Source organism: Rhodamnia argentea, chromosome 2 (assembly GCF_020921035.1).
Source record: "Rhodamnia argentea isolate NSW1041297 chromosome 2, ASM2092103v1, whole genome shotgun sequence".
NCBI lineage: Eukaryota > Viridiplantae > Streptophyta > Magnoliopsida > Myrtales > Myrtaceae > Rhodamnia > Rhodamnia argentea.
Window position 1 is genome coordinate 1,779,095 of NC_063151.1, and position 139,244 is coordinate 1,918,338.

Genomic DNA, 139,244 nt, shown 5'->3' on the forward strand with positions numbered 1-139,244 from the left:
GATTCCTTGTATTTACGATGAGTTGATCATTTAGTACTTTCTTATTTCATCGTTTAAGAAGTACCTCCAACAGTTTTTAACAAAATATCATGATAATTAGGATTAATATGACGAAAATTTTCAAACCGATACACATATAATAAATTTATCTCAAATTAATTTTTTAATCTCAAAAAATTTTAAACTTGTACATTTATGACAAATTCACCCTTCGTTAATTTTTGTTAACTTTTACCGTCAAATTGTTGATTTAATGACACGTGGCGGTTGGCGTATATACCCCGATTATAGTTTTTACCAGCCATTTGTCGCATATGTTTTGTTTGGAGCTTTTCATCGTATTAATCAAATTTAAGAAAATTAATGGAGGGTAAAATTTGTCATAAGTGTACTAGTTTTGAGTTTTTTATAGTCAAAAATTTAGTTTTGGATAAATTTGTAATATATGTACCAATTTTGAGTTTTGAGTGGTATTAACCCCGATAATTATGTACAATAAGAGAAAAGATAGTGCATTGAAAATCCTAACTTTTCTTTGTTTGATTGGTTGATAAGGGCCCGAATGATAATCATTCTGTTCACAGGAGCTATTTCTGGCTAGAAATAGATTTTTCTATTTCTATTCCTATACAAGTATATGAGCAGAGAAATGCATTTGATAACGAGACAAAATTTCTATTCGTCTAACAAAAGTCCATTTCATAACAGCATAAAATCACTACTATTATCGGCGAATGGAAAACCGAATATCACAAGACCATCGGACGGCAACCGACAATTGAAGGACGATGGCGGGGACGCGAGAGAGGGACATTGCAAGCGGGAGAGAGGGAGCGAGTGATGAGAAAAATTCATATTTCTGTTTTTGTTATAGAAATAGAAAATTAGAAAATTTATATTTCTGATTTATGTTCCAAATCTATTTATCGGCTTAAAGTTTGTCCCGAAAATGGAAAAATGAAGTACTTTTACATACCGCGATGAGAAAAACTAACTTGAAGTGCTTTGGTGGATACTATTGTTTTGGTATGATTTATGCATTCAATATTTTAATTCATGATCCCGACCTCGAGGGTTCTTAGCACTAAATGCAAAGGCATTCTAATCATGAAGCTCAATATCAAGGATAATATGGCTTGGAGTTGGCAAATTCTTCTTAAGTTGAGACGTGCTCTAATTTCGATCATCTGTAATCAAGGTATTATTTCAAAGAGATATGTGAGGAACTTAGATAGCCAACTACGGAATTGTATGACCAAATATCGACCAATGATATTAGTAAGCACAACTTTATTGGCTGGCTTATCTGCAGAGATAAACTACCAACAACGGAGACCACATCACAATGGATGCCTTCAGTTGATGTTCACTATAATTTCTAAGTAACTGATATAGAAGACAAAACTCATTTGTTCTACAAGTGTAATTGGGCTTGGAGTATCTAACATAGTATCTTGGCACATCATAGCGACTATATTTTGCACTTGCATGGAACACAACCGCAGACTTTTCAAAATAAGTAAACTAAGATTCCCATTCTTTTGGCTAATTGCAAAATTGTAAGAGGCGGAGCCTCACTCGACCAAAATTTTAGACCTTCCCAAGCAAATGTTTTGTTGGCTATTATGTGGAGACTTCTTATCTTCATCTTCTCGCATGATTAGTTCTATATGTAATGCCGGGAATGCCTTTAAACTTAGTTATTGTTGGGGAAATGTAATTGCTGATGAAGATATAGCAGTAGTTATAGATCTTTGATGCTTTGATGCCCCATATTATTGTTGCTACCGAGTTTAGAACAAATATACTTCGAGGATATACACCAAAGCCATAGAAAAAACGAGTTCAACAATTACTTAATTTCTCTCTTGGAATTTCACATTAAATGTGTTGTCAAAGTTGTGTGTGACAAGAAAAAACAATAATAGCGAGTATTGTGAAGAAAAGAAGGTTGTCATTCTTGAACGGGTGTGTTGAACAATGTATGATGTATATGTATTTATAGACAACCAATCAATAAATCTATTGAGAATAGGTACCTTATTTCCCCCATTAGCACTTTTAATGTCCAATCATAACTTCTTTTCATGCTAACAATCACTTTTTTTTTATATCCAACAATCACCTCTTTACATGTCTAACAAAAACCTCTTTTCGTGATAGCAAACTATTTCAACATGTACTCCATTTGATTAATACTACTTATATCATTATACCAAAAATCTATGCTTACCTAGTTCCTAGGTAAGAGTTGAAATGGTAACCAAAGAACTAGGAGCCTTTCTATGTTATGTGTTTTGAACATTTTATGTTTATTTTATTTAATGTGTTCATCTTTTTTGGATTACTGCTATTGACAAATGGGGATTCTTGTTATTGTGCACGCTTTCATTTTGTTTAACTAAATAAGATACAAAAAAGGAAGAAAAAAATGAAACAAAAAAAGGAAATTAGCCTGTTCCTAGATGGAAACAATTGATAGGGCGGGTTCTAGGGTATTTAGGATAAGTTATAGATTCCAAAAACTGGGAAACTAGTGCCGACACCCCTAATGGATTGGAGAACTATAAAGAGCTTCTATTAATCCTAAGCATTTACACCAATCTATTGAAACAATAATTACTTTCACAAGTCTATCGATGTTGTATATTAATATAAAACTTACAGTTACTTTCTAAACACTCAACGACTCAAAAGATACAACTTAATGAGCAAAAATAAGATCAAGATAAAGAAAGTAGAACTTTGCTGAAATTTATCCTCAAACAGGACCAGTCGAAATTTGAAGCTTGAGGTGTCAAAAAAGTTACCACAAAGATAACTAGCTTGTGGCAGCCAAGCGTTCATAGCGACGTTGCTTTTTTATCCTTCAATGTCAGCTCGTCATATCATTGTAAAACAAAATTCACAAAGTGTTGGATTCTTCACCCATCAATTAGAAACACGAGCTTGGTTTAGACTATCGTGAGATGGGTTAATTTTTCATTACTTTACACCATGGCCACACACCAAGCCATCAATGTTCAGAACAATCCGTTCCATTAGCTGTGGCTCATGTAAGTTCGGTGATCATGTTTCAGTAGTCCAAAATCCGATTCTTTCAAATTACAGTAATAATCCCTAACACAACAAGAACACATGACACAAACATGATACAGATTGATTTTTTTATAATTATGTTTGAGTCATTGTCCTATCAATATGTCGACAACCTTCGATAAACAAGTTTATCGACCATAACTTGAAGTTAATCTGCACGACCTGTTTTATTATATGGGCAGTTTTGACCTTATTAATGACTTAATTTATATGGACCCTATTTAAGAAAGGTAGATTTTGTTGTCCTTTACTGCTATTCATTCTCGTACAAGTAAATATTATTACGAATAACAGTATTGCATGGGCAGTTCAATGAAATGATTCATCAACTTCGTTTGATGCCTGTGGCTGTCACAACTACCGATAATACAAGGTGTGAAGGAACCAGCTGTTTTTTCCTTAGAGAGATTAGACCAAATTATTTCTCTTTGATTTAACCTAACTCTGGTTTGTGGGGTTTGCACGTCAGAATATAGTTATTTGGCAATTGTCTTTTGCCGATCACATCATCATTCTATGAATGAGCTGTTCCTGTCACGTCACCAACAAGTAGAGGGAGAAAAGAAAGCTCGTGATTTCAAGTCATATGAAACGTCCTCTACGAATGTAACGGTCCGCCAACTGTAACATATGTTTTTGTGTTTTTCTTCTATTCTTTCCAAAGCGTATGTTTTTGCTTGTGTTTATCGAGGTGGATATGGTAATCATCCTATTTTTCTATTCCTCTTAGAAGTAGAAATTCTTTTAGTAACATAATTTTATTTTTCTATTTTTGAAATAAATTTTTAATTTCGAAATATGTTTGGAACATAAATGAGAAGTATAAATTTTCTAATTTAATATTTCTGGAATAGAAACAAAAATAAGAGTTCTTGTCATGGTTCACTCCCTTTTTCTCGCATGTGATTTCCCTCTCTCTCGCGTCTCTATCGTTGGCTGCCTTCAGCCGTCCGATCACCCTCTAAAACCTGGTGGCCGGCAATGTAGAAATTTTCTATTGTTGTTAAACAAAATTTTGATTTGAGAACATGAATTTTGTGTCGTTATCAAACGTTTTTATTTGCTCAAAAACTCGATCAGAAATAGAAATCGAAATAGAAAAAAAAATTATCTAGAAATTGTTACGAACATAATGATAATCGTTCGCGCCCTTAGCGTCTCTAGTCATCCAGGTTGCATCTTAGATTTATGAAAAAGTTCACACGAGTGTCACTTGATTCATTCGAGTAAATTCTTATTTACTGCAATGTGCTTTTATGTCCTTTTAGCTAGTTAAGTTTCGGGTGTAATTCGATTGGTTTGTTTTATTTTGGCCGAGAGAATAGTTGATATAAGTAAAGAAAAACAATTTAGTTTGTTTGCAATATGTCTATATTTACGAAAGTTCCCATGTGATATTAACTGCAACCTTCATTTGTATTGGAGAATATTTCAAACATGATTATCTCCGCGGTTTGATCTTATGCTCGCACTTGTTAATGCTTATAAATGTGTGCATCTTGTCTGTGCCATACACGGTTAACTACAATGCATTAAACTAGGAGATTTGAAATGGTCGTAAATTCTTGATTGAACAAGCACCTGTGCGTTTAGTCAAAAAGGATTATATCCTTTTCATAAATAGCTTATTAATACTTTTCACTATGGTCACATATTGTTGATATCCTCTTGTGTTGCCTAAGAAAAATTCATACAATAGTACTACATACGAAAACATTATTAGTTGACAAAGTTGATTAAGAAATGAAATGCATCAGCAGACTATCAATGGGTATTTAAATAAGTGGGTTATCATTAGATACCAACGCACATCAAGCTTTATGTTTCTAATTATGTAATAACGTAGAATTAGAGTATTAACTAGTCATCGCTTTCTGCAATTGTTAGGGGGGCCTCACAAGTACTATAATATAAGGAACTTAAAGAGTGCAACTTTAGCCTGACCCAAAAAAAAAAAAAAGCAGTGCAACGTTGGCTCCAGGCAAATGGCCAAAAGAGGAGGTATCAAAGATATTATCTTTAATTCTCGCTTAAGCAACGCATTCAAAAGTTAATTACGGGAATCCTAGGAGATAATGCTTGGTGCAAGAATTGCAACATCACCAACATTTTGGAGCTACGTGGGGTGATGTACTCCACAAAAGGGTTGGTTCCAAGACCAACAAGATCATTAGCTTAATCCTCCCTCCAGCTGCTTAGCATTTTAAGAAAGAGGTAACGCAAAGTGTCCAAATGCTTTATTAGGTAAGGTAAAGATATATTCCTCGTTTGTGTCTGCTTGTGGGGGGCATTGGGAAGAAACGGGAAGGGTTTTGATGAGGGAGAGAGAGAGTAATGAGGCTAGTTATCGAGTCAACAAAGGATTCCATTAAGAAAGGGAAATTTGTGGATAATTTAAGCCTCCTAAACAGTGTTAAGCACTAAGTATTGACCGAAGATTAGGGGCCTATGGTGTAGCTTTGATTCAAATGGGGGCTCCTCCAAGAGATGATTTGACAGAGGAGCCTCACTCGGGAAGATGAACGTATAAACATTAAACCCTAGCGAGAAAGCTTGAAGTTCGACACTATAAAGTTGCACGTCACCTCATTGGCTACTGTGTAATCGTTCCCACAAGGCTGCTTCGAATATTTTCGTCACCCAAGCGACTTCCGACACGTCGGTCGAAACTGTGTCCCGTTTATCTTCATTTTAAAAAGGTAAGACGACTCTAGATTACCGTCCAATCATGTTGGCTAAGAACAATTATTATCTAAAATATCCTGCGCATTTTCATTATGAGCCGTGGTTGGCGGTCTTCAAATGACGTGCTTACTTCAAATCCGCAATTATTGTGAAAACTGCAATCCTGTCGTGATCAAAATATTGCCTACAAAAGAAAACTTCTCACGTAGCTCGACTTTTGGTTCTCTCTCTGCAGCACACCTAATTCGTGATAGCTTTGCAAGATTCACTGCGCGGATAAATTTTTTCTTTGAATTCGATGGCTTATGAAAACGACGTCGATATCAATTTCCGCATAGGTCATCTTGAATTTTCTATTGATCATGTTATCAAACATGAGACTTAGACCAAATATTCCATTCTTCGATTTTTATCTAAACGACCCTTTCATTGGACTTTTTATGATTATACTCTTGAAGTGTATAGATTGATAGGATTAATATTCATCATCAACTTTATTAGGTGATTATTTTTTTTCTTATGTTGATCGTTTCTCAGCACATAATTCATGTACATGATATTTAAAAAAATCACTTAATTTATTGCTTTCACAGACTTGCTCAACTGTATCACCATAAAAGCCTTCAATAAAGTAGTGTACCCTTTCAATTTTATATCTGCATGGCAAATCCTAAAGTCTTTGCAGGATTGGACATGCAAAAAAAAATATTACGATCTCTTTGAAAGGAAAGCTAAAAAGCTAATGCACGTAAAAAAACACAAAAATGATAACAAAAAAGATTAAAAGAGATGGAATCTTTTTGTTTCTTCCAAGAGCTCTATGACGTCCATCAGCAATTATAGCGATGTCCACGACCACGACCAAGAGAATCTTGATCAAAGCTCTCCTTTCTGAAATGATAATTGGGGTTCAGGCCCTGATATTTACTAGTTAATTCATTCGGCTGTTCAATTTAATTTGACCGACTTAAGCATGTTCTCATGCATGTTTGACACGAGTCCTAGTTGCTCACTTTGTTGACAAGTGGATCTTGATAAGTGAACAGCAACCCTTGGGGAAAAGCAGTGAAGACAATATTTAGTGACATAGCAAAATTTGTGCCACAATACATTTCTCTAACGTGGATCGTGCTCTACTGACATTAGTGTTTGTACGAAAGACAAGGTTGAGGACTTACCTGTCCTAAAGGAATGACGACTAGATACATATTCGCTATTTCATAAGTATTTTTAGTATGGCTAACTAAGAAGCCTACAAAATCTGGCTAAGATAGGATAGATTCTAAAGTGGTTATTAAAGACACGATGTCCACTTCATGTTCTGAAAAATTTGAACTCAATGAATACAAGTGGGCTTAAGAGAATGAATCATATTCACCGTATACTCACGCTGTAATGTATTGTTTTTGTATGTTAATTATCGCGGTGATAATACACTACGTATTACTTCCTATAAAATCTGGTTATTACATGCATCGAAGATAGGAAGACGAAATTCGAACCAAAAAAAAAAAAAGATAGGAAGACGAAATAACTAATGGAAAATAACATTATGGAATCTCATGAGTAGCAATTATTGGGACAACCATCCATGTCCACGTTGCAAATACTCTTATGTATTTGGCACATTTTAAAACAATAAAATGTAAGAAATCAACCATGATTCATGCAATGAAAATCAGCGAAAAATTAAAAAAAAAAAAGTGTTGAGAAAGTGGGGTTGATGAAACAAAAGCTCACATGCACTATTTTACTACGGACTCTAGAATAGAGGGAGGGTGGGGGGAGGCCCCACGAGTAGTCAAACAAATTACATGGCCAGAGAGAAAGAGAGGAGAGGCAGCGGGTGAAAGACAGCTTGACGTACTAAGTAACAGTAGAAGTGATATACAGAGAGAGACCGAGAGAGAGAGAGAGAGAGAGAGAGAGAGAGAGAGAGAGAGGTACTGCGAGGCAACTGCGACTGGGACTGAACCTGAAGTAACAAGTCATCTGATAACAAGACTGGCGTGAGATGGTGCTCGTGCACAGAGTCAGTCAGACGAAACCCTGATCACAACTCGTGTAGTGTGTCCTGAACCCCCCCATTATCTTTTATTTGTTCATAATTCATCTGGCAGACACACCAGCACAAGCAGGAGAGAGAGAGAGAGAGAGAGAGAGAGAGAGAGAGAGCCTCTGTGGGTCTGTGGGCAGAGAAAGAGGATGGGCCATCTCAGGATGTGGTTTTCGGACGAGAGACTCGCGAAAACAGCGCGCGAGCTGTTTCCCAACGCACCACCAGAGCGACACATTCACTCTCTCTCTCTGCTCTATCTTTGCTTTTTGATACGCTCAGAAGGGGGGTCCCCATCACCGTCAACTCCCCCAACCCTCCATCTTGTCAAACATGTTCACTCCAATTTGATTGAACCCCATTCCCTCGACACCCACCACATACCCTCTCTCTCTCTCTCTCTCCAACGCAATTTCTGGGTTCTTTGTTCATTCTCCTTCTGGGTGCATCGAGAGAGATCATTGTAGCAGAAACGCGCGGTGGGGCGAGCTCGTAGTAATCCACGAGAAAATGAAGAAAGTTTTGTTAAGTAAGTTCACCAAAGATCAGATGGCGAATATGGCTTAGTCGCAAGAAATGAGATGATTACATGTGCTACAGTCCCTCTCTTTCGTCTGCTCTTTTGCGGGTGTTCTTTACTTCTGTTTTAGGTCAAACTTTTCGCACCTAAAACCCTAGCCATCGTGTCATACAAGCGACATGAATGTCTCACACACTAATCAGCAGATTAGACTTGGATTAGCATAAAGGAGAAACAGGATCCATCACAACCCATATCCTCCTACGTTGCACAGATGACCTACTTCTTTTTGCTTTCATTTTGTTCTTTTCCCAGAGTTGGGGCAGGCAGGCAGGCAGGCAGGCAAGAAGGGTTTAATGGCAATTTCACTGCCCTAGCTATTCCCTTTCCTTGTACGCGTTACCCAACTTTTCATGCCGATCAAGGAAATTACTAGGTAAGTAAAGAAAAGGGGACACCTCTCTAATCAGCCAAAGAGTAGATTTAGCTTTAGCGAGCTGGCTGACCTAGGGGAACTCGACGAAATTTCCAAAGAAAGGGAAGGACATCATTCTAGGCCAAATGAATTCGAAGCCTTGTGTGATATAGGCGTTGGGATTACTTAATCAATTAATCAGATGATTATGACCGCAAACAACCAACACCGCCCCCCTTCTCAAGGAAAAAAAAAATGCCTTGACCAAACGATCTCCTAATTAATGAGTATTTTATATTAAATATACGGTGATGATATGTAGGTCTACGATTAAAATTATACTATTCTTGACCATGGCCAGATAAGAATTTTTTTTTAAAAAAAATGATAATAATATGATGGAAAGCTGCTAGTCCGACAAGATTATCGATTATTTCTGACCATATGATATTTCAATCAATAAGTGTTTTATGTAAAATATAATATGATAATATATAGATTTACAATTGAATTTGTATTATTCTTGATAATACTGTCAGAGAAGTATTTGGCTGGTATGATACGGCACATGAAATTCAACGAGTAGAATAGGAGGGTTTTGCATTTTGCAATTGCATGTTGTGTGTCCGGCAATTGTCACTATGCAACCATGTGGGAGGTGGGGCCCAGGGAGCCGTGTAAAAATGAGACAAGGATGGGACTGTTTTTTGATGGATTCGGGTCTACAAGAGGTCTCATCGTCATTGTAATAGCCGCTCAGATGGTGGTGGGAGTCTATCAATGATGTGATGGTGTGGGGCCCATACTTTGGTTAAGGGATTGGAGGGGTGTTGTGTCTTTTTCCTTTTTTTTTTTTTTTTTGGCCTTTTCTCATTTCATTAAAAACTTTATTCTATTTTATAATTATTTTTTTTGCCTTTTCTCATTTCATTAAAAACTTTATTCTATTTTATAATTTTTTTTTGCCTTTTCTCATTTCATTAAAAACTTATTTCTATTTTATATTTTTTTTGCCTTTTCTCATTTCATTAAATTTTATTTTATTTTATAACTTTTTTTTTTTTGCCCTTTTCCTTTGGAAGTCATTAATGATTGCACCTCCTCAAATATGCTCCGTGTGGGGAACTAATTTGTTTATATTTATACAAACAGTAACGTTTAACGAGAATATTAATCTCACCATCAAGTGGGGCCTGCCCCTCTCTTGTTTTGCCCAATGTGCATCATCTCCAGCATTGAGATTTTTTTTCTGCGTTGCATTATTGTTCTCCCCCTCGCTTAGAAAGGTTGGATTAAGGATGCAACAGTAGCAAGAGAGAGAGAGGAGCCAATCCCCATTGGTTATTTGAAAGAATTGCCATCTTTAGTTGGGTGTCAGGAGTCAATGCTTAAGTTGATTGGGATATTGATATTTGATCTGATGGTGGTATGTGGATGTCTTTGTGTTCCTATTATTTTACCATATCCGTGCGATTACAATGGGTCAAACGTCCTTTTCTAATAATCGATGCCAAAGTTATTGTCTGATCTAATTGTAGGATCTTAAACAAATCCGTCGAGGGCCCGCCAGTTCCTGAACTTAGCTGTTAATTCGGACTTAGTCTCGCGCCCGGATAAAGCGGGTCATCGTGCACCTGAAACTAATTGTATTTTCGTCGTTAACCTTCAAATCATTCCCCCGAAATGAAGGGGGAAAAGGGTAATCTAAATTTGACATTTGTTATTGTTGCGCGTCGAAATCCTTCAACTGGACTTTTTTGGTTATGGGTTCTGGGCCCAAAATGACTATAGCCCAAAGGAGATTGCTAGCGCTAGAATCTTTTATCGAACTTAATCCGTTTGTTTTCCGAAAAGGGGTTACTGGGTCGTTTTGGACAGAGTGTCAAATACGGTAGATGTCTTTATTAACACAAAAGGCGTGTTACGGACTTTCAACAACTTCGACAACCCAATACGTGCAATAGTAGAAGTATGTAGCAAACTTCGACACGATTTTGGAATTAAATCGACAGGATCGGGTAATAATGTAGGACACAATGCTGGAATTTAATCAACAAGACTGGACGGGGATTTATAGGACACAATACCGGAATTGAATCGACGTATTGGACGGGGTGAATGAAGGGTACAACACCGGAATTGAATCGACGGCATCGAACCTAGTGAGTAGACGTCGGAATTTAATCGACGACACCCGACTCTTGATATGAAACTCGCCGGAATTGAATCGACGACGGGAATACGGAAAGCTATGGCTAGGCTAGACTAGACTAAAGGCTAAGAGCTAGTTGAAAAGATAAGTGTTTTTGTGTGTGTATGTGTGTGTTGTGCTGCTACTGGGTATTTATAGGCAGACTCTTTGATAATTGTTGAGCGGTTTCTTCCTTTGGCCCCACGCTTTACCATTCTCCATAAGCCACGTGGCCGACGGTTTCCTAGTCTTCGCGCCCTTTTCTTTTTACCTCGTGGGGATTACCGCCAATCTTTTGATAACCGCTCCGATCGTGGCTCTTCTCCGCGCGCTTTTCTTATTCTGGAAGGAAATGGCGCCAGAATTTACTCCGACACGTGGCACCCTTTTTGATCGGCACGTACCTTGCTTCGGTGTTCTTTCCCGTAGCCAATTGTCGCCCCCCTCACGTGCTTGTCACGAGCCTTCTTGGATTGTTTTAGGTGCTAACAGTTATGTTATCGTCTTCGCTGTAGAAATGAGTCATCTCGGATTCGCTGTCATTTCCTAATCCAAGGCAAATGAAGCCTAAGAAAAGTAATTTGATTAAGTGGAATGCGTAACCAAATCCAATTCACCATGGATCGGATCTATCTCATCCTCGACTCTGTGTTCAGCGTGGATCCCACGTGATCTAATGGCTATGACTGCGTGATTCGGCTCCATGTAAGAGTTTCTCGTATGACTAGTGAGGTAATCTCTATTTGGAAATCCCCCTCCTACTTGGCCCAACAAGTGTGGAGTGGGCTCTACACAAAGATGACAAACAAGAGGAACTCACATGGTTTTGTTTGGTACTAATGGCCCATGTCAAGCTTGGGTGTTTCTCACGACTTCTTAGGAAATCCAAACCTGCTTTACTGGGCCGAGCCCTTTACCCATCAAGAGTGCTATTTTAGGTCGTTATTGTTTTAGATGGAGAACATTTCGAAAAGAGATGAAACAAAGTGTTTTCTCTTGACTACAACAACAGAAAGGATGGTCGCAGGAAACAGATCCAAGTCCACAACGTCTTTAAGTCCACTAGAAACAGCCCAAGCGTCGCCGCGACAAAATTAAATTTATCTATATAACGCTCGTATTAGCGAAAATGTTATTTCCGCATTATTGTTTTCTTCAAGATTTTTGTTGAAATTTTATATGATGATGCGCATATTTTCTCATATCATGCAGTTTTGGTAGATTGAATGCGACAATACCTCGCGCGGGACTTTAATTTTATCTCTCAGGGGGTTATATTTTAACCTTTTTAAACCACTTAATGACAGCATCAAAGTACATCTACATAAATGAATATGTATCTTCCATACTATATTAGACGCAATAACGAAAGAACAATAATTTATCTATAGTTTGATTAAACTAGAGTAACACATTTACTAGCAAAATTTAGTTAAAAAGATATGTTTGCATGGAAAGGCATTTTTATGAATTGATAAGGAAAAGAATAAAATGAACTGATTTGGTTAAGGGGCTAATTCTTTCATATGAATTATTCTCACTTGAATTTGATAAAATGAACTGATTTGGTATTAAAAACCCGATATAAACTAATGTCCGCAAATATGAGCCTTTTCTTTGTTATTAGATGAAATAACGAGAACATAGATGCATACAACTTTCTGCTAGTGGTGCTTGGATAAAAAAATAAAATACGACACGTGTCACAACAAGTGATGGCCCATTTTAGATACTCATTTTAACGAAATAAATGTTAAACAGGATGAAGTTTATTGATAGCAGTTATATCATTTGACAAGGGGAAAGTGCCAGAAAAGCACTAGACCTATTGCATTGGTTCCTAAACATTTTAATGATGTCAATTTAGTTTTTAAATCTTTTGACCTAGAGCAAATTCATTCCTTCCGGCTAATTTTGGTTGGATATTGCTAACGTGAGAGACAGACGATCTACATGACATTGACGTGGGCATTTTTAATAGTATTTTAATAATGTTAACTTATTTTATTATTTTATTTCTTTTTTCTAGTCCTTTTTTCTAGGTTTCCTCCGGAGGCTGGCGAGGGTTGGCCAATTGAAGCTTACAAATGACAAGTATGATTGAAGCTCTCTTTGAACTTTGGAATTTTGATACTTGATTGCCCTCCTCTCTTGTCCTCCACTTTTAAACTAATAGTTGGACATCTTTAGAGGATCATTTTCTAATCAACCCCTTGGATAAAATTGCTAAAACAAGATTTGAGTAGCTGTTTGAGAAAAGAGATAAGAATCTTCGCTGAATTGATCGCCCATACATGCAAATCTTGATTTTTAGAAGTAGTGTTATTCGTATAATGAAAATAGATTGCCTTGATGATGATTACCCATCAAATATAGATGTTTTGCGATTATCATTTCCTTGCAAAACAATCTATGAGAATGATGATCAATCAAAACTTTCTATATAGAAATTGCAAGCCATAAAAATAAAAAAAAAAAAAAAAAAAAAAAAAAAGAAATTTGAATGGGTTAAGCTTAGGGCTACGTTGCGAGATTTTCACTATATTTGAATTAGGGGAGTATGACATATAATGGGTTGAATAAAGGCATTCCTAAATCTAAAGGAGTTTAGCAATTGCATAAAGTCTAAAGATATCAACTTCTTCAAAGATAAATACTTCAGATTCAAGACAAAATAAGTATAGCTTTGTCATCTATACAATATATATTGGGAGGTATTCTCAACAATCTCACATCAGTTTTTGAGGAAGCTTTGGGTCTAAGACAATCAATGATGATCTTGTGAATGACAATATGCTCCAGAGTAAGGATGTTACGTGAAAAATGAGCTTTTGAAGCACGAGAGAAGTTATTAGTTTCAATTACTTATGTATAATTGAATCTCTTTAGAAAGAAAATATTTTGTCGTGCCAAAATGAGTAATATAGTAATAAAGGGGTGTCGTATGATCATGTTCTTAAAGAATAGGTGAGAACTCAAAGTTCTTCACCTCCAGAATTTCAGCAAGAGTTTTGACATCCAAAGTGACATTAGTTGTTTTGTTTAATTTTTTCTTATTTATGTCGATAATCTTGTGATGCAGTTTAATCGCATTAAATTATTGGCTAGATAATGCGATTGCGAAAATTACATAAAAAGGTCTCAATCAATTAGCTGTGGACGAGGGCTTGCAGGCCCTCACCAGCGGAGGCGAGCGGTGGTGCTGCCCTTGCCAAAACCCGCTCGGCCGTTTTTTCAGCATCATCTTTGTTTGGAAATTTTAGCTTTTTCACGTTTATTTTTGGCGCCACATGAATGCCCCTAAAAAGTAAAAAAGGCCATACGGCTTTATTGTACATTTTGGCCAAACAGGAAGAACTTTGGTGTAATATTCCCAAAGCGATTTTTAAGTTTCCTGAGACTTATATGTATTTAGTTTGACTTGAAAATGCTTGCACATTGGTCCAAGTTCATGGATAGTCACTTTTAGAGTCTAAAGCTCCATTTTTTTTTTTTTTAAAAAAAAAAAAAAAATAAAAAAAAAAAAAAAAAAAAAAAAAAAAAAAAAAAAAAAAAAAAAAAAAAAAAAAAAAAGAAATTATAAAAAAAAAAAAAAATAAAAAAAAAAAAAAAAAAAAAAAAAAAAAAAAAAAAAAAAAAAAAAAAAAAAAAAAAAAAAAAAAAAAAAAAAAAAAAAAAAAAAAAAAAAAAAAAAAAAAAAAAAAAAAAAAAAAAAAAAAAAAAATAAAAAAAAAGTGCTCATAGCAGGTTATTTTGCTTTTAGGCTTAGTGTTATTTACCTTCAATATCTTATTGGTAATAGTTGTTAACATTTCCTCAATGATGTGCATTGGCTATTAATTATTTTGATGGTCCATCTTTTAGCACGTTTGTTTCACAAAAAATAAATAATTTGAAAAAGATTTTTCTAAAAACGATCCATTGTATTGATAGAAATAATTAGTCAATTGACAATGTTTTTAATATCGATAACAATTTATGGGCCATCCATGGTGTCCACAATAATGCGACTAGGGAGGCAAACATCAGAACCGTGGCATTCCGAGGGATGCCCGCGGTAATGTCGATGTTAGACTTTGTTAAACTTTTTCAGTGATTTGGATGAAGAAGTGAATAATCATTTCGATTTATTGGCTCTTTTGCGACATCAGCCCAAGAGTCTAAAGCCTTTTTTAAAATAATAATTTAAAAAAATTAAAAAAATTATTGAAATATTAATAAAATATTTTCAATATTGAAAATAATTTATGTTAAACTTTTTATGAAGAAAATTTTTTTTTTTTTGGCTTTTGTAAGTTGAATTTTTTTTTTTTTTTTATAGTTGATTTTTTCGTGGAAAATATTTTCCTAAATCATTCATTCTTCTCCAAATAAATGGAGCCTAAAATATACGAAATATTCAACTTTTCATCCCTATAATTTCACGCTTTTCTAATCATATTGTTTTATTATCTATTCAAGTCTTTCTACTTTCGCAAATTACTAATCAAGTCTCTCCGACACCAAATCCAACCTTATTTGGCCGACATGACTATCGGACAATATCCTAATGTGACTTGGATAAAAAAAATTTCTACGTGAACGTCCACACAGTCGTCCACATTGACTAAAATTTTGTTAAGTCATACTTGAAGGTTGTCAGCATTTGTAAATTTGATCCACCCCACATCCATGCGGGCATCCATGCACGTACTAATTTGGCTGTCTTTGAATACCAAGCCAGTTAGATTTGGCCAGATTTGTTGTCGGAGAGACTTGATTAGAAAATTCTGTAAAAATAGTAGGACTTGATTAGGCAATTAAAAGTATATAGACTCGATTAAAAAAAGCATGAAGAGGGACAAAAATAACATAATATATTCACGGTAAAATCATAGATGTCATTAAGCTCTGGAGTGGTGGATGGATAATGACGATGATCATGAAGGGCGGAAGACTATAGGACTGGGGCCAAATGGGGGAGAAGTTTTGGGGGAGAAGGCTTCCGAGCGTAAGCCCATCTGCTGGGCTTCGTCCACGTTATTCTCGTGGCACCAAACATACCAAACTTTATCGTTTGGCATGTTGAAGATTATCACATCCCACCTGGAAAGATAATGTCGATTGTAATTTATAATATAGATTATCTCTGTACGCCTCATGCATATCTATCTTCATCTATCTGTAGCAAGTGCTCGTGCTAAATGCGAAGCACAAGCTTTCTAAGTTGTAAAAAAATGCACCCACTAGAGAATGGTAATCCCATTTAAATTAAAGTACTCATAGGCCACGAGGTGACCCCTAATTTTGTTTGTCTGCACTCACCAATCTACTACAAAGTGGTCAAATTTTGTCTAAAGTTAGGTTACCTCCAGAGGGGTAAAAAAAAACATGATCAAATTCAAGTACACAAGCTATGTTATTGTGTTCTACACAGCCCACGTCCACAATTGTCGATTTGGATAATCGGTCACATTTTCAAATTATTATAAGCACTTAATACGCTGACCGATTTAATGAAGTCCAGTGATAAGGGTGGATAGAGGAGGGGATGGATGAATTCAAGCGTGTGAATCCACTGATGGGATTATGCCAACAGAAGCTAAGGCTCCGTTTGTTTTGCGAAAAATGAGTGATTTTAATAATATTTTCAAAAAATAATCGCTTATATCGCTTAAAAAAATGAATGAACGAAAAATATTTTTATCATCTACTCAAATATTTAGACACAAATTGTTGTCGGTGGAAAAAATATTTCTCATTGACTAATTATGTTAAACAATACATGTGATTATTTTTAAAAAAATATTTTTCAAAACACTTATTTTGATGAAACAAATGGAGCCTAAGAGTTTTAAGGTGCGTTTGTTTTGCAGAAAATAAATAAATTGATTTTTTTAAATGATCATTTGTATTGCTTGATGAGCGAAAAACATTATGTGTTTGCTATTATGATATGACGTCCACGTGGTGGAATTCTTTCAATAAGGAACAACATGTTAATATCAAATTACTACATTTGTGATATGATAACAACAAAGCGTCTTCACATGAAAAACTACTTTTACGATTCTTTTGCACGCAACGATGACTCCACGTTCGAAAGTTATACCGGTGCATCGTGTGTACATGGCACCATCATGACATTATTTTATGATTTTGACATCATGAATTTTTGAAAAATTAATTATTTGTTTTTTCTTTTAATTTCCCTTTCACAAGGTATTTTACAATTTTTTTTTTGTAACTAATCACTAAGAATAAGCTAATGCTATAGCGGCGCCATGTGAGCACCGTATCATTGAGGTGACAACCCTTTGGATATAATGTAAACGGTGACACACACATACATTTGAAACAAATTAAAAAAGTGAGTGTATCTTAACCTTTATTTGTTTCTCGAAAAACGAATGAGTTAAGAAAACATTTTTCTAAGAATGATTGCTTGAAACAATTAGTCAATGATTACCGATAACAATTTAGGTTTAATATTTTTGTATAGATAATGAAAATATTTTTCGTTTATTCCATTTTACAAGTGATGCATGCAATTATTTGTAGGAAAATATTTTTTAAATTATCCATTCTTCTTAAAATAAACGGAGCATTAATGATAATCTGAAAAGATTAAGATGGATTTGATAACCGAGCTTAGTAATTTGGCCAATCGACCAAAGAATCTTTTCGAGTGCCGTAGATTGGCTAAAGTTGGGGTCACGTTGCTCCGTGTGGGAAAAGGACGAGAAGAGGAAGATGGTGGAAATTAGGGCTAAAAAATGAAGAGAATTTGATGATTTCACCAGATACAAGAATATGCTTTTTATCCCCCGGACAATGCGACCACGTTGGACAACTTGGTATTGGCCTTTCGGGATATGAACATTGCGCTACAAAACGTTTGGATCGAATTTTGATCTCGTTCTTGCAGCGGGACCCATGACCATCGTTTCTCAAAGAAAAATCGATAAATACCTCGTTAATAAGATAATTTCTTACTAATTCAAATTATGGAGGTATATGCGCAAGGGATTAGCCTGATTCAAACCGTCTCTTTGTCATTTTCATCACGCGATCGACGAACAGATGTTGCAGAAGTCAAGACACCTGACGGGTAGGGGTGCTGGCTCATTGCCTGCATCGGCAATGCGGCATCCCCAATTTACAAACACCAAAATGGTCATAAATCTCTCCTCCTAAAAGGAAAGCTGCCCTCTATTAAGAGAGAAACGATGTGATTTTCGGGCTCTGCCCTCTTTTCTTACCCAGAAAAGAAAAGCTGGCTTTGGTCCGGTGAATACAAGAGAAGGTGAGGATTGTTCGGAGTCATCACCCGTCGACAAAATGGCCAGCGAAAGCATCGTCACCATCCGTAGAGTTCGTGACGGGCGCATTCATTCCATAGTCCAAGCATCCAGCCATATATAGCGCACCACAATCGAATGGCCATGTAAATTTGGCTTTGGTACTTTTGGAGAAACGATGTGTTACGATGTGAGGTGCTCAAGCTGCGGGAAGACCACCTGGGGTGGCTGCGGGAGGCACGTGGAGTGGCCCGGAGTCATCAGTCCTCCTCGGCAGCCGGCGGCGACGGTGGAGGGAGCTCAACTTGCGTTATACTCTGATGATTTCTTTGAACATAAGCGATGTCATGTTTAGTAGTAAGGAATAGGCTTCTCTTGTATCAGATCTGGCGAGAACTTCTAGAACGAAATGAGGATTGATTTGCTAGTAAAATGCTCTCTCTCTCTCTCTCTCTCTCTCTCTCTCTCTCTCTCTCTAAGTCTCCATATAGAAGTGTTTGTACAATTTTTCTGTCTTGGGAAAAATGGGTGAGCCGGCACATCATAACCAACAATGGATATTAAATCTACCTATGGTTGGAGATCAATTATTGTCTCCACCGTCCGCATCAAGTCTATCCTGAGGCGTGGCAAGAATAAGAGAAAAATGTAAAAATAAGTGTGTAAAAGAGCCAAGCTCATAGTTCCCAGGATGTGAGTGAACTTTTGGGAATGGATTCCTTTATCTCCTATTCTACCATCTGACAAAGTACCCGCATACAGCGACTAACATAAGTTAGATCCAATCCTAGAAAGTATTTGGTGAATATAGGTTAATGTTGAACACACGATATAAAAAAATGAAATAAACTATTTAAACCTACAACTAGAGTTTATTATAAGTGTGCTGGCACTCAATTAGTAGCGTTGGCACGTCACTCGGCTCCTCGGCTCACTGCGATTGCAAAGACTTTCTCCTTAGGTGCATGTCTCAGCAAACACAAAACGGACCACCGGGTAGATTTCAGCGACCGGCGGTTGCCTCTATAGAGAGAGAGAGAGATTTGGTGTCGGAGAGACTTGATTAGACATATTAAAAGTATATAGACTCGATTAGAAAAAAAGCATGAATTGGGACAATAATAAAATAAAGTCTTCACCGTAAAAACATAGATGTCAATGGCGATGATCATGAAGGGCGGAAGGCTAGACTACGGGGACTCGGGTCTCCTGAAGACGGTGACCCCAGTCGTGAGAGAAGCGTTACCCAAGGAATACTTCCACTGTGTTGTGGTCTCTTGAAGGCGGTGACCACCACGGCAGAGAGAGAGAGAGAGAGAGAGAGAGAGAGAGAGAGTCCGAGGTGACCACCAGCAACGTTGATGGTTGTATCATTCAAATTGAGAAAAAATTGTCAAAAAAGCCTTAAAATCTATTATATGGATTCAAACTCAATTATAAACTTTTCAATATGATCGATATAGTCCTAAATTTTTGGATGATTGTCTAATGTAGTCCATGTCATCAAATTAGACCGGAAATTGCCGACATAGAAGTCCAATCGGCGTCGGTCATCCTACGTGACACGACCGATTGTCTAACGTGTACGAATACTCAAAACGAAGTCATTTTGCAATATGTTAAATTTTTTTATTTTTTTCTTTCTTTTTTAATGTTCATGGTCTCCTTCTTCATTCTTATTTAAACTTCTGACTGTTCTGATTTTTTTAACCTTTTTCCTCACTGTTCTTCCTCTTTTTATGCCGTCCCATTGTCATCGAGGCTTCGGCGATGACTGGCGACCCTTGCTAGCCGTACGTAGGTGAGGGCCTACAGGTCCTTGTTTGCCAGATCTAGGACAGGCGAGGGCCGTGGCCCTCGTCCAAATCTGAGCAAGTGTCAGTCGCCATATTGAGGCCCCGCAACCCCTGCCAACCCATTCTAGCAATGGTGGGGCAACATAAAAGGAAGGTGAACAATGATGTCTTCCTCACGAGGAAGTAGAAGGAGATGAACGGTGATGTGAAAGTAAAAGAAAAGGAGAGGAAAAGCTCAGAAAATTAAATTACAAAGGATGCTATTTCTATTCCCTTACTTCACGTTAGTTATCATTCGTACCACGTAGAATAGTCAACGCTGATTAGATTGTTATATCACCGATTTTTGGCCTAAATTAATTATATGGACTATATTGAAAAATCATCAAAAAATTTAAGACTACATTTGCTAAATTAAAAAGTTTATGATTAAATTAAAATCCGTATAATATGTTTAAGATTTTTTGGATAATTATTCCTTCAAATAAAAGAGGAAGTGTTCATTCCTTGTTTATTATGATTTTTTTTTTCGTTTCTCATCAATAGTCCAAAGACGCACTTCCAACCAACTTATCCAAAATCTCGGTATATGCCACCTCAGGTCCGAATAAGTTATCAAGTATTTTATCCAAACTTATTCAAGTTTTTCACATCTGAAGTCCAAAATTAAGTGCTGATAGGAAAGTATTATCCCATTCAGAGTATAGAACACAACCTTAGGAGATGTTTTATGACAAGTTACGGGTGAATAACCTCTCATCATATAGCAACAGGTACTTTGGGCATATTAGTGGACCTATTTCATCTTAGTGTTTGCCCGTCCATCCCAATGTCCATGTTGATATGCCGGTTTTGGCTCATGTTTGACTCATCTCGGAAAATTGTTGTGATGTGAAATAGTTAATATATCCTACTTGATTCATAACTCATTGTTTTAATCTTTTGAGTGAAGATAAATCCAACCGGATATATTAACAACTTCGGACTTGTGCTTTCTCTTAGCCATCTTTCCAAGTTAAGGTATTGGTCTTTTCCCACGCAACCCAACAAGTAGTATCATAGGTGGTGGTTGATTGGTGGCCTACTTCCATTGTGTATTAGTGTTTAGTGAATATCCCAAGGAAAGAATGTTGTGACCAATGTAGTTTCTAGGCAATCGTCATGGTTCGGTTTGGCGGAAGAGACCTGGAGTGAAAGTAGGTGTTGTAGTGTAGCAAGACAGCCTCATAGTTTGGTCCAAATAAAAAGACCATGATGAATGGTAGGCGTTGGAGATTCAAGTTGAGACATGTTGGTATAGAAGTAAATCAAATTAAGATGGAGCATACCTTAGCAGAAGTCACATATGAGGGGAAGATTATTGATATGCACACGTGATTGTGTTAGAATAGTCTCATATTAGAGTATTGATGTGATGTGCAAAGTGGTTAATTAACTCATTGATTTAAGCTTTTGAATGAAGGTAAGTCTAACTGGATATGTTAAAGGGCTTAGACTTATGTTCGTTTTTGGTTATCTCCTTAGGTGAAGATATCGGATTTCTATTGCGCAACCTAACCGTTATACGAATGAGTAATTTCCTAGACCATGTTACAAAATTGCACCTTGACTCAAGATGAAGATAGCGAATGCGAATCTGAATTATATTATAATCATTGTATTTGGATGAATATAGCTCATTCGATATAATTCATAAACGGTACCAAGTACAACATAAATAACGCTTTCATTTAATAACTTAAACTTTTAAAAATCTCATAGTGGCTCTATAATACTTAATAGGAAAAAGCTGGCATGATCGTCCCACTAATTCTGACGATGGGACGGTCAAATTTTACCCACAAAACTATTTTGGTGTTTCACCCTTATGATTGCCAACTTTCTTTTTTAAAAAAAATTGTAAGCTAAAATTAAAAAAAATATATGAGGAAAATATCCAATTGATAATATTCAAATAAGAAGTTGCAACTTTTAAAATAGTGGATATTAGTCTCTAGCCAAATTAAAAGATTACATGGATATTATTCTCAAAGTACAAAAGTATCCGCGTGATATGTTTGTTAGCCAAAAGTCGACTTCCGACATGTACGCACCAAATATCCTCATGATATGTAGTTCACATATAACATGTACTCATCACATATCCGCGTGATATGCATGTCATCCAAAAGTTTACGTTTGATATGTACGTACCATATATCCACGTAATATACTTGTTAGTCAAAAATTCACGTTTAATATGTACGCATTACATATCTGCATGATATGCTTGCCAACCAAAAATTCATGTCTTTTAATTTTATCTTATAATTTTAGCTTATAATTAAAAAAAAATTGGGCAATCAAAATGATAAAATCGGATCGACAAATGATTCAATTTCAAAAAAAAAAAAAAAAATTGGGGTTAGGATTTGACCGTCCCACCGTCAGTATTGGTGGGATGGTGGTGCTAGCTTTGAGTAGGGAGTTTTTAGGATAAGGACGCCTAGTTTTTAAAAGGAAACATCTTTCTATTTCCATAAAATGAAACAAATGAATTGTACTTTTTCTTTTTCAAGTCATTTTTGCTGATTAGGGAACGCAATTGATTTCAGCTAGCGTTATCCACGCGTTTTTGAGACCTAAATTTCCCAAGTCAAAGACGCTACCAATCTTTCAAACCACTCGCATATGTTAGGATGTGTACGCAAGAGGATCGACTACCGACGTTCAGATGATTCTTAACGTGCAATTTGTGCGTCTACCTTATAATCTCTAGGTCATTGTATATAGGACCCAAAAATAGATTAAGCGGAATTGAACAGACAAATCCATTAGATCAAGCGAAAACTTAATCGAAAAGATTCACCACCTTATGCTATTTCGATAACATAACTTGAGTAGGAGGAACCTGTCTCGATGGATAAGTTTAATATTTCAAGTGGAACCTATATGGATCTTGGAAGCGCTCATACGGAACCCGAAACCGTTCACCCCTAAACAATACTTTCATTTAACAATTTAAACTTTTAGAAAGCTCACAGTGGCTCTACAATATTTTATATGGTATTTGAGAGGGATGTTTTGAGTTCAAATCTTTTAAACCTCTATTTGGGCTCTTCTTCTTAGCATATACTCCCACGCTTTAATCTTGGATCAAAGTCTCCGAACTGTAAGTACTTGAAGAAATTAGGTACATCACTCGATGAGTATGTTAGGACAAGGACGCCGGGTTTTTAAAAGGAAACATTTTTCTATTTCCATTGAATGAAACAAATGAATCACATGTTAGATAGAAACTCCATTATATGTCCTCCTCCTGCAGCACTGCTTGTCAGAAACAGGGAACCTGACGGAGGAGTCCACGACGTTATGGGGCAACCTAATAAAATGCTCTTTGGATGCCTCCTCAGCCGACGTGGAAACTTGAGCAACATCCATCCAACCCCAACCTGGATATGCACTGCCCTCTCCTCCTCCTTTCCAAAACTCGAGGGATAAGCATGGAAATTAATATCATCTCAATCATTAATTATACGCGGAATTCATCCTATGATTCATATTATTTACGGCCGTGACGATGAGGTCGATTTCGTCTGCTCTCTCTCCTCCTCCTTCCAGAACTTATACCAGTAACCATGTAAATTAATATCATCAACTGTCATGTAAATCCCATCGTATAATCCGCATCATCTATGGTTGCGCCGAGGAATTTGGTCAACGTTAGTCTATGGACTTGCTGATTTTTTTCTTCCAGAACCCGATATTAAGTTAACAAACTCAAATGGGCTTTTCATTTATCCACCCTCGATTAAAAAATGTGATTTTTTTTTAAATCTCTATTAAATTTATAGGCAGGTATGGTTTTTGAATCGATGAATTTTTATTAGCGACCCATCCTAACATCGTCTATGGATTTCGTAATTTCGTCCTGCCATGAGCAACATGATAAAAATTGAGTCTTTTCATCGACGGACGTTGAAGGCTCCGTGCTCAACTGCCTCTTATTATATAATCCAGGCGCTTTCTTCCTTCTCCTTGGTACACACTCGTTTTTCTTTCTCAGTCCAGTTAACATCCGTCAAGTCTCAAGCATTGTTCACTTCCCCTTCAGGCGCTTCAGGTTGGACGGAGAGACCTCCTCTCTTCTTTTCCACAACTTGTCTCCATCACTTCCCGTCTTTCACTCGCTTTTTCAACATGTCACCCCTTCTTGTCTGGCCATGAAAATTATTGCTGATCAGGCTTGTTCTGTTTCTGGGTGGTGATTCTCTTGACCAGTACCGCTTGGAAACTCTGAGAAGGTGAGGCGAAGTCTCTGAAACCGTTCGTAGCGAGAGCAATTGCCGGCGAAGCCATGATTTCAAGAAGCCTCGCCTGTCGCAGAATCGTGGCGCCGTCTTTGAGAAACAGCTCCCGCTCTTCCCTATCACAGGCTGGTGACTTAACCCGTATCTCTCTCTCTCTCTCTCTCTCTCGTTTGTCGTTTTTATAGCTTTGGACCAGCACGATGCTCATATTCTTGCTTTCTGTTCACGGGGTTGAGGACCCTTTTGATCCATTAGAAGCTTAGTCATATCTGTTACTGCAAATTTATTTATTTTTTTCAACGGAGAGAAAAGCCCAGTAGGGAAAAAAACAAATCTTTAGAAAGGAAAGGCATTCTCGTGGAGGTGTCTCAAAAAGGAACGGGGCACGATGCTTTCATAACTCAGAGCAAAAACAGTGACTCGTGTTGAACCTTATTGGCTTCGTCGAGTAAGTGAAAGGAACTGTCAGTCTGTAACAGAGTTTTCTTGGTGCTGAAGATCCCAGGAATGGATTCTCTTTTTCCTTTTTTGGCGTGCGAAAGTTAACAATCGCTTCAATTTGGTCAATCTAACGCAACTATTTTCAGTTCGGAGGATGCTGGGGTTACACATCTCAGGCAGCGTCGTCTCTGCTGCAGGCGTTCGAGCCATCTGTTCACAGGTAACAGGGCATGATTCAGTTTTGTCATGACGGCTTCAGAACGTGTCTTAAACCGAAAGATTTTGATTACACGCACTGGGTGTGGGAGGGAAACACAATACTCAACGACTAAAGTTAAGTTAGCTGAGGGCCCGTTGATTAGTTTGTTTAATTGGCACTTGGTCTTCCATTTTGGAGTTAAAAAAGACCCACGTTCAACTAGGAAGGTTCATGCGCAATTGGGGCTCTCGTGGCTTGTGTTCTGAGGGAAATATTCTCAAATCTCAGCATGTGCATCAGAGTCCTGGCCGGTTGCGCATTGCCTTTTCATGCTAGATTCTCGAAAGAAGACGAGGGGAATTTGACATGTTTAGTTGGTGATTGAACCTTTTTTAAGTAAGTTGCTAATGGTTGATTGGGAACTTGCATCATCAGCTGTATTTCCACATTATGTCATCAACATCTGCACCAACTTTTGCATTCCCAGAGAAACCGTGTGAATATATAAATAATTTTGAGCAGACCAAGCGTGTGAACTCGTGGACTGTAGAGATGAAACTGACAAAGAGGCGATGGTTAGAGCAATTTTCTCATCTCGATTTTTTTATGACTCGCTCTGGCTCTGGCTATGGCTCTGGACATGCAGGGTGGAGGATGAGTATGCGGACGTGGACTGGGACAACCTCGGGTTTGGTCTGATGCCAACGGACTATATGTACCAAATGAAGTGCACGGAAAATGGGACATTCGAACGAGGACAAGTTAGGCCTTATGGGAACGTTGAGCTTAGCCCTTCTGCAGGAGTCTTAAACTATGGGCAGGTCAGTTTTTGATCTGATCTCTGCTTCTGAGCTCTGATAGGTAGCCAAGCACACAACAGTTGTAATGTAAACCGCATTATTTCAAAAGGAAGAACAGAGAATAATGTCCCAAGCTTGAAATCGTCCTAACAAGACCGTGCTTGGAATGACGTTTCTGAGGATGAAGTGGCAGCATAAATTGCACGGACAGAAGAAGCTTGACTAAATGACACCATGCATATGAAGCTTGACTAAAGAACAATGCGACTGAAACTTGACTAAATGACACCATGCATATGAAGCTTATCTCTAAATCTAACAGTCTGCAAAACAAATCCAGGGGCTCTTTGAAGGATTGAAAGCACATAGGAAAGAAAACGGTAGCCTTCTGCTCTTCCGTCCAGATCAGAACGCGATCCGCATGAAGGTTGGCGCTGACAGGATGTGTATGCCTGCGCCTTCTGTTGAACAGTTTGTGGACGCTGTAAGAGAGACCGCTCTAGCTAACAAGCGATGGGTAAAAGTTTTTGTTTCTCTCTTGCTGCTCGATTAACCAATTGGTTAAAGAAAAATGTGGTAATTCGAAATTGACTTGGACTCCCGGTTATTGACGATGCTGTGGTCATTCAGGTTCCTCCTCCTGGAAAAGGGTCTCTTTACATGAGACCTTTGCTCATGGGAAGTGGTCCGGTATTAGGTTTGGCACCAGCCCCCGAATTCACATTTCTGATATACGCGTCGCCTGTCCGTAATTACTTCAAAGTGAGTCTCTTTTTTCAAAGAAGCTATTTTGGATCAAAATTTGGACTTGAGGGATTAAATGCTTGTGTTTTGGGTACAGGAGGGCACGGCTCCCTTGAATTTGTACATTGAGGACGAGTTTGATCGTGCCTCTCGAGGTGGCACTGGAGGCGTCAAGAGTATAACCAATTATGCACCGGTGAGCATAGGATTGTTGAGGCAGATTTGAAGTTCTTTTACAACTGCTTCACGTTTACTAATGGGGATCATTCCTCCACCGAATTTGCAGGTTCTGAAAGCATTAGCCAGAGCAAAAAGCAGAGGGTTTTCTGATGTCTTATACCTCGACTCAGTTGTCAAGAATAATTTGGAGGAGGTGTCTTCTTGCAATATTTTCGTCCTGAAGGTATCATAGTAAAACAGCGTTTAAATTCAACTGTTCGATGTGATGTTTGCCAAGTTCCCGGACAAGTCATGACTCATGGCCTGAACAAATTTGAGGACACGTCAAGTGAAAATTTCTGTGGGATATGAATCGAATATGAATCTGAAACTTGAATCTCTTGTTGCTCCTTTTGTATCTATGAAGTAAATCTTAGCAATCATCTCATGCATTTAATTGTTTTTCTTTTTCTACCAGGGAAATGTCCTCTCAACTCCTGCTACAAACGGAACTATTCTCTCTGGAATCACCAGAAAAAGCATTATAGAAATCTCTCGTGATCTAGGATACCAGGTATATGTCTTTCAACTCCGAAACAGAGAGAACCGGCAACATTTTACCTGAAAACTGTAGAAACAAAATGCTTAGTTTCACAGATCATTATGGGCTTTCTGTGTGGTTAGAATAGTTATTGAATTATGAGAATACATAGGAGTTATTCCCACTAAACATCAGCCTTAGAGACCTGATCTGCAACGCTCTGCAACGTTACATCCTGTTGCATAACCTCTGCATCACACGCCATCTTAAGTAACATAGTTTAAAATGCCTGTGAATTGTATCAGGTCGAGGAGCGTGCTGTTCCAGTGGAAGAACTAATGGAGGCCGAGGAAGTTTTCTGCACCGGAACTGCTGTTGTAGTTGCACCCGTGGGCAGTGTTACTTCTAAAGACAAAAGGTTCACCTTTTTCTCGCCGTCTTTATCAACTATAATAATTGAACTAGTATACCAAAGACCAGTCAGAACGGGGAATCAATCCATCGTGGTCTCTCATGTCAATGTTACGTGCAATTCTGACACATCTCGTTCATGGAAATTTGCAGGATCGAGTTTAAGACTGGTGCTCAAACTGCTTGCGGGAGACTATACGATATCCTTGTCGGTATCCAGACGGGTCATATCAAGGACAAGTATGGCTGGGTTGTGGAAATCAATTGAGCCCTGTGACCCACCTTGCAAGAGATCAGTCATGGACGACAATAGACAGAGCATTGCTGTCTTCACCATGTCATCAAGAGATCGTACTTGTAAATATTTAGTTGTTTCAAATAATGTGGTCGTTCTGATCGGTTTATTCCACCGTGCTGGTCGAGCTTCACTGCTCGAGTTAAAATTTGTTCATCTGAACTTCAATGGGAGTTCCGTCTCTGCATCATCTTCTTTGCAGTGAGGCAGCTGCTCAAATTATGGAGTGCTTCCTTGTGCCTCTTTCCTAACTTTTTTCAGATCTCTCAAGTCAAGACCATGGATAAATTGACAATGCATAGTCCGGACTATAGGACTATTCATAGTCACGAGTGGCATATGTACTATCTCGTGTAAAATCCAAGGAACAGAATCATCATTTAGTGTCTCTAAATACTGATTAGCAACCCACCTTTTAAGGTTGTCGCATATTCTTACGATAATTTTTCCCCGTATATCCACAAAAACACATCATACTCGTAAGTTATTGAAGACATATTCCCACAGAGAAGGGTTCTGTTTTTCCAAATGTGAAGAGGAAATCATCAAACAAAGCGTGGACCCGGGAACGATGGAGACATTCTTTTTACTCTCCTCTCTGCCTTCGGGGCGGATACCCAACCTCCTCCCTGTTCTCACTTCTCACCCCGAGAATCGATCCACCGCCATAAGCAAAACCTCATTCACGACGAGCCGGCGTTTCGATACTCTTTCTCCTCCTTTAACTAAGTGGGTGCAGGGATTGAGAGGCGTAATTCACAGAAAAGGGTCCCCAAAAACATGGGTTTATCTGCCAACAACGACATTCAAAAATGACTTCTTTCAGTCGATTGAATCAAAATGACAGCGGGGGGTGATGGCAATCCGAGCAAGGACGAACAATGGCCGTCGTCGACAAAGAGCCGTCTTCGGGAGAAGCAGGAAAGCTTGAAGCTTTACGGCATCTTCGTTTTCGGTTTGATTGGCTCCCTCGTCACCACTTTCGCGGTAAATCTCGTAATCCCATACACGCGTTTGACGAATTGCCTTTGGTAGGAAGCTACTGGACATGGTGGGCGGGTTATATCGCGAGGTGATGCTGAAGTTTGTCATTAATTGTGGCTGATGTGTGTTTCTGCAATTCTTTGTCATTTTAAAAGCGCTTTCCCATTGTTATTCTAGTTGCTCTGCGGTGATAATTTTCTCCTTGTTTGTTGTAGGTTTTGCAGTTGCGGAGAAATGTTGATTGGTTCTATTCTCAGGTAGAAAAAGTTTGGATTGAAAAAATCAACTTGACATATGTCGTTTCCATTAACCCCGCAATTGGTATAGTCAAAATTCGACTTACAACAGACCGGCTGAATCAGTTGAAAGCTCTGTGTAGTTTCTTTAGATATGCTTCATGATGTCAAAAGCTCTTAAAAGATTGATACAAAGTCCTTAGTGTTCTTGGCAATGTTTCTGTTGGAACTGAATATGATCTTGCAATTTGCAATGCGAGAGATACCCAAGTCACAAGCATCAGGAAAAACATTCCGTTCAGCATTTCAGGAGGAAGCATGGAGGAGGTATAATCAGCGACTTGAGGAGGCGTATGAAGAGGAAATGGAAAGAGTGGTAAGTTTTCAATAGGAAGAAATTTATTGTAGCCACTAAAGATAGATTTGTGAAGTTAGTGCCACTTCAGGGAGAAATTCAGTAGTAAAATGCCTTTACCCTTGTAAATATCAGCTGGACAGTGGTAGTTTTATCACATTAATAATAGTGTACTTATAGTGCTATTGTAGACTGGCAAAGGAATGTAGCTTTTCTATCTTTTTCTTTGATCTTGCGATAGCATCAGATTTTGGGACGGTAGTGACACAGGTCAATAGTAGATGTCTATGCACAGTTTCTATTGCTTATTATGGACTTGTGGACTTGTGGCTGAAAGTGAAATATGAATGATTTTGTTAACGAATACCTTGGGAGCACTCGTTTAACATCCAAATAAACAAACTTTATCATTTTCAAAACACTGTTTTCCTTGCGCTATGCACTATTAGTGATTGAAAATGAAGATCTCTCTGTAGTATGTATGATTAATGAGCGCCCAAAGAAGACCCAACTAGGAAACTCTTAACCTGTTCAGATATTGGAGACTAAATTTGATCTTTGAATCTCACCATCCAAAGAGGAGATGTAAATTTTACCCCTGCTATATAGCTTCGTCCTTTTAGGTGGATTAATATTTAAATAAGCTAGCTTCTGCTAGCTCTTTTGATTGCTGCACCGCCTATAGTCTTCCAAGGAACTAATTAGTGAGAGCAATATTCAGAATTTCAGATTCTGTTTGCTGAATGGGTAGGTATTAGAGATTATTCTATGCCTAAGATCATATATATCTTTATCCAAGCTTCAAGGTGATACTTTATTCTGGTCTAGTGGCTTCATATATGGGGGACTTGGCTGCGTTCCTTGTTTTCTTTATCACGCCAGTGTCAATCGATGACCTTGCCAGTCGTCCTTCTGTAGGAGCGTATAAGGCGTATGCAAAGAATCTTTAACAGAGAGAGGACCAAATATAAAAGGAGTTATGACAGATGGAGTCAAAACGATACCGGTGCATACAATTACCATTTCCAGGAGGATGATTGGTATTGGAAGGCTCACACATCTTATGGAGCTCATTGGACCAATTACAAGGAAATGTCAAGGGATAGATCAACTTACCCGTTATCACACCATTATTCAGTTTTAGGTCTTGACAGGTAATGATAGTATGAGGAACCTGCTGTGGCTATCATCTTGAAATTGGGGAACAAAGGTTTTCAAACAGGTGCCTAACACGTAACTTGAATGATAAAGTGTGTTCATTTTTCATGTGATACTCCTTATTCTTTACTTTTTCATTTTTATTCAGGAGAAAAGTATGATCAAAGTTTAGACAATAGTGTTGCCATGTTATATATTATGAAATTTGGATCAAATGTCCATCAATGTCATATGCAAAGTGCATAGCAGAATGAGTAAGCTACTTCAAGGATCATCGCCTTTTCAGAAATGCTTATAGGACTCTGTTATGTTGGGCATCGATCCATTGTCTAATGCATGAGGATAAGCTATTCTTCTACTTTGAATGGGTTTTTGGACCTTGCAGCTGTCACTTGACATATATTGTCAGCTTGTTTCTGGAAGCAGCACAGACTCTTGTCAATTCATGCTTGTCCACACGATGTCGACTGTCATATCTTCTGTATGATGATGTGATAACAGGAGTTCTATAACTATGCTCAAATTATTCTCCTTTACAGGAGTAATGGAGACTCATTATGTGGAGTTCCAAATATTGCATCTCCATTGACTTGATTTTCACTGGAGTCAGTAACTAATAAAATGTTTGAGCTTGTCTCTAGCATTGACATTTATGTTTCCTGACTGGTCTTTTGTGCAATAGGTCCCGAAGGACACCATACACGGAAGCAGAGATCAAGGTATGAAGCAGGATGTGTTTAAAGATGGCTTTGCCAGACTGTTTACTGATTGTCAGATATGTGCATCCTCCAATACCACCCCCAGAAAAAATACTTCACTAACACATTAACTGGAAACATGTCACATGATTTTAGTTCTGGGGCAGGCACGTTTGTTTAGCATTTGCTTGAGTTCACTAATTTGAGCATGCATACGCCTATGAGACTGCTGTTGTCTCTTCTACTGTGCTATCCGCATGGCTCAGATACTGTACGTAGTATCCGAGTTTGATCATGCTGCATAGTGTATGTTTCCTCTCTGTGACTTCCATCTTCTATTGCTTTATATAGTGAACAACATTTGCATCTTTCAATTGTTGCAGACAGCATTTAGGGCCAAGGCAAAGGAGTTCCACCCGGATCAGCACCAGGTTAATAAAGGTGGGCTGTGTTTGTTTGTTGCATAAAGACAGGAAATTGTTCAGCTTGTGCAGGTTCCACGGATTATATTCCTCTTTTTCTGAAGTCTTTCATTTTACGGACAGAAGCTGCAGAGGCAAAGTTCAAAGAAGTCATGATATCCTATGAAGCTATAAAACAAGAACGAAGGAACAAAATGTACTGAACAGATCAAAAGTTCACACAGCTTACACATTGGTGGATTCCCAAGGGTTTTTCGGTTCAGTGGTGTGCACTCTTGTAAAGAATAGCATGAAAATGGTTGAAACAGTTAGGCCTGAAGATTGCTGTTTCTTGAAAATCTTTCATCATACATTGTATTGACAGCATAGATGTCAACCAAATGAGCTGTATCGTCATCGAGAAATGCATTGAGCATGGTTGAGTTCAGTCTTCAAAACATTGATGATCCGCCTCATGAAACTTCATAAATAATTAAGTTTTTGGAGTGAATAATTACGCAATCAGTTCTAAGTGATATCGTAGTTGAAAAGTTTTGAATTTGATTCCCACACTGTGTTTGCACCTGCTCATTGCCCCCGTCCTTCTTTATATGCCTTAGTTTTTAACAATCCTTGCCCACGGGCCTCGCACATTGGGACTACGCTAAAATGGAGGATCCATCAAATGGACCTTCATGTCAGGAGTATTACGATCTACATATATTCTGTGTCATACTCTGGCACTCATTTCTATAAATTAATCACGTTGGGCTGGGTGGAGATCACCCTTTCTCAAAAACTACCCAAAGGGAAACTGACAACAACAAAATTCATCTGATAAGATATCTCTGGTTCGAAGTCACAAAGCCACATATTTGAGAAAATTCCACATGCTAGTTTCTACACCGAGTTATGGACAAGATTTGAATTCCCAAAACTTTTGGACACTCTTGAAACATTACCCTCCCAACGACCTTGGAACAGGGGAAAGCAGATGCCACTACAAACTGTCCTTGTGTTCATTGAAGCTTATGGCCACTACTTGAGCTTCGCTTACGGATCTCACTTCGCTGGTGGACCTCTGTAGTACGCAGGAACTGTCGCGGGGAAGAACATTTGCCTTACCCCTTCGGCCTTAATGATGGGGAATATGATTCCCGATGCAGCCTGCACAAAACTCAAATGTTGTGATCATCCATGATATACGTGTTTCATAGATGATAGGACTTTAGAGGACACTCCCGACCAAACTACGCTCATAGGTAAGTAGATAACGCACCGATATCAATGTAGCTCCAGTCCACATGCGCTTAATCGAAGGAAAAGGCAACATTAATCGACCAACGCCATAGATCGCAACTGCAAAGAAGTGGAGAACCAGACTCAATGGCCGAGGGTTCAAGCCTGAAAGCAAAGAAACCGGTCCATTTGAGAATACGCCTCCGAGGCTTAAGTAATCAAAGCAGGCTTGTCGCATCTCTTTCCTTGCTGGATCAGGTGAAGCACAGAAGACTTTGTATAAGGCTCCTGCCAGTGTATTTATTGTGGATGCCACTGGCTGCATACACCAGAAAAAGAGAAAACATGCAAGTGAAAACTTGGAATTATTTAACAAGTGGAACAAAGAAACATAAGAAAATGCACTTTTCAATGTTTGCAATGTTATTGAGAAGGGACAAGACTTGCCTTGCGCAAGGTATAGAAGGACTCTAGATACTTGCACAGCGTGGGTGCGTCGTTTAAGTCACGCAGAGGCTTGAGGAGATCACGGAGCACAACTATATCTGAGAGTGCCACAGTCATGCCTCCTCCAGTTAACGGATGGCGCATGTTGAATGCATCCCCCATTAGCAGAGCTCCAGGAGTGGGTTGGGGATCAGCGGGCATGCTTCTATTAGGCATTGTCCTTATGTTTCCTTTATCAATGGCGGCAACAAAGGCTTCTTGAATTTCATGAGGAACCTGAATAGAAAAACCCATATACTCAGATAAATAGAATAAACACTGTTCAACAGATACCGGATTGAATTTGTGGCATGATTGTATCTTACAAAAATGACTTACAACAATAATGCATGGTTACATACCTGAGGAGCTACAACTGTCCTCAAGTAGTTAGCCATTTCACCGCTCGCGATATTTGGCACTTTTTGCCCAGGTACATCAACGAGACAACGGACCTCTGTGCTGCTGATTGGATAAAACAAGATAGGAGAGGGATCTGCCAGAATAACATGCCCGTGGTTTGCATAAGGAAGTTGACATTTCTCCAAAACCAGGCCAACAAAACATGACGGCACATCAACCTGCGGGGACGATAAATTAGGAATTGGGAGAGTTTTCTACATCTCAAGAAGAAACATGCGCACAGATCGGAAATCATGCAGTTTAATTTCAACTCAAGAAACAGAAAAGCATGAGAAACGAGTGAATTCTCTCTACCTTGGGTTTGCAAAGGGAGCGACGCAGGTTTGAGAAACATCCATCACAGACAATAGTCAGAGGTGCATAAGCTGCCCACTCTTTTCCATCCTTTGTCTTGTATTGCACACCTTTGATGGTACCATTTTCTTCTATCAAAGAGGTAACCGTCCCTTGCTCCAGTTTTACACTGACAATAAATGGAAAAAAAAAAAAAAAAAAGAGTTTTATCAACAAAAGAAAAAGTAGCAAAAAGCTTACATAAGGAAGTCCCCAGCATATAATTGGCACAGAAGGTTACAATTTTCACAAAAGAGCTAAACAAATGAAAAACCAATGACAAAGGAAGATGGGTGTACGATATGCTTAATATATGTACATGGTAAGCACAGTCCGTAAGAACAAAGCTAAGAACTTCTGTCCATGAACATCGCCATAGAAATTTGCATGAGTTTACAAGCTTAAGTTAAATTTGGACAAACATTAACTCAGGTTCCAAGTTCACACAGCTTATGCATTTCAGAAAGTGTATTTTCCAATGGAGAATACAATACTACGCTTGGACAATTCTCAAGCAGGCTACGCGACAGAAACAGTGAGATATATCCATATTGATCAAAAAATTTACTTGGGAAGAGTCGAAGCTTTTTCCCGCATTCTCTGTATAAAACGTCCATTGTGAAAGCTCCTCCCAGACACATCTGAGTGAAAATTCTCCAACGGATAGGATAGTCGAGTATTTTGTCCATCCTTGAAAAGAGCATAACCAAACACCCGCTGAGCATCAATTTCCTCCACGCAATCTGAAGGATACAAACATCAGTTAACGTCTATCTTTGGCTATAACTTAGACAAGGAGATTAAGAGAGAGGCCAACAACCATCAAAACAAAAATCCCAAATTTTGAATAAAGATCTATCAGAAAATTCCCCAAATGTGTGATATCTCCATACCTTCGAGTCCCAACTCAATTAGCTTAAGATAGCCGCCAGGTTGCAGCAATTCCCCAACTATTCGATCAGGCTCTGTCAGGTCTCTTTCAATGACGTGCACTCGGCGTCCATCCTGCAAGTCAATTAAGAGATTAAATTCGTGTTTCAAAATTTAATCTTCCAGAAAACAAGAAAACTGATTCCAAAAATTTAATTTAAAAAAAAAAGCAGAAAAAAATGGGTCAATCTTAATTACATCAGCCAACAGTTATGAAACTTGAGAACTTTCTACAGGAAAGAAGATATTGAAGGACCTCTCCAATGCTGCTCACTTGGTTGATGGATAATTAAGTTTTCTCAAATCATCTTAAATTGTTAATTGACGCACATATAACTTATGTTCAGTGGATGCCGCCATGTGCTTCATCCACGATTATTCTTCAATGTACCATGTAGCGGGAGGGCCCTACTGGTGGTACCAATTTCTTTATAGGTTAGAAGAATGAATATTAAGTGCAAAAGACCAAATGGATACAATTAACTCCAGCAACTAGCAGCCAAATCTACAGGCCCCGCTGGTCAGGTAAGCATGTGATCGGTTGTAACGCCTATGTCACATACAACAATACAAGAGACAGAGGCCCAAAGTTGGCTATTGGACTCCAGTCAGTATCTAAAGATCAGAAAAACAGAGTTCCAATCAAATCCATCGAGGATTGCTCGAACCAATAGGTGATTGTTTCGTATGGCCCTTCAAATTATGTCCTCACATGATGGGAAGTGCCTAATTTTGTCTGAAACTCATTTGGGATATTCAAATAAGACAAGTTAAGGTTTCCAGAGACAACAAGTAAGAACCAAAAAGTCTGCATGACATTTACATATTCCCTCAAGCAAAACTAAAATCCATCCAATCCTTATGAATACTGCAGTAATGAGCTTTGTTTGATTGGACTACTGAAGACAAGGAGGATGCTATAAAATTATTACAGCCCATTGCATGGACAGGAGGCGCTGGTAAAATGCTTACAGAGTACCGTCCACTAAAATTCGGGATACAAAGTCACTTATGAACTATAGGAACAAGAACCAGCATTTTGGATACCGAACTTATAATTCGCGATACAACGTCACTTATGAACTATGGGAACAAGAACCAGTATTTTGGATACCAAACTTATGAAACCACTCAAATCCCAATATCTTTATCAAATCTACAAAACGAGAAAGAAGAGCGAAACCACGCGCAATCAAATCATTCGCGAAAAAAAAATCTTTATCGTTTTCCATCTAGATTATGAGATTGCTAATTCCTTCAAAAGCTCTGTTGGATTAGAAAATTTCCAGAAAATGGGATTTTGCAGGATGTAGTTGCGTCCAAATAAGTCGATTCCTGGCCAGAAACTCCTACCTCCAGAAGTCAAATTGTTTTCTAAGCAGTACATATGTTTGCGTATAACAATCGGAATTAAAAACGAAAAACGCAAAGAAAAACAGGAGTCCTAAGAGCACTAAAAAAAGGAAGATGCTCCACTTGGTTGTTGCCCCGAGAAAAAAAAAGAATACAGGAAAAATCACAGAAGCGTAATGAAAAAGACAACGAGGTCTCCGAATGTGAAAGAGCAAACAAAGGGAAAAACGAATGGAATCACCTTGCCAAGTGTATGAGCGAGAGCCGCACCGGCGACACCAGCCCCGACGATGACGACATCGACCTCACCACCGTCACCGTTCACGGATTCGGATCCACATTGCTTGCCCGTCGTCACAATGCTGTCGGTCTCGACAACACATTCTCTCCTCTCTCCACGTCTCCTTCCTCTTTTCGCCACCAGATGGTACAAGGCAGAGAGACCCAGGAGAGACGCCAAGATCCAACCCACCACGGACTGATCCACCATCTTCTCCGACCAGCCAATGGACGCAGACGACGGCGGGGGCAAGCAACGAGAGAGAGAGAGAGAGAGAGAGAGGAAAGAAGCAGCAACCGCCACCCAACTCGGGAGAATCTCTCGCTCTCTCTCTCTCTGACGAAGCGCTCCTGGTTTTCTGTTTCCCCTTTTGTCCGATAATGCTCGCGCTTCGCTGGCCCTTGGTTACGCTTTTTCTCGATCGACGTGCGTTGTGTCGTGTTGTGTTGTCGTTGTTTTCTTCCGGAGTTTCCGTTTCGCCCCCGAGAGGTCCATATATATAGTGAGAGAGGTCTGACACGTCAGACGACACGGAATACCTCAAACGTGCGCCGCCTGTTTGCTATCTCGCGCCGCTCGCTCCTCGTCCGTTAAGCTGCGCCATCGTCACGGTCCGTCCCCCGAAATGGCAAGTGCGCCAGAATTAGGAAGGATTGTGGATTATTTGCGAAAATTTCACCATTGTCGGTCAGTGTTTTTTTTTTTTTTTGGTTATTAAAAAGAGTGGAAATGTAGTACGTTGCGAATTAGTCGTATGATTTCGTCCGACGATTTTCCTCATCATAAGTATGTATTATATCGTAATTGTGTCGTCTCATTTTGGTTTGTTTTAATGATTAAATAAAAAAAAGATGCGACGCAATCCCAATCTTCTTTGCATTCCATAAATTGTAAATCATAACATGTTTGGAGGCATTCACTCATATTTTAACTCGTAATTTATCCTACAATGTTTAGTTGCTGTCCAAACAACATCCGTTAGTTGTGACGTAAACGTCTTAACAGCCGAATGCACGAGATATATTACGTGCCATATGATGCAAATTATATTCGCTCTCTGCTGCAGCACTTCTAAGGTACAATGGCGGACCATTGAGTCGCATTTTTCTGTACACCGTAATATAGACAAAACTTTACGGTTGTTCATACAATTGTCGATGCTCGTGCTCCTTTCCCTTTTCCGCCAGTGATTTTCTTGTTTTTCTCTTTGTCGCTTTCTCCGCCGCACATCCCTGATCGTCCGCAACTCCAAAAGGCTAGCGAAGGCCCGATGGCGGCGGCAATGAACTCCGGCCAAGATTCATCTGACGGCCTCATGTTGGACGAGGGAGGAGGATTTTCGCGGTGCAGTCGTAGACCTTACGATGGTCAATGGTCAATGGTCAATGGTCAATCCTTGGGAACGGCTTCTGCCTCCGATTTTTTTATACGGCGAGAAAAGGATAAAGCAAAGACCTTTGTTTTCGTCTTTTATTCTTTTAACCTTGTTTTGTTTCTGTGGTTGATTCCATGTATGTTTGCCACCCGAACTCATGATTCCCCCACAAGGTGACATTTCTTTTCTATCATGACCAGAAAACCACACTGTATATCGGGAAGAACAAGCTTTCAAAGTGATAATTGCAGAGGGATGAAGTAGGTGAATAATTTAGTTAGTTATTTCTCGATGGGTTAGAGCGACACCGTCGGGTATATGACTAGTTAATGCCGGTTTTGTTGTAGCCGAAACTTCTTCACTTCCGATCTCAAGCCCCGTTAAAATGGCCCGGCGGGCGGCTCAAGAGAGATCGCGCTCCCTAAAGGCTCGGCTCACAAGACCCCGGCATGGGTCTAGACAAGCATGTACCCCGACCGCAAGTGATCACCAGCTCTCACTCAGATTCGGACCGAGAGGAAGTGGATTTAGCTTTATTCTTCATGTTTTGGCCATGTCAATGTCCCAGTAGAAGAGGAAAAACAATAATAATAATAATAAATGCCTTATTATTTTTCGTTAGCCAAGTTGGACGGAGTTGATGAAAAGATTTAATTGCACTAATTTGACAAATTTTAGAATTTGATTACACCTTCATGATAAGTCTTAGGACCAGCCTACCAGGTTACGAAATCTTGCGCCTTCAATCATGTGTCCCCACCCTCACTTCCGAGAAGGTGGAGAATTGAACTCCCTACCTCCTTCTTCTTAAATGGGAAGTTGGCCACTGGAGCAACTCTCGGTGGTTGATAGATATGGAGTTAGAAGGTCTTAACTGAAAAGGAAAGAAAGTGATAAGTACATTATCGGTGTTATAACTTTTGTATGATGTTCATTTAAGTGTCATAACTTTCAAAACATTTACTTAAGTGCCATAACTTTCAAAAATCGTTCACTTGAGTGCCATGGCTAACGTGGACGCCAAAAAGCTGACGTGGCACATCGGAAAGCCGACGTGGCATGCCAAAAAAGCCGACGTGAACGTTGGAAAAGTTGATGTAGCACTCAAGTGAACGTCGTACACAAGTTATGACATTCACGGTGTACTTATCCCCGAAAGAAAAGATGCACCGATAAGCTAGAGTTGCTGCACTTATATCTTCATCTTTTTTCTTTAATGAGCCAGGGAACCAGATACGTAGCTTATTCATTAATTTCCATTAAAAGAATTATGAAGAGCTGGTAGAAGCTTTAACCATGACAATTGGTGCAGAGTATACTCCATGGACAGACCATAATTGTCATTGGTTAAAGTGTTAAACGTGGAAAATTTATGGGACAAAGTACAAAATTTATAGCGTAGCTGCCTACTCCATTCTAAAGTTTAACTTTTTGATAATTTATCAATATAGCTCTTTCGGCCAATTTAACCAAAAATCGATGATGTAAATGTCGATCATTCCGCAAGGCACGGCTAGCACTAAAGTGGATAATTTTTTGATATTTTAAAAAAAAGTTACGAAAATTTTCTTTATCAGCGCTGGTTGTGATCGTGCTACGTAGGACGATCAACGTTTATTTCGACGATTTTCGGCTAAAATTGATCGGAAGTACTAGATTGATTGTTGGGAGCACGCAAGAGAAGTCCAATACCTTCGTCCAAGGAAATCGTCAAGAGAGAGCCCAAATCCGAACCCCGTTAACATATCCAGTTGGACCCACATTTACTCAAAAGCTTAAGTCAATGAGTTATGGGCTAACTTAGATATATTAACTGCTCCACATCACATTAATTATCCAATGTGAGACTTCTCTAACACAATTCACACGTGCATTCTAACAATCTTCCCCTCATGTGTGAGCTCCAGTATTAGGTTTGCTCCCCCTTAATCCAAGTATCCTTATGCACTAAGATATCTCAACTTGAGCCCGCATTGTTACACCACAACGCCACACCGACTCGGAAACCACGTTGGTTACCAGATTCCTTCATTAAGATATTCATCAAACACCGAAACAGATTGAAGGTCCACCAATCAACCATCGGCTCTGATACCATTTGTTGGGAGTGCACAGCAAAAGTCCGATACCTTCGTCCAAGGAGATCATCAAGAGAGAGCCCAAGTCCGAATCCCGTTAACATATCCAATTGGACTCACCTTTAGTCAAAAGCTTAAGCTAATGAGTTATGGGCCAACTTGAATATATTAATTGCTTCACACCACTTTAATTATCCAATGTGGGATTTCTCTAACACAAGTTACACATGTATTCTAACATTGACGAATCTCTAAAAGTTAAGATTGAATTAACTAAATTGAATAATTCAGGACTGGATTGGCATCCGTATAATAAATTTAGGATTCTTTTTATAATAATCCTATGCTAACGAAGGATGAATTACTTAGTCTGTACTCATTGGCTCTTGAAATCGGTATCCTCTTTCATGTTCATTATTTTGCCACGCACGTTGTTAACGAAGGATGAATTGCTTTTTGCATCAACTCTATTTCTGTCTCTTCCACATCATTCTTAAATTGGCATAAGAGCCTCCTTTTCTGATGAAATTCTAATGCACCAGGTGCACTTCGCACCTCGGTGTACCTCATGCGCCTATGCACCTCGTAGAAAAATAAATCCATCCCGCCGCTAGACAATGCTTACATGTGTGCCTAGACATGGCCATAGGCCAATTTGGGCCCGAAACCCGCCCGTGGGATAATCGGAATTGACCCATTGATCGGAACCGTCGGTTCCAAACCGGAACCGGCCCGACCCCTCGCGGGCCGGTTACGGTTTAAAAAATTCGGAACCAGCGGCTTCGAACAGGTTTCAAACACCCAAAAAAAAAAAAAAGGGAAAGAGCCAACGGTTCTTTCCCTCCCCCCCCTCCAACAGGCCAAATTTGGACCGAATCGAAAGCGGCCCTTAAATTGGCCCGAAATGGGCGGTTTTGAACCGGCACTGGGATCGCCCCTTCAAGGGCCGGTTCCTATTCAAGCATGGCCATGAACTGGAACCGCCGGTTCATGAACCAAAATCGGCGGTTCATAGCCCATGGCCATGTTTATGTGTGCCTCATTCTCGTCTAAGTAAGCATCATGATGGTCGTGACAGCGGTAAAGCCTCACCAAATCGAGCCCTTTTTCACAAAGGTGTTTTCTTTCAATATCATTTGTATCACTTAGTCACCATTTTTCCAAGCCAACCGTATAAGTCGCTTGATGCTATGATGTTAGCCATATAAACCGCGTCGCTTAATTCTTGTTTGGCAAGCCGCCCGCATCGGGCACTTGTTGTTTCCCCTTTGATTCTCAACTTTTCGCATGTCGTTTCAAGAAGCTAATATCATTGTTAGATTTGCCGCCCTCGGACCAGCTAGACCTAATGTTTCATCATGAACAGCCGTCGAATGCCATCTTGCGCACAACTATGCGTCGTCTCACTACAGATCCACCGAGCTCGCCATTGAGTGCTAATTTCGTGTTCGGCTATAGCGGTAACCCATGAATCTAGAATCGCTAGGCGTTCCAACCTAATACCAACAATGCATTTCTCGGACCGAGAAAGCGGAAATGTTTGGCGTTGTATATTCAAAATCATTAAAGATCGGTTGGCATCATTATGCTCGATAAAAGGAATGAGACAAGCTCCAATAGAAAAATATTGGAAAGGAAAAATACTTCGAAGATCAACCTTTTTAACAATGTTTTATTTTATTGTTACGAATTTGAAATTATTCAAATCATTAATTACCGACATTGGTAAACGACCCAAGGTGATTTGATTATAAGTCAATTCGTGACGGTCATAAGTAGAAAGTTTATATTTTTCAGTCATTGATAAATAATTTGTTGGATAATATTCAACACAGTTACCACAAAAAAACACAACTTTCGAAATCAATACCGTAATTAAGCAAGCGCTATTTCAAACTTAAGCCGACTAAGTGAGCTTGACTTTGAGGATTATCTAGGATAATTTCCTAAGTTAGAGATATTATTCTGTTGATTTTATATATCTCTCAAGATTGCGCATATATCTCCCTTTAATTTTGCGTATCTTGATCGATATATATTTCATTCTCTAGTGAGCTCATAAAGCCTATAAATAGGCTGATACAATCTTATTATAGTGTATCGAATTATACAAAAAATCTTTAAAAAAAAAACATGATATTGGAGCGGGAGGTTATGAGTTTAAATCTTTTCGGGCTCTTATTTGCCTTCCCAATGAAACTTTTCACGCTTAATACGTAGGCAAAAAGACCAAATGTGAGAGGTAGTATTAGAATAATTAAATATTAAACTACACATTCATTTAACAACTTAAACTTTTAGAACAGTTGGCAATAATTCCACAAAATCTCTCTCTCTCTCACACACACACATGCACACACGCACACACGCATGCACGCATGCTCTTTATCCTTGACTAAGAAATTTCAATCCCAAAAGCTTATACTATGGTATAGTGGAATGAACCATAAGTATATAAGGCCCCCCACAACACTTTATCAAAGCAACATGCCTACTTTCATGATCACCATGGGGAGCATTTTTGCTATCTCTTTTGGGACATCTGTACCTAATATTTGCCAAAATGGTCAGATAATTGCTCTAGGAAGTTCTAAACGTAAGCAGACAATCACGTCAAGAACAAATACACACCCCTGCTCTCGAGCACGAACATGTTAATTCCTTCATTTTTACTGTCGATGTCTGTTTGTGCTCTTGCAAGGAGGGGCGGATGGCAGGGTGGCCATGGCCAATCAAGACCCCCGGCTGTCGTACAGTGGAATGACCCCATGAACTTCATTTCTTGCCCCTTTTTGCTTCCTATCTTTTTCCACGTGGAGCCTACCAAGCCGCCAGAAATTAGACTTTATGATTCGGTTTATTTCGCAAAAATTAAGTAATTTAAAACTAAATTTTAAAAAATGACCGTTCATGTCTCTTATAAAAATAAATAAATAAATAAATACTTTCACTGTCTACATAAATATTGAGACACAAATTATTATTGATAATGAAAATATTTTTTATTGACTAATCATTTCAATCGATGCCTGCGATCATCTTCGGGAAAATGTTTTCAAAAGCACTCATTTTCTGCAAGATGAATAGAACCTAAGAGCCTGTACACTCCATAATCCATACTCGAATTAATGTGTTCACCATAGTCAAAGCATAACCCCATTGACCGAATTCATCATCGAGCCAAAGTTAGTTTCTCAAGTCGGCATTAGTTTCTAATTTATCTAACAAAATCCATCTATGCGTCATATTCAACTCTCTTTTCATACAGAATGGGTATTCGAACTTTTGTTTCTACTATTCTCCACATATGAATCTAAATCACCCAACCACGTGGATCGGATAGAGCTCCACCAATACAGTGGCGGGCAGGAATCCCGAGACTGCTTTTAAAACGACAGACTTTGTGATTGAAAAATGGAATCTGATGCTTTACCTAAAATAGGTTGTGTTTGGCACAGATTTGTAAGGACTTTAGACCTCTAAAGTCCTTACAAATCTAAAGCAGGTCCTCTCTTGCTTAAATGAGAGCTAACATAGGCAAAGCCCAAAGGGTTAAAGCAGGTCCTCTCTTGCTTTGGCTTTTAGTATTTCGGCAAGCTCTCTCCAAGGATTAACGAACTTTTTCGGTTGCCTTTTTTTAACCTTCGAAAACTTACTAAAATTTCGCTTTTACCATCAAATGGCCACTCTAGTGCTTCGTCTTCTTCCTCGTTGAACCCAGATCTAAACTGCAGATGCAAATCTGGTCGTCGATCTGATGCCCCTCCGATGGTTTGCACGTCTAGATCGACGATTGCAGGTCTGGTCATCGAAGTCACAAGCCCCTCGACGTCACCTCGGCTAGGTCACTCGACCCCGATGTTTATGCCATGGCAATTGCATCGGCAGATGTGATCATCCCCTCGAGCATCCTTTTCTTCATCTCCAGCCTCGTCATCAATCTCGTTTAGGTAATTGCACTCCGCACCTCCAATGATCTCCCCGAACTCAAGTTGCAGCTGCTTGACCGCCTAGCCACTCAAAGCTCATTAAATTTCGAGAGGAGAATTATCAAAAATGGATCTAAACTTATTGTAATTAGGCCATTTTAATCATTGACCTTTTATTCTTTGTCAATTAATTGATAAAATTTTTGTATTTATACCAATTCAGTCATTCTAACAATTTGGGCCTAAAATCGTTGACATGGTGCAATCGGCATTAACGTGGACAATTTTTTTTTTTTGTTTTCTTTCTTTTCTTTTTTCTTGTAGCTAATCGATGGACCTCAACTACCGGATAGAGATGAGGGCCAGCAAAGTCAACCTCGTCGGCCTTTGGCAAAGCTTCGCTCCCGACAGCCATTGGCGAGGGCAAGCCTCACCTAGAGACTGCTAGACTGGACCTTACTATTGTTGGGCGAGGTCAAGAGCCCTCACTAGGGGTAGGCAAGGCTCACCCTCTTCTCTAGCCGGTTGTTGGATCTTGATGACAGGTTGGAGGAAGAACGAAGGGAGAAAAAAAAGAGAAAGAAAAGAACAAATAAATAAAAAAAAACTAACAAATTATATTATTTAAAATTGTTCACGTCAACGCCGACCACGTCATATCCGCATTGGTCGTGTCATATTAACCATTTTAAGCTAAAATTGGCCAGATAGACTGAATTGACACAAATACAAAAGGTTTAGGAATCAACCGACAAAAAAAATTAGAACTGAATTGACACAATCGCAATAGATTTAAGACTTATTTGATAATTTCCGGGCTTTGGAGTTTGTTCAAATCTGAGGGCGGTTTGTCCAAGGCTTCCTCTTGCTCATTCGGACTGCGATTGAGCAGTGTGAAGGGGTTCGTCCGAACGCGTTGAAGGAGATCAAGTGTAGACGAGCTACTCGTTTTGCCTTCTCTTGACGCAAGTGTCCTCACGACCTCTTTTGCTTTGCTATTTCGTCCACCGCGCTTGCTGTGCTTGTAATGTTTTGGTATTGCCGCTTCCTTCATTTCATCACACGAATGTTAGGTTGCTTCGCCGGCAATGGAGAATGTCTCCAGTTTTGCTTCCATAACAGGGTATTCCCCTAATTTCGCTCTCTCTTTCTTACTTCAAAGCTACTTTGCCAAAATTAACCAAACGATATTTGCTTTGAGCGAACGAATCTTGAGTCAAAGATGTTTGAATAAATGACTTTGCATTCCCTCAAAACTTTCTCAAACGCACCCCAATGGAACAAATTCTGGAGCAGGAAGTTTTGTCGTGGAGTTTTTTGTGTTTAACCCAAGTCAAAAAACCCAAGTCAAAGCAAGAAATTTGAGATGTCAGTTGAGTGCTGCCAAGTAAAAAGTTTGGCTGATGAGCAAGTCGTACATCCCGTGTGGTCTTGCACACTGAAGCCAATCTTGGATGAATTCGTAAGACTTAACTAGTAGGATAATAAATAACACGGAAGAAGGGGACTATAACTACCATAATGTCCTCTTGATCTGTTTTTAATTAATGATGTGGGACTTGTACTTAGGACATGCTCGAAAGTTTCTTTTAAATCACTAAAGACCCGACCTGTATAAAACCATAATTTATTCTTTTTGGACTTACAAACCAAGAGAGCATCGTTACAAAGGAAAATCGAATTATTACGTTTAATCACCGGCCCTTTTCAGACGTTAAACATATCAATGATTAGATCTCTGACCACTTCTAAATCAATTCTTAACAAATCTACCGTCTTTCAATTTGAAACCTCATCCGCTCTCTCTTAAAAAAGGAGTTAGGGAGAAAGAAATTGATGAACAATTTTTTCATTGCAAGTGGCATATTTTGCGAGCAGTAACCTAGTGATAGCAAGATCACTCTCTCTTTCATGAAATCAAAAGTTCGAATTATATTGTGAGCAATCTTTAAACATTTGTGCCTTAGGTATTTGTTACCTCATGCGGAGAGAATTCCCGACTTCCAACACGCTAATGAGACTATGTTGACAAGCTCGAATACTTACATTCGGATTGAGTAGCCGTGGATCGAACTGGACATTCTGTAACGGATATGGGACCCTTATAATAACGCCTATAGAAGTACTTATATTGGTTACCTATCCTCCCTTTTTACTAATAAAAACAAAAACAAAAGAAAAAGGCGGCACATTCCGTGTGTTCTCCTAGGGGTTAGATCATGTCTTCCATGCTTCTTTGCAACATCCCTACAAACACCATTATCTTTATAAGTTCACCACGCCCTTATCGCCTAAGATTACCAAAAACTCATGTTTTCCCCACGGTGAATCCACGGGATGTAAATTCAAAGTTCTTTTATCTTTCTCTTATTGTCGCATAAGATTGAAGACGAGAGTTACTAAACCTTGACCGAAGGAAATTAAAGGAGACAAGAAAAAAAAAAAAAAGACAGTGCAAGAGATGGCAATCACTAGACTTGATCATGGCAAAATGATGCTACTAATGGGACGTTTTTGAGTCCTAATGCCGCTTTGCTTTTAAGGGCTCGTTCTGTCAAAACGGTAATGGGCTTTTCGTCGTTCCGAAACGACTTGACGTTTTTACTCCAATTCGAAAAAACACCTTTTTTAAAATTTCAGCGTCCGGAAATTCGGACAATAGCCGTTGGGCGTCGCGTAGATGCTCCTTCTTCTTCTTCTTTTTTGTCTTTTTGCACTTTGCAGCGACAGCACTAGCGCGTAGCCCCACGCGCTGCTTGGACCGTTTCGTGGCGGCCGACCCGACGGATCCTCCCAGGAGCCTTCATCGTATCGTTCTTACGTGTCGCCCTCTGATTAGCTGCTATCTCTGAAAAATCGTTGTCCACGTCGACAACGCCCTCTTCTTCTCTATCTATCAATTTAAGAAACCCCCCTCTCAACTTAACCGTTCTGTCTCTCCGCCCCACACCTCTCGCTTTCTCTCGTCCCACATCTCGGAGTAGAGGCCAAGATGACGTTCCTTCCCTCCTCCGACCGGAAGCACCGGCGGAGCCCGAGGGTCCCCCTCCTCCCGCAGAAGCACGCCGCCACCGAGGAGCCGATGGAGGCGGGCTTCGACGGCGCTTCGTTCTCGGGCGCCGTGTTCAACCTCTCCACCACCATCGTCGGCGCCGGGATCATGGCCCTGCCGGCCACGCTGAAGCAGCTGGGGCTGATCCCGGGGCTGGCGATGATAGCGCTCGGGGCCGTGCTGACGAACACCTCGATCGACATGATGCTGAAGTTCAGCCGGGCCTCCAAGTCCTCCACCTACTCCGCCGCAGCCGCCGACGCGTACGGCGGGGGCGGGAGGGCTCTGCTGCAGTCCTGCATCGTCGTCAACAACCTCGGGATGCTCGTCGTATACATGATCATCATAGGTATGGACATCAACCTTGTGCTATTTTTAGTTTTCTTGAAAGACTGGATTTGATTAGGCTCAATCCCGGGATTAACTTAGTCGAATGACAAATCTTGATTTTTGTTAGCCAATAACGTGACTTTGAATGGTCCAAATTGAAGTATTAAGCAAAGAGAAATTTTTTTTTTTTTTTGGTGCTTTATTCTTGTGCTAATTTTGGAACCGGAGAATGAGGAAGTTGAAAGTTTGAGGATTAGGAATACTTGGCAATGGCAGGAGACGTGTTATCGGGGACGTGGTCAAACTGGGCCCACCACACAGGGGTAATGGAGGAATGGCTTGGTCAACACTGGTGGACCTCACGCGCTTTCTTGCTGCTGTCCACCACGCTCCTCGTCTTCGCTCCTCTCATCTCTTTCAAACGAGTTGGTAAGTGACGTCCTATGATCCTGTCTTTCTCATTCTGATTGTAGCTCAAGCCTAAAGCGAAATGGTTCATCTTCTTTGCTCCGAACTCAAAAAGCCTGTGCCTCCATTTAAGTTCAGAACATTGAAAAATGTTGAATGTGGCACCGGTTTAACAAGTCGTAAATAATTTTGCTAATATGACAACATTGCAAAGCTGAAATGGACATTCACAAGCTTGGCAAATTGCCACTGTGGTATCGCTTTTGATTTCAATACTTGCTAGTGACCTACATTATACAAAGCTTGTGATCGTAACCTCGTGGCTCTTTTGTAAATAGATTCATTGAGATACACGTCGGCCTTGTCGGTCGGTCTGGCTGTGGTATTTGTTGCAATCACTGCCGGAGTAGCTATGGTTAAGCTGGCAAATGGAAGCATAACAAGGCCACGTTTGATGCCCGAGCTTGTCGATCAGACATCGTTTTGGAAGCTGTTCACGACTTTTCCTGTTCTGGTCACTGCTTATATTTGTCACCATAATGGTAAGCAATCGAACTCTGTCTCTTGTAATCAGCACTCGTGCTTAATGGATAAGTGAACATTATGTGGCATTAAGCTTTATGGAATTAAATGTTGATTCAGAAAGAGCTGACATAATCAACATGGATGCAGAGTGTGTGCATTGTTAAAATAGATGGATACAACTGCATAGGAGAAGATTTTGTCACACCATAGTGGCACATCTCCGACTCTCATACATATGCAGATTGTGCTTGCTAGAATAAGGAGGAAACTGACGATACTGATTCAATCTAGCAAAGTTAATTCTGAGGCTTGATTGTTATTGGAGTCATTCAAAGGTGAAAAGTTTGTCCATGAAGAGAAGATTCATATAAATTGGATAGTCATGATGCGCAATTGCCTTGCAGTTTTTGTGAATGCTTAGATAGATGCAGCATGCTGGAATTCTTTTGAGATCTTTTATTCTAACATTGCGAGTCAGCTAAATTAAGGCAATCGTTATCCTGTTGATGTCTGATATTATTACCACCGTAGAATTCTCTCAGATACCCTGCATGCATGAGAGCAAACGATGCAGTTGATAGACAAACTTACTCAAGCCATGCTGCATCTAGTCCAGCTCACGAGTCCTTTTCTTTTTCCCATTGGCTTACAACAATTTGTTTGCACAATTGACATGTGCTGCAGTACACCCAATAGAGAATGAACTGAAAGACCCAATGCAGATGAAGTCAATAGTACGTTCATCACTGATACTATGCTCATCTGTCTACGTCGCAACCAGCTTCTTCGGGTTTCTTCTCTTTGGGGATCAGACTCTGGATGATGTACTAGCAAATTTTGATGGGGATCTAGGAATTCCTTACAGCATGATGCTCAACGATATAGTGAGAATGAGTTACGGAATCCACCTCATGCTTGTTTTCCCAATTGTGTTTTTCTCACTTCGGCTCAATCTGGATGGCCTTCTTTTTCCCTGTGCAAAAATTCCCATCAACTTCGACAACAGGAGATTTTATTCAGTGACAGCAGCACTAATGGGTATTATATTTCTGGGAGCAAACTTTGTGCCCAGCATCTGGGATGCATTTCAAGTTACAGGCGCCACCGCAGCAACCTCTGTTGGGTTCATATTTCCATCTGCAATCGCTCTTAGGTATGTGCTATTACTAATGATGAATGCTAAGAGCCCTTCCTTCAAGAAGCCGTGTTATCAGGATATGTCATTGATGAAGTGTATAATCAGAGATTCATCGGAGGCTTGCAGGATGCTATAGCACGAATTTCATTTCGGTGGATCGTTGTCCTTGATGGCCTTATCACCTTCGTCCTCTGACTCTGACTCGACTCTGACTTGTCTCTTTTTGAACATGATATTCTTCCTCTTGAGTTAAACGTCCTGCACCTGTTTTGCAGGGATACTCATGGGATTGCAACAAAGAAAGACAAAGTGCTGTCATGGATCATGATCTTGCTGGCTGTATCATCGAGCACAGTGGCACTCTCGAGCGACGTCTATAGCTTTTTTAACAGTGACGAAGGAGTTGGAAGCTGACAAGAAATGAGGGGATCGGTTTGCCTTTTCTCAAGTGACATGGAACTTCGCTCTCAGACATCGAAATCAACTGATTGACACAGGGACAGGAGGAGGAAGAGGATGCATCCAATAGCTTGATTCAGCTGCCCAAAGGCGAAGAGCTAATTCGCACGTCCATACTACTTTCACATTCCCTTGCCGTTTTGTGCATATGAAACAGTGACCTCTCTTACCATTCTTAAAATTGAAGAGTGAGGATATACGACACAACGCACGTCAAGAGTTCAGACGTTAAAAGATGTAATTTTTGCAGGTCTTGCTACAAGTTCGAGTCTTGTCTTAGTGGGAGAGTGTGAATTCAAAGAGACTGGGTAGTGGCAACCATGAACTGGGGCAGAGATGAAACTTGGGCTTGGATTGTGGTCCGAGAAAAATTACTTGTTGGCCCATACACTTTGGCAATTGGATCAAATTTCAATCAACTTCTTATATACAATTTTGTTCCTCTCTCTCGCACTTCATCACAAAATTTTTATTCTGATGTCTACCAAACTTGATCTAATTGCAGACCAGGACAAAACCATGAACCTAACTCCTCATGATTCACTATCTAAATACCATTTTCGTGCTTAAACTAAAGCAAGAAGAAATCCCTTGTGAACGAGATTCTATAATCACGTTCTTAGAACCATCTGGGGCGTTTCTTAAAGGCACTGACCATGGAAATGAGATTGAGTTGACCACGAGAGGAAAGGGTTATGCACGCGAGACATCACCGACGTCCATCAAGGTTAATGTAATCATTCGCGGACCAGAGGGACGCCCGAGTGTCTCTGCTCTGATGTTTGGTGGCATCGAATCATGGAACTTTCATGGGGATGTGATCCGGCGAATTAGACAAAACGAAACGTGGCGGATTAAACGATTGCCGAACCTGGACAACAACCAAAAAGTCGCATGAAAGAGCGTCGTCTTCCAGTTCTACGACCTAAAAAAGGCCCAGCACAAGAGCTACCGACACGGGAGAGAACAGAGATGATGGCCGGCATAGCATCAAACCTCTTCTTGATACGTGCACGTTCACCATCGTATCTTGCTTCCTCTGGCTCTCACCAACCGAGAAAATAAACTCTGGATGAATTTGGACACCGTCTAGATTATCTTAATGCATCGTTTGGTTTTTTTCCCTTGATCCTAGAGGGACTTTCCGCAATGCCCATTTCTCTCTCTCTCTCTCTCTCTCTCTCTCTCTCTCTCTCTCTCTCAAAGTTGCCCATATTCAAAGAAAACCCAAAATAGATAGACTAGTTTCATAGTTGGCCTACTATCCCAAAAAAAAATCATAATTTTATGTTCGATCTCAATTTTACCCTAAATTTTATTTTTTCTTATAAAAAATTTCCACTGAAAATTTAGGTCATATCCAAATTCTACCGTCTAGTCACCATTTTGCCCCCCTTTTTTTTAATCTCATAAAAAGTCACCAACTTTTACTTGAGTTACAAACTTGCCTCCATTAACCCTCTGTCGAAAAAATTATGTTGACAACCAAGCGATGGAAAAATCCTAATCACGAAAGATTGATATGCTTTTTTTTTTTGGGTAAAGTAAGAGAAAGTAGAGCAAGAGATTGATATGCTACTTTCAAATTCACCAACTACGATATTTTTGAATTTACCAACCGACAGATGGAAACCTCTTGATATGAAGCACTCGGACTGCGAGATGGAATACTCCCGAGCACGAGAGATTGAAGATTGAGCATATAATTGAAATTTATCGAGTGAGACAGAAGGAAGACTCTCGTAAGGGTAAAATGAGTTTAGACATAACGGAATACTTTAATTACTACGCATGTGAACACTTTCAGAAATCAAAAACCCGGTTCACATATGTTCACCTCTGCGTACATTTCCACTCATGCTAAAGAGCATTCTCCCCATGTTCTTATTCCCAGTCAAAAGGCACCCAAGAGAAAATACCAACTTCGACATTTTTACATCCTTTCAATTGTCGGTAATATACACTTGATTAATGATGACTAATTGCGGTTAGGTGGTGGTCAATGGGACCCTTGTCTTTTAAAATTGACCTAAACGATCTTTTTTAAAGCAAACAACCTCATTTTTTTTGTCTTAATTAATCATACGATCGATGTTGTAAGTGGACACGAAACACGGACAGATGGTTTTCTAAGGTGCAATCGAAACACGAGAAGCAAAATGATCATGGCGGAGCTGTCATCCGTGGATCTTCCTTCGTTCATCCGAATGTTCTGTCCAGTGACGCCTTCTCTGAACTTTCTTCAATATCGACTCTATTGACCGGCAAAGAAGATTTAACTAATCACCGGCAGAGAAGATTTTTAGTATAAATTCAACGGTGTCGTTGGAAAACAAGAAAAGTCCCAAGTCATTTTTCCATGGTGAGGCGCTATTTCTGCCATTGATTTTGTCATTTTTCAAACGATGTAGACCCCGACGGTAACCGTACTTTTTCCGATTCAGTTCATGGTGAGGCGCCATTCCAAATCTACGTTAGTGATTATCCGCCATCATATTCCAACAATCGAATATGTAGTGCCGACGAATCTCAATAATGACTATCATATGTTAACTCACGTGCTTGTCGAGTAAGCCAATACATGTATATCGAAATTCACGTAATGCACTTGATTGCCTATACTCACGTGTCATTTACGTCACGTGTTCACCTTTGCTCATGTGCCAATCATGCGCTTGCTGACTATCAGGTTATTTTTTGTGACATGAAAATGTTCGATTTTGCCACTACGATTCACCAAATAGTGGGTATGATACTACTAAATTTTTGAATTCCACATACTATCCTATTTAATCATATCATGATTAGAAATTCAGACGAAATGTAGCTTGTGCAAATTTAGACGGATGATGTCCGCACAGCAAAATTTCGCTTTGTTTTGAATTTGGTCGAGCTAAGGAAGAAAGAAAGATGAGAGACTGATTCATCCACAAAAAGAGACGAGAGAACGGGGGCGATGGGGTTGGTGAGGCATGAGCGGCGGCGGAGATTGCGCGCATACGTTCGTAGCCCACGGCACATGCGCGGCCGGCTGCGGTGGCCAGCCTATCTTGACCTTGTCCTTCTTCTGACCACGTCTCCCTCTCCTCCACGTGTCGTCTTCGCACTGCTTTCATATTATTTAGTTGCAATCTACTTCGTCTTGATTTCGAAACCTTAACATCATAGTCCGATGATCCGATCCGCCAAATCAATCAACGCAGTCTACGCCTCCCCTAGTCTCTCTTCTTCTTCTTTTTTGTCCATTGTTACTCAAAACTCGATATGATCGCAACCCATTAATCGTTTTCTAAGCAACGGGTAGAGATCTGTTGTAATATACCTGAGTTTTTCTGTTGATTTTTTTTCACTTCTTTCTGTTTGGTGTTTCGGTAGAACATGATGGAGATTAGAGTTCATAGCTTTCTAGACATACAGTCAAATCAAGCACAAAAGGTGTTTGTTAAAATGTCGAAACTAGCTATTGTTAGCTTGAAAAATTTTACGGTCCACATTTTTGATTGTCAAGAAAAATATATAGGGGCTTTTGTGTCTTTTCATTTTTTTCAGTTGCTCTGTCATTTCGATGAAGAAATTGAAAACTCATATGTCAATTGTTCCTCATCAATCATTTGATATAATATATGGGGAAAGCTACCTCCATAAATGAGGTTCAAATACTAGAAAATCATTTACAAATTAGTAGCCAAATAAGAGAGAACTAATCATTTTACTTGAAAACGATTTCAATGCAAAACGTTGTCTTGAGACATGAAATTTTTAGCAAAAAAAAAATGCACTCATAATTGTATGGTTGGTGCAATTGACATCCTTCGAGTCAATCGAATTTACCATTCAAACTTAACTTGTAAATTGAAGACATTGTTTTTGTTGGAAAAAATCATGCGACAGAATTTTGTCGGATGATAAATATATTAAAATAGTACAAGTTTGGAACTTTTGACGTCACAAAAAAATTTGGAGTAAGTGTGTCACAATGGACATAATCTAGGATTTTTTATATCATAAATAAAAGTTCGGGTAACTATGTCCAGTGAACATAGTTTGGGCTTTTTAGTAACTTTTTTCCTTAATTATTTGCTAACTTAAGAAATACTAAGGCACTATGAACTTTTTATTGTAAATATGGTACTCGTTGGATCCACGTTATGATAAGTCTTAGAATGGTTGAGTTCATTTCCATTGTGCGAGGATCCAATGTAGTCTTTCGCTCCATGGAGAACGTTGAAATGCACATGTAAGTTATATTAGAGAAATCTTACAACAACAATATGATATTTTATAGAGTAATCAATACATCTTGATTGGTCATTGACTTATTTGCTTGAGTTTTTTAGTGAAGATATGTTAGTTATTTATGTCGATGGACTCATACTAGAGCTTCTATTAGTGGTCTCCCTAAACGAATATATCGATCTTTTACTATGCATCACAACATATAATATCCGAATTGATGGTTGATTATCAGACGCAACCTGTTTTGGTATGTGCGAAATATCTTAACAAGAAGATCTCATTATCAATGCATATTTCTTTGGGAAATTGCCTTCAAGGTTGGTTTGGCGAAAACATACCTTGGATAATTGTTGTGCATATTTTGTCAGGTTCATTGCAAGGACGTGGGGATTCAAGTTGATATATGTCAATATAGAAGGACATCAACATTAAGGGCGACATGCGCAGCATTGAAGTTAAGAAGTGATAGGAAGATTATTGAGATGCACATGCGAATTGTATTAAAGAAGTCACCAATTGGATATTTGGCATTGCGTAGAGCAACTAATACATTCTAATTAGTCAATAACCCACTTATTTAGGATTTTGAGCAAAACAAGTCCAATGGGATATATTAACGGGTTTGGAATAAATAGAAGGGAAAACAACACAAATGATCTCTAAATTTTGACTCAATATGCAATGTCGTTCCTGAAACTTTAATTCGCTCAACACGGTTTTTAAACTTCAGCCTAATATATGTAATATTATTCCCAAAATTTTAACTTGTTTAATGTCATATTTAAATTTTTGGCGCATATTCAATCTAATCCATGAGTTATATGAAAATATTCAATATTATCTTTGAACTTAAATAAATAAAATGATAACATTGCATATTTTTATATAATATATAGACTAGATTAAACACTTACAAAAAGTTTAGGAACTATATTGAACAATTTAAAATTTTAAGGACGACATTACATATTAAGTTAAAAATTTGGGGACCGCATTGAACAAATTAAAGATTAATGAAGTGGCAATAACCATTTGTGTCGTTAGCCCTAGACAGAATACATGTATGGTCTGGCTATCGGAATCGGATTCCATAAATTATTCAGCAATTCTACATCATTATGTCCCTTTCTAATTTGTAACGTATAGAACCAACGGACGAAAGCATGGAAAATCCAAGTGAAAAAAGGAAGCGCGCTCTAGTTCCCTCGTGGAAGTGGAATCAACGACTGGTTCGATTTCACGCGTCAATTAAAGACAAAGCGCCTTCGTCAACAACAGTGAACTGACCCTTCCAGTTTTACGCTTCCTGGTCAATTCATTCAGTCTTTCCGCGCGTAAAACGCTTCTTTTAGCTGTCAGGCATGCGAACGAGATCTGGCAAATTATGTTAAGTCTTTTTATCGAGTTGGAGAAAGTTTAACGACCATGCGAGGAAGATTCAAGAGATTTCCTTTTCGACATTGGCTGTGAAAACTACGGATTTTGCGAAAGGCGGGGATCGTTTGTAAGAGTAAGAGACATTGACATCGGCAGACAACGTGCGTGCTTTCCTTCCTGGTTGGAGGATTCCATTTCTTTAATAATTTAAACTTCGGAATCGAATTCAAAGACGTGTTGAGCTGTTTCCACTCGCTCTCTCTCTCTTTCTCTCTCTCTCTTCCTTATTACGTTCCTCCAGTTCTCACTTCCTCAGAGCTGTAATTGAGTGACGAGTCCTCTGGCGCTCCGTTGCCTCCTCGTTCACGACTCGTGGATTCCCTCTGTGCACGCAGACACACCCACAAGCACTCCATCATTTTCTTCCCGCAATCCTCGTGGTCATTAGCATTGATTCGATCAAACCGATTGGTTTCGACACATACGGTTGTTTGGCTCACCTTCCCTGAAGTAATCTTCTACAAGCTCGAAGATTGGACCATTACTGCGTAGTGGGTGTGCTTCAAACATCAAGATTCAAGAAAATCGAGACCGACAATGGCACCTTCGCTCGATTCGTGGGCAAAACAGAGCATTCACAAGGGCACGCCCGTCGTCGTCAAGATGGAGAACCTGAACTGGTCCATGGTCGAGCTCGAGAGCACGTCGGACGATGACATCTTTGCCGCAGCCGGCGATGGGGCGGCGCCGAACCGGATGCGCAACAAGAACGCGAAGCAGCTCACGTGGGTCCTCCTCCTCAGGGCTCACAGGGCCGCCGGCTGCCTGGCCTCCATGGCCGCCGCCGCCCTCGGCCTCGCCTCCGCCGTCAGGCGCCGCGTCGCCTCTGGCAGGACCGACAATGACGTCAGCGAGGCTTCTCGTGGTGGTGGCGGAGTGAGAGAGAGCCCCAATCTCAAGGCCAGGTTCTATACTTGCATAAAAGTGTTCCTTTGGCTGTCCATTGTCCTTTTAGGGTTTGAAGTGGCCGCTTACTTCAAGGGTTGGCACTATGGTTCACACAATATCGAGTTGCAACACTTGTTGGCTACTTCTTTCTCGGTTAAGGGTGTTTTCGATCGGTTGTATTCAAAGTGGGTTTGGATCCGGGTGGAATATCTTGCTCCTCCTTTGCAGTTCTTGGCCAATGCTTGCATAGTTCTCTTCCTTATCCAGAGCTTGGATCGGCTTATCCTGTGCTTGGGTTGTTTCTGGATCAGATTCAGAAACATCAGGCCGGTCCTGAAGGAGGACGCCTCTGTTGATGTTGAATCCGGCGAGAAGGGGTACTTCCCCATGGTCCTAGTGCAACTCCCCATGTGCAATGAAAAGGAGGTATAAATCGAAACCACCCCATTTCATGTCATTTGTGTGTTTGAGTACATTGACGTCCAAATGAATTGTTGTGGCATTAACCAAGAATAGTGAGCTTGATCTGACATGGCAATTTTTTTGAACTATCCGCCAGGTATACCAGCAGTCAATTGCTGCTGTCTGCAACTTGGAATGGCCGAAATCGAAGTTGCTGATTCAGGTCCTCGATGATTCTGATGATCCTACGGCACAGTCGCTGATTAAAGAGGAAGTGAACAAGTGGCAGCAAGAAGGGGCTCGCATCTTGTATCGGCATAGAGTGATTAGGGAAGGATACAAGGCTGGTAATCTCAAGTCAGCTATGAATTGCAGCTACGTCAAAGAATACGAGTTTGTCACCATCTTCGATGCCGATTTTCAGCCTGCCCCCGACTTTCTAAAGAGAACGGTTCCTCATTTTAAGGTACTTGATTGTAATTTCGTGTGGCAGATTGTCTTATGTGCGAGATGAGAATGTTGCTGCTTACACATACTAAAGGAAATGAATTTTCGTTTTTCATTTGCAATTTTGCATACTGATGATGTTAAATTGCAATTTGGTGTTAATGCAGGATAATGAGGAGCTAGGCTTGGTTCAAGCGAGGTGGTCATTTGTGAACAAGGATGAGAATCTCCTAACTAGGCTCCAGAACATTAACCTGGCTTTCCACTTTGAGGTGGAGCAGCAAGTGAATGGCGTCTTCTTAAACTTCTTCGGTTTCAATGGGACTGCTGGCGTATGGAGGATTAAGGCTTTGGAGGATTCTGGGGGGTGGTTGGAGAGGACGACTGTCGAGGACATGGACATTGCAGTCCGGGCTCATCTTCATGGGTGGAAATTTATTTTTCTCAATGATGTTGAGGTACTTATCTGATTAATAGGCAGAAATTGGGAACATTCTTAAAATTATAGCTTTTATGAGATCAAAATGTGTTTGTTCCCTCGACAAGCTGAGCCAGTATTTGTCGTGTTCATGGGAATTTCATGTTGTCTTGACCAGGCCCAATGCGAATTACCGGAGTCTTATGAAGCATACCGGAAGCAGCAACATAGATGGCATTCCGGGCCCATGCAGTTGTTTCGCCTCTGCTTGCCTGCCATAATCAAATCCAAGGTGCTTACTTTCTTCAGCACAACAATTGCAAAATGCAAAACCCCACTTAGAAAGTTGCTGAGGACTAACTTGGAGTTGTTCTTACGTGTTTTCTGGTAATTGCAGATCAGCATTTGGAAGAAATTCAATTTGATCTTCCTCTTTTTCCTTCTGAGGAAGCTGATATTGCCATTTTATTCCTTCACCCTTTTCTGTATAATCCTTCCCATGACAATGTTCGTTCCCGAGGCCGAGCTCCCAGCATGGGTCGTCTGCTACATTCCAGCGACCATGTCTTTTCTCAACATACTACCAGCACCCAAATCCTTCCCCTTTATAGTCCCATACCTTCTCTTCGAGAACACCATGTCTGTGACCAAGTTCCATGCAATGATCTCGGGGCTGTTCCAGCTTGGTAGCGCATATGAGTGGGTTGTTACCAAGAAATCCGGCCGGTCCTCGGAGGGCGATCTCTTGTCTTTGGTCGAGAAAGAGACGAAGCACAAAAGGGGCAATTCTGCTCCTGATCTCGAGGCCCTGAAGGAGGAAATCAGCAAGCAAGAGCAGAAGGCGTCTCGGAAGAAGAAGCACAACCGAATATATACCAAAGAGCTCGCATTGGCATTCCTCCTCCTCACGGCTTCAGCCAGAAGCCTCCTATCCGCTCAGGGAATCCATTTTTACTTCCTGCTGTTCCAAGGGATATCATTCTTGCTGGTCGGTCTGGATTTAATTGGCGAGCAGGTGGAGTGAAGTGAAGAGGGAATGTTATTTAGGGTGTATAGCTAGTATATAAGGCATGGCAAATCTAGCCCAGAGAGAGCGGCCGCAAGTGGCAAACAAGGAGAGTTCTATTTGCTCTCAAGCCTCAAAGTTGCTGCTTGCTGCATTTGTTGCTTCTGGAGCACTCTCCCAGTCCAGCCGGAACTCGATGAGTGACCTTGATACAAGAACAAAATCACCATAAAAGGAAGTGAGGAGGCACAGAAGAAAACTGGCGATGCTCCTCTATATAAGTATGATGTTCATACCACCTGTTCTTTTCTCTCTGTTCTTATGTTTCTTTCGAAAATTCTTTTGTCTAGATGTAATTTTTTCTTTGGTTGGAAGAAATGTAGATCCAAATGTCATTTTTTTCTTTAACAGGAAAGAGCATTCAACATGAGATTCAAGGTTCCTCCATTCATAGTACCGCTTTGTTCTTTTCCTCTTTATTTCACCAGTTTGAGATGCGCAGCTAATGAGTTTAAGAGTTTCGAGAGTTTCGAAGTTTGAAAGTTCAAAGAGAGAGCCAATTGCTTTCCCACTAGTCCTTTTTGTCTTTGTTGGATTCAGCGAGAGAGACATAAGAACAGAACTTTCAAGATCAGTGGCAACATTTTATGGAAAAGGGTCCTAAGTGTCCTCATTTTCTCAAATAAGGGTTGGAAGTGAACTTTATTTCAAATAAGGACTTAAAGTTCTCTCACTATTTCAAATAGGGGCAAGAATTTGACATTGTTTCAAATAAGTGGCTATATCGGTTTCAAAAATGGATATGACTGACCGGTTCGTTAGGGTTATTTTTGTCATTTTTTAATTTTTAAAATAAAAAAAATAAAATAAAAAAAGAAAAAGAAACACAAGCGGGATACGGCCCATTGCCCATGGGGCGATAGCCACAAGCAGGAGGGCTCCTTCTCGCCTGTATTTTCTTTTCTTTTTTTTAACTTTTTTTTTACTCCAATTTTAGTAAAAATTAGGTTAAAATTGTATTTTGACGAAAATGCTTTTGATCGGCCAAAATATTTAACTGGCCGGTGAGGTCACGCCTCTATCTGAGATAGTCATGGCCACTTCATATCCTTATTTGAAATTGTCACGCCACTTTAGGTCCTTATTTGATAAAATGATGACACATAAGGCTCTTATTTAGAATTTTGCCGACAACTAGAGACATCATGGAGTGAGAAAGGGAAAGGGCAGAACATGGAAAAGATAATGCGAATGGTTCAAATGAAACGAAATAGAGGAATTTTCCTTTTTTTTATTTGGCTCGCGCTATATCCAATCCTCAAATAACTCAAAACACATTCCGTTAAAGATCGATGAAAGAGGAAAATATATCCTTAACGTAAATCAATTGATCTTGTAATTTTTATTAATCACACTTAAATTGTTGTTTCCTTCTTTTCTTGTGTTCAAATCGGAGAAGTTTACATATTCGTTGCTTGTTTACGTCCATCGTCTAAGATTTGAGTACTTTGATAAATTTAATGATCGGATTCTAATTTAAAAGAAAATTTATAAAGGACATTCATTGACACTTTGACAGTTGTCTCTCTAAGGTTCAATCCCTAATTACTCCTTGTTATATTCAGTTCTATAGTTCAAGCTTTTAAGGGGATTCTTTGATTAGGTTTGTAAAATCCTTATGATTATAATTTAAATTTAAGATGTGGTAATTAACAAAGATTACAGAAAATCCTTCATAGAAATCGGCATGGGAACATTAGTCGGTAGAAGGGGATGGTGGAACACATCATTGTTTTGATTAAAACGGGCATTCTGATATTTCGTGACGATGTGAGGTTTCTGCATCTTCAACAAATATCAACTCTCACCGAATAAGTTCTCTCGAGGTTATTTTCGTCAACTCAGAAAGGAATGGAATGTTATAGCCACGTGCAGAATGGAACTGGCAAGATGATGCAAGTACTTGTCAATCAGATTTCAGATATCACAAGTCGAAGTGCCTTCTGGATAAAGACAAGGCAAGTCAAGGAAACAGAGGTAACTGTTCATTGTGTCCACTGTCCACCATGGGAGGCCAGCAACATGGGACTGCCTCAGTTCTGTTATATGCAACCCCACCACAGGTCTGGGCTCACAGAAGATTGTGGTTTCAAGGTATCTGTATGGCTTCTCCAATGTCCCTGTCTTCCTCATTGAGCACCAAGTTTAGCTGGCATCTTGCCTTTCAAAACCTATTATATTCAGATAGCTGATTTAATCCTGTATAATTCATTACCGAAACAAAGACCGACCCTTTCAAATTTGCTGGCGAACTGTCTTCCTTCCTTGCGATGTTTCATTGAGACATTGTCACATTGATACTGTTGCTGTGATTGTTTCCTCTCTCAAAGTGATTTGTGATTGTTTTTGGGTGTCTCAGTCATTGGAGTGTCCAACATAATAAAGATTGGTAGATCCCTTCGAGCATGGATATGAAAGCAGGGCAGATGAAGATTATAGCAATCCAAAATAATAGCTTTTATCGTCAACAGAATGTTAGATGTGATAGTAAGAACATAACTGCAGATTTTCGCAGTTTCTACATGTGCAATAAACTTTGTCATCTGCGATACACATCGTTAATTATCGTGAGCAATCTTTAATAGGAGCCTGCCTGCTTTTCTCCTCTCTCTGCATCTTAGTTACCGCCAATCCTTATTTCAAAATTTAACAACAGTTTTATAATTCATGTGCCGATAGAAGAGAAGGGCCATTAAAAGTTCAGATGCATAGCTGATCAATTTACAACAGTCAAGATTGTGATCAGAAATATCAGAACATATCCCTTTACTTGATCAACTCAATAACAAAACCTTGCCTGGCTTCACAATGCCCTTTAGGAGTCCAGAACACCACCGAAATAAGTATATTGCGGATAGAGAATTCGTCAGTGCTATCTAAATTTACAAAATCTGTCGGCACTTCAGAGCATCCTCTTCGATTAAAAGCCCGAAGAGTAAACCAGCTTGTTTCACCATCTATACAACTCTTACATTTCTCTCTACTTAGGAAAAACCAACTCTACTTTCTCCTCCAAATCAGTCAGATACAGTTAGCCTAATTCACCAAGTTCCCAGTTTGAGTCGACTGAACAAAGACCCTCCTCTGAAAAATTCATCTCGCTGACTTTCAGCGCCCTGCCAAAGTCCCAAACAGGATAATGTTATCAATTGTAAAGCAAAACTAGTGGAGTTTGTGGTAACATCATATGACCTTCTTCCAGTTACCATTTAGACCCAAACTGTCGACTCTTGAACTGGAATGGAAGTGCAATTGACAATGTGTTTGCAGCTCACTCTCACAAGAAGCCTGATGTAAAGAATGTGTCAATCATTAGCAGTCCTAGAGTAATTGAAAAGCATGGGATAGAGTTGGCCTAGATACATGATCGATCTTTTTAGAGACCTGTGTTAAGGGAGGATAATGATGATTCGAGCTCGGGATGCTTGGAAAAGCTTCTGGGAAAAATCCTTGTGTATAAGGAGAAGATGAGGCCATTCCACGCTCAGTGTCCACAATAGTCGCAGATCTACCCTGTGAGCAGAATATCTTTGCGAGACGAAAAAGTAAAAACTTAGATTACCAACTATATATGCTGAAGATCCTTAAGGCCCGAAATCAGTCTTTCAGCATCATGTGAACTTACATCTTTGGACAGTATCCTGTCCAAGTTAATGCTGAGTTCTGGACTGACAGCAGCAAGTTTCATGGACAAGAACTGCGAAAGAAACTAACATTATCGCCGGACATTAAGTCAATTTGGTCTGCTCGATAGTCAGATATTACTTAGCATTAATGGGAGATTGAGACTGCATAGTCAAATAGGAAAAAATATAGCCCCGATAAAAACTCCAAGGATACAACCCACATGGCCTCGTATGACCGGCATTTTTTGTTTAGAAAAAATTGACTCGATGTCAAGATCACACAAAATATATTACTGCACAGGAAAACTTACCTTCTATTCAGATCTTTTTTACGTTCAATTCAAAGGATAATATCATCAAATGGAACATTACGCCATTCAAAGGTTTTGTTTTAAAAGGTGGACTTAAGACACAATGCATATACCAGAGTCAGAAAACAGTTGGCGTACCTCAACCTGCTGTTGCAGCGACTGCACATAGTTAATAATCTCATCAAGCATTACCGCTTTTCCTGTGATCTGTGGCAAGTGAAACCCCACCGAATCACAAACCATCTCAAGTAAGCAAAATAAGTACCTCAGAAACTAGAGCGACTTGATTACCTTGTTGCATCCAGGGACGAGTTCTTGAAGCATTCTCATCCGCTCACTAATTTTCTCTCTTCTCACCTGAAAGCAGAACGACCCTAATAGGTTCAAGGCATACAAAAACCTAGCATTTGAGACATTGGGGCAACGAAAGGTTTACCCTCTCCGCAAGGCTGTGACTGTTTGTAGCTTGGCCTCTGCGTGCTCGCACATGAATATAGTTCTCTTTCGGATCTTCAACATTGTCTTTCACTTGTTTACCATGTTGTTTACCCTGAGAATTAGCATGCAAAATCTGCTCATTCTTCTGTTTCTGCTCGTCCTGTTCCTTCGGGACATCTGAGTTCATCCTGGAAGAATCCTTTTTTACCTCCTATCCCAGATTAACAGACAAAGAGCAACTTGTTTGACCGAGTCATTTGCACATAAAAGGACAGCAACAAAAAAAAAAATCATAGGTTCATACTTTCACATTAACAACAGATGACTGACCTTCCTATCGTTAATGGTATCATGATCAGGAGCATTTTTTCTTCTCTTAACACTCGGTGATGATCCCTCCGCATCCTCTTCGATCCGGCATCCCTGAGACAGTTTATTGTTAGCTGAGGCCCCTTCACTACCATCATGATCATCCTCCCTATGAAAGCCATAGTTAGGAGGACGCCCAGAATTAGCAATGTCAGGCAGCCCAAAGTAGCCGACCGCATCCAGGTAACTCCGGTTCTGTGAGCAGGGAAGCCGTGAAAATGCGACCTGCTCGGTCAATGCCGATAGGTTGTGATCGAGCCGTGGAGGAAAGTCACCACCAGTTCCTTGACTCTCCATGATGCTGGGGTGTGAAGAAAAGGGGAATCCAGAGGCCAATGAAGGATTTGCAAAGTTGTAGCTCTGAGTTAGGGACATAAGTGGATCCCAACCGGAGCTAACAAATGGGTTGATTGCCATTCCTGATACTTCTTCTGGGGCTGAACTGGGAGTCATCCCTGAGTGTGGAAAATTCAAGAAATTGTCACCCCCATGTCTGAACCCGATATCACCACCGTCACAGCCTTCCATCTTCAGAATTGAGACCCAATGACCCAGGAACTAAAACAAGTCTTTTCAACCAATTTCAATAAACCAGCAAAGGTCACCATAAACTGGGAGTTGAGGATATATGAGACACAGAGAAGCTGAAGAACAGTGAAAAGGTTTAAAGTGGGCTTTGACCAAAAACCAGCTGGTGATATCTTGCAGGACTCAACAAGGAACACAATGGACTTTGTCAGGTTTTATAGTACTGGAGTTTTGTAAAGCAAAAGAAGTCTCTTATTTGCAGCATCCCACGAAGCCCATACTGAAAAAAAGAAAAAGGACAAATCCTATCTATCAGGCATAGAATCTACAGAGTACCAGCTATTCTTCCCTCTTTTTCAAAACCTTCTCATTGAGCCTACTCTTATGCGAAAGAAGCAATGACAGAGAAAATGCTCTTGCCTTAATAATTATAGACAAGAAAGTGAACCCGTAAAAGCAGAAAGTAAAATTTGGAGGAGCAAGCAACCCCAGTCCCAGAGACAGCTCCAGACCAACCAAAAAAGAAAGCAGATTCCCTTTCCTCTCGATTGAAAAACAATTAGTACATCCAACACTTCATAGGCCAGAGTGATTGAAGTAACTGGTATGGTATGAAATGTTTTTGAACACACCGCACCCAAACTGGGACAGAATCGCTTCAACCACTGAAGGGTGAACATTGGTGCTCAGGACTCGGGAGGAAAAGGCTCATCGGAGGCAGTGACAAGTTGAAGTCTCGAAGCAATACCAAAAAGCACACCAACAGTGTCAAAAAAGGGCAAGCTTTGCAGATACCCTTTTGAGATATCCCCAGATGGGTACCTAAAAAGGCCAAAAAAGCATCCAATACTGCGTGGATTGTATCATGGAATGGCTGAAATAATTATTCGGTCTTGCAGCTCACAGTCCTCCTAATAAGGAAGCGCATCTAGTGCCTTGATCTAAATCTCCAAGAAAAGACCCGCATCACTAGAAACAACGCAGCAAGAATCAAGTTCCAAACTTCTGTTGATCACTACCAGTGTTATAGCACCAGAAAAGGTAAAGAGTGAGAAGACACTAATAAAAGAAAGAAAAGGTGCTTGTAGGAGTCGGGACGATCTCTTACCTGCCCAAGCACAGAGGTGACATGGTGTGAAATTTAAAAGACAGACTTTAACTACTGCTAAGTGCTAACTGCTCCTGCAGGGTAAATTATTATTACCAGATCCTAATCACTAGTTGCTCAAGCTTTTCTTTTGCTTTATCTCTGACAGAACTAGAAGATAGCTGGATAGGTGCTTCTCTTCAAGGCCAAGCCAAGCTAGCTTTGCTTGCTTGCTTGCTTGACATGCTTTTTCTTTCTTTCTTTCTTTCTTTTATTTTACTGACATAATCTGCCAGCTATTCCGACACATCTATCTTTGCTGTTACACACTTAGTTTTTTTTTTTTTTCTTTTGTTGCTGAAGTGCCAACTAACCCTCTTCATTTTTCTGGTTTGGAACACTCATTATGCACCCAAGCTCCATGATTCCCCATGTGCCCTATTTTTACGTCTGTGGTACGAGGGTTTATGATGGCCCCCACCATATCCTTCCTTCCATACCGATCAAGTTGTGGTTTTATGCATGTCCTGATGATTTTAGAATTAGGACAAGCATGAACGAATTTGTTCGGAGAGAGAACAAAATCTCATGTCCAGGACAGTATGATAAGAGACTTCTCCGAGTCACGATTTACGACAGGTGATGATGATATTTGAAACTTTGATTTTGTGAAGACGTGTAATAAGAAGATCCTCTCAAAGAATAGAACATTTGGGAGTGCGCAAAATGTGGCAATGCCTTGTAGGTCACATAATCAAGAAGTACATAATATCCTGTTGAGATAATAATATGAAAACGGTAACAGATATTACAAATAAGTCAATACGAAATCATCAGAGAAATTATTATGAACGATGAAGGACACGAGAGATTACGTGATTCGGTCCGAATGTCGATACTTACGTCCATGAGAAGAAGTAGCAATATAATCCACCATAACCGAATAATTAGAATTATAATTGCTCATATACTTGAATGTTTCCCTCACCTTCTTTTTCGTAGGTGGCTTTTTTTTTTGTGCAGCTCAAGTCTTCTCTACGGCTTCTTCAAGAAACGTCCCTATGCGTTTCTTTTAGTTTTTGCTCGAGGAACCAGAAGACCCCGCACCTCATAAAACCCACGAGTGCACGTTCTTTTATTCCGTGCGGTTTTTAACCCACAAAAAACTTCCCTGCAAGATTTAGTGTAGAAACCCATATCTCGGTCAACCGATCAACTCTGCATATTCCTCTTTCCTTTTTCTTTTTTTTTTCGAACGGAAACATATCTTCACTATATATATATATATATGCAATCCTAGTCCAAATAGAATTCTTTGGATATATTTCCTATCGGTTAACAAAACCGATTTATATTCTTCAAACGCGTTGGATTCCGTAAACGGTTCAAACTCGAAACATTAATTTAACAATCTCCATCTCAACTTGACATTTGAAGCCAAGTCATAGTGCTCATCATCCATGCTACTCTTCCAACGCCCTTTGAGCACTCACTCTCCACAAATGTCTATCAAGCTCAAGCAGAACTTGAACTTATTTAGAGGAATAAAGTCGGTCCACATGCCCACAGGATTCTCCATCACAAGAAACTTGTTCTCAATCACATCTCCTCTTGACATGCTATATCTGATGCAAAAATTTTGATCACTAATGAACTTGATTATCTAGTAATATCTCTCACTTTTGTCGAGCATTACATCAATTGAATGTCCTTCGTCAACATCACTAACCAAGTCGTTAGACCACACCGCCTCTTCAACTTTTTATGTTGTTACTATGTTTCTAGTCTCGGTCATCAACGAGACCATAGTGTCTCCCAACAACATTTTTCAACTTATAGCACAACTAACAAAAGTAAAGGTACTTACCAAAAAAAAAAAAAAAAAAAAACAAAAGTAAAGGCATAATCGCTTCGTTATTAAACCATCTTTCGAGGTTTCTTGCATGACCCAGGTTCACAAACTTAGTTACTACCACACTACTTGAACTACATTCTCCAAAACATACCCCAACATCTATCGTCCCTAACAAAACCAGGAGGATCCACATCACAGCATTATAATGTATACTTGGATTAATCAAATACATTTTTCCAAATGCATGTAATAGATAAAGCTTAGTACTATCCATGACATAACCCGGACAACTAACAATACTAGCATGTGAAGCATGGGACAATTGCTCCACCTCCATCCAAGTACACTGTGATAGACTAGATAATTCATAATATGTAGCAAGCGAAGTACTTACAGCATTTCTTCCAATAGTCTCTTTATGCATCTCCATACCCGAAGCTATCTCTACTGCACCCAAATTATCTATTTTAATATCTGCATACAACTATCGCTTTATCTCATCCACCTCAGGTAACCACCTCGAAGCTTCATCAACTGTCGGCTACTATGGAAACTAGCAACTCTCTGTAGACACTTTCACATCTACCGCACTCTGAATATCTCTAGTCTCTACCTAAAGCTCCACCTATTTCTGAACACCATCCACATATTTCTCTCCAATTGATTCTCTACTCCTCTTTTGAAAAAAAGCAGATTTGTCAAAAGTAACATCACTGCTAAACATAATACCGGGTGAATCCTCCTCGGTGCACCACCACTGTATTCCTTTATCCCATGTGCATAGCCTAGGAATATGCACTTCTTTGCCCTTAACTCCACCAAACCATTGCTCACACGAGCATAAGTGGGGCAACCAAACACTCTTAATTCGGTGTAATTAGTAGGCTTACCTGACCACGTTTCCTCGGGAGTTATCCAATCAATTTCTAGTGATGGTGATCTGTTCACTAACCAACAAGTGGTATTAACTCTTTCAGCCCGTAAATATTCATCTAATCCAACATTAGAGAGTAAAGAGTGAGCTCTTTCCAATATAATTCTATTCATCAATTCTGCAACTCTGTTCAACCGTGGTGTACCAACAATAGTACGGTGTTTCACCATGTCTTTCTCTACACAAAACCGACCAAGCTCATTAGAATAAAATTATAAGCCTTTATCAATTCTCGGGCACATGATCTTTCTTCGTATCTTCTTTTTCAATCATTGCCCTCCATGACTTGAACCGACCAAGCATCTCATTCTTGTGCTTAAGAAGACAAATCCAAACTTTTCTTGAAACGTCATCAACAAAGGACAATACATATTTGGCACCTCCCTTAGACGGAATTGGAGAGGCTCCCCATAAGTCCGAGTATACGCAACCTACAATCTCGAAGTTCCAATAAAATGCCGTACTAAACTTCACTCTCCGTTAACTATCCATGTCATAGTGATCACAAAAGTGCAGCTTTTCAATTCGATGACCTCCCAATAAACCCCTCTAACTCAAAACAATCATCTCCCTCTCATTCATGTGTCCAAGCCTCATATGCCATAATTGTGTTGTATCCTCACCCGAAGTATCTGAGAATCTAGCAGATGAGCCAATCACTGTCTTTCCCTAGGAGGAGATAAAATCCACAGTCTATCTTCCCTCGCATCACAGTAAGCACACTTTGAGAGACCTTTATAACTCCACCTTCAAGGGAAATTTGGTATCCGAACTTGTCAAGAGCACTCAACGAGATAAGATTCTTTCTCGGTTTCGGTACATGCCTCACATCTGTCAACGTTCGCACCACTCCATTGTGCATCTTAATTTGAACTGTTTCGATTCCCACTACTTCACAAGCAGCATCGTTTCTCATAAGCACCTTACCACCCTCCATGTACTCGTACCACCCTCCGTGTACCGATAGGTAGTAAACCAGTATCTATGAAAAGTAACATGATAAGAACATCCAGAATCAAGCACCCATTCATTAGCCGATGAACTCGTGGCAACGATTAACACAACATGGGCATCACTAGAACTATTATCTATTGTGGTAACAATATTATTATCACCCGCATACTCCACCTTAACTCCTTTACCCTTATGCTTTGGACAATCTTTCCTATAATGCCCTACCTTATTACGGTGATAACATCAACGGTTCTTAACATTGGACCTCGATTTAAAATGGCTCTTCCATTTGTTACCTTCAAACTCTCTATGTTCATCTCTACCATGGATGAACAAATGTTGCACACTACTTTGCACCAAGTTATCTTTTCTTAACTTCTTTTGCCACTCTTTAGATTATAAAGCGGATTTTACCTCTTTCAAGATAATTGTAGTGCGCCCATGCAGTAATAAATCCATAAAATGCTCAAAAAAATCTAGTAGAGATGTCACAACATCATACCTTATTTCTCATCGGGTAAGGCCTCGTTGATATTCTTCAAGTCCATCATGAGTTTGTTAAACTCATCTAAGTGAGCCCCGATAGATGTGCCTTCAGCCATCCGAAATCGAAACATCTTTTTCAACACATACAAGTGATTGTTCAAACCCTTTTTAACATAAAGTGCCCGAAGTTTAGTCCACAATGCTACGATATCCTTCTCCTCGGCTATCTCTATCAACACCTTATCCGATAGGTACGACGTAATTATACTTCTCGCCTTCCTCATTAACACGTCATTTTTGGCATCTTTCATTGTTTTTGGCAACTTATCTTTGCCTTCCAATGCTTTGGCCAAACCTTGAGTGGTTAATAATGCCTTCATCTTGAGGCTCCATAATCCAAAGTTATATCTCCCATTAAACTTTTAATCTCAATTTCGCTCTAGATATAATTGCAATAACATAATTTCCAAAACAATGATTAGATAAGCAAAAGCCCTAAATCAACTGCGTAAACTCTAACCGTAGCTCTGATACCAATTGTTGAGATAATAACGCGGAAACGCTAACGGATCTTACAAATAAGTCAATACAAAATCACCGGAGAAATTACGAGAAACGATAAAGGACACCGGAAATTACGTAATTCAATCCGAATGTCGATACCTACGTCCACGGGGAGAGCCCGCAATATAATCCACTATAATCGGAAAACTAAAATTACAATCACTCATGCACTCGAGTATTTCCCGCACCTTCTTTTTCATTGGGCGGCTTTTTTTTCTTGTGCGGTTCAAGTCTTCTCTACAGCTTCGTCAAGAAACGTCCCTATACGTTTCTTTTAGATTTTGCTCAAGAAACATATCTCCACCATATTTTATATATATATATATATATATATATATATGCAATCCTAATCCAAATAGAATTCTTTGGATATCTTTCTTATCGGTTAACAAAATCAATTTATATTCTTCAATCGCGTTGGATTCCATAAACAGTTCAAATTCGAGATATTAATTTAACAGATCCATTGACACTCTAACAACATCGATCTTGATCTTATAAGTTTATTCAAGATGCGCAAATTAATCTAGTTCACCCTCATCGTGATTTCGACAAATCCTTCGCAGCCACGCTCGATCAATTCTCAAAACAAGGTGTCGTGATTTCACGAGCTAGCTGTAAAAGAACTTACATGCAGCTATCTAACCCTCTATGTAACATTAGAATGCATTCAGATACCTGCACTACACATATAATTCCGATGTGACGGGCGTGCCGGACAACAAGGACAATCACCTAATCTTGTGCAGAATGCCGAGTATGATGACTCCTTGTTTTTATTTTAAATAATCCTAGCACAGTTGTTTAATAAATTAATGACGGTTAACAGCTGCAATGGCTTTTCTTTTCTTTCCCACAAAGAAACTGGCGGCTTTTGTCCGGGAGGAACGGATGGAATAATGGAATCCACCATTTGAATGACCCCCCTCCCTCCCTCTTGTCCCCCCGTACGATCTCATCTCCACCAGCTGTAGCACGTTCAAAATCCAACCCCCAGACCAACTAACATGGTCAAAGCCGAAGCGTCCTCAGTCGGCACGAAGCTCTCCTCGGATTGGGATTACGCGGGGCAAAACGAGATCCTGCGACATCAACGGCATAATTAATTCGTGTGGAGACTCTCTCTCCTCCCTCTCTCTCTCCATGTAATAATCATTATCAACAGTGTGGGTGTGGGATGGTGCAGTGCAGTAGAATCCAAAACATGCCTCGAGAAGCGTTGAACAGACACTTTGCTCTCCTATGCTGGTGAAACTTTGATTGTCGTCTGAAGTTCGAGTCCAATTTGGGTTCTCTAAGTGTTCCGATTTGGAGAAGCGTTCGGCAAAGTCTTCTTTGTATAGTGCTAAAATAAAGGGATTCAAGGCATTGTATCTTAGAATGCATAGTTCGTGAAGTCGCTTAGCACCATTGGTAGAAACCGATTGCCTCGAGGAAATTCGGTTAGATGAACATCACGTCTTCTCTAATTCTTTTCGAATTTATAGTATCCAGCAATATTATTATTGGAGTTATTATCGCTTTCTCATAGTTATCATGGTTATATTTTCTGAATAAAACAAACAGTTTACGTATTCCCCCGATACGTTTACCTCTGTTTTCCAACACCACTGACAAAAATTTGTCTATGTTTCCTCGGTTCAAAACCTTGTTCTTTTACTTTTTTTGTCCAAACTTTATACTGATTCACGTGGTGTTCTTTCCTACACATAACAATAACAATATTGGATAAACCTTTCAGTATGTTGAACATACTGGCCCGTTCATTAGAATTTGAAAAAATTATCCAATCAATCCTAAATCTATTACACCGATACTAATTTAGTACTGAGTTTTTCAATTTTTTCGATTTGGTCCAACACTCTTGCACGAAATTCCTACGTAATCATTTCGGTCAATTTCTCCCTAAATCGTTGACGTGGCGGTCCAGTCGTTAGCGGTCATCCTACATGGCACATGACCACGTCGGCAATTTCCGGCGAAAATTGATTGGAATACCGAGCAAAGATTTAGGACTAAATTATCAAAATCGAAAAGATTAAAATTCAATTGTCATCCGTACATTAAGTTTATGAATAAAATTTTGGCTTACCGACTCACTTTTAGAACATCGAAACCAATGGTGAGTGGAGCATATTATAAAAAAAGGAAAAAAGAAGAGATGAACATCGTACGGAAGAATCCGAAACAGCCATGACGTTCCAACGATGCGAAGCAAAGCGAACGGCATGCGCAGCGCAGCAGATGTCAATGATCATCTTGTTGCTTCTTTGCTTCAGTTTCAAACTGCATAAAATATTTGAGGGGGATGGGAGCATGCACGTACAGCTAAAGCTTGTGTTTGGAGACTCAACTCATCATGCACGCCATGCGCTCGGAAATAAGTGGGCTCATAATCGGAGCGATCATGCTTTGAGCCAATCGTGTTCGCCAAGCAATGAACAACTTTTCCCGGTTTGGATCGAACGAGAGATCAGAGAAACGAGGCAACCTCAGCGGTTTCAGGCCCATTGTCGGCAGTCTTGACCCGGTGGGTTTTCGGTAATCGCACGGCGTGTGCGAAGGGAGATTGCCATAACTAATGAGGATTAGTCGGATGTCCGATTCTCGCATGGCCCGTTGATGTAAGAAGCAATGATCTCCCCTCCTTTCATTTGGCTGCATGTACATAAGACAAATGCCTAGCGAAAAAGCTCGACATGAAGGAAAAAAAGAAGAAAGGCAATACTAGATAGGGGTCATAAGCTTATAGCACTTCGGCATCATGGGCCTGATACAATTGGATAACCCGATCCGAAGGGGAAATAAGACTAAATTGATTAATCATACGGGTCGACCCAACCCTCCTTTTCTGTAATTCGGGTTGGCCCAGAGGACGGTGTGGCTGCTGATGGCTGAAGACTACTTGGGCTTAAGGGCTTGTTGAGAATGAGATCTCACAGATTATGCTGCAAGAGAGACACTTTCCTGATCTTCGCATAACTGACAAGTCCCCTCACCACTGGGCGCCTTCTGGTTCACTGGCTTTCGGTTACGAGGTAACCTCACCAGAAGAAGGAAGCCGAAGGCTTCTGTAAGGGCCTCCGGTCCATGTCTAGTAACCTGACGTGCGATCTGAAGGCGTTTCTTATTTTTACCTGCCGATATCCGCATGCATTACACTCCTAATACCTTCGAAATTGTTTTTTCTTTCCTTGGAAAGAGGAAAATACCAGAAAGACCTCACTTTCAGCTTTTCGTTAGGCCTTTGAAGGACATGCTCAGGTCCGGTAGGGTAAGACTTTGAGGTGTTACAAAATTTGACGTGTTCAAACTGCTTATACTCTCATCTTCTATTATTCGGCTTCATGTGCTGTATTCTCAGATTGTTCATGAGCCTCCTTTAAGACTTATGAAAGAGTTTGGACTTTTGATCTCTCGAATTGTCATTCTCGGAGACGTCCCCTCGTGCCGGCTATGCAGAATGAACTTACTGCCTTCTTTAATTTTCTTTTCTTGGTACAGTACTTAGACGAGGTGATCATGCGCATGTGGTTCTTGCAGCGCATCTGACGGGTGTCCGGAATTCGTCGATCAATATAAAGTCAACGCGTCCATCTTGCTACAGATATGAGATTGACAATGTGTGTGTTTTCTTTCTTGGTTACTTGTAACTGACAATATAGTTCTCTTTTCCCATCTTGAGGGAACCAAAATTTTCCGCGAGTGTTGAAAAAAATGACAATGGAGATTAAGTTCATCCTACCCCACCAACTAGATTAGCTTGTCTTAGCCATCATGCCCTGTTTGCTTTCCTGACAAATTTGATGCAGAACGACTCGTAAACACTGGCTCGTTTTTGTTCGCGCCTACACCATTCCATCATCCACAACGACGGGAGCTCATGCAGTGCGTCCATGTATTATCGAGACTCGGCTTTCCTTTTGAGCGGGGGATATGGCTTGAGCTACGACTTCTCCACAGGCTTTGTACAAGGAAAGATCCTTTCCTCATCGTCCATATGGCTTGACACGCTCGTATCGATCGCCTGATGCGACTCGCCCATTAGCTCCTACCATCTTGTGTTTTGCCAATGTCCAACCTGTCAAATGACAAGGTGTGTAATCATGTTTGTTGACTGCAACTCCAAGGATTCGACGGAATTGACACTAGTGGCATTGCTTTTCACTCTTTAAAAAATAACACGGGATGTCCTTTTTCTTTTTGCACTGTGAGCTTTTCCATTAAGTATGCAAGAACTTTTGACCATCGATCTCCAAAATGTGGCCTTTTTCTTTGTTCTGATGTGCTGTGGTTGTTGATTGTGTTCCCCCTTTATATGGTACTGCTTTTTCCTCAGTTCAAACATGGTCTTGTTTGTTGTGTTTCCCTCCTGACTTTTGACATTTGCCCTTGAGAATTTCCATTTCTTGTATAGTTAGTTCACTAATTCCTGAATAGTCTGAACTACCATATTATCTCCCTTTGAGACCTTGTAGTTTGATGTGATGATGTGATTGATATGCATAAAATTGTCAAATGCCATCTGGTCAGAATGAAAACGATTCAGACGAACACATTGGACAATAATTTCGTGCTTTTCCTCGCGATTTTTCAAAATTTTCAGATAGTCAAGATTCATAATTGAGTAGACATGCGCAATAGCTGTGCACATGCGAGGTTTTGTTTCGATTGCCCGTACAGGACCTTTCATTCCACCTTTGGTCCCTAATCTCCCTCTAATCGCAATTGCGACGGTTAAAAAGACACAAGAAACATGATAATTCACTACTGTAGAAGACAAGGTCCAAACTTATTATGACCACCAAATCATAAAACAAGCTTAAACAGTCTCCTTATCCAGAATTCTGCTATAGGAATAAGTGTAATTATGTTGGTGAAGTTCAGATTGAGAAACAGAGTGTGAGATTGCATGGTCAAAGTGAAAAAAAAGCCTCTCTGGGCATGTGCAGGAACATTCCCAGTGATTTTGTACTTATAGCAGGACCCCAATTGAAAAGCTCATCAATCATGCAATTGCCATTAATCATTAGCTCTGTGACCCTCTGTCTAACCACTTCCCTCCAATTTGCAACATCTCAATAATACCGATACAAGCCTCTAACTTTCGTTGTTTCAGAAATTTTCCTCTCACCTTGCTTCTTAGGCTTTTGGCTTTTCCGTTCTTAGTTTCACTACTTGACAGACTGATATTCCAAAAGGACTAGCTAGATTTCACTCAATGCTGTAAAAACTGGCGACCGAGAACCGTTAACTGGAGCTGGAATGAGCCGGGTTGAGTGCAACCAAGAGCTTATGCAACCTGGAGCATTAGTAAACTCAGGAGCTGATACAGGCCTTCCAAGCAGCATATTCAAGCACGTTCTATCAGGGGCATCATCTTGCGAGCTGCCTAAACTGGTGACAGTAGAGGATGGATCTGCGAAACTAGCGCGTCCTCTATTCCCCTCATCCGAAATGTGCTGCAGCGCCATTGACAATGATGAGATTTGGTTACTCCTGGCAATCGAATTCTGATCTAGTGATTTAGCAACATCATCCGGTTGTCCCCGAGGGGACTCGTGCAGAACCATCTTCCAGCCTTGGCCATTCACGTCGATGCTCTCAGGCCCGTTGGCTACACCACTAGTGAGATAGCCCATGTCGTATCCTGGTGCAGCTTCTTTGTTTCGCCTCACAAGCTCTCCTGCGAGGAGGGTATTGCTGGTCATGATCTTCTCGACGTCGTACCTCGACACGTTGAAATTGGTGACCGCATTCACGCCCCGAAACTTGATGGCTGCTATGTCGTACGCCTCAGCTGCTTCCTCTTGCGTGGCTGATATAATGGAAGCATTAGGACTTAAATCAAATGATACCCTAAAGAATGGTGCTTTCAGAGAACAATGACGATGATTGCCAATCCTTCATGTGTAGGGAGCACAGCCCATAGTCCTGCCCCATAAAAGTTACATTGCCATCTTCATCCTCATACATCTTTTTTCTTTCAACAGACGGGGTAGAAAGAGGCAAGAACAGGAAAATAATGAACCAATCACTGACGCCAGGAAAGAGAACTTGGGAATTAGAGGTTCATTGAACGAGCCGTTATGTGAAAATTGACGATAGACCGTTGAACAGAAACAAGAAAACAAGGACCGTCGTAAACATAAGTTTTTTTTTTTTTTTTTTTTTTTTTGGTGACCCAGGGAACCCCCGCACGGCCGGCAGCCGGGGGTAAACCCTGGGGGCAACACGTGCTAGCCACCACACACGTGCCACCAGGTAAGTCACCATGCGACGTCCCTGGGATTCGAACACTCGACCTTTTGCGAGAGAAAGAGTGCTCGAACCAGCGGCGCCACTCAGGTGAGTGGTGTCGTAAACATAAGTTGAATGCCATGGAACAACAGAAAATCGGGAGAACTTGGTAAAGAAAAGAGGCAGCTCCACAACAGCAGACTAACAATGTAACTTTGAGAACTTACTGAATGTCCCAAGATAAAGATCCTTGTTTCCAGTAACTCTGCCGATTCGAGCTTGCCATCTTCCATGCTGGTGATGTCTGTAGGCACCAAATAGCCGAACGCAATTTTTGTAAGAAATAAATAGGACAAAAGAACCAAAATAATTCTTCAACAGATAGTAGAAGAAGGCAACCTTGTCACTCCTCGGTATATTGAAGCTCCCCTTGAGAATCCACTGCTTCTCCTGCATTATGCATGCAACTGGTCAATGTCAGTCTCGGATAGCCAATCTGAAGAAGCAAATTTCGCGAGAGAGACAATGTGCAAAAACTTTTACCTCCTTAGGTGGGCAATGTATTCAAGGCGACTCATTGTCTTCATCTCCTCAAGTTCTTTCCGATAATTTTCTAACTGCAACGTTCCACAAGAAGACTATGGCATCGTGCTGTGATAGCTGAAATGATTTACATAATGTGGCAAAGTGGGACAGGGTATTCTCATACCGAAAAATTTATGTGGGTTGAAGGTCCCCAGTATTTGAGGGCGGCAAGATCATACGCTCTTGCGGCTTTCTCTTCCGTATCATAACCCCCTGAAAAAAAACCAATTAGGAAGGATGCACAATTGCTGAAGAAACAAAGAGTGTTTCCATCAAATATGTGATATCTAAATCCGGTCTCAAACTTTAGGGAAAAGGTCATACCTAAGTAAACTGCGGTTCGACATCAATTGCAATTGCATTCCCAGGGAGCACACAAACAAAGAGCAACCAGTCAAGCTCATGAATATCAGAGGGACCACGAATTTCAGTCAAAAGAGCAAAAGGCCAAACACACACATGCCTGTACAATGATTCAGCTTTTCGGAAAGAAAGAGGAAAAACTGACCTTGCCTTCCTTTCCTAGACTGTCCTTCCTTCTTACAACTGTTATCCCAAAGATGAGCTTCATATCTACCGGTCCATCTATGCCTGGCGAAGAAGGTAAAAACACACTTGTAAAACCACAAACCAAGAACTAGGAAAATGGACCGACGAGCCGAAAGACAGTTCAGTAAGGAAACAAATGCATCGAAAGCGCAGACTGCGGTCAAGAATGATGAAGGGTTCGTCTTGAACTAACAATTATTGTGCACTTAACTTCGTTACAAGCAGCAAAAACAAAACGCAAAACGCCCTAACCTTGTAACCCCTCTGTACTGAGATGTCCTCTGGCCAAATGTGTCAATGGACTTCCTAGGCACAGGCAGCTTTTTGTCCGCTTCTAGTGCTCTCTTCCTGGTTTCTATGGCCAAGGACTCGGTGTTGATGGCTGGTGAGAATTGCCTTGGAGCTGTGAGGGCAACACAACCGGACTGAATCTGTGGACAGAAACCGCCAGATTCTTTTCCATTCACGCTCACACTCCCAGAGACTGCACAATCATCAACACCAACCAAGTTTCCCAAGCGAGACATGCCATTTGTTTCTTCCTCCATTGATGCTCTGTACACTAGCTCAGAGTATCTCAACTGGGCTTCCCCATCTTGTCTTCCATTGTAGTGAACTCCAAGAAAGTCCTCTAGTTTTGGTGCTGAACTTGGCATCATCCCTGAAGAACAAAAAAAAATGCCCATAAAAGGACAAGAATTTGCCGAGGACGATAAAACTGAAGCTATGAGCCAATCCTGGAGCAGAAGCAGAATCACATTTGATTGTTGGTTAAGGGAAAAAAACAACAAGCACCTTCTGGCTGTGACCTAGTGAGAGCTTCCATGAGACAAAGAGACCCATCTGACTTGACGGGCATTGCACACAATGGAGGGTGAAAGAAGCCAGCATTACCAACTTCTCCAACCTCATAGGAGAGGCTGAGAGGTACAGAACCAGAGTCAGTAGTGACAGAAGGAAACCTGGCTTGGTGACAATATGGATGATGATGCTGATGATGGGGTTGAGATGAAGAAACGTCCATTTTCATGTAGGAGGATTAAATATGGGGATGTCTTCTATGAGGCTGCATCTGCCAGAATATTTCAATCATTGGGAAGCTAAATAAAACCAACTAATCATTTCAAAATCTCCTGCTTCCCTCTCTCCCTTCACCAAAGCTTGGTTTCTTGTCCGGGCATTCAACAAAATATTTATGGAACTTCTTACTCCTCAGCTAAGCAAAGCACCCAGAAGCTCTCTCTCTCTCTCTCTCGAAAAGGAACAAAACTGGTCCCTTAGGAGACCAGCAGGCCATGCTCGGGAGATGGAGAGAGTGCGCCATTTCTAATCACCTTATATGTAACTTTCATCATGGGGATCTGTGAACATAGTTAGAAAGAATAAGGGAGACAGTTGGAATGGGTTCCAGCCAAAAGCGTTTTCAAGCTCCATTTTCACTAAAAAATTTGGAGCGTAGCGTTGTTTGGGTTGCTAATAAGTGTCGTTAAATAGCAAGAAAAACAAAATTGTCCTCTGCTTTATTTAGTGTGCTGACAGATATGTCTGAATCATCTCTTCAGTTTACAGTGAGCACGTTATTGAATACTCTCGAGATACTTTTTAAATAGTTCGGTCTTCAGAATTATATTCACACATAATACGAGAACCGTCGGTGCATTGAAATTTAAAAGCCTCAAATCTTCTTTTATTTAAATTGTTAATCCTCATGGTTGCGAGGAAAATTTTGAGCCAATCATGTTTCTCTATTCGGAGATTTAGCAAATTCTCCGCGCCTTGTCGCGACACACACACACACTCTCTCTCTCTCTTAAACATACACATTCAACGACAACGAGGGGTAAGAAAATGGCGTCTGGGAGTAGGTGGATTACGCCAGTGGAGACAGGGAGGACGCAAGTCTTAATGGCCGATTTGCTTTTATTCACAGCGACAGATTTGTGGGACAGAAGCTCTGTCCGTTTGGCGTCCCTTTTGTCAATTTCTTCAGCCCTGCCTCTGCGCCATTCCAGCAAGTCTTGCATTCTCCTTATGCATGTGAATCAATCATCAAATCCGTGCAGAACTCATACGGTGTGACGATTGAGACTAAGTGGACTCACACACATCAAAAGCGCGTAAGAATTTTTCAAGCCACTCTCTACTATGCATTGCTACTTCATCTAATGACCGGTAACCCTCTTCGTGGATACATTGAGTTCGATCCCTTGCACACCCTTCTCTTTATTTTCGAAGTTCCAATTATTTCGGTAAATCTCTAGAGTTGGTCAAGGCACATGAGATTGCAACTTAAGAACCGAAGGTTATCCATTCGAATCTCATTGATTACGTGCAAATTATTTTGGGTAAGGTCATCTACACAGATCAATGCGGGTGAACTTCACCTGTGTGGGAATCAAGTTAGTTGGTCTCCATATCCATGCACCCTAACTATACAAGAAAAGAAAAGAAGAAAGTTGTTACAATGGTCGATAGAGTCATTGACACTATATCATATCGCATGATGGAAGCAAGACACTTATAAATAGCTACATACCTTAAAATCGATGGTGTTTTATTAGATTATCCGGATAAGACAACTGATGCACTGCTTTAATTTTCCTCTATTAATACTCTGTTTTTGCTGCGATTTTCGAGTTTGTCCTCGTGATGCTGCTGATGAAAGGTTTCAGGAGAAAAATCCATGAACGCGTGAGTGCATGGAGTTCTGCATGAAAAGGGTTTGAAAGGGGAGACAGATTTTCCAACATGAATGATGAAATGGGAGGGTCATACCGCATGATTTTTGAAATATGAGAGGGAAAGATCGAAGTACGAAAAGCAAAAACGAAAGGGGGGGTGCGTTGCACGTATTGATTATATCGCAATGATGATCGAATCCATTACGAACAGTGAACTGGCCAGGCCACTTGGGAAACCTTTCTTTTCTTTTCTTTTTTTCTTTGGGTCTTTGGACAGCACTCGTTACGTCTCAGGTTAATCATCCTGTTCACGAGATCCATTTTTCGTTAGTGGGTAAGCAAGAATGGTATTGGTGGGGTTTTGCTAAAAAGAAGACATTTCTCTTTATTGCTGTCGGGGGATGGAGATGATGCTTTCTCTCCGCATCCTTCAGCTGGCTATGAGAAGACTTCAATGGAGTTAAAACTTCGTCCTCCATTGTACAGGTGAGGCCGTGATGTGTGGAGGAAGGAGATCTAACAAAGGGGTGAGCAATAAATAGCAGATAGGAAGAAGCCGCGAGACGCTTTCCGACAAGCTCTAGTCTTTTCTCCTAAAAGATCTCAGAGACGACCTATTAACTTCTTCTACCTTCCCCCTTGCTCTATGCAGAGAGACGAGCAGAACCCTGATAACGACCTCCCCTGACAACGACCTCCCCTGACCATACATTAAAACCTCCTCGCTTGACTGGAGAAGCAATCAAAGCCCAGCGCACCAGCTTAATCCGAAAGAGCGTACAGCTTTCGAAATTGTGAAGAAAGTAGGTTTCATATGCTACCTCCGCTTATACTCGTCTAGGCAATGTGAGACTATGACGGAGGAGAATTGATATCTAAGACTAACTCGTCAACATGTCAAAACTCCATGGTAATACTCGGTTTTTAGGGTCAAGAGATTAGGGCCATATGCAAGTCCACCTGCTCACTGTAAAATCTTGAAAAGAAAAATTAGATTTGAAGTACTGATCATTGCGGAAACAAGACAGATTATAGTACATTTTTTGTTTTAGTCAACATTTGAATTCGTGAAACGATTGCTTTATAATGAGCTTGATTGCGTTCATGCAATAAATGTGTCAACATGCTCTGAACAATTACAATGAACTTGTTCGTTACTGGATTACGAGTTGGCCCACTTAACCTATCCAAACACACAAACCAAATTTGACTGGCAAGAACCCGAGCAAACCAAGCCCTGTACTTCTTCAATCTCAATGAAAATTAGCCCATTTTTTAATACAGCAAACAAAAGATGGCATTTACATATCAAGTCAAGAACTCTGGAAGTGATCTATGAAACAATTGTTCCTTAACACTACTTTCTCAGAGATTCCATTCAGCCCTTAAATGGAGCTCAAACAAGCTTCGGAAGCTTGCTTTTGGCACATGCAAGTGAAGCACAGATCAATCTTCAAAATTGGGTCGTCCTAACAAAGCAGCGACTCTATCCTCTTCGTGGTGCTTAAAGATGTACATTAACAAATAGGCATAGAAACAGAAGCTGGAACGTGCACAAAGGACATAACCCATAACCATCACCACCTTCGCACTAATGATGTGAGCAGCTGCACCAGATAGAATGATACCATGTCAAACTAACCATCTCAATATAAAACTAAATACAGTTCCGATTGTTCAACTATGAGCAACAGGAAAGTTTTCCACTTGTTCCCAACACAAAAGCTCTTTATCAATGAAAATGCCACCACAAACTAAGCATTTTATGGTCATAATTTTGAGATCTCCAAGTTTGTAGAAGATCGACCATTAAAGGTTTCAACTTTCTATACCAACAGAGACACCATTACGATATCCACCAGAATAAATTAACAAGGCTTTTAACGTCCTGGTCAGAGTTCAAAGACAAGTTTCGTACCTCAAACAGTTCAAATGGGCTTCCACGTTTATAGACATCGCTCTTCTTGCTCGTATCATTTGGGAGAACACTAAATAACAGCATCCTCCAGCCAATAAGCAGAACAGCAGTGCTTCCCATTGTAACCAAGATAAAACTGTAAGGAGGAACATGGCCTGATAACACAGCCCTTATGGCTATTCCAAGCTGCCAACAGAGTCAAAAGGGACATTCATTACGCCACAAAATTGTAAATGTCGAGCTCTAATATGCCAGGAACTTTCGCACTTCATCCTACCCATCAACATTCATCGTCAATAGAGAAAAATCAGAACCATGCAAGTTGCAATTTGGTCTTGCAGAAAAAATAAGAAACGAATAGAGAACAGGAGAAAGACAGCTCCTACATCTGCACTGAAAATATATCACCCTGCATCTCTATGACAGGTATATATCACTCCAATAACTTTTGGGCAGACCAGACATTTGTACTTATCGTATAAGATAGTAAAGAGGATGAAACAGAAAGTTATTCCGCAGTGATGCACTCATCAGACCCCTTAACCACAATCACAAAAATCATGAAGGACAAGATTGGCAGCAAGCTCATCATTTCCATGTGCAGTACAATGGAAATGGTTACAAATAGAAAAGGAAAGTACAAGTTCAGCAACTCAAACTTACCGGAATTCCCAGAGTCCATGATTTAGTAGTAGAGAGGACTGCCTTAGACAAACCATTCTCGCCACGACCATCACCAGCATAGCCCCCGAGGAAGTAAGCACCCAAAAACCAGCCTGATTAAACAAACAATCAGGTTTTTAAGTTCATTAATTCTCCAAAAGCAGTGGCAATCATAAACTATTTACTCCACGCTTTCCCAACATGCTTATTTGATATTGCTTTACAAATGTCAGAACGTAACGAATTGTATTATTAGAGATTTTTTTTAAGGTGATTACTACTGCATACATTTTAAGGAAAACAATAACATTTAAATACGCGGTACATTTAAGATTACTTTGGCTTCTTTAGAGTGGTTATTTTCAAGTTCTATTAGATACGACAGTCATCCTCTGTGCTATTCAAGGTTTATAAAAAGAGGAAAAATGTCTCATTGTCCGTCTCATTTCAAACAAAGCAAAAACCAAATTCTTGACACCTTCATCCTCTTCACTTTCTGTAACCATAGTCTTCACCTCCTCTTTCTTTACCTCTATTCTCTTCACCTATTACATCTTCGAAACAACTGGTTTAAGTAATTTTCCAATCACTCTAACTTTTCTCCCCAATTAGCGAGTGATCAGTATATGTAAAAAAAAAATTTGACACCTCGTTCCACAAGTCAATTTCCAATACTCACCCAAAAAAGAGAAATACCAATCATTCGTCCATTTACTTTCTTCACAATTCCGCAACCCAACTCTTCCACACATTCGAACATTATGTTAAGTTCCCCAAGCGTATCAGAAACAAATTCGTACATTCACAGAATCAAATTTTTTCCCAATTTTCCCTACAATTAACATGAAAAATTGGAGCATTGCTGAAAAAAAACCTGAACTTGCGATTGAATGGAGAATGTTTACACATACCAGCAACAAAAGGGTCAGCGGTTCGCAGAGTCTCAAGGTCGAAAACCGGGAATCCATGACTGAATCTACCAATTGCCGTGAACAGAAGCAAAGCCGCGACATCCCCACCAACAAGCAGAGCGACCCGTCTGAAACAAAACGATCACAGAAAGCACAGCAAATTAAACCCTGCAAAATCACCACAGAAGAGGCACACAACAAAACAGACAAGCAATTTCAACAGTAAAAAAGGGAAATTTACAACGGACCCCCATTTCTTCAAACGGGAGGCGGAACTCGGCTTCTCGAATTGGATGACGCCCTCGAGAGGAACCCTCTCCTGACCCACGAAGACGGTGTCGCCGCCGTCAAACGGAGGAGGGGGAGCTAGCGTAGGCTGCTTCGTGGCCGGGGGGACTGCGTCGAGGCCGTCGTCGGCTCTAACGAGGGCGAGCCTGGAGGGCTTCGAGGGGTGAGTCCGGGAGAAAAAATTAGGCTTGCGGTTGGAGAAGAGAGGAGGGCGTGGGGTGGTGAAGGCGATGGATGAGGAGGAGGAGGCAGAGGAAGTGGAACAGCAGCTTTTGGACGAGAGAGCCCCGGTCGGAGCTTGGCTTAGCAGCAGCATCTCCGTGGAACAGCACCAAGACTCTGTTTTGTGGTGGCCTCTGCTTTTTGCCTCCTCTCGACCTTCCAGCTCTTCAGAGGGAAGGATACCAATCCTAATCCATGACCTGTATCGAATGTCGTCGTTTCTGGGGGAGAACATCTCCAATTTTTAACATTCATTGTGCTAAAGTGTAATTAAATTTCAAAATTTTGAGAAAGTGCAATCAAACCTTAAAATTTATCAAATTTATACAATCAATTCCTTCCATTAACTCCGCCCAATTCAATTAACAAAAAATTGTTGAAAGTGATTTTTTATCAAAAAAATATGTCCAAAACGACATCGTTTTGGTTCAAATTTAATTTTCAATACATATATTAATTAAATTAAACTACAAAAAATATATATAAAAAGAGAGAGAGAGCAAAACTAGCGAGGGCCTTGGCCCGCACAACCCTCGCCGCTAGCAATGGTGGGGGCAAGGGTTGGCCGGGGTCGTGAGGCGTCGGACAATAGCCGATGACCCTAGCTTATCATACATAAGGGCCGCCATTGGCGAGCTCACCGCCCAACCCCACCCAGCCAACGACGGCCCTCGACCCTATCTAGGCAAGGACCAACGACCCTTGCCCGATCTATCAAAGGGCTTGCAAATCCTCGCCTTATCATTGCCAGCCCTTCCAAAGATATTTGACAATTTATCTCACCAACATAATAATAATAATAAAAATTAGTGAGTGCGGATCAAACTGCGGTCAAGATAAATTATTACGCAATCAAGCAAATTCTCAATGACTTTTTTTTTCCATTTCACGAGCCATTATTTAATTTCACATTAGAGTTTAGTTTGCTTCACTTGTTGTGTCGATTTCAATTTGCTGGAATTGGACATCGAAAATTATGATTAAAAAAAAATGGGTCATTTAAGGACTTGATTACAAAGTCACGAGTTCGAAAACCACATAAAAGATGAGCTTATATCTATTTTCCACAATGACATTAAGTTTATGATGTGATTACTTCTTATCACACTTTTACTAACCAATTAGTTTCAATTGATTTTGCCACAAAGATTTTCATAAAAAAAACTTTCGAATTTTTCATCTTGTTATTTCAAAAAGAAATCTTCCGTTTACGTCAAAAAAAAATTTTTTTTGTGCAAATGACAATGTCGATTATAGTTTTTATAAAAGCCAGTGTAATTATGAATGTGTGTGCATTATTTTTCGTTATCTTAAATTAGGTTATAAAATTTCTAAAAAAAAAAGGGGGGTAAATGGAAGCTATCGAAATTGAAAAGCTAGATCCAGCTCATGTGCATCGTCCATTTGATTCCTCGAATGAGAATCGCCACCTATTTATTTTACGTAACATCGCCATAAAAAAATAGCATTATGCAAATTCAATGTGTTGATTTCTTTCCTTTAATTCTTAGAAACATTTGTCCAAGGCGCTATCGTTTCTTTCTACACATGAACTTTCAAATGGTAGCCGTCTAATTGAATTAACAATCATGTTATTCCTAATTAATTCCACTAAATGATCAAATCATGTGCACTGCTTTGCTTAAAGATATTCGAAAACCGATGCAATATCACTTTGAGTTTAAGGTGCGACATAACTTTCTGGAACGAAATCATCTTTGCCGAGTGGCTTGCTAATCTTTAAATTGACAAGGGCTTGGATACTAGATTTATTACATTAAATTTTTATATTCGATTTCAGCCCTTTTTCGTACCAAAAAGGAAATTAGAGAATCTTCTGGGCTTGTGGAACGACATGTTCCTCGTCATCTTTTATGCTTTTATACATGCTGGGCCTTTTGGGCCACAATATGGACAATTTAAACTCATTTGCTGGGCTTTGCTCCGGAACACCAACGATGTTTCGGCTTTTAGCCGCATTTGTGCTGCCGGGCCTTGCTCTTAAACGGGCAATTATCTTCCCCAAATCCACCATTTCACGAGTTTGAAGCATGGTGGCCTTCTTCGCATTCAAGCCCTAGCGGGGGGAGGTTGCGGTCACGAGGTCGCCCATCCCGAATCTCGGCTCTAGGACCTTTGCTCGGGCCGAGGTCTCTCGGTAGTAGCTGTAGGTGAAATCGAATGTTGAGCAACTAATGCGGGACTCTCGAGCTAGTGTTCTGAAAAGAGTGGAAATAGCTAAGTCGCCCATCTCTACCCTTTCCATTTGAACGGAAAAGTCTCACTCGCGGATTTCGCACATTAGATATTTTATTTTGACATCCCAACAGCGATTCTCATTTCATACTAAGGTAGATATTTTTCTTTTCGGGTTTCAATGAATTTGGGCATACGTAAAAGTTGGAATGGAATAGTTTCTCTAATGTATAACGCTTTTCTGTGCACACGAGAGATTCAATGTCTAGTTCTCTAGTGCTCTTAGGCATAATTGGGGGTGGTGGGAGCCATCTATGATGGGATCCATCTTTTGTACTTGATTGACCATGCCATCGCTAAAGTTTACATGCCCTATCACGTGTTGAAGTCAAATTCTTGTTTTCCCTAGCTTGTTAACTTCTAGATCTTCTGAAAGCAAGCATTACTCATATTCCTCCCAAATGTTCATCACCATGCAACTCTTCCTCTCTTAATTACACCAGGTCCCGGTCCGATGTGTTGGTTCTAATTTCCCTCTTTCCAAGATACTAGCCTAGAATTTGGCCATCTTTTAACCTTATAATGACAAAAAAAAAAAATCAATCTCCGTATGCTTTGGGACATGGCAACTTTAAAAGATTCTTGGTCGTGGTCGACGATTGGATCCGGAGGACAAAACCCGAAATGCGGAGCTGGAAGCAAAAGTTAAGAGACTCAATCCCAAGATCCCCTCACATGCCGGGGTTGCAGCTCCATGCTAGAAGTAGAAATTATTTTTTGTACATTTATAACAATCAACCATGTCATTATTCGTTAATATAATGGCCCGAGCCCTATGCGTGCGAATATTCGAGAAATGCGCCCGTTTACTTATATGTTTTCCCGGGAATATGTGAACACAAGGATCCACACATTAATAATTTCTATAATCAATCCTCTTTTGCTCGTTATTTAACTAGTTGCATGTGACCGGAGCTTTGAATAATGCCATGGTTGAACGAGCGGGGTGGCGAGCTTATATTATACACCATTATCTAAAGCAAATCTAAAAGGAATATGTATATAGCCCTCTTCACGTAAAACCATGTGGGAGATTACTTAATCAATAGGAATTTATCTTGGAGAACCTAAATCTTTATAAGGGCTCCAAGGGAATCGCCAAAATACCCCCGAAATAGGTGATTAAATAACGGAAAAGGCGGTGGCGAAATCAACTTTTCGGGTAGCCCTAGATTGATTAAAAATTGTATCGAGGGTGCCAAGAAAGAGGGTTTGGCTGGCTCTAACAGGAGAAGCATCTCTAGGTGTTATAGAATTGATTCGTCTCTTGGGCTTAGCAAATCTTGAACGACTAATCTTTGTCATCTTCTCGTTGCCAAAAACACTAACCACATAATACCCAGAGCTTGGTAAGTCTCGATGAAAGCTTATGTGTCTGATTTTTTTATTATTATTTGGTCTACTATACTTTATCGATGTTCTTTTTTTATTTGGTTAATGCGTGGGGTTTCGAGCCGGTGCCAATGGATGTCATGAGTGGAACCCAAACTCCAACGTGTTCAAATCTTATTTTATGGCTCATGTTGACATAGAAACCCTCACGCAAAAGATTGACCTATAAGCGACGGAGACAAGTTTCTTGGCGTTTGGTCCCAAGCCCCTTTACGTGGTAAAAGTTTGCTGGCCTCGAGCTTACGCATAGATTAACGTTAATGGGGTTTTTATCTCGTTCTCGTGTAAATACTCACTTTTCAAGGACGATGTTGTTTAGGGAAAACGGTGTAGCTTTTTGAAGTGGCGGAGTGCGTGCTTGTTTAACAAAGACGAGAGCATGAAGAGTTTCTTGTCATGTGCTGGAGGTTTTTCTTTTCCATGACCCCCTTTTGCATGTGGTTTCTCGTTAATTTTCTGTTCATGACATTTGGATTTGCTTCTCGTTGTTATTACCATTACTGAGATAAAAACTGTCTGTTAACGGACTTAAGTATCTAGAGTATAGTTAAAAGTGCAATGGACCCCGTGCGAAAATGAGGAACTCCAAATTTTATCCGGTCCATAAAAAATCGATTTCCATTCGATCAGTCACATGATTGTGCTCTAACGGGTCAGCTTTTACGCTCTAAACTAAGTTCATTTCCTAAATATGATCAAAGACCAATTATTTGATATGAGATTAGAAGGTTTACAAGTAAGTACTTTCTAATATTCTATCTTAAGCGGTTACATGGAGTGAGAATCGGAAGAATCTAAGACCTCGCTCTTTTTGGTAAGCATGAACCAAGTTCTTGAGGTTGTCTAAGCAGTAAGCATCTCAAATCTCAAACTTTCTTTTCAGGGCAAGTCATTGTCAAGCAGAGGCAAGAGGCTGGTCAAAGTTCACAGTCATGTTTCTCTTCTTCTTCTTCTTCTTCTTTTCTTCTTTTTAGAGAATATTATTCATTATTAGAGGCTTGAGAAGCAAAAAAAAAAAAATTAATGCTTCCGACACAAAGAAATTAAAGGGTATATGCACATGTTTTGAACAAACGTGTCGTAGCATGACCACCTCCGAGTTCTAGAGCATGACTGTTTAGAAATAGCAAAACAACACATTAATCAATGTCCTCCGAAGTAATTTCATATGCAATGTACACCTGATCGAACGAGATGGACAAATATATTTGAATCCCGCTCGTCACCGTTTCTACATTGCACGTTTTCATTCTTTTTGTGTTTGTCTTTTTTGAAACTTACTTTCCTAAGGCCTTCCACATGCTTCAGTGTGCATAATGCACATGTTTTGAACAAACGTTTCGTAGCATGACCACCTCCAAGTTCTAGAGCATGACTGTTTAGAAATAGCAAAACAACACATTAATCAATGTCCTCCGAAGTAATTTCATATGCAATGTACACCTGACTGAACGAGATGGACAAATATATTTGAATCCCGCTCGTCACCGTTTCTACATTGCACGTTTTCATTCTTTTTGTGTTTGTCTTTTTTGAAACTTACTTTCCTAAGGCCTTCCACATGCTTCAGTGTGCATAATGCACATGTTTTGAACAAACGTTTCGTAGCATGACCACCTCCAAGTTCTAGAGCATGACTGTTTAGAAATAGCAAAACAACACATTAATCAATGTCCTCCGAAGTAATTTCATATGCAATGTACACCTGATCGAACGAGATGGACAAATATATTTGAATCCCGCTCGTCACCGTTTCTACATTGCACGTTTTCATTCTTTTTGTGTTTGTCTTTTTTGAAACTTACTTTCCTAAGGCCATACTCAAAAACCCTACTCAATATTTGTTTGTACATGAATTTTAAACACGAGTGACATTTGGGAAATTGTTAAGTAACTGAATGTGACAAGGGTGTTGTTCAATTTTTTGAAGATATTAAATGCCTATGGGACTAAGAGTAATCGGAATCCAGATTGTATCCCAATAAGGTGTCTCTATGGATGTTCTAGCTTTTGTAAACATGTTAAATTTCATGATAAATGTGGGGGCTTCAAAATCTCTCTCTCTCTCTCTCTCTCTCTCTCTCCTTTTGAAGTATGTTGGATATAGTTTCTCAAAGAACACGTATGTGTTTTCAGCAGGAAGAAAGAGGCCATCACTTTGGAGGAGCAAACAAAAAAGGTTGTCCAAACCCTAGAGAAAGCTAAGACCCGCTAGGGAAGGGACGAGTGCGAGTAGAGGGACACAGACAAACACAAATACCAAGGCGATGGGGATGACATGAAACTTTGAGAATCGATACAAGACAAAAGCCCTAGAGAACCTTGGAGAGTGTCTAGATTTCTTCCCCAGCTCGACTCTCTCTCTCTCTCTCTCTCTCTCTTTCTCTCTTTCTCAAAGACATCGAAAGGACAGGTATTGCTGTTGCATGTCCATTTTCTACGTTATTCCTCTTTATTTTGACCCAGCGAAATAGAAAAAGAGAAAAGAGTGATAAGACATGCCTTTGGGATTACACATTCTTTGGACTTGCAGACTCTAGGGCAAAAAACAAACTTAAAAGTAGGTCTTTCTTGTTTGGTTCGTAGTGTTCGTGCCTCGATGTACCCGCAGCAAATGCTTTTGTTTATTCCTAAATAAGGCATTTGCAGCCCACTAGTGCATCTTCATCAGATCTTAACTCAAACTGCCCCACCCTCCCCACCTTCCCTTTTTTCTTTCATTTTTTTGCTTAAAAACCCAGTTGTGTTTCTTCCATTTCTTAACGTATCCTACGTTTCCCAATGCTTGCGTCTTCCATTTCTCGAAAACTCGCATCTTCTTCCCTCAAAACTCATCAAACGCAGAGGGAGGGAGGGGACGCAATCATGTCCTCATCCATGGTCTGAATAATTGATTTTACAATGGCGGGGTGGTGCCATGGATTAGCTGTAATTAGGGGACAGGTGATCTTTATGTCAGCAGCTCTTTCCAATTAGTCAAATCGTCCCCCGAAAAAGTTCCATCAGGGAGAGAGGTTCAGAAAAAAAGGGGAGGAGGAGAACAAAAGCAAGCCACTCACTCACGTGAGCATCACGACCGCACTTTGGAATATCTATGATAGATGTGCGTGCGCCTTAGCCTCCCCGCTCATTATTATGCTTGGCTAGGCTTTTCAGGAGGTGACACGTCCCTTCTTTGAATTCAAATGACCAAGGTCTTAGCGAGCGACGTTTATCATTTTCCTGAGAATCCATATTCATATGAAACTATATGGAGCGTGTTTTCAAGTTGATTTAGATAAGGAAAAAAGCCATCAAAATTCGTAAATTATGCTCGCTGCAACATATTTATAGTAATTTTTTTTATGACACAAAAAATCCAAACTTGTACCAATATGACACATTTATCTAAATTTTTTTATTGTGACATCAAAAATCCTAAATTTGTATATGTGTGACACATTTGGCTACAAAGCCACGAGAACCATGTGTTTTAGTTGTGTTATTGTAATATATAGGCCCCGTTTGTCTCGCGCAAAAAAACTTTTGAAAAAATATTTTTTGGATTTTTTGGTGTTTGGTTCACGAAAAATAAGTTAGTTAACAAAATAATTCTCCACCCATAAAAAAAAAAATTACCTTCAAAATTGAGGAAAATGTTTTCCTCATCTTTCTACCCTCCACTCATCACATTTCTTTTCTTTCTTTCTTCTTATGGCGGTCGTCGGTCATGGTGACGGCCGACGATTAGCCACTGGCGAGGGACGAGCCTCACCGGCCTCGAGTAAGGTCAAGCTGGCCTATGGCCATTGACAAGCACAGGCAGAAAGAAAAGAGGAAAAAAAAAATATAAAACATTATTAAAAAATTCCGGTATGTCCACTTTGACGTCGGCCATGCAACGTAAAACCACTAGGTTCATATCAACAATTTTCAATTAAATGACAAGGCAGAAAATCAAATCGAATTTCGCATATCAAAAGTCACAAAATATTTTTCAATTTGTTTTCATGTTTCAACCAAACGTCACAAAACATCATCATTTTTCTAAAAAAATGACTTTTTGAAAAAAAAATTTCAAAAGCGTGATATTTTTTTTTAAACAAACGGAGCCATAACGTGTTTGAACTTTCCATTGATGTTCTACGTCGAGGATCGATCTTCGTTGGTCAAAATTAGGGTTCTTGTAGCCCACCTTTTTTTTCTGGTCTAAGGAGTATATTATGCTTGTGTCTCTATCTATAATATCCCAGTATTTGATCTCGGCTCTTTCTTTCTCCCTCTAGAGCCTATACGTGGCGTGTCCATACATAGCTCGCGGCAAACAATTGAATGAGGCGCGTGCATTAGATTATTGGGTTGGTGGCTGTTGGCTCCATAAGATGTTGTAAATTTATTTCCAAGGAAGCTAGAGGTTGCTCCCTGCTTAGCCAATAATGGGTGCGTGAATATAGAGCCACTTGGTCAGTACTCGGGCAAGATATTCTATGTTGGTAGATGGAAGACTTGAAGGGTCTGCTAAATTTGGTGAATCTAGTTCCTAGTTAACTAAATGAGAATTATTGTACTTATGGCAACCGTTGTTAATTGGATAAATAAACTTTTAACGCGTGGAGCTTTCAATCGATCCTCGTTAGACACTATAAGGTTGTCTTGCCATTGTATGTTTTGGGAAAAAGTACCAAAAAAAGATGTAAACCTATCGTATTGGTGGTTGTTGGCTCCATAAGATGTTGTAAATTTATTTCCAAGGAAGCTAAAGGTTGCTCCCTGCTTAGCCAATAATGGGTGCGTGAATATAGAGCCACTTGGTCAGTACTCGGGCAAGATATTCTATGTTGGTAGATGGAAGATTTGAAGGGTCTGCTAAATTTGGTGAATCTAGTTCCTAGTTAACTAAATGAGAATTATTGTACTTATGGCGACCGTTGTTAATTGGATAAATGAACTTTTAACGCGTGGAGCTTTCAATCGATCCTCGTTAGACACTATAAGGTTGTCTTGCCATTGTATGTTTTGGGAAAAAGTACCAAAAAAATATGTAAACCTATGGTATTGGTGGCTGTTGGCTCCATAAGATGTTGTAAATTTATTTCCAAGGAAGCTAAAGGTTGCTCCCTGCTTAGCCAATAATGGGTGCGTGAATATAGAGCCACTTGGTCAGTACTCGGGCAAGATATTCTATGTTGGTAGATGGAAGATTTGAAGGGTCCGCTAAATTTGGTGAATCTAGTTCCTAGTTAACTAAATGAGAATTATTGTACTTATGGCGACCGTTGGTAATGGGATAGATGAACTTTTAACGCATGGATCTTTCAATCGATCCTCGTTAGACACTATATAAGGTTGTCTTGCCATTGAATGTTTTGGGAAAAAGTGCCAAAAAAAGCTATAAATCTATTGCATTGGTGTTAATTCAATCATAGATCTTTCAACTGGACTAATTTAGTCTTAAATCTTGCATTTGTGTTGATTGAGTCAATCAGGTCAATTTTAATAAAAAATTACCGACGTGCATGCCGGCTGACCTACGTGGCATAATCGGTGCTAACATAAACATTTTTAAAAATTTTAAAAATTAAATTTTAATTATTTTGTTCTTGTTTTTCATTCACCTTGGCCGATGACCCTCACCAGAACTTGGACAAGGGCTGCAACCCTCGCCAACCAAAAAGAAAGGAAAAAAGGAAAAGTTAAATAAAATTTCTATTTTTAAGAAAAAATTGTAGGACGGTCAATGTCCACCTTAGCGGTTTCCTATTAAATTTGGTCGGATAAACTCAATTGGTACAAATATAAATACTTTATGATTAAATTTGTCCAATTGAAAGTTCGTAACTAAATTGGCACAAATACAATAAGTTTATGACTTTTTGATACTTTTCTTGCATGTTTCGTGGCGGAATTTATTCTTTGCCTATAACTTTCACTTCTATGTTTTTTTTTTCGATATTTTGGTATATATAAGTGTTGTGAGCGTAGGACGCTAGGAAAACATATATGCGGTTTTACATGCTAATATTTCCACGATACTTTACAGAGGTATTGCGTACTTTGTGTTCAGAGAATCAACCTGCAGAACTACGAGATCTGCAAAAAGCAAAAGTCCAAAATAGTTATAACCCCACGAAACCCTACAAATTGTGAAAATGCTAATTGGAAACATTTAAGCGAACGTTAGGATTCGACGTATAATCAAATCAAAGTAAAACGTAAAACGAAAAAGAGAAATCGAGATGATAGATGAGAGATTTTATTCTGATTCATCCTTAAATTAGGGTTAAGTATAGTAGAAGATTCCACTATAATTAGTACCTTATACCTATCGTTACATCATTCAATTACAAGCTATATATATATAACCGTAGCTATTCATGAGCTTAAGCTTAAATTACTAATGAAAAATTACAAGCTTAAATCGTAAAAGGGCTCTGGTGTCCAGGAGGCGCTGCCCGCTTGAGACCCCTGCAGGGGCGACTCCCATCCACTTAGTTGAAGTGAAACTCACGTGCTTTCTTATCGCGGGGAAGTATGTACCACATCCCAATAGTGATGTGCAAATGTAAACATCTAGAATGACGTTGTAAGCATATAAGATAACGTGTCGTCAACTAGTTCACTGGCCAAATAATTTAGTCAAGTCGTGTAATTATTTCTTAGGCGTTACGAATAAATAATTGGTCAACATCTTCTCCAACATGCAAAATCAATATAGAAAAGGGGCTACGCCCTATTAACCTCTTCAGTACTGGAACTCTAAGAATTTTTGCAATCAATCTTTGTGAATTTTGGATTCACACTTCTGAAGTGCGCTAAACTTTTATTTCTTTACAGATGATGTTCTTTGATCGAAATCTGCTAATTCGCTGGCCAAATGCTACCATGGCACATTGTCATCCACATAGCAATGGCCTGGCATAGGAAAAAAAAAAAAGTTGGTCAAACGGTCGCCATGTTAACATTTCATTTGAAAATTGGCTAACATTCTGATTAAAGAGCAATCGGTACGCCAGATAGTGAAAAACAAAGCTCGGTAATCTAATTGCAAAATGCACCAAATTTCTACCAACACTCATGGATTTTACAGGTGGATTTCCATTTAAGCTCATAGAGAATAGACAAATCCAATAATTCCTCGTTCTATATATCCGGATTGTGTCCATCGTCACCCGTCAGTCATGTCAATAATCTAGCCACTGCATTTCTTAAATCGTATGCGGGGATGTGGTACGGTGCGATACGATGCTAACATACCGTTAATGGTCCCATGTTGGATGAAATGGTTGACAAAAAGTCAAACTAATCGACAGGCAACGTACATATAAGTTGCTATTGCCTAAGAAAAATTCCCGAGTATGAAACAAGCAACCTTTTTTTTTAGATTTTTTTGGCAAGAGCTACCTCATGCCATTCTCGGGGTAGATCCACAAACTCTAAAAAAAAATTACCATTTGTAATGCTTACAAAACTGAATGAGTGGGAAATATTTTCATCTTCCAAATAAATGGACACAATTTTTTGTTGATAATGAAATTTTTTCATTGACTAATTGTTTTAAGCAATATAAGCGATTATCTTCAGGATAATATTTTTCAAACCATTCATTTTTCACAAAACAGAACGAGCTTATATCTCTCTATATATGCGTATTATGGAGGAGGGAGACTTCATGCTTATTCTAAATAGTGGCAAGCTACTCACATCGAGCTATAAGATTTGTGAGGGATTACTTCGCAATCGCCCAATTGTAATACGTCACGACGTGCCTAAATCAAGAAGTTTCAGTCTCCTAACAACTTCGACTAACATCCTGGAGCGTCAAAATGTTTTGTAGTCCTGTATGTTCATGCAAACGCTTCTCGTTCTTGTGGTGGGTGGCCAAACGTGACTTTCACCGTACACATTGAACTAACGAACATTACTTTCGTCGCTATCTTGTAAGGGAATGTCTCATTTTGGCTAGTAAGAATGGTGAAAGGATTGATGTTCACTTCGGTCAAATGAAGATGGGGCAAATTTTACCACTGTCCCAGTAGTTTAATGAAACTGCTAGGACAATATTCTCTTTGAAATTTACGGTTGTACTCAAGTCCAATATTGTTACCTCGCAAGATCGTCAAGAGGAAACCGAATCCCGGATAATCAATATATCTAGTTAGACCACTTTTATCCCTTGCTACATCACAACCACAATGCCAACTGCTCGAAAACTGTCCGATATTGTCACGAGATTGGCAAGAGAGAGTTAAAGTCCGAACCTATCAACAGATATAGGCAGACTCACATTCACATAAAAGTTTAAGCCATATAAACTATGGGTTAATTATGATATATTATCTACTTCGTATCGCATCGGTTTTTCGATATGAAACTTTTTCTACCACGTCTCACTAGTGTATCTCAAAAATATTTGTGCAAATCGGTCATTTATTAAAGCTTACAAGTAGCGCTAGCCCGATCACTTAAAATTAAGAGATAATTAGTTTAATTTCTCCGACCTTACTTTATTAGTTTCTTTTTCTATCCTGACCAGAGACCTTACTTTACTCCTCAGTCCTTTCAAGGGACATGTTTGATGTTTGGAGTTTTCTCCTGTTGGTTGGATTCTCATTTTCTTTCATCTGTCGCAATCAAACATAGGACCACTGTAACACCAACTTTACCTTTTACGTGTCCATCTTTTTCATTATATTGCTCATTCTCAACAATGTTACATAATAACATCATCGGTTCCTAATTATATTACTCATGTGCTGAGTCATTGGTTAGAATATGTCGCTCGTGCAAAGTTGTAATTTCGGTTAATTCAAGCGTCATGACTTTTTAAAGCGTTGAGCGTCGTTCTCAAATCGATTTGTCGCTAACATAATATGGTCTGATGCTAATTAATCGTTAAGCGACACATTGGAATCTATGTGTTTGTTACTACTTGGACCACTTGTTTTAAATAGCTATCATTTCTTCGCTCGGATACTTTTCACTAGACACTCTTGAACTCAACCGTCTTCGTCAATGCGAGTTTAGAGCGGCCAATCCACCTAAGTTCGTACAGAGAGAGGAAAAAATTAAGAAAAAATCACGCCGGAATCGTTTGTAACGTGAAACATAGAAAGTTTGTTGGATCTAAGGTTCCGTCTCTTTCACAGAAAATGTGACATTTTTTGAAAATGTTCTCTTCAAAGTCAATTTTGAGACAAATGACAATATTTTCTAGTGTTTGGCTATGACCTAAAAAAGAACTAGAAAATGCTTTTCGTCGTTTAGTAAGGAAAATCTATTTTGATTTTTTTGCATCGTCATTTGCTAAAAAATTACCGAAGTAGACATCGACCATCTTACATGGTACGACCAATGCTAGAGTTGATAATTTAAAAAAAATTCAAAATTTTAAATATTTTATTTATTTTTTTTTCTTTTCTTTCATTTTCTTTTTCCTTCTTCCTCTGCCACCACCTTCAGGCAAAGGCCATAGGCAAGCTGAAGGCTCACCAGCCTCGGGCACGGCCGTCGCCCTGGCTATTGATCGGTTGAAGAAGAAAGAAAAAGGAATAAAACAAAATAAAATAATTAATAAATATCTAAAAAAAATCATATTTTGTTAAACAAGTAAAGGAAAATGCAGGTGAAGGGGTGAAGGGAGAAAAAGAATGAGGGAAAATGGCTTTCTCTTCTCAGAGAGAGGAAATCATTTTGAGAGAGAATCATTTTTCCCAATGTATTTTTTTCATTGGCAAAAAAAATGTTTTTCTTGATCAATTTTTTTTCTGAGAATCAAACGCCGGAAAATTCGAAAAACATTTTCGCGAAAGTTGTTTTTCGCGAAACAAACTAATCCTAAATTAAATCCATCGACTCCAAAGTTCGGATAAGGCGGAAAACTTTTGGGGTTTGAATCGCATCTCGTGGGAAGAAGCCAGGAGAACAAAAGAAGTGGTCCTAAGAGAGAGAGGCCAATTGGCCCCTTACCCTGTCAACGTCCAAGGGCTTGATGATTTCAGTAAAGCGGGGGAGTACAGTGGTGGGGAGAGAGGTCAACCGCACGATTTGGGGGCCGACGAACGACGACGCTCCATCCATACGCGCTCCCGCTTCGAGGGTGGGGCCCCGATGGACCAGAAAAGTCGTGGGCGATTTGAGTACGGGGGCCCCACCGCGCCCCTGTCGGCAATGAGGAGGCGAATCCGATCTCGCTCTCCCCATCTCCAACACTGCCCCCACCTTTCTTTTTTTTTTTATAAATAATTATTGTCGAAATTTTTCTTTTCTTTTTTTAATTATTATTTTGGAGCTCCTCTTCATCTTGGGTTTATGAGTACGCGTACGACCAAAGGGCAAAGCGAGCGGTGGTGGTGCCCTCCCCCACGACCTGTCGACGCTGTCGTCTTGCGGACCACTCCTAATGCATCGGGCGTCCGCCCGATATTTTTCGCCCTTCGATTCTGCCTCCCATCTTCTTCTTCTTCTTCCTCCTCTTCCCCGGTGGGGCTGGAGTCACGGTTCGTCTAGGGTTTGGTTTTGGCTTGGCTTGTCGTGGATATATAAACTAGAGAAGCACGGGGACGGGGGGCAGCACGGTCGGACGTTGCTGGCCTACTCTCTTGGACGTTGCTGCCTCGCGGGAAGAGAGCAATTGTGAGTCGCCGACACGTCGATGGGGGCTGTAGGGATTAATTAGACTTGCTCTTCCCCGAAGCTTAAGATCTCTAGAGGGTGCTAAGTAAGATCACCCTAACGGGATATTTCACGGTGCTAAGTAAGATTGATATCATTAGATAAGACTGTTGTTCTTTTTCTTTTATTGGTAATCTTGGAACACGAGTACGAATGTCCGACTATCCGAAGATTTAATGAACCGCTTTGTTGTTGCATCGTCATAAATAAAATATATAATGCTATTATCAATATTCCTTTCCATTATCCTGGTGGAGTATTGATGTAAGACCTCCATGAAACAAGTTGCAAGTATCGGGACCGATTAAATTCAGGCTTCTGGTTTGTGCGGATAGCTGCTATTCATAATAGTTTGTACGCAATCTATAGAATCTAAACCAATACAGCTGGAACACGCCAACTATGGAGGGGTGTAAATTCATTTTATTAACAAAAATTATTCACTACTCCTCTATATTGAATTTAAAGGGAATGAGGTAATCTACGATGGCCAATGTATACGGATTGGTGGCGCGTGCGCCGAGAAATCCTAGTTATGCCAATTAAAAGTACTCATGCTAAAATATGGACGAATTTAGAGTTTGAAAAAAGATACAAAAAGAACAAAGAAAATTTCGATCTGATTTTAAACCGCGTTTTAACCTGAAAAATTGTATGTTTCAAAGAGTTAGAGGCGATTAACATTGAAAAGGGTCAAATTTCATACATTTAAGCATAAGCAAAGATAATATGCTTACACCCTCACTTCAGCAAAACATTTTTATCTATTTACAATTTTACTATGTCCTTACCAACACTCTTCTCTCTCTTTCTCACTCTCGCTTGCCCGTACCCACTTCGAGATCATGGGTGATCGAGCTTGAGATTTGCAATTGGGGAAGCCCTGACATTGTTTTTTTTTTTTTTTTGTGGAGGGGGGGATGAGATGTGGTGGGGTGGAATCGTCGTTGGGGCAGTCCGAGGTGGTCACTGGTTGTGAGAGAGGATAGGGGATGGTTTGGGCGGAACTCTCCTTTGTGAAATTGGGATGTGGTGGGGTGGCGGCAAATGTCATTGTCGTTGGGGCGGGAATGAGATGTGGTGGGGTGGAATCGTCGTTGGGGCAGTCCGAGGTGGTCACCGGTAGTGAGAGAGGATAGGGGATGGTTTGGGCGGAACTCTCCTTTGTGAAATTGGGATGTGGTGGGGTGGCGGCAAACGTCATCGTCGTTGGGGCGGTCCGAGGTGGTCACTGGTCAGGGGATGGTTTGGACGGAACTCTCCTTCGTGAAATTGCATTCGATCTCCTCAATCTAGCAATGTACATTTTTGAAGGGTAACTCTCCAACGTAAAATTGCGCGCATCGTAGAGGTGACCCGGTATTTATAACATGTACATGTGTGCGTGTACGTTGTTGAAAAAAAAAAAAAATTTCCTTGTGATAATTTCCGAACATCAATTAACCATCGCAATTAGGTGAAAAAGGAGCGACGGTGGAGGTGGTTCCACCGTCCCCGTACCCACTGTTGACACGTCAACATCAAGTGGCCCCTCCCATCGTACCTTGTCCCCTATTTTCCATCGCGTATCTTTTTTTTGGTCAGGTTCTCTCCCGCTCGAATACTTTGGCCTTTTACGACAAAAAAAAGCAAGTTACTCATCAAATTCTTCACAACAAATAGTAAACTTGAGAAATTCCACATGACGAGAAGTCGTAAAAATACCACGTTAAAGAAATATCCAATCACGGGAGCAATGAGATTTTATTTTAGAAAAACATAAATATCGTTCCAAACAAAATTCAAATGTTTCGAAAACTCCGAGGATCATTATAAAAAGATACGACCTTTTTTATTTTGATCTTGAATGCTTATTCAAACAGCATCATCAAATAGGTTGTAGGGTCCCCGATCGAGTACACGAGCAGAATACCGAGCCATCGCTTAAAGCACAACTTGCTCACAACTTGCTCAAATCGCAATGAATGCAATAGTGGCAAATCAATGTCTTTAGCTAAAGGTAAGACTTAAAAGGCCAAAAAAAAAAAGGATAGAAACTGTGAAGGGTTTTCCCAATAAATGCCGCCCGAGCACCTGCGAGGCAGAATTTCGATTTTACAAATATTAATTCCACGTGGCTCGAGAAAAAAATAAATAAATATTCAAACATATGCAATTAAATGGTCAATATAATTATTTAAATATATATATGTATATATCTTTTGTCCCAATAGGAGTGTGGGGAATCCGAGATGATATGATGGGGATGGAGATATGTCTTTGCCTTTTCGAAACCTTTGTGTGTTTTTTTTTTTTTGTCTGTTTTCTCTCGCCTCTTTTATTATTGCAGCCCCCCCCTCGAGTTGTCTTCTCCGAGCCTACAGCTAGCATCGCGCCTCCCCTTTCCTCCCCCACAACCTCCCCCGCCCACGCGCCGCCCCGTTTTGAGCAAAGCGGCGACCGTCGGCCTTCCTAACGAAAATTCCCACCGTCTTTTGCTTCGGTTGGCCCACCGCCCCTTTCTTATCGATCCATACGCGCGCCTGTATAATTGTATAACTACACCATCGATATACTCGTCCCGTATTTACTCCGGATGAATCGGGATATTCCGTAATACATTTACCCCAATTTGGTGCACTTTGTCGATGTCTCTAAAAAAATCGAACCAGTGCTATATTAACCCAGACTAATTTTAATAGCACAAAAAAATCTCAAATTGATATCTCGTGCCGCGTTTATCAGTAAAATATGAAGGAATTATAATAATTCTTGATAAATATGGCACGAGTATATTTGTTTCTAAGTAGCACCGATACCGACACGCAGCACGAAACGACACGCCACGCCGACACTTCATTTCTCAAAAATAGAGAATTTTGGCATGTTGAGACACGTTGCATATTAAATATATATTTTTGTTTATACATGATAAATTGTCATATATATGAAAAATCAACAGTTAATTTCTTCTTTTTTCGCTTGGGATTTACGATTAAATTTTGTTTTCGCTGGTTGGGTATATCAATTTTGGGGTGATTGGATACATGACTTAAGCATATATATATTTGATAAATTTATATTTCGACCCATAATTTATTGAAAATGCTTGAAAATGATATTGTGCATGTGGAAATAGTGTGTCGTCGGGGATCTCGCGTGTCACCGGCGTGTCTAGAACGTTGACCACATGTTGATCGCATGTCGAAAAGTGTCGGACACGATACAACACGATATAAAAAAGCTCAGAAAGTGCCTATGCTCTTTAGATTTTTTTAACCATTTGATATTCGATTCTGTTTGACAGAGCTTTTTGTTACTTTGGAGATAGCCACTGAATGCTTTTCTGCGAATGCAGAGGATCTTCAATAGCCATATGAATTTCTCGCCGGAAGCGGCGTCGACGGCCCTTTTTTGTTTACTCCGGAAAGATCGTTCCATTGTCTGATTAACTTCCTTCTGTAGGGAGGATAGGAATATTAATGCTTCGTCTGCGACAGGAGAAAATAAGAGAGGAAAATGAAAGAGGATTTGGAACTTTCGTGAGACGGAGAAATAAGAAAAATTTAGATCTTTCTCTCCAAAATTTGTCATTCCTTCCCCTTTCTCTTAAGTTTCCAAATGGAGTTTAAAACTTATCGAGTTGGTCCAGTTTTTACATTGCATTAACGAGGATAGATCTCGCTTTTGAATTCTGATCACATATAATTTTTCATATATTATTACGGACATTCGGTTTTGATCATTAACGGGTTTTATTTTTAATGAAATCCATTTTGGCGAACCGTCAGGCGATTTACCCTAGTCATAAAAATAAACTGCCCCTGGCTATATATTCAAGCTGTTAAAAACAATCCCATCCCATATGCGTCCTAGAAACATTTTAATGAGAATTCTTTAGTAAAACCAATTTTTATGTGTTGACCTTGCCGATGAAGTTTCGGGTCAGTCGACATTTTTTTTCTCATATTTATTTCAAAATGCTGTATGCATTCACTCTAACAAAAATAAGACATACATTTCAAATTTATGGTTTTGATTCTCTGTATATTTTCCTCGAAAATCGATTTTCCTTGGAGAAATTAGAGCTCCCTCCTCATTTTTCTTCCTTTCGTTCCTTTCCTTTTTCCCTACGGCGGAAACCCATTTTAAATAGAACTCCAAAAACATAAAAAAAAAATGCCAACACTTATCTCGTATGATAAGATAAGAGAGCTTAATTATCCTATTTCCCTACTTTATTCGATGAATTAATGTTCTATACCGACGTTTATCCTGCAACATACTTCCCTCCATATAATCTCTAGTTGAATGCAACACGTACAAAGCTTAGAAGTTGCAGCCTAGCACGCTGCAATAACTGACATTCCTCCACTGATCCTACACTTCTCTAGCTATTAATAACGCACCTTTCTTGGCTTACCCGCTATGTTAGAAATAGCGGCCTAACTCCCTCCTACCATTGATAAATTTTGAAATAATTTGCGACGATTCTTGAACTCGGGGGCAGATTTGGAATTACAGTGAAAATTTATAAATTTTTTGAGATAAAAAAAAAGTTCGAGGCATTATCGAAATTTGACCTAAAGTTAGGGTTTTTTTTTTTAGGGAATACATAGAAGTTTAAAACCTCGTAGTGGAGTTCGATTTAAATAGCAAAATTAATATGTGTGTATGTATTGTTGACCACATCACAGCTAGAAAAACGTCACGAACTGTTACGTATTAAAGGGAAAAAAAGAGAGAGCATGATATTGATAGTTGTAGATACCTTAGTGTAGCTTGCTGGTTCTTAAATGTTCAAGGCTTCGGTCATCCTCCCCGGGCAGATTCAACCACGCGAAACGTTTTTGGAACAGCGGTCCATGCAACCAATCGTTCCCAAGAAAAGGAAATGAGATTAGGGTGGGCAATTATTTCTCACATATGGAGGGAAGAACGAAAATATTGTCCCCCGTCCATTAACTTTAGCATGCAATACAAGCAAATCCTTTTTGAGGATAGTGTTTTTCCAACCATTTATTTTCCGTTAAACAAACACGCCGTTAATCCATTATACGGACGCCGATTCAGATTTAAACCATTCAAAAGTTTACCAATTTGGAGTTTTACGCTAATATTTATGACAAAATTGATAAAATTGAAAAGTTTATGATTGAATTTGTATTTATACAATATGTTTGAGACTTGACTGGACAATTTGCCCGCTTTTTCGGGTCACGTCTGCTAGCCTCGTAAAGTCTTATCAAATTGCATGCGGCTATCGGGATTAGTCAAGCAGATGCCCCACGTTTTTTTTTCCGAAAAAACGAAAACGAAAGAGCAACCCCCACGTTTTTTCCCAAAAAAAGATGACAAAAGAGCAGCGACAGTAATAATTGGAGAGGAGTATTAAAATTGGTAGGTTCGCGCTCAACTCGGTTTCCAGCTTTTCAAGATCGACAACGACACTTCAAAAGCACGCCCTCTCATCACCCGATTTTTTTTTGCCCCAAAGCTTATGCCACGACGCACCTTCCCATTCCTCCTCTTTTTCACTCCGGCCAAGCAAAGTAAGATCTTATCGCTAATCATGCCAGCTTAGATGATTAAGCTAAGGGTAACAATGGTTGCTTGATCGCGACCGTTCATGAACGGCCCCGTGTTGTATCGAGTTTCCAAAATGGCAATCATCGTTACTCAAATTTCACAATCATAACCGTAAAATTTGAAATAATTTAGCCTCTGGACTTTACATCTTGCATTTGCCATTGATCCGTATTCGGCTTTTGCGTAAGATCTCGACACCGTCGGTTTGATTCTCACTTCTCCAAGGGATAATGCTTTCTCCGATGAACACACGACATCGCTAATCTTCTCGTATCTACACAAGATGCATAATCCTAGTTACGATATACCTTTGAATTCAAATCATCATAATGATGGTATAAAAAATTCCTCGGCTAGACTTTGGATATTTTAATACTTTTAGTTTCCAAACCACATTATATCCTTTAATTTGAAGTCTCGATGGTAATTAATTCCATATAGGTTTCCTCTTCAAATCTCCATGAATTGACATAATTGTAAAAAGTTTAGAATTAAATTGATAAAAAAAAATTATGACTTAATTGGCATGATTGTAATAGATTTAAGATTGTTTTGATTATTTTTTTTAAACTCGGGTGGCCGGTCGAAGTACGAAATTGTCTGCAATTGAGATTATAGGAAATTAGCACATGTTGTACGCCTAATACACACAAATTTGCTACTGGAGATATGGCGCCTCGCGTGAACCTTCTTGACACGAAGTAACGATCTTGAGATCGCAAAGGAAGGCGACGTCCCAGTTGTTGTCCGCTTTTAGGTTCGCGCGTGACATTTGTTCGAGAGACATTTATTAGTTTGTCACGTCTCTCCAAATAATCGCAACGCGTGCTTTGTTTTTTGAAATTGAAAGATTTAAAAAATATATTTTTTTTAAAATTATCGTTCCAAATAATCAGTCAAAATAAAAGTGTTTATTTTTTAAAATAATTCATATCTAAATATTTTATTAGATAATGAAAAATACTTTTCGTTCATTCACTTTTATAAGCGACCACTTTTAAAAAAATATTTTCGAAATCATATATTTTTTGTGACATAAACGGAGCCTGGATTTTGCCTTTGAATCTTCTTGCTGGTTTTCATTAGACACGTGAGCATGCAGGCACCGCTATTGCCTGGCCCATGCCATGCTTTTGAAGCAAGTTTGGAACTTATTTTCAGGCGTATGCAATGGTTGAGTGTCCATAACGCCTACAATCTGAAAATTCGAATTGAAGTTCGATCTTCAGATGGATCCACAAACGTATCCACGATGTTTATAGACATGTTAGTACGAGAGAGAGTTTGCATGTTCTTAACTAGTCTATCATATATCCTTTTGACTTCATCTTCGTACAACTATTCATGTTACTATCGGAGCGCTTGAGAGGTTTATCATTGTCCATCGAGTAATGGATAACCTTTGGATCATGTAAGGTTTGTAGGGAAATGAAGCCAGACAAATGAGAAATGAATCTTCGTTTTCTTTCTCGACGCAACTAGTTTAGTCAAAATGGACGAGTCAACAATAAGTAAGTACGAATAAGATCGATATATTTAACCACCATTGTGATATTTCCATAGTTCATCTCGACTTCATCTTATTTCAATTGCCTTTGTTCTTTTCAACTTGGCGTGGCCTTAGAAGGCATATTATTAAGTTCCTATTAGGTCGATAGTTTATTAGAATATGTGCAATCTATCCTTGAATTCCGGTCAATTGATTCCTTGTGAAGAGCTTAAGATGTCACGAGGCTAGGGCTTCGCAAAAAAGGAAAACCAAAGACTTTGAACTGCCACACACGTGCCTAAAATTATTTTCTTAAGATATAGAATCTTTCGAGTAAGACTAAGATCCACAATCCACCAAGGGAAATAAAATGAAACTTGAACGTGGGGCAGTGGTACCCACTTATGCACAAGGATAGTATTAAGCAAAAAGATTGCTCGAGCACCTCTCGAGTCGCCGACTCGATCTACCTTATGAGATTTCAAAACATGCCGACGGCACGTCGAGATTCGATAAGTCGAGTAAGACCTTAAGTTGTGATCATTTGAATCGGAGAGAATGTCTACCTTGCTACTAACAACAAAGGCATCCACAGGCATGTATCACTGACCGGATGTTCCAGGGCCTCCATCCTTGCACATGTATGATGCGACAAGCCGGAAGTCTCGTGTCCCAACTCCTCCCGAACTCGTCTAACCTTTATGAATGGAGCTTGTGGTTGTCATGAAGAGTGTGGGATGCACGTCGAAAAGATACAATTAGTCCATGGGAGTGGCGTCAAGGCGGTTTGTGCTAAAATAGTCATCTTTAGCGAGCTTTGAAGGTGAGGTTGGCCTCTCGTGCCATAAGCGATCGGGAGCCGATGCCGCTCTCCTGACGTTATCATGGCTGGTCGAAACCAGATATCGTGCTGAAGTATACTGTGTGATCTCACTCCATGATTCTTTCGTTTGTCTAGGCATGGTGACGATTCGATACGAGGACGCTATTCGCCTTGCCGTTCTTGGGAGCAACAGGAGTTGGAAGGCTGCCCTGACGGTTTCTCGGCTGGCCAGGTGCCGTGGCGGTTGATTCCGCGGCTGAAACCCGCCGGCCTCGTGTGACACGTGCATATAACATTTGGCCAAGCATATCAGTGCGGGTGCGCAATAAATAGAGCAAAGAAAAGTTCATGGAGGAAGAGAAATTGTGACGTGTATTATCTGGAGAAGCGTATTCAAAGTGTATTATGATGGGAATACTCCGTATTTAAAATGAAAATACAGAATTGATGAGAGAGAGAGAGAGAGAGAGAGAGTAGAGTCTACGTAGGGCACATGAGGAGGGGGTAATAAAATAAGAGGGACCGTCACGTGTCAACGCACCTATAACCTAAGTTCATGCAGCCCACCACTCCTGGGCATCCTAAATTAAAGACGAGAGAGAAAATGACACAGTCAAATGTGGAACACCCCCCCTCCTTGTCTTGCGGACTTTGCAAGGCAAGCCATCCCATCCCATCCCAATTCAATGCCTCCTTATAAAATCTTATAAACGCCACTAACGAATTTATCAATTTCCTATGTACTTTCTTCTTTTTGTTTGTTTTAATGTCGACAGCGCCTTTCATTGTCTTCCGAGCGGTCGTTCCACCACCCACCGTTTTAATTTTCCGGTGTTCAAGTTCACGTCGATACCCTTTTCATATAAGGTGTCGCTATTTTGTTAATACGAGAATCTTTGTTGATGTATCTATCTATTTATTTTCCGAACGATCATCGAGTTTCCTAATATGATTGAAGCCCCGCTCTAGGGCCTCTTACCTCAGCTAGGTGGACAGGATGTTTGGAGGACTGTAACAACAATTTGACTAATTAATCCATGTTTTCAAGTATCGCCCAGAGGAGGAGGAGCTTTCTCAACATTGATTAAGGAAATCTCTTGACGTGTTATTACATCATTGAAGTGGGTTTTCCTTGCTACTTGAAAAAAGGTTATTATTTTATCAGTTTTCTTCTTTGTTTTTTTGGCTATTTCCGAGATATGCAAAGACTAGAGTGGTTTACAGTTTTAGTACTTGCCTTGTCCCAGCACTCTCTCTCTCTCTCTCTCTCTCTCTCTCTCCAATTATTTTATCTTCTTCGAGACATCAGCTTCCCAAACAATGGTTTTCACTTTCAACTTATATAGCTTCACCGATATCGCTCATCCTCGAAGCATAAATCAACAGGTCTCGTTCTAATGCGTATCTCCCCCTCCCCCCCACACTCTCCCGCCGATGACCCAATCCTTTGTTTCTTCAGTCTAATGGTTTTCTTGTAGCGCTCTCTCTCTCTCTTCATTCTCTCTGTCTGTCTTCTCTCTGTCTCTCTGTCTCTCTCTCTCTTCTTGGTTGGCCCTTTGTTCTATGGACTTCGGGACGGGGAGTCTGGATGGGTTGGCGGGTACAGATCCTGGTGGTGGCTTACCTCCTCACGCTTCAGATCCTGGAACGAAGCACAGGCTGTACGGATCTGGGCTGTTCAAGCAAGAGCGGTCATTGGCATCGTCGGCTGAGGATGAATGGAGGAGCTCGAAGCTGGTCAAGACCGATGACTTCTCAGCTCCCAAGGCAATAATGCTGCCCCAGAGGAGCCCCGTCACTTCGCTGAGATCTTACAACTCAACCGGTCTCTTCTCTTCCGATGGCCAGCAGATGCTCAGTTTCTCTTCCCCCAAATCAGACGCTCTCCCAAACTCCCACGCTCCTGCATTGCCGTCCTACTTTAACTACGCCCCATCCTTGTGCGGTAACTATGCAGGTATAAACATACGTTGGTGCAAAAGCATCTTCCTCCAGCAGCTAAATGAAAAATCTTGCCTACACGCAAGGCATTTTCAAGAGAAGGGTGGAAGCGTTAATCTTTGATTTTCATCTGGGTTGTAAACTGGTGATGTGTGTTTTCACTGGAATGTGTAAAGCTTTGTTTTTTTTCTCCTTTTTTCCATGAAAATGGTTCAATCTCTCTTTGCGTTATCTTATGGGTAGGACTTGGGGCGGATCGCTTTATTCTTTGGTTCCAAGAACATGGAGGTCACTGGCCATTTTCTGTCAAGTCCAAAGCTGAACTAAGAGGACTTTACCTGAAAATCTCTACACAGATGGTCTTCTGCTCTGTGTCTTGTCAAGAAAAAAGCTGAGATTTTTTTTTTTTTTGCGCTCCTTTGAATTCTTTTTGCTTGCTGTCAAGTATGGGGACTGGGGAGGGTCTTGTCTCCTCTTCAAGGGAGTGCAGTGGGCACAAAAGAAGAAAAGCCCATAACAAGCAAAGAGATTTCATGGGTCGGGGTAGGATCTTTTTCAGTTTCCGCTAATTTGCTACTGGCTCTTTTATGGGTCTTCTTATCTCTACTTGCCCTCCTTTAGCCATGACTGTTCTATCTCTCTTTTAATACCAGCAGACAAGATGTAGTTTTGTTTACCTCGGGGCTGCTTCACTCTACAGTAGCAGACAGCCTTCAATTTTTTCCTTCTCTTTTTGCTGACTTCAAATGTTCTGGCTTCTCTGTTCTTTGATTTGATTCTTTAGCCGTGTACTTGCTGATGTTTGAGTTCTGTGAACTTTTTTTTTTTTTTTTTTGGGGTCAAACGAGCTATGTGAACTTAATCCTCCCTTTTCTATGCTCTTTTCCAGGCTTCAACTCTGCTGCAAGTTTGAATGGGGCAAGCATGCAAGGGGTCTTGGCAGGTACAAGAGGTCCATTCACTCCATCTCAGTGGATGGAGCTGGAACATCAGGCCTTGATCTACAAGTACATCACTTCAAATATCCCTATACCCTCCAACCTCCTCATTCCCATAAGGAAAGCATTTGATTCTGCTGGTTTCTCCTGCTACCCTGGTGGGCTCCTGAGATCCAATTCCTGTAAGTTGTCTCTGTTCCTTCCAGTGAGGGTAAAAAAAAAAAGAAAAAGAATAAAGCTTTTTTATTGGGTGCATAGTTACTGTTTATCTTTTTGCTCTTTTCTTTGTGACATGGGGTCCAAATGCCTCAGATTTTTCTAGGATCACTGGGGACTCCTTTTATAGTTTGTAAGCCTGGGGCCGATATTTATGCTTTTGGTTTCCGCCGTGTTCTGCTTAATGGTTATCTGTTGCCGTTTTCGGGGTTGCCTGTGGAAATCATTTGTGCTCTTAAGTGATTGACCTGTTATAATTCAGACAAACTGCTTGTTAATTAAAGTTCCGGGTGGTGTTGTAGTGGGATGGGGTTCTTTCCATGTGGGGTTCTCCAACACTAGCGATCCTGAGCCAGGAAGGTGTCGGAGGACTGATGGGAAGAAATGGCGGTGCTCAAGAGACGCGGTTGCGGATCAAAAATACTGTGAGCGACACATGAACAGAGGCCGCCATCGTTCAAGAAAGCCTGTGGAAGGTCAAACTGGCCATCCCGTCTCCGGGGCCACCAATACCACTTCCTCCACCAAACAGCTGCCTGCCGCACCCTCCGCGTCGGCTGCGACTGTGGTGCCCAGCGGCGGAGCATCTAACGGCCTCACCATTGCTCATCAACAGGTCAAGAGCTTGCAACATGGTGTTCTTAATCTAACTGGAGATGCTTCAATGAGGAGGTATAGGACACTATTTTCTTACCTGAGTTGAACAAAGATAAGTTTCTACTGGCAAACCACATTCTATAATGTTGAGCCCTAGTGGTAGCAATCTATGTTCTTTACTTATCATATCTAAACTTAGACTCGTTACAGGTAGGATAAAACATTACTTTCTGTTTGATGAACCTGTTTTCTATCTGTGTAGATGACTTTTTGGCTGAAACCCACTCAGGAGATCAGTCATGAATCCTTAATGATATGCACTCGCCTTATTATTACCATGTCCTTCATGCTAATTGAATTTTTCCCCCTGTTGGACAGGTTCTTCACTGACAGAGGTAGTGTAGGTGAGAAAATGCAAAACCCTCCGAGCCTGTCTATGTTGTCACCGACTTTTGACTCTAATTCAAAGGGAAATCCTTTCATGATAATGAAGCAGCAATTTGGACTCGGCAACTCTGACTCCTACCTCAATGCTTCTGTGAAAAACTCTGCCTTGTTAGACTCCCGAAACTATGGCTCTTCCCAAGACCTAGGTGAGCAAGATAGTGAGTCGCACCATTCTGTTCACCAGTTCATGGATGATTGGCCTGTAAACCCAGCAGATCGCTCCGCCATGCCGTGGCCTGAAATGGATATGCAGTCGGACAGGACTCACCTATCAATCTCTATCCCAATGTCCACTTCGGACTTGATTTCTGCCACTTCCTCTCCCAGCCATGAGAAGGCCATGCCCTCCCCGCTCAGACTGTCCCACAAATCAGACCCGGTTCAGATGAATCTAGGAGTAGGCAGTTTCTTCAGTGAACCCACGCATAAGCAGGCAAATTCCTTACCCATCTCCTGGGAGACTTCCATGGGCGGACCCCTTGGCGAGGTATTGCATCACAGAAGCAATAGCGCCTCCGAAGGCAAGAATGCCTCGGTGCTCAACCTCATGAAAGATGGTTGGGATGGTAGTCCTCCACTTGGATCATCTCCAACCGGGGTGTTACAGAAGACGACGTTTCGGTCGCTCTCCAACAGCAGCGCTGGCAGCAGCCCTCGGGCGGAGAATGGCAAAATCCACGAAGGGATGGCTCTTTGCAATGACCTTGGATCAACCCTCGTGAACTCGTCTTCCTTACCTGCTATGTAAACGAATTTTGTTTTACCGGGGGAGGGCATCACAAGGCAACTGCATGAGTTTCACCCTGCTCTGTACTACCTAAATGTTGAAATTTGTTTTTTTCTTTTTTCCCCGCTTGCTTGACTGTTATAATTTGTCTCTTTTATTTGCTATGGTCTGCTCATCGGCCCACAGGTTGTATCACAGTAAAGTATGTTAAATTTTGCAGTAAAGACTTAGTATGTTGAGTCACCTGTTCTTATCAGACCAAAAACTTTGCTTGTATCGGAGGAGGGATATATCACTATATGTTGCTGGTTGGAGGGTGGCAATTGATATGGTCAGTCACAGGGACCTTGCAGGCAGAGTTATACATTGACGCTACGGCAATTCATGGGTCTTTTCTCATGATTGCATGTGTTTTTACTCGTTGCATTGACAGCAATGGACTCTCTGCCATTCAATGAGCCGCCTGTGGTTCGACTCGTGTTCAAAGAAACACCAAGAAAACACGACTGTGGTTGGGAAGGTCCGAGAGAACTTTGGCAGCATCAATGAATTATTTCCATAGCAGCAGTAGTTTGGGGAGGGTAGCCTCTGCATCTTTGGGTTGCATAAAAGCTACTTTCATGGGAAAGTGACGACAAACACTTGCGGTCTCCAGGAATCGGAGAAACTGAAGTCGAGATTTGTGCGAAATTGTCAGTATTTGAGCATTCCATTTGAGGATTCGATGGGAGGTTTCCATTTCAAATCATTGAATACTTCGAGCAAATGGTCGTAGTACCCCAGATGTATTTTGTATTTCTCTCGAAGAAAGCTTCATGTTAAAAGGAAAATACTTTTCAAAAAATTAATCTTTCAAGAAATTATTTTTCGCTTTTCAGATTAGAGAATTCATTTTCTTAACTTTAAGCATGCGTATTTTCCTTTGACCGAAAATGATTTTCTTTTGACCGATCACTTTTAACAAACCAAACGGCGCGAAAGTCCATAAAACTAATTCGCTTTGAAAAATTTTCCACTCAAGCACACCCTACACTATGTCGCAAAGTTCATTGATGGTATGTTTGTTTGAGTGAAAGAATTTTCCGTGAGTTAGTTTTCTAGTCTCCAATGCGTTTCATTTGTCAATGAAAAACCATACATGGTTAAAGAAAATAGTTACAAACAGTTTCATGAAATATGATTCGCCAGAAAACATTTTCCCTCATAATGAAGTTTATTTCCGAAATAAACACCCTAAGCGTTAATCACAATCTCATTTAAGTTGAATTCATGCAACGTTTCTAATGAAGTTTGCTCCTGCTTCAGTGGGCAGATTTCTTTGGTTATGCTACGGGGCTACATGATTGAGTTTGATTCAGAACTGAACTATATCTAAAACAGGGACTAGTAGCATTCGAGTCCTACCCATTTCTTGGTAAGAAACTTCATCAGGCAGACACAGAGCGAGCCAATCATAACTGAACCATATCCGATACAGAATTTTCTGTTTGAACCATAGTTACTCGGTCTATACAAGCGCAGTAACTCCACCATACTAGAAGGCAGTTTGTCTCGTCTCGGTCACGGGAGATAGCAAATGCCCACAACACGATACAATACAAATTGACAGAAAGCTCGCTCATGACATGCTCAAATTTATGATCTAATGGAAGACAGCGTGACTCGTTCACCACTGTGCAGCCACTCTAATGCAGGTGGTCCAGTCAACCTCGGTGCCACAGGTAGTAGCAGTCAGACTAGTTGCTATTTCTCCACGGGAAAAGAACAATCTGGCTTTCCTGTCCCAGCACGTCAAGTGGTTCATCATAAGCAGACACAACAGCTCCAGTTGTGCTTCTAGCAGAAAACATATGCCAGCGTTTATGGTACTTACTCTGTGTCGTTTTCTACGGCGATGCCCGTTTTGCCAAACTCTGGCAAAATAATGGCTTATCATTCGGCTACTTGGAAGGGTGAAGAAATGGGGACGAGTTCTTTGGGGACGATCTCGAGCGCTGTTTATTGAAAACCTTCAAAAGGTTGGAGGCGTGAGGAACTACAAATTTAGGGCGGTGAACGGGGGACCTTAAGGGCCATAGAAGCCCCCGAGTTCTCTGCTACGTATGATGGTGGCTCAATTCTTCATATTACTTAGCGGACAAGATCCTTAGGAGAAAAACAGAGAATTTCATGTTCGTCCTGTGTTCCAAGTAGCTAATGGATGTGCCCCCTGGTTTTGCTTTTTGTCAATCCTCAACTTTGATTCCATTATACTAGGCAGAGCATGCTCTGCTTCTTCTTAAACTCCCAATCATTCCGAAATCATGGGTTACCACACAACTGTACTGGTTCAGCCAACCCATCTTGATGTTCTCCGCTGCAAAACTTTTGCCAACATTCTCTTTAGGCTTGATTTCTTACCCCCTGTTTCAACATGACTTCAACATTAAGATTTAAGATTTCCCAGCCATAGCACACCTACTCCAGCCACCATGAGTAGCTTCTCATTCTTGACAAAGAAGCTCTCCTCAATTGATCCATCCATCCTCTGTTATTCGAAAAAAAGAGCATAGAAAACATTTCCACTGCGGCCTTGACATTTCTCAAAAGCGCCACCAAGAATTCATACTCATACTGCCGAACAGCAGGAGATGCACATGTGACATGTGCATCCATTCGAAGTTTTCTGGTAACAGCTTAAGCTGTAAGCTAAATTTTTTTTTTCTTTTCGATTTCGAAAATGATCCTTATTGTACCTTTTGTTTACCAAAAAAGAAACGATCTTTATCGACGGTGGGGTAAGACACAAGGATCACCAAGAAAGAAATGATGTGATTTCCGGAAACTTCAAAATGTAAAAACCTTTTTCTCAGGTTTTATCTTGAAAAACCAGATGCCATACCCAACTTCAGCAAGCTAAAACTGCAGCTTTAACTAAAGCTGAGGATCAAAATCAACAATCAAGATAAAACCCAGCTTGTTTAATGGCCAAGGCCACACCATTACTCCAGTAACTGCACAAATCCGACCGAATATGGAGGCGTGCGTAACCCTAATGCATCGACCAACTCGATCGCAGTAAGGGCTTTAAACACCACCAATCTCAATCTTAGGAGTTAAAGCAAGCACAAAGCAATTACTGCAAAACTGCCATGTGAACAAAAGCATCATTCAACTCCTCACAGAACATTTCAACTGCGAATCAATGCGCGCATAGATTTTCCAATGTTCCAAGTTCCAACATACAAACACATTTTCTTCATGTTTCAAAATGGATTTCGACCTATTCTCATGAAACCTGTAACGAACATCCTAGAAATTGCAACCTTCTTTCACAAATACATCTAAAGACTAACGAGTGCCCCGATATAAAGGAAACCCTATAAAAAGTTTCGAACTTTCTCAGTCCACCAACAGTAAAAAGAGGAAATTTTTGATTGCGAGGTGCTCATATTCTATGGGTGTAAAATGAGTCTGTCACGCCAAGGCAATGGCATTCAGAACGAGGAATTTTTTATAATCATCGCACCGAAATATAAGTTTCCCAGTTCACAAATCTTATCTGCGATCAAGAAACAATCCTCCAAAAGCTATCTACGAGAGACAAACATGTAATTGCAAGGACGAAATTAATCATAGGAACTGGAGAAGTGCTCGAGAGTGCTCGAGCAGCGAACGATTCAAGCAACTACGAGAACCGAAGCCAAAGGAACAAGAATCTGTGGAGTCAAGAACAAAGCAAGACGATAAGAGAAGCAGAAGCCGCTGCGATTGTGAGGAGGGCAGAGATACGAGGGGATATATACAGAGATTCGCACGAAACCCTAGCGGCGCCCATTGGAATTTGCCCTCGCTAACCGGAAGCCTGAATAGGGCTTTTCATAGCATCAAGCCCACCATTCTTGATGGGCTTGTACAATGAACAAGTGTCGTTTTAGTTCGAGCACAACTTCAAACGGCCCACGGCCCACCATTTCTAGACCCGAGGGACGTTTGTTTCGCAAAAAATTGAACCGTTTGAAAAATAATTTGCCAAAAATAACTGCCTATATCAATTTATGTCTAAACATTTTCTAGTTTTCCTTCTCTTTTTTGTGTAAAATGGGCGATGTCGGTATTCTTCATTTGTTCGTTTCTGTCAATGATACAACCGAACATTTTCTGATTTTTTTTTTGAATTGTTCATTTTTCGTGAAACAAACGGAACTCGAATATATAAAGTTTCAGTAATGAATCCAATAATTAATTGGAAGAGAATGCGCGTGAGGCTAATACAAAAGCCATTAGTTGGATATAGCGATTGACATGATGGGTTTTATTAACATGTTTATATATAGCGATCTATTTACCATTTATAATATCCACTTAAGAGATGGTTATTGATAAACACAGCATCTTTCCTTTGTTTTCAATGGTTGCAACGAAACTCTTACTCTTGGAAGATGTGTGAAATCTGAAACTCGAGCAAGGAATAGTAGGAGATAAGGTTTGGTACGATAGCTAAGCAATTAGAAGAGAGGCGAGAGATAACGTGCTCAAGCCACAACATTTCTCATCTAAAGTAACCTCAGGCGGCCGCACCGCCACATTGCTAGTATAGACTTGTAAGATGATCTTCTGCCGATGTATGCAGACAAAGAATTTTGTGCCCTTCCGTAGAGATTAAGGAAGCGAATGCCGGGCTCGGCAGTCGTTCCCAATTTTTTCTCGTCAGAACAAATTCGAATCTTCTTGCCCATGATAATAGCCTAATCCCAAGATTTTCTATTTTTTTTTCAATTTAATTTTTTTAAATATTTACAAATTTGCTGCCGAGGCCCGCAGGTTCCGTTGCGTTGGGCTAATTTTTTTAAATTCATTTTTTAAGTGTTTTAATTATTTATACTTATAATATTTAGTTTATTTCGTATTTTAGCATGTTTTTATTTATTTTATTTATAATCTTTTTTGGTGTTTTTTTTTTATTAATTAAAAAATTATAAAAAATTATTAAGATCTATAAAGAATAATAATATTGTAATTTTAATTAATTAAAAATATTTATAAATAAAATTGATAAGATTGAAATTAACGAGATGAGATTGGACCGGATGTCATTTCATAAATATATTTTTAAAAAAATTAAGAAAAACCTTCTTTCCTTTTATTTAAATAAAATTTTATCCTTTTTGAAAAAAAAAAAAATTAATAAAGTTGAACAATGCACCGACACTCACTTGTCACATATTTTTGCATGAACCCCTCTTTAATTCAAATAGAAACGGATAAGTAGATAGTAGTCTAACCCGACGAAGTAATTTGGATAATATCTCAACTATCCAAAAATTGGATGTAGAACAGGCGTGTAATTTTTGGAAAAACGTGATTGCGAAATCAGCGATTTCACTAATTTGGGGCAAAGCAATGTTTTCTATTAATACTCATGCTTTACGAATTTTTGCTTTAGTCGTTTAGAGTTTTGGGCATTTTTAATTTTACGAAACTTGGTGATATAGATAATTGCAATATTTAATTTGGATTCCATTTGATTATATTAGATTTGATTTGTTTAATGTTATATTTGAGTAATTTAATTCTAAAGAGTCCTATCTATATAATGGACGTCCGTCCTATGTAATTTTTACGTTATCATTCCAAATTCTTTACCCTTTGGAATTTTCCGTTAACACTTCCGTCAGTTGAACATACGGCCTTGCATGATATAAAAGGAGGAGTTCATGAAGTCGAGTGTTGTGTATTGTCCTTTATTAGTTGAATGGCTTTGTCTAACGCGACTCTTGGGGAAAAAACTCACAAAATCACAAAAGCTGATCAAATTTGTCATTTATGAAATGTAGGGAAAATGGCAAAAGAATTGTTTTTTTTCCAATTTAATTTTCATAAAAAAAAATTACGAAATGACGTATGGATTCTCGTCCTCCTTAATTTCATATATCTTTTTTTTTTGTAAGGTTTAATTTCATATATCTTTAAGTAGTTCTAATTTTTAAACGGCCTATCTATTATATTATTTTTTTTAAATTTTCTTAAACTTCTGTTTTAAATAGCTTGCATATATAAATAAGAGGAGGTTCATATATGTCGTACAAGTTTCTTATTTTCAACTTTATTAGTGAGCTTTGTCTATGTTTGGGAATGTGATGAGATTTGCAAACTATAAACGATAAATTGTATTTATGAAATGTAGGAAAAGGGGAAAAAAATTTTTTTTTTTTTAAAAAAAATTAATGACTTGGATCCTGTTTCCTTAATTTCATATATCTTAAATTTTATTTTATGAATATTTTTAATTAATTATAATTATAATATTATTTATTAATTATATATTTAATAATTTTTATATTAATTATTATATTATGTTTAAGATAAGTTGAAAAATTTATAAATAAAATAAATATAAACATGTTAAAAATACGAATAAACTAAATATTATAAGATAAATAATTAAAACACTTAAAAATGAAATTAACAAAAAAATCTTCCGCAGCGGTGGGTTGCTCTCGGCCGGTGCTGGCTCCATTGTAGGTCCACTTGTAATATTTAAAAAAATAATTTTGAATATTTTTTTAAAAAAATTAAATTGAAAAAAAAAATCTGATTTTCTCGAGCTGGTTAGAGACGACTTTTCTGTCATGTGTCTTGTCGAGGGTTTTTATCTTATCGACAAGAATTCGATGTCCCATACAGGGATGATCATTCCTAAAACAGATCCAAGATCGAGTGAGCTACCAAACCTGTGCTCCGGCCAATGCCACGTCGTTTTCTTAAGACTTGTAAACCCTTCAGCTTTGCCGGCCAACGAAAAGCATTAACTATCCACCTAAAGCAATCGGGCCGATTAGCTGGTTTCGTTGGAAGAGCCGAATTTAATTACTCATTATGGCTCTTAATCAGCCGTCAAGCTTGTCTGGGACCGTGGATTTCGAAAAGCCCGCGAAGCCACGGCTCGTTGGAAATTCTCTCGGCTGCATGATCTGTTGGAGACTTATTACAGAACCCTAGTTTTAGTTTGTCTTCTCGAAGTCGTGGCTGAAGTAAAGACCACGTTGGACCGTGATGTTATACGCGCAAGAATCGACAATTGCCCTCTTGAAAATAAATATCAGGTCACGCAAGGTAATAAATACGAGCCGTCCGTTTCCGACGCAAGATTTTTCCACCCTTCTCTTTCGTCTTTCAGACGCAAATTTAAAAGGTCGGTTCTTTCATGGAAGGTGCTGCCGATACTATTTTTCTGCCTAAATTCCGGGAGACGGCACAGTAAGAAATCACTTGACTAATGTCTGTCACTTTAGAGATAATGATAATATTGGAGCAATATAAAGATATAGAAGGAGGACGGGATCCACTTATCCCTACTAGAAAGCTCATGAATTTGTTAAGCATATTACGTTAAAGAGGGTTTGGTATTTTAAGTACTTGAAATCGATATTTTCCCATTAATTACCTAACAGAAGATCAAAAGTATGCACTCGTTAGAAGTAAATACTAAAATACGTGTTAATTAAATAAATGCGTCATACTCAGCTGCTCGATAAAGATTTAGATACCGATTCTATAAATCAGTCTTAGTAAACATAGCATGGGTCTTATCAATTCACCCCCTCTTCCCCGATTGATTTAATCCTCCGTCTTGTCAATATGTCCTAACTTAATTAGGGTTTCTGCTTTTGGTTCTTCACGCAGTGAAAGTGGCTCGGCTTCGCAATTGTTTAATCGCAAGTCTTGGGTATTTGGGGTTTGGCATCGAATGTTTTTGCCGCAAGATTTAAAGATTTCGCGACTCAGATGGCATTTCGAGGTGAACTTGTGAAAAACAAAACGAATTAAGAATAAAGAGGCAAAGGAGTGGGAAGATGTCATCATCGATTCGATCTCGCAAAGTATCTGAACGTGAGCTGAGTCAACCATTCCAAACTTGTCCCCTTGCTAACGAGCTCTTAGCCACCTTTCTCCTTGCCCGCTTCTGTGATGTAGACGAATTCCGCATGGACTTGGTCTCCCAAATCACCTACCTCGATTGTCCTTTCCTCTCCAACTTATCGTCTCGCAAGCAAACACCCGCCTCTTCCGCGTCTTATCTGCTTGACCATTTGGCACTCCTGCCATTAATCACAAGGATTATCCATCGTTTGATTCGCACGCATCTCGCCGTATAAAGCACCTCCACTAGTCACCATAATCTACATCCAACCCGAGTTTGTTACTTCCATCGATCAAGCAATCCGAAGAACTAAGATAAGGATGAGCGACCCTAGAGGGAACGTGCCCTTTGCGTGGGAGAACAAGCCCGGAATCTCCAAGGCGACCACAAGTAGCGACCGGCGAAGAATCGCCCCCGCCGTCGCCGCCATCGATAGGAGATAGAAGGCGGTTCCTGACCAAGTTGCCATCGATAGGAGATAGAAGGCGGTTCCCGACCAAGTTGCCGCTGCCCCCGTGTCCGACGGCGGACTGTGCAAGGGTTTCGATGGCGCGGGAGATGCAGATTCCTCTCCCACCGTGCACTTTCCAGCCCCCGACGAGGAGCGGCTCAAAGAAGGGCTCGAAGAAGCAAGACGATGATCCGTTCCTCGCGGCTTACATGGAGTGCACGAAGGGTACTAAGGCGGGGCATCGTCACAAGTCGTCTAAGCACGTCGATGGAGGCCTAGGGTTTGGGCTGAGGAAGCACATGCTTGCTAACTTCTCATGTCAGCAGTCGTGCAGCGTGAGGGATGACAACCTGATCAGAGTTTCTCATTTTGAGCGAGAAAAAAGTTGATGGGCTTCAGGATGTGGAGGCTTCTCGATCGGGCAGTGTTCTCACTCTAAATTCGGAGAAGATTGGATGCGAAGCATGTTTCGAAACACCTAACCAGAGTACATACAAGAAGTTCCTCAATCACGATGAAATAACGTGTTCTTTGTTTCTTATTTATCACTTGCAAAATTAAACTAGTTGTTTTAACTTTTCACTTTCGCCCATTTCTCCTCCTTGGAGCAGTGCCGGTTGAACCTGTATCGTTCGACTCGTCATTCCTCTTTTGCTTCAAGATTTTGGATTTGTCTAACCCGATACGAGCAAGCAACAAAATAAAGCAGAGAAATGTAAGATCAGATTTCGAAAATCTGTTTTTCTATTTGGAATTGGGGTCCAAAGCGAATATTTGAATATTACGTTGCGGATTTGATAAGTCCAACAAGACTCCAGATTTGGCAGATTCGGAAATCAAGTTTCCGCGTGAGAGTCAAGTCAACAGTGGTCAACTTGGCTATTATATATAAATATTCAATTGTTGGAGCAGTGAGCCGAGCCATTGTTGACGCGAAGAAAGAAGTCTTTGAAGCGCCGTTTGTGGACGAGTGCTTGGCATTAGATCTTCGTTTTGTTCATGATATTATATTAAGTAATCAAGTGTCGAAGTGATTAAATTTTATGGTTAGATTTATGTAATTCTTTTATGAGATTGAGAGATTATTTCATTAAGAATTATGAGCTAAATACTGTGTGCGTTACTAGATGTAATTGGGATTGGGAAACATCGAAAGTATTTAAGTGGCTCGAGTGTGATTTGTAATCTCCGTGTATCGCTTGATCTATAGTGAAATTCGTTGCTGCTCTCCTTGTTGACGTAGGTCTCTACAACCGAATCACGTACATCCGGTGTCCAATTTATTTTCTTGTTCTGTCTATTTATCGTTCGATCGCTTGTTTCGCACAACAAGTATTACTTATCTTCAATGACCAAAATGATCGACGAAACTCAAAGTGTTTAAACCTGAATTTTTTACTTGGAGGCAAACTTGGCCTTCTAATGCATCTTCTTCAAAATTATTTGGACCCGGACCCTTTTACCGGAAAACCGGCCGAAGCAGTGGTCCCCCGGTGGTCGGATGCTGCTTCGACCGTGTAACTGGTGCGAGTCTGAATCCCTCTACGGCAATGGTCCAATCTCGCCGGAGTGTGGAGGAGGGGGCGACTTCATACCCTTGCGAGGGATTACCGATCTCAACCGGACAAAATAAGGACGGCACGGTTCCGTTGCATGGTTTCTATGGAGTAATAACTTTGTTTAACCTACTACTCCATTATAATAACCTTTCGTCAATGTTAGCTTCTTTGAAATCTCTATTCTTGCTGTATTCACATTTATCTTATTAGCTCGGCTTTCTGCAACAAGTTCATCAGACAGTGCTAGCCATTATTTTCTTGATATTGGTTGTTTCGAAAGGGGAAGCTACCTCTTTAAAACTTCATGGGTGATTCTTATGCTTGGCAGATTATTTGAGAAAAGAGTCCCAGCCGCTTTCCATTAAGATTTGTGATAGATTTAGAAACTGGACCACCTAGCATATTTATCTTTTGCTAGTAAGCTCCTGGCATCATGAATTATTGGTCAGACGTATAATTATGTTGCCATTATGGTAGATCTTTTGACGACTTGTTTTATTAGTTCAACGAGTTTACAACTAGTCCCACGAGTTTAAAATGGGTTCAACTCGACCCTGATCAGGGGTGTCAAAAAAGCCCACGCTAAAGGGGGCGGCCCGCCCCAAAAAATTATTTTTTTTTTTTTTTTTTTCGAGTTTGGTACCCGGTCGGGTTGAGCCGAGCCGGGCCGGCCCGCCACCTGACTTTTTTTAATACTAATATTTTATTTTTAATTTAATTTATTTTTAGTTTTTCTTTTTATATTCTTTAATTTGATGCGTTTCTTAATTGATTTCGATTCTAAAAAAAAAAAAAAAAAAAAAATCAAAAAAGAATCCGGCTCGACCCGACCAGGTCGAGGCCGGGTCGAGTTCGGTACTATTTTGTTTCGGGCCGGGCCGAGACCCAGCCCATTGACACCCCTAGACCTAATTGACGGCCAGGTGAGCCTGGGCAAAGATCGCAACCCTGATCAGTGGGCGAGTCGGGCTTGGGTGATGGCTGTGAGGTTCGGCCCGTCCATACATTTGATGTAGGATAGGAAAATAAGATAAAACTCATAGATAGGGAAGATAAGAAAAAATAACACAAAGCCCTAACATTATTTTTCGTTTATCTTCAATATTTATTTAATTTTTAGCTGAAATTTAGAAAAATAAAAAAAGGTGACCTGGTGACGGCCCCGGCATTACATTTTTTTGTTCCTTGGGCGGGCTTGGGCACTGCAAGTTTGGGCATAGGTAGGATCTCCATAGGTTCGGTCTCAAGTAGGCCCGACCCGAGCCCGACAAATGAGTAAGTCTACGCTTAGCAACACTCGAGGGAAAATCTGTTCAAACTTTTGTCACTAAAACCTTGTCAGTAATACGTTAGTGCACTGTATCAACTCGACAGTTTATCATCTTTGGAGATTCAAAAATTTGTGAATTGGGTCGAGTTCTTTCTGTGGAATACGTTAGTGCACTGTATCGACTCGATTGAGTTCGATGCCGGATTCAGATCGGGTGGCCTTGCCTTCGATTGCGCCAAAGCAAGATCGACTCCTGATTAGCAAAAGAGAATTTTATGTAGCTGTTGAGAAGTTGTGTGAATAAAACTTTCGTAAGATCTTCATACTCAACTGTCAAAAGGGTCGCATTGTGTATCTGTTCACCCGCCCTAAAAAGAAAAAATAAGTAAAATAAGATTATTTTTTTGGTCGAACAGTAAAATAAGACGAAAAGTGCCGACATTGGATCCTCATTGGCTCCAAGACACCCACGACGCAACATCATGATTCCCTGACGAACCGAAATGACAGCACGATTCAATATCATGAGCAGAGAAAGAAGCTTTCTTAAAATTTAATTAAAGTAACTTTAACGCAGGTTTACTTTCTCCACCAATTCCCTTTTTTTCTTTTTGGGAATTAGCCATGATGTCGCATGCACAGTGTAAAGCCGCTATCATTGCCTTCCGACGCGTGAGTTTAAAACCCCCCATAAAAAAAAAAAAAAAACATAACAAAAAGGATTAAAGTTCATGATTAAATTGGCAGGACGAATGCTAGATTAATTTAGAGCACTCAGTTCCAATGTTTCGCCTGTGTGTTGCGTGGTAAGTTTGTATGATAAACCATGTTTTACCAAGAGAACGTAGTTTTACAATGAATTTCGAAATATGATCGCCGGTAGCGATCTCATGCGATGTTCCGTTCAAAATAATGCGGGAAGCTACTCGACATGGAGCAAAGAGATTGCGGCGAGCAGCGAGCAGGTTACCAATCGAGTCGGCTAATGCAAAAAACCTTAAAAGTTGCCCTACCAACATAGATCAAAGATCAAAAAGCGAAGGAATTGAGAAAGCTAAGGATACATTCAACACCCAAAATTAAATTACAATTACCGCTGTCCATTTGATATTTTAGATGACCAGTAGTGAACACTGATCTTCGTTCCCCGCTAATATGGATCCGCCCGAAAGTTGTCGAGCACAAACAACCACCGCCCTTTCACAACCTCTCATGACTGATGACAAGAGAATTATTTAGGTCTTTTTCCGCTCACAAACGATGACATCCGCTAGTCCCCGAGAAACGATGTTCCGTTCTTCATCTTACCTTTCCCGCCCGCGTTCGTCGTGGTCCTCCTCCTCCTCCTCCGCGAGGAGGCGGAGCCGCCGCCACCGTCTCGCCGGAGATTCCCGTCGTTGTGAATGAGGGGCAGCTCGTTCCCGTCGTCCATGTCCTCCACGGTCGCGATGCGGATGCATGAGCATCGCTCCAGGGACGCGAAGAAGGCGGACGCGACTCCGCCGATGAGCCACATGGCCACGCCGTCGACCCTCCCGCACCCCGGCGGCCCGGCTTGGTTGCGGGCCCTCGGCGTGTCGGAGCCCGATCGGAAGCTGAAGAAGCCGGTGCAGTTTGTCGAGGTTGTAGCGGCCATGTTGAGGAGGGGGTTCGGAGAGGTTGATAGATCTTTCTAGCAAGCTCTCGATTTAGAGGGAGAGGGAGAGGGAGAGAGAGGTGGTTCTATATGTTTAGGGACTAACCCATCACCGTCGTCACTTGATACTTTGCCAATAGTTGCCATAATTTAAGGTTAATGTCTTTAATTGATGGCGGTATAAAGCACTTTATGAGATTTGGTACCACATAAAAAGCATGTGAGTAAAGTCAAAAGAAAATTTCAACATTATGTGAATCGGGGTCATCCCATGACAGCATAATGGGATTTCAATTATGTATGCAATTGTTGCTGTCGAAATCGCCCCAACCTACTATCATATCATGTCGTCTATACGCTGGATAGTCACAATTCTTCCAATGACCCATATCATGTGCGTACGTTAATTAAAGAACGCGATTTGAAACTGCCCTTGTTCAGACTTTTTTTCTTTTTAATCTTGAGAATAAAATATCATTCAATGGTCAAACAAATTCTTTATCTTCTTAACATCCTAACCTAATCAAGAATAATACCGACTAAAGAAAATTTTTTATGTGGAAAGGCCATCGCAAGAGTGGTAACACTGCCCAATCAGGCCGGTCTACAATCGCTTTTAGAGGCGTCGGTAAGAAAAACTACTGGCGCTTATACTCCCTCGCTTGATCAACAACCATATGTCCAGAATGTCAAGCTGCGCTTAGCTATATGTCAAAACTCCAAGACTTCCAACCTCCTTTGTCGATTCTATGCTATTCTGGTCCGAGGGCGATGTCTGAGCACCCGTGTCGTTGACTCGGGCGCTGATCATCTGTCCATGGGTATGAATTGATTCATTCATATTCTTGACTGGTGAAAGTATCAGCAGCCGCTCTGCGGATATGGATAGTCGCCCATGGAGCTTGAGCCCTAAGCTTCCATATTCGTCCCCGAAGAGCATCGAGGGTACCTTCGATCCGGGGTTGTTGCAACATTCTGTAGCCTTCTTCGATGTTACAATCTCCATATGAACTGCTTGCCCTAAGCAATCCCCATTCGCAAGTATCTTTCGGTACCAACTCGACTTCGCCATTACGGCTGATTTAAAGATTTAGGCTTCACACAAGGTGTCCCAGCTCTTTGGCTCTTCGCACTGTCGATCCTTGCTCTACCACCCCACCCCCAGAAATCACGGTTGCACACAAACACAGCCCAAGGGACGCCTAGCCCTATTCTTTATCCTCCTATAAAATATTTTTCCTCAATGAACCAGTACAGTGCACATGCACATGCATATGCATATGCATGTCTGTTCATACCTTGTGGAACCAACTCATTCAGCATTGTAGTTAGGACAGCCATCAGGTGAAATTTCATAGTTAATCTACCACCAGATAATTAACCTTGAAATTCTAAGAAAATCAGCAATTGAGTAGCTCCAGAGGAAGCTTAGTCCACAATTGCAAAGCCACTCTCCAAAAGGGGCTATTGACTGTTTTCCCCAGGCTCTGCTGCCCAAATTTCTTTACCCCAACTACCCGTTCTTGTGGACACACATCCCTTGCTTAGTCAATAGAAATCAACACAAAGTGATCCAATCCAGAAGCGGCCCATGCAGTTTTCTTGTCAGCAACACAAATAGACCATCTTCACACCAAACAATAATGGACTCAGCATAGACCTAATTGAGGGCAACAGTTCAAACTGGATACAAACTAATAAGGCACAGACTGTTGTAGTGACAGTTCAAACTTGATATAAACTACACCTATTCCAAATGTAAAAGGAAGTGCATTGAGCTATGGACAGCAGCAATAGCAGCAATTAAATCAGGAAGTATTACCCGGAATTCATACATTAATATTGTACATCATATACACAATTTGTACAGCCAACAATAAGCAGAAGCAAGACAACGAAGTGTCGAACAATAGAGCACAGCCATTCCAGTTTGAAATTGAAACAATCTTCCATATTTTCCGGGAGGATACAGAACAGTGTGGCGCCGCATGTTCTCGGGGTGTATACAGAACATTTTGAGGTTCCATTACTTGATGCTTAGAGGACATCTCGATACAGGTAAGAACCATCAATCTAAGCAGGTACAAGAATTCTACTACCACCATGAACATGCAAATACAAGGCGAGACATACAGTAACAATGACATGGGACTTTGCTCCGAAGAATCTAATGACTTGGAGTCCCCTGTCTACAAACTTCTCGCTAACTATATCAACACCATGTCTAATACCATCTAACAGCCTCCATAACAGATAGGCTAGGGCAGACCTTATCGTTTCGAGAGTCACTCTACCCGTCACATCAAGCACAAATTTCCTATTACTGGGCACAGCCAATGTAGACGAAGCTTTGGACAACCATTCACTCCTTTGAATTCCATTAGAGGATATTCTCTCAGACTGGAGCTTTGAAATAACTTCTTTATCAAAGACCTTATCGGCTGCCATGTTAGGCCATTCCCTTTGCTGACCGACGGAACCACCAGATGGTGAAGATGAGTTTGTGCTTGTCAACACTTGATGGGATGTTTTTACGAATGTTTCAACAGCACCATTGCAAACTGTAACCAGAACATCCCTCACTTTATCTTGATGACTCGGGTTTGTCAACCCAGAGAAGAGCTCATCATACGTGTTGATATGCTTCGTCTTGTCAAGAAACACCTCGACTGCTGTGCTAACAAACTTTTGGATGCAATTAGCCATGAGCTCCTTGCACTTGTCGTTGCAGATGGCATTCACCCATCTTGATTCAGTCAACGAATCATCTCCATTTTCACTACAATCTGTGGAGCTAGCTGCATAAAACCCCATAACCAAGTTCCTAGCAAAGCTTCCAACAACAACTGAAGCAAAACCAGACCCCGCCGTCGAGAAGAACCTATCCATAACCCTGTCGGTGATATCCGGATTCCCTTGTGATATCTCTCCATTTCCCGAGTAACCCTTATACGCCCGCAACATTCCAACAGTCAAGGCCTCCGTGACCTTACTCACGCCCTCGCAGAACTCGTCCGATTTGGCAATCTTCGCGATTTGCCTCAAACTCTTGGGCATTTGGTCAGAATCAGACTGCAGAAACTCCTTCAGGTCCCTCGAGACGACACCGACGGTCTCTGCGGACTCTGAGACCATCTCGGCCATGGAGGTTACAGCCCCCAAAAGCTTCATCACCCTCTTCCTCTTTCTAGCCACTGAGGGCATCTGATACACTCTATATGCGCCATAACTGGACACCCCACAGACAGCCAACAAAATCAACAGCTTCCTCCTCCTGTGAGAGAAATTCAAGCACCTCTTCACAAGCTCCAGATCCATGAATCAAAGCCTGGACCTTGGAGCCAACCAAAAACCGAACGCCAGGCTCTCCAAAACAAAACGGGGAAAATTGAAATTGCTACCCCAGTGGCTTCGGTGATTGCAAACCAAAGGGTCCCGAGTGGATCAGGCAAAGGATGCGAATCGCAGAGAGGTGTAAGGTAGGGTTTAGAGGATCGGAAGAAACCGGGAAACCATGGATTATCAATTATATCGCTGCCAAGTCCATGCAAATGGGTATCTAAACTACCAAATTTGGACTCTACGGGAACCTGTCAAGAAGGAACCGAAGCATAGAAAAGCGAGGTAAACCGAAAGACGAACCTGGGTGCTGCAGATGACATAGCGGAAGTTGCAGGCGCGAGAGAGAGAGAGAGAGACAGGGAGACAGACTGGGAATGGAGTTTCTGCAAGTTGACCAAGAATGAGAAATTTGGTGAGTGTGATTGGTGGATTTTTTTTATGGGGAAATTAAAAAAAATGGAGTGGTGGGAGCTGATTGGCTAGGGTCTTGCGTGAACCTCGATTTTCCCAGAAATTTTGGATTTCCTTTTTCCGATTTAAAAATTAAAAAACGACGACTCTGCTTAAGAGAGAAATACCGACAACACGCGACACGACACGCCGATACGTCTTTCTCAAAAATAGAAAAATCCACACGTCGGGGACACGTTATATTAAATATTTTTTTAAATATAAAAAATAAATAAAGCCAAAATAGGTATTATATGCCTTGATTTTAATCGTAGATGGCGAGCTTTCACTTACGTCAACAATTCGACAAACTCAAGAATTGTAAAAAATAGAAAGATATCATATTCTGGAAAACTTAAAAGCATGGCACCATAAAAGAATACCAAATGAGATTAGAAGGTTTTATTTTTCATAAAAGATCTAAAAGTTAACATTCTGAGTAGTTAAGGCTAAATTTTTAGAAGATGGATCGTCCCACAACTCGAGAGAGAAGGAAAGGGAAAACGGGGTCGCAGTTCTATAATATCTAGGGTTCCAAAGTCAAAGCTTGTCGTTGATTCAATTTTTTTTATGGACTCGGGTGTCGGCAAAGTGTCGACCCCATTGACCAAGTGTCGAAATGCCAAAACCGGGAAAAACGCGCCGGCCTCGGGTGTCGGGAGGTGTCGGACGGGTGTCGGTGTCGGACACGGTGTCGGACACGACACTCTCACTTAGGAGGAGTGTCGGTGCTACATAGCTTGGAAGTCTTGGATGATTGGCGACGGCTCTTTTGGGCCTAATGGGCCTCCCCATATGAGGAGAAGAACTTGTCCCTCCCAAATTAGGCTTGAGATATAACCACTAGTTTTACCAAATCCGTTTGTAAAAATAACGATACCCGATGATTTTCGGGATTAAAGCCGACTTGTTTTGAGTTCCCATTTGCGTCTTCACACGTCGTTTTTCCAGATCAATTTACGATATCAATTCCATGGAGGAACTCAATTAAGAACATGTTTCTGTCTTACATGTAGAACTCAAGATCCTTCGCACAACGGAGCGCAATCACTTTCGATGCAGTACAATACTTACTCTTGCATGATGATACGTTTGTTTCGCAAAAAAAAAAAAAAAAATCGACAAAATGGTAAAATCATTTTTTTCAAAAATAATCGTCTATATCTCTTGAAATATTAGTTATTATCGACAACAATTTATGTCTAACAATATTAATTTTTTTTATTGAACTGATGATCTTAGTTGACGATGAATATATTTTTCTACTAATTTCTTCTCGTAAGCGATACAAGCGATCATTTGATTTTCCGCGAAACCAATGTGCCCTAAGATACTTAAGTGGTTTGCTCTGAGATGTTGCATGTACGCGGGAGGAGCAATGTAATCTTAAATCTTCTTCTATTGTCGAGTTTCACTTGGAATTTTAAGATCGTAATATTATTCCACTCTGTTTGACATTGTTGGACATTTTAGCGAGTACCTTTCTCGAGTCAGCTCATACCTCCATAAGAAGTGCTGCTTCTCATCTCACCATGTTGTTCTTTCTTAAGTTTTTGTCCACTGCAATGTGGGACTTGGCTTATGATAGATAGTAGCAACTCCATTTTTGTTAAATATACTGTTTTTCGAAAATGGTAACCTTTGACATCACTTTTTCCTGACTTCTGTCCCAAAGATACAACAGGGGTGTAGCTAGACACAATATAATCGTGCATTTGACAATTCACGCTCAAAAGAGGGGAAAAGGCAAAATTTACCAAAACAAGTTCAAACGGGAAAGCCCCAATGGCGGTCACTCTTTCCTCCCTTGTTACAAATTGCCGCATGAGAAGTACCAAAATCAAGTTGATGTCTATGAAACCATAAAAATCCTCAGCAAAAAGACCCCAGCATTAATCCCATGAAGCAAACGAATTTAAACTCTTGTCATTCCTTGTATGGTCCATTATGTTACAATAGCAATCACATGAAGCAAACGAATTTCGCAAATCCAATGCACATTGTTGCTCAAACCAACTATGCGAGACAAGTAGAACCTTTTGCCTACTAGTTTTAGGAGGATGAGGTTCCAAAGTCCTCTGCACATTGTTTCAGTTTAACAGTCCAAAAAAATCAAGAAGTATCTGATCTTCAATTGAATGGTGTTCTTTCAAGTAGAAAAAGCAATTCCGAAGACAATGTCCTGTACAGCTTCTCACCCCGATGCAAATAAGCTCAATACACTGGCAAAGGAAGAACCGATGTTATGTATGCTCCAATTGCAGACTTGACCTGGTGAAGAATTATAGTCCATAAGCATGAAAGCATGGCAGTTGGTTGCAGGCGATACCACATATTGAATTCACCATGAAAAGATTGTCCTTCAGACACCTTTTAAGTCGCTAGATCCAAAACAGCATGAACACAAGGTGAGAAGGAAGCGAGGACGGCAGGCTGATGCAGAAACCGTGTTTAAGCATAATTCCAATGCTCGAATAATGGATCCTTCACTCAAAACAGTATTCCAAAATGATAACCCAGTCACTTCTTTTAACTGTTGGTCAAGAAACTGGCTTGGACTTAATGGGCATACAGACATCCTCATCACCCTCGAGATCACTAAAGGAAATATCCTCTTCGATTCCCACAGTAATAACACCTGCATTGTAGCCGAGGAGATCTGAATCTTCCTCCTCCGGCCAATCATCATCATCATCACCATCATCGAAGTTTTGAATAGGCATTTTAGAGGATCCACCTAACAGTAAATCCTTATCCTTAATCTGCACTGCATTTTCTTCAGCTACAGATTCACAAGTGACATGTGTCCCCGAACTTATACTAGGACACTTTTCAGGGTCACTAAATCTTGATGTGGACGATTTTGATGGTTCAAAATCATTAGTCCTATGTGCCATGCCTGCAGAATGCATGTAACTGGGTGAACCAGGAAGGAGATCTTCCTGCAGCATGTCTGAGTTTTCTTTCATATGATAAATTTGTCTTCCATACCAGTCATTTTCTGTGTTTGTCTGCTTCTGTAATTCCTGCATCCACATTTTTCTCGCCTCCACAACCTGCAAGCAATAGGTTGCACCAACAGAAAGGTTTATCAAGGAATTAATTTCATAGATAGGCCAGCTAATCCAGATAACATTCAGGTGATACCGACAGAAACATTGTCATAAACAATACTCCAGAGTGAACCTAGCTATTGTAGCATTCAACTGAAGAAAAGGTAATAATATCAATTAAAAAGTTACTTTGAAGCAATTACACAGCTGATTATACAAACCAAAAGAGTAATGAAAATTAGTCCAATTTCAAAAATGATTCAACAAATTAAAATTAAGAACAGCGATTACAAGAAGTCACGGACAAATATTTTCTTAATTAATGGAAGATAATGCAGAAACCACTGGGTTACATAAACAAACAGCCATTAATTGTCCTAATTCCATGATAATCAAAAGAGATGAAGGTGATTTGATAAATCTTCAAGTATACCTTTGGCTTTCTCATAGCATATCTAAGACCATGAATCGTCTTACAGCCATCGTCAAACTACTTGAGATATCAGATGTTACAGAAAAACTAGAACCTCCATTACTTCAAGGTTTTTCTAAGGAAGTTTGTCATAAGTTTATAAGAGACGTTAGATTTATGATAAACATTATATCAAATTTCAGAAAATTTGAAGTCTCAAACATCATTTCAAATGTAAAGACGTGTAAAACAAACTCAGCTTTTTTTCTCACAAATGACATGAGAAATAAATGCAGCTAACCTGGGGCGTGTACAAGATTTCTGCGTCATGTTTGTCCAGTCTTGAATGCAGAAGAACGAAGTAGACTTTCCAAAAATAACTTTCGGTCATATGACACGGACAAAATTCAATCCTCAGAGCACGCAATCGAGGAGCTAATTGTTCAATAGCTACAGCATGCTCTCGCTGGGCAACTGACATCTCGAAATCTAAACAGGAGATAAAAGGTTTACCAAAGCGTTCATCATGGGATAAAGATGAAGTTGATATTATACAATGTAAATAAGGTAACATAGTTATAACTCAGCAGAGAACCCAAGATTGTTATCTTCAGTGGTTCTAAAAACATCCAGTTGTCAAACTGAGGTATTTCATATTTGGCAGATAAGTACCTTATCAAGTACATTTGATACAGCATTATTAACAGTAAACATCACTACACAAGTGAACATAGAGGGCATGTCCATAAAAGAGAAACACTCAGTATATTGCAATTTATACTGACTCCCAAATGTGATTTCCATAAGCAAAAATATGGAAACTCTTAGCTTCATTGCACAGTGACCATAGCTATGAAGGTCTTCTTTTGTGATACTTTTAGGTTATGCCTACGGACTGCAGCACCTTGAATTGCCTTCCCTGTCTGCTTTATCAAGCAGAGCTGAGAAACCATTTAAGCAAATGAGAATAAGGTAGGCTCCGAATCAATACCTCGGCGAAGACCTAACTTGCTAAAAGAAAGAGAGGAAAAACCTCTGGGATCACTAGTGACCAGGACAAACTAGCCAGTCTCTAATCTAGAAGGAAACCTAAATGATAGCTTAGAAAGCGGGTTGGCAGGGCAGCAGTGCTCCTTCTGGAGCTATTTCTTTAAATCTCAACAATTACTGGTCCAACCACAGAAAGTTGTCTCGCTATCTACCCGAACAAAGTAAGAACTTGAGGCAAAAGATGGGAGCTATTTCTGGCTCTGCATCTGAAGCAGTGTGTGCCTCGTCTAATTATTGAGTATGGAGGCAATGAGAAAGCGCCAGACTTCTTCCCTACACCGATCTGGTCTTACTTACTAGGTCCGGCCATGCTCATATCATTTCCATTGAAGAATGATACAGAAGAAAGATGGTTAGGTGGTTCAATTAACCTTTTATTCCATTCAAATCCAATACACGAGCACATAGAAGATTTTTGTAACAAATTGCGTCACGAAAGAGACACCACAGAAAACCCCAGTGATCAGCTCAGTTTTGTTATAAGTGCAAGAGAAGTGTTCCAAGCTGTCATTATTTGTCACAGCCAATATTTCCAAATGACTAGGCAACTCCACCAAAGCACAGTACTTAAGAGTCGATTCATTCGTTCAGACCATTAGACAACTGCACTTGAAGGCCAATCCTAACAAGTAGGTGCCCCAGAAGAACCTGAGTAAACGAGTTATTGAATTCGGAAAAATATTCGAAATTCCTGCTTAGATAATACAATTCAGGCGTATTGCATAAACTTCAACATTTCCACTTGGCTTATCCGGTGAATATTATACACAATCGAACGTTTCTACTCAAGCTTCCGCATATATACTACCCAGCTGAAACTTAGGCGACAAAGAACCTAGAATCGACTAATGGCTTCATTAATCACAACGGGAAGAATCGGTAAATGTGCAATGATGAAAAATTGCTGAACGTAAACACGAAATCAATTGGAAAAATTCACGATCGACGTACCATCTAAATCGTCTTCCGAATCAAGAGGAAAATCAAGCCAAGTTTCAGGATGCATCGAGATATTCCGCGCGAACGCCAAGACCTCGTCCGTAACCCCTACAGCATCACCATAAGCACACTCCTCTTCCCCAAAATCGTCGTCTTCGTCTCCAATTTCACTTCCCGACTCAATCGAGTGCAGTTTCGGGGCCTCCTCGGTCACGTCGCTTCTCGATCCGGATACCACATCACTCGATCGCTCTCGCGGTCCACCGTCGCAGTGATCGGACCGATCGGAGGGCTCCAATCGGCTCCATTCATCAACGGACGGATTCGACGGCGGAGAAGGGGTGTTAGGCTGAGACGGAGGCGGGGCGAGGAAATTGGCGACGCCCCAGAGCTGGCGCGTGAATGTCTGCGTGAGCTCGGTCAGGTCTTCTTTGACGCCGCGCGATGGCCCCCCCTCAGGCGGCTCGATCTCGACTTCGTTCGCGATTCGATTTTGATCTCGCGGGGAGAAATGGTTGGACGCGGTGGTTGGGCAAGCGGGCGCAACGTCGTTCTCTGCTTCCTCTTCTTCCTCTTCATCGTCGTCTTCTTCATCACCATCGGCTTTCGTCGTCGTCGTCGTCGAGCCGGAGAGAGTCGGCGAGGGAGCGAGCCAACCACGCCATTTTCTCCCTCTGTCCCTTTCTCCGTCTCTTGTTTCACTATTCCGTTACTTTTTTTTTTTTTTTTTGGAGGGGGTTGAGAATTGAGATTATGGATTTTGATTTGGAGAGAGAGAGAGAAAGTGAGAGAGAGAGTGAGAGATTGCAGTTTGAAAGGTGCTCAGAGGTGTGGGAATCAGGTGTTGGCAGAACCATGTGAGCCTGCGAAGGTCATCTTATGAGGCATTGCCACGTGGGGCGAACAGAGCTGGTTACAGAAGTCGATGTCGGAGCTTGTTGTACTGAAAATGTGTCCTCGAGAAATGGATTTACAACTAACGAAACTGTTTTGTTTTTTCTGGAAAAACAAGATCGAATCGAATGATGAGATAATAATTTCAACACGCGTTTAGATCCGATGGGCAAGTTGGGACACGAACTTTCAGAACATTTCACGTTTGCTTTCCGCCGTTAAACCTTGATTTCATCAATTGCCCGTCTTAATACGACGCTTCAGAAAAATTTTATGATCCGTCGGACCGGTACAAAGAGTTTTCAGACTTAAAACTTCATTTTAAGTGTACATAATTTTACTGAAATTTTACGTATAAAATAAATGATGGGATAGAAAAATTTGTGGTGGCACAAAAAGCACAATTGCCTATGACTGGGGCATTCGGGTGAGCCAGAGACAGCCAAATCAGTGTAGAGATCCAATCAGATCCTAAACACTATTAATATGCTAGTATGTCGATAATGTCATGTTTCGAATGTATTATTATTATTTTTTATGACCGAGGTTCCGCGCGGCCGGTGAGCTTCTCTTAACACAACGGTAGAGCACGACTAGTCCTCGGGAGGGGTTAGCGCGAGAGCCCACCACCACGACCCCTCACTTAAGACACCGGCGTTGAGGAATTTTGAACCCGGAACCTCTCGTGAAATGAATTGAACTCAAACTAACTCGGCCACCGATCGGTGGGTAATATATTATATTTATTATTATTAACTATGATTATATTTTTAATTTCTCATTAATTGTTCTTTTTTTTTTTGGTAGGTTTCGTTAATTTTTCTTGAATACTCTGATTTTAAACTTAACCGTTTTATTATTTTTGTAATTTACTTCCACGAAAATTAAAATTAACTCAAGAAAAAGGCCCCCCCAGCAAGCGATCATGGATCGGTGGCGACCCCAAAGGGGAAATCGCATGTCCGCGGTGCGGGGCCGGGCCGATGGGACAAAGCGGTGGAGTGCAAATAGGACAAGAAATTGCGGTTTCTTCTTTTTGACGTGCAGGTTTTATTATTGGGCCGACCGAAGAAAAAGTTCTATTATTGGAATATCTTGTTGGTTCTTTTTCCCCTTTATACTCCACTTTTAATCTTTGAACTTGCACTTTTTTTTTAACAAAAGTAAAGTCTTCAAACTTTCTATTTGACTGAACAAAAAAAAAAATCTAGTTAATTAATCATATCCTAGAATTTGCGTAACTTTTCTAATCTCTTCGACTTCGGGCTCCGAATTATAGAATTAACTAACGGTGATTATGAGCGGAAAGCTAACTATAGTAGAATTGGGACAAAAGTAAAATTTGTGAGTTTTTTATGAGATAAATTTTTTTTGAATATAAGTGGGACAAATGCTAAAGTTTGGAGATTTTTTGGATATTAAGCAAGTAAAATTGTGACAAAAGTAAAAGTTGTGGATTTTTTATGAAACAAATTTTTTTGGATATAATTGGGACAGATGCTAAAGTTGGGGTTTTCTAGACATTAGGTCACTATATTATATCCACTATTTGAAGAATCGTAGTAATAAAGTCGGATATTTTCATATCTTATCATGTGCATTGTTTGGTATAAACGGCATATAAGTGCAAGTGAACCTAAAAATTGTGTCAATGGAGATGGTAAGAATATCTCATGACACTCTTACCTGCTTCATTTTCATTTGCTTAACTTTTGTTATATTTTCCTTCCTTTTTTTAACCCTTTTATTTTTTATTTCTTTTTCCCCCTTCCATCGTTCTCTAACAATATTTTAATAAATAGTAAACTATACTAATATCTTCAAGTACTTAAATAACTAAAATACGTAGTAAATATAAATAATAATTATGTAAATATATACTAACATATTGAATTTAGTTATAATAAAAAATTCAAATATAAATAAAAAGAAGGAATAAATAAAAATGATATTTAAATGATAATTACGTAAATAAATACTAATATATTGGATGTATTTATAATATAGAAAGAAATTCGAATACAAATAAAATTAGGAATATATAAAAATGATGAATTTTGTTATTTTCCTTTATTTTGATTTTTATATTAAAACTCAAACTTTAAAATTTTAAATTTAGGAAGTTTATTATTTGAGAAAAATAAATTTTATATTATAGATATTAGAAATTGTATTCACATTTATCCCTCTCCCCGTAAGATAATTTTTTTCGGGTTATATCGCTCTTATATCTAACTTTATTTTGTCTTGAGCAGCCACTAAGCACAGTATACAATAAGTTTTATCTTATCCAAAAATTTATCTTGACTACTAAGTGTAGCCTAATAGATTGAGATTTCTCAAAACAAATACCACGCTCGTGTTTTCCACATTAAAATCCTTAATTTGCCTTTGATTTCAAAAGTTATAAAAGGTCGCGGATTGAATAAGACAAATGCGAAAACTCAAGAAGTTTGATTGGAGAAGATGCAAATGTTTAGGAATCAAAAGTGAAATTTTACTTTTTAAATTATTTTTTCAGTCACAGACCTTCTATTGCCAATAATGTCTTGAATAATAAATACCTGGTGATAGTATGAGTATGGATAAAGAGGCTTCGTGGGGTTGACATGAGGAGGGTAGGGATGGTTATATTTATGAGAGCAAAACTCTAAGCGAATATGAAACGCATGGATACAGGTTATGCCTTGGAATGAAGGCAATTCCAAATCAACCATCAAAAAGCCTACTTAGGTTTGTTGGTAAGTAAAGCTCGGCATTAACTTATGCCGAGAGTGAACCGGCATGGACAAATTTTAGGACATTAAACCCGGCCTTAGCTAGTTTGGGCAAAACTCCCGTCCCATTGAAATCCAAACAATACAAACGTTGCTCTACTTATTTATACTGTTTCCATTTTTTCAAGTCGTTCTATTTTTCACTTTTTAGCAACAAAAAAACAATTGAATTATAATACAAGAATGTAGTACCCGTGTCCGGCTAGATTGAGCGCTTAACCAAGCCCGCGAGTTCGGGCTCGAGGAAGTCCATGCAACTTTGCTTGGGAGTTACTTGACAACTTTGAATTGGGACATAAAGATGAAAGTTCGAGCTAAAGTTTGAGATTAGATCAAGGTTTACTTTCGGTAGTCGGGTTGAGTTCTTCGTTTTCAATAAGCAAGAAGTCTAGTTGAGCTCGAGAGTCAAGTGTGCGAGGGTTGAGTAATTGAGAATAACACGAGTACCAAAATATTAAGGAAAATTACTCAATCAGTCACAAACCTATTGTATGAATGTCAATTCATTCTTAAATTTTTCAATTTTTTCATTTTAGTCCTAAATTTTTGGGCAAAATTCCGATGCAATCCTTCCGGTCGGTTTTCATCGAAAATCGCCGACGTTGCGATCCAGCTATCGTCGACCGTCCTACATGACGCATCAAGAATATTGATTTCGTCGCCATCGAGATGTTTTACTTCATGTCTGTCACCATATAGTGGTGGTACGCATCCATGGATACCTTTCCGGTTGTGCGGCGAATGATTAAGAAGAGGTTCGAGATGGTTCACAGATTAGCAACATTGTGTCCAAAGTTAAAGTCCCCTTTAGAACCATCCCCACCACTAAATCATGCAGGTAAAGTGGATTTCGCCATTTGTTTGTCTGAAAGGACAACAAATGATTGCGATCCTTTGATGGTGATGTCGATAAGGGTCGCTGAAAACTCAAATTTGCTGACCGGGATTAAGAACAAGATAAGGCATCCTCCACCAATGACTCGGGGTCCACCGAAGCGATTAGTTTTTTCGTTTGGCAATTTCACATATATAAAAAGCATTTTAAGAACAAAAGACGTGTCGCATGAATTGCAAAGCAAATGACGGATTTAATGAAATTGAATTGAATCGTAGAGTTGGTGACAAGGACTTATATCCACTTTCTCCTCCTGATCATTCATTCGTTCATTTTTGCTTTTATATTCGAATATCAATTTGCATCATCATGTTTGAAAACCTACATTTTTCAAAAGAAAGTTACTAGTCTGACATGAAAATGAATGAGTCTATGCAGATTGTATTAAGTTAATTTATCTTTTAGGTTTTACTTATTTTGTTTGATGTTGATTTTTTGTCTTGGAGTAATTTTTTTCTTTTTTCAAGTGAAATGAAAATATGCTTCTCACCAAAAAAAAAAAAAAAAAAGCGCAAAGCCAAGACAAAGACAAGAACGGAGAGCTCAAGGTCAAAGGTGGGTAGGTGGCTTCCACAGTAGGTGGAAAGTTCCACCTGCCATCTGTCGGGCTGGTCAAGCCGAACGCCCCAAGCCTTTCAGGATTTAGACTGGACCAGAGCAGTAGCCCCCGATCTCGAGTCTCGCAAAGATCACGATCCATCGCTTGTCCATGTCCAAATCAGAGGTCGAAGCTTCTCGCAAGACGACGACGACAACAGAGTCGCCTTAGTGGAATTCCCTGGAACCCCCACCCCATTCACGACCACGTTGGAATCTCTCCCTACGCCGCCGTTCCTTCCTTGTCCCTGCGCTCGATAATGCGTTCGCTCTGTTCCGAGCAAGACGGTTGTACTGTTCCCCCATCGACCTTCTTATTCGATTCGGGCCAAACTCGCAGGGGAAAAAAAGTAAGGGGATGCGCGAGTGTTGCTGGTCGAGGAGTGCTGCAGCAAAGTAGCCAGTCCTAGAAACGACAAGAAGAACACAAACATGCGTGAGGTTGGGGAGAGATGCGGAAAATTGTTCGTTCCTAGTAATAGTTGACCGGGCAGAATTTTACCAAAGATTACTCGATTTAGTGCCGCAAGGCTGCCGCACCTATCCCACTCGATTTTCACAATCCAATTTGTTAATTTATTGGACTCTCCATTACAATGGATTCATTGAAGATCAAAATCTCGATTCGATAATTCCTTGCATTCGGTGACAAATGCCAAGCAAAGAGATATGAGCTCGCGAGATAGCTTATCCACTTCGAGCTATCTGACTCGTACTTGGCTTATATATCGAGAGAGCGAGTGCTCGAGGGTTTCTAAATCGTCTTTGTCGAGCAACG

At 40.1% G+C, this 139,244-nt stretch overlaps 12 protein-coding genes, 1 long non-coding RNA gene and 1 other non-coding gene across 25 annotated transcripts; 6 read left to right on the forward strand and 8 right to left on the reverse strand.

The window, feature by feature from the left end:
- Window positions 1–24,154: 24,154 nt before the first annotated feature.
- Window positions 24,155–28,111, forward strand: LOC115746376 (branched-chain-amino-acid aminotransferase 2, chloroplastic-like). Of its 3 annotated transcripts, none has more exons than XM_030682114.2 (10): window positions 24,155–24,456; window positions 24,919–24,992; window positions 25,609–25,792; window positions 26,112–26,288; window positions 26,402–26,533; window positions 26,613–26,711; window positions 26,802–26,918; window positions 27,153–27,248; window positions 27,521–27,633; window positions 27,780–28,111. In XM_030682114.2, exons 1-10 carry the CDS (start codon window positions 24,379–24,381, stop codon window positions 27,892–27,894), a joined length of 1,185 nt encoding a protein of 394 aa, XP_030537974.1. In that variant the 5' UTR covers window positions 24,155–24,378; the 3' UTR covers window positions 27,895–28,111. The 3 variants fall into 3 exon arrangements, with proteins under 3 accessions (XP_030537974.1, XP_030537976.1, XP_048129582.1); XM_030682116.2 differs by having other exon boundaries at window positions 25,618–25,792; XM_048273625.1 differs by lacking the exon at window positions 24,155–24,456 and adding an exon at window positions 24,504–24,795 and having other exon boundaries at window positions 25,618–25,792.
- Window positions 28,112–28,319: 208 nt separating this feature from the next.
- Window positions 28,320–32,205, forward strand: LOC115746379. Of its 2 annotated transcripts, none has more exons than XM_030682121.2 (7): window positions 28,320–28,908; window positions 29,121–29,162; window positions 29,413–29,517; window positions 30,415–30,650; window positions 31,337–31,373; window positions 31,736–31,793; window positions 31,898–32,205. In XM_030682121.2, exons 1-7 carry the CDS (start codon window positions 28,762–28,764, stop codon window positions 31,975–31,977), a joined length of 705 nt encoding a protein of 234 aa, XP_030537981.1. In that variant the 5' UTR covers window positions 28,320–28,761; the 3' UTR covers window positions 31,978–32,205. The 2 variants fall into 2 exon arrangements, with proteins under 2 accessions (XP_030537981.1, XP_030537980.1); XM_030682120.2 differs by having other exon boundaries at window positions 28,334–28,908; window positions 29,404–29,517.
- A 363-nt stretch (window positions 32,206–32,568) lies between these two features.
- On the reverse strand, window positions 32,569–37,279 carry LOC115746374 (squalene monooxygenase SE1-like). The gene is made up of 8 exons (XM_030682111.2): window positions 36,759–37,279; window positions 35,128–35,239; window positions 34,803–34,977; window positions 34,196–34,364; window positions 33,841–34,059; window positions 33,440–33,715; window positions 33,033–33,311; window positions 32,569–32,920 (listed from the first exon to the last, which is right to left on the reverse strand). The coding sequence occupies exons 1-8, from the start codon at window positions 37,005–37,007 to the stop codon at window positions 32,816–32,818; spliced, it is 1,584 nt and encodes a 527-aa protein (XP_030537971.1). The 5' UTR covers window positions 37,008–37,279; the 3' UTR covers window positions 32,569–32,815.
- Window positions 37,280–47,083: 9,804 nt separating this feature from the next.
- On the forward strand, window positions 47,084–50,521 carry LOC115746375 (amino acid transporter AVT6A-like). 2 transcript variants are annotated; one of them, XR_007197315.1, is made up of 6 exons: window positions 47,084–47,580; window positions 47,838–47,990; window positions 48,308–48,511; window positions 49,179–49,647; window positions 49,908–50,303; window positions 50,342–50,521. XR_007197315.1 is itself a non-coding variant. In XM_030682113.2 (5 exons), the coding sequence occupies exons 1-5, from the start codon at window positions 47,172–47,174 to the stop codon at window positions 50,044–50,046; spliced, it is 1,374 nt and encodes a 457-aa protein (XP_030537973.2). In that variant the 5' UTR covers window positions 47,084–47,171; the 3' UTR covers window positions 50,047–50,521. The 2 variants fall into 2 exon arrangements, 1 of the variants encoding a protein (XP_030537973.2); XM_030682113.2 differs by having other exon boundaries at window positions 49,908–50,521.
- A 5,414-nt stretch (window positions 50,522–55,935) lies between these two features.
- LOC115746294 (probable xyloglucan glycosyltransferase 12) lies at window positions 55,936–59,355 on the forward strand. The gene is made up of 5 exons (XM_030681997.2): window positions 55,936–57,078; window positions 57,212–57,520; window positions 57,669–57,959; window positions 58,098–58,211; window positions 58,317–59,355. The coding sequence occupies exons 1-5, from the start codon at window positions 56,302–56,304 to the stop codon at window positions 58,941–58,943; spliced, it is 2,118 nt and encodes a 705-aa protein (XP_030537857.1). The 5' UTR covers window positions 55,936–56,301; the 3' UTR covers window positions 58,944–59,355.
- Window positions 59,356–61,677: 2,322 nt separating this feature from the next.
- LOC115746295 (transcription factor bHLH74-like) lies at window positions 61,678–65,569 on the reverse strand. Of its 5 annotated transcripts, none has more exons than XM_048275141.1 (8): window positions 65,462–65,569; window positions 63,691–64,257; window positions 63,359–63,571; window positions 63,214–63,279; window positions 63,061–63,129; window positions 62,611–62,682; window positions 62,370–62,513; window positions 61,678–62,273 (listed from the first exon to the last, which is right to left on the reverse strand). In XM_048275141.1, exons 2-8 carry the CDS (start codon window positions 64,255–64,257, stop codon window positions 62,169–62,171), a joined length of 1,236 nt encoding a protein of 411 aa, XP_048131098.1. In that variant the 5' UTR covers window positions 65,462–65,569; the 3' UTR covers window positions 61,678–62,168. The 5 variants fall into 5 exon arrangements, with proteins under 5 accessions (XP_048131098.1, XP_048131097.1, XP_030537859.2 ...); XM_048275140.1 differs by lacking the exon at window positions 65,462–65,569 and adding an exon at window positions 65,080–65,414; XM_030681999.2 differs by lacking the exon at window positions 65,462–65,569 and having other exon boundaries at window positions 61,678–62,101; window positions 62,192–62,273; window positions 63,691–65,411.
- A 9,557-nt stretch (window positions 65,570–75,126) lies between these two features.
- Window positions 75,127–78,878, reverse strand: LOC115746366 (AP2-like ethylene-responsive transcription factor CRL5). Of its 3 annotated transcripts, XM_030682097.2 has the most exons (10): window positions 78,307–78,878; window positions 77,764–78,172; window positions 77,471–77,553; window positions 77,287–77,295; window positions 77,087–77,175; window positions 76,921–77,015; window positions 76,777–76,827; window positions 76,605–76,681; window positions 75,607–75,955; window positions 75,127–75,534 (listed from the first exon to the last, which is right to left on the reverse strand). In XM_030682097.2, exons 1-10 carry the CDS (start codon window positions 78,539–78,541, stop codon window positions 75,345–75,347), a joined length of 1,587 nt encoding a protein of 528 aa, XP_030537957.1. In that variant the 5' UTR covers window positions 78,542–78,878; the 3' UTR covers window positions 75,127–75,344. The 3 variants fall into 3 exon arrangements, with proteins under 3 accessions (XP_030537957.1, XP_030537953.1, XP_030537956.1); XM_030682093.2 differs by having other exon boundaries at window positions 75,127–75,955; window positions 78,307–78,871; XM_030682096.2 differs by having other exon boundaries at window positions 75,127–75,955; window positions 76,921–76,994; window positions 78,307–78,864.
- Window positions 78,879–81,526: 2,648 nt separating this feature from the next.
- LOC115746388 lies at window positions 81,527–84,384 on the reverse strand. 2 transcript variants are annotated; one of them, XR_007197544.1, is made up of 6 exons: window positions 83,933–84,384; window positions 83,685–83,812; window positions 82,774–82,886; window positions 82,111–82,296; window positions 81,706–81,799; window positions 81,527–81,584 (listed from the first exon to the last, which is right to left on the reverse strand). XR_007197544.1 is itself a non-coding variant. In XM_030682134.2 (5 exons), the coding sequence occupies exons 1-5, from the start codon at window positions 84,286–84,288 to the stop codon at window positions 81,770–81,772; spliced, it is 813 nt and encodes a 270-aa protein (XP_030537994.1). In that variant the 5' UTR covers window positions 84,289–84,383; the 3' UTR covers window positions 81,527–81,769. The 2 variants fall into 2 exon arrangements, 1 of the variants encoding a protein (XP_030537994.1); XM_030682134.2 differs by having other exon boundaries at window positions 81,527–81,799; window positions 83,933–84,383.
- A 23,257-nt stretch (window positions 84,385–107,641) lies between these two features.
- LOC115746381 (growth-regulating factor 6-like) lies at window positions 107,642–111,481 on the forward strand. Its single transcript, XM_030682126.2, has 4 exons — window positions 107,642–108,329; window positions 109,203–109,433; window positions 109,770–110,139; window positions 110,443–111,481. Exons 1-4 carry the CDS (start codon window positions 107,936–107,938, stop codon window positions 111,257–111,259), a joined length of 1,812 nt encoding a protein of 603 aa, XP_030537986.1. The 5' UTR covers window positions 107,642–107,935; the 3' UTR covers window positions 111,260–111,481.
- On the reverse strand, window positions 111,364–111,878 carry LOC115746382. The gene is made up of 2 exons (XR_004016027.2): window positions 111,535–111,878; window positions 111,364–111,503 (listed from the first exon to the last, which is right to left on the reverse strand). It is a non-coding gene; the product is annotated as an uncharacterized LOC115746382 (long non-coding RNA).
- Window positions 111,879–114,660: 2,782 nt separating this feature from the next.
- Window positions 114,661–114,750, reverse strand: LOC115746406. The gene has a single exon (XR_004016028.1). It is a non-coding gene; the product is annotated as a small nucleolar RNA snoR8a (small nucleolar RNA).
- A 4,471-nt stretch (window positions 114,751–119,221) lies between these two features.
- LOC115746259 lies at window positions 119,222–120,133 on the forward strand. Its single transcript, XM_048274641.1, has 2 exons — window positions 119,222–119,574; window positions 119,618–120,133. Exons 1-2 carry the CDS (start codon window positions 119,462–119,464, stop codon window positions 119,979–119,981), a joined length of 477 nt encoding a protein of 158 aa, XP_048130598.1. The 5' UTR covers window positions 119,222–119,461; the 3' UTR covers window positions 119,982–120,133.
- Window positions 120,134–125,957: 5,824 nt separating this feature from the next.
- Window positions 125,958–127,744, reverse strand: LOC115746258 (protein PHLOEM PROTEIN 2-LIKE A10). Its single transcript, XM_048273829.1, has 2 exons — window positions 127,700–127,744; window positions 125,958–127,466 (listed from the first exon to the last, which is right to left on the reverse strand). Exon 2 carries the CDS (start codon window positions 127,373–127,375, stop codon window positions 126,131–126,133), a length of 1,245 nt encoding a protein of 414 aa, XP_048129786.1. The 5' UTR covers window positions 127,376–127,466; window positions 127,700–127,744; the 3' UTR covers window positions 125,958–126,130.
- Window positions 127,745–129,750: 2,006 nt separating this feature from the next.
- LOC115746256 lies at window positions 129,751–134,082 on the reverse strand. Its single transcript, XM_048273830.1, has 4 exons — window positions 133,908–134,082; window positions 133,316–133,801; window positions 131,616–131,803; window positions 129,751–130,905 (listed from the first exon to the last, which is right to left on the reverse strand). Exons 1-4 carry the CDS (start codon window positions 133,966–133,968, stop codon window positions 130,390–130,392), a joined length of 1,251 nt encoding a protein of 416 aa, XP_048129787.1. The 5' UTR covers window positions 133,969–134,082; the 3' UTR covers window positions 129,751–130,389.
- Between the last annotated feature and the right edge of the window lie 5,162 nt (window positions 134,083–139,244).

What these genes read in the sequence shown, in the direction of transcription:
- LOC115746376 (XM_030682114.2), top strand. Translation starts at nt 24,379, where the DNA reads ATGATTTCAAGAAGCCTCGCCTGTCGCAGAATCGTGGCGCCGTCTTTG. An exon ending in CTCGTGATCTAGGATACCAG is followed by an intron (nt 27,249 to 27,520) that starts GTATATGTCTTT and finishes GAATTGTATCAG; the next exon opens with GTCGAGGAGCGTGCTGTTCC. An exon ending in GTTACTTCTAAAGACAAAAG is followed by an intron (nt 27,634 to 27,779) that starts GTTCACCTTTTT and finishes GGAAATTTGCAG; the next exon opens with GATCGAGTTTAAGACTGGTG.
- LOC115746379 (XM_030682120.2), top strand. Translation starts at nt 28,762, where the DNA reads ATGACAGCGGGGGGTGATGGCAATCCGAGCAAGGACGAACAATGGCCG. An exon ending in TCAGTTTTAGGTCTTGACAG is followed by an intron (nt 30,651 to 31,336) that starts GTAATGATAGTA and finishes TTTGTGCAATAG; the next exon opens with GTCCCGAAGGACACCATACA. An exon ending in TCAGCACCAGGTTAATAAAG is followed by an intron (nt 31,794 to 31,897) that starts GTGGGCTGTGTT and finishes TTTTACGGACAG; the next exon opens with AAGCTGCAGAGGCAAAGTTC.
- LOC115746374 (XM_030682111.2), bottom strand. Translation starts at nt 37,007, where the DNA reads ATGGTGGATCAGTCCGTGGTGGGTTGGATCTTGGCGTCTCTCCTGGGT. An exon ending in CCTTCTATACCTTGCGCAAG is followed by an intron (nt 33,312 to 33,439) that starts GCAAGTCTTGTC and finishes TGGTGTATGCAG; the next exon opens with CCAGTGGCATCCACAATAAA. An exon ending in CTGGAGCTACATTGATATCG is followed by an intron (nt 32,921 to 33,032) that starts GTGCGTTATCTA and finishes AGTTTTGTGCAG; the next exon opens with GCTGCATCGGGAATCATATT.
- LOC115746375 (XM_030682113.2), top strand. Translation starts at nt 47,172, where the DNA reads ATGACGTTCCTTCCCTCCTCCGACCGGAAGCACCGGCGGAGCCCGAGG. An exon ending in CATCTCTTTCAAACGAGTTG is followed by an intron (nt 47,991 to 48,307) that starts GTAAGTGACGTC and finishes TTTTGTAAATAG; the next exon opens with ATTCATTGAGATACACGTCG. An exon ending in TTATATTTGTCACCATAATG is followed by an intron (nt 48,512 to 49,178) that starts GTAAGCAATCGA and finishes CATGTGCTGCAG; the next exon opens with TACACCCAATAGAGAATGAA.
- LOC115746294 (XM_030681997.2), top strand. Translation starts at nt 56,302, where the DNA reads ATGGCACCTTCGCTCGATTCGTGGGCAAAACAGAGCATTCACAAGGGC. An exon ending in CCATGTGCAATGAAAAGGAG is followed by an intron (nt 57,079 to 57,211) that starts GTATAAATCGAA and finishes ACTATCCGCCAG; the next exon opens with GTATACCAGCAGTCAATTGC. An exon ending in TTTTTCTCAATGATGTTGAG is followed by an intron (nt 57,960 to 58,097) that starts GTACTTATCTGA and finishes TGTCTTGACCAG; the next exon opens with GCCCAATGCGAATTACCGGA.
- LOC115746295 (XM_048275141.1), bottom strand. Translation starts at nt 64,257, where the DNA reads ATGGAAGGCTGTGACGGTGGTGATATCGGGTTCAGACATGGGGGTGAC. An exon ending in GTCACAGCCTTGCGGAGAGG is followed by an intron (nt 63,280 to 63,358) that starts GTAAACCTTTCG and finishes TTCTGCTTTCAG; the next exon opens with GTGAGAAGAGAGAAAATTAG. An exon ending in CGCTGCAACAGCAGGTTGAG is followed by an intron (nt 62,683 to 63,060) that starts GTACGCCAACTG and finishes TTTCTTTCGCAG; the next exon opens with TTCTTGTCCATGAAACTTGC.
- LOC115746366 (XM_030682093.2), bottom strand. Translation starts at nt 78,541, where the DNA reads ATGAAAATGGACGTTTCTTCATCTCAACCCCATCATCAGCATCATCAT. An exon ending in CACTAGGTCACAGCCAGAAG is followed by an intron (nt 78,173 to 78,306) that starts GTGCTTGTTGTT and finishes TTTGTTCTTCAG; the next exon opens with GGATGATGCCAAGTTCAGCA. An exon ending in CAGTACAGAGGGGTTACAAG is followed by an intron (nt 77,554 to 77,763) that starts GTTAGGGCGTTT and finishes CTTCTTCGCCAG; the next exon opens with GCATAGATGGACCGGTAGAT.
- LOC115746388 (XM_030682134.2), bottom strand. Translation starts at nt 84,288, where the DNA reads ATGCTGCTGCTAAGCCAAGCTCCGACCGGGGCTCTCTCGTCCAAAAGC. An exon ending in TCCCGTTTGAAGAAATGGGG is followed by an intron (nt 83,813 to 83,932) that starts GTCCGTTGTAAA and finishes GTTTTGTTTCAG; the next exon opens with ACGGGTCGCTCTGCTTGTTG. An exon ending in GCCCATTTGAACTGTTTGAG is followed by an intron (nt 81,800 to 82,110) that starts GTACGAAACTTG and finishes TATCTGGTGCAG; the next exon opens with CTGCTCACATCATTAGTGCG.
- LOC115746381 (XM_030682126.2), top strand. Translation starts at nt 107,936, where the DNA reads ATGGACTTCGGGACGGGGAGTCTGGATGGGTTGGCGGGTACAGATCCT. An exon ending in GCTCCTGAGATCCAATTCCT is followed by an intron (nt 109,434 to 109,769) that starts GTAAGTTGTCTC and finishes GTGGTGTTGTAG; the next exon opens with TGGGATGGGGTTCTTTCCAT. An exon ending in GGAGATGCTTCAATGAGGAG is followed by an intron (nt 110,140 to 110,442) that starts GTATAGGACACT and finishes CCTGTTGGACAG; the next exon opens with GTTCTTCACTGACAGAGGTA.
- LOC115746259 (XM_048274641.1), top strand. Translation starts at nt 119,462, where the DNA reads ATGAGCGACCCTAGAGGGAACGTGCCCTTTGCGTGGGAGAACAAGCCC. An exon ending in CCCGCCGTCGCCGCCATCGA is followed by an intron (nt 119,575 to 119,617) that starts TAGGAGATAGAA and finishes GCCATCGATAGG; the next exon opens with AGATAGAAGGCGGTTCCCGA.
- LOC115746258 (XM_048273829.1), bottom strand. Translation starts at nt 127,375, where the DNA reads ATGGATCTGGAGCTTGTGAAGAGGTGCTTGAATTTCTCTCACAGGAGG.
- LOC115746256 (XM_048273830.1), bottom strand. Translation starts at nt 133,968, where the DNA reads ATGGCGTGGTTGGCTCGCTCCCTCGCCGACTCTCTCCGGCTCGACGAC. An exon ending in TTCGGAAGACGATTTAGATG is followed by an intron (nt 131,804 to 133,315) that starts GTACGTCGATCG and finishes TCTCCTGTTTAG; the next exon opens with ATTTCGAGATGTCAGTTGCC. An exon ending in AAATCTTGTACACGCCCCAG is followed by an intron (nt 130,906 to 131,615) that starts GTTAGCTGCATT and finishes TATTGCTTGCAG; the next exon opens with GTTGTGGAGGCGAGAAAAAT.